General features: G+C 41.4%; 4 protein-coding genes across 7 annotated transcripts; 3 read left to right on the forward strand and 1 right to left on the reverse strand.

Moving 5' to 3' along the window:
- Positions 1-226: 226 nt before the first annotated feature.
- On the reverse strand, positions 227-46,549 carry usp45 (ubiquitin specific peptidase 45). Of its 3 annotated transcripts, none has more exons than XM_061716106.1 (18): positions 46,287-46,549; positions 44,290-44,400; positions 42,263-42,432; positions 35,345-35,445; positions 34,875-34,975; positions 23,462-23,607; positions 20,989-21,084; positions 20,652-20,782; positions 12,335-12,422; positions 8,121-8,202; positions 7,739-7,830; positions 6,099-6,155; positions 5,826-5,957; positions 3,964-4,612; positions 2,881-2,978; positions 2,602-2,688; positions 2,216-2,360; positions 227-859 (listed from the first exon to the last, which is right to left on the reverse strand). In XM_061716106.1, exons 2-18 carry the CDS (start codon positions 44,390-44,392, stop codon positions 729-731), a joined length of 2,409 nt encoding a protein of 802 aa, XP_061572090.1. In that variant the 5' UTR covers positions 44,393-44,400; positions 46,287-46,549; the 3' UTR covers positions 227-728. The 3 variants fall into 3 exon arrangements, 2 of the variants coding, with proteins under 2 accessions (XP_061572090.1, XP_061572081.1); XM_061716097.1 differs by having other exon boundaries at positions 23,462-23,610; XR_009770960.1 differs by lacking the exon at positions 227-859 and having other exon boundaries at positions 2,300-2,360; positions 2,602-2,684; positions 23,462-23,610.
- A 1,008-nt stretch (positions 46,550-47,557) lies between these two features.
- Positions 47,558-52,057, forward strand: tstd3 (thiosulfate sulfurtransferase like domain containing 3). The gene is made up of 4 exons (XM_061716120.1): positions 47,558-47,790; positions 47,874-48,041; positions 49,049-49,208; positions 49,758-52,057. Exons 1-4 carry the CDS (start codon positions 47,652-47,654, stop codon positions 49,813-49,815), a joined length of 525 nt encoding a protein of 174 aa, XP_061572104.1. The 5' UTR covers positions 47,558-47,651; the 3' UTR covers positions 49,816-52,057.
- Positions 52,058-55,380: 3,323 nt separating this feature from the next.
- Positions 55,381-60,262, forward strand: zgc:172323 (uncharacterized protein LOC564165 homolog). Of its 2 annotated transcripts, XM_061716144.1 has the most exons (11): positions 55,381-55,706; positions 55,835-55,994; positions 56,135-56,284; positions 56,606-56,725; positions 56,801-56,896; positions 56,978-57,112; positions 57,206-57,316; positions 57,402-57,512; positions 57,624-57,748; positions 57,848-57,968; positions 59,898-60,262. In XM_061716144.1, the coding sequence occupies exons 1-11, from the start codon at positions 55,480-55,482 to the stop codon at positions 59,904-59,906; spliced, it is 1,365 nt and encodes a 454-aa protein (XP_061572128.1). In that variant the 5' UTR covers positions 55,381-55,479; the 3' UTR covers positions 59,907-60,262. The 2 variants fall into 2 exon arrangements, with proteins under 2 accessions (XP_061572128.1, XP_061572138.1); XM_061716154.1 differs by lacking the exons at positions 55,381-55,706; positions 55,835-55,994; positions 56,135-56,284; ... (5 more) ...; positions 57,624-57,748; positions 57,848-57,968 and adding an exon at positions 58,042-59,284.
- Positions 60,263-66,074: 5,812 nt separating this feature from the next.
- prdm13 (PR domain containing 13) lies at positions 66,075-72,662 on the forward strand. Its single transcript, XM_061718210.1, has 4 exons — positions 66,075-66,339; positions 67,603-67,734; positions 67,824-67,944; positions 69,979-72,662. The coding sequence occupies exons 1-4, from the start codon at positions 66,172-66,174 to the stop codon at positions 71,472-71,474; spliced, it is 1,917 nt and encodes a 638-aa protein (XP_061574194.1). The 5' UTR covers positions 66,075-66,171; the 3' UTR covers positions 71,475-72,662.
- The last annotated feature ends 71,517 nt before the right edge of the window (positions 72,663-144,179 follow it).

Raw genomic sequence — 144,179 nt, forward strand, 5'->3', positions numbered from 1 at the left:
TTTAATCCAGCTTTTTATATACAGTACAGACCAAAAGTTTGGACACACTTCCCCATTTGTTTGAATGAGAAGGTGTGTCCAAACTTTTGGTCTGTACTAAAATATATATATATATATATAGCTGGATTAAAAGTTTAACTGATGCATGTAGCACCTTTGACTTTGAGTTACATTCACCTGTCTTTCAAACTTTCACCCACATGTACACACACACACACACGCGTGCGTACGCACGCACACGCACACACACACTCACACACACACGCTTGACATCAACTGGTCAGTGCTGAGTGCAGCTTAGCATGCAGTATTTCTGCTCATACCCAGTAAGTTACCGTAGCAAACTCCATCATGCACTTTAAATCTCTGGCACAAGACTGCGCCTGAGATGAAGTAGAAATATTGAAAAGCTCAGATTCAGTAACACTCTTCTCTTCTGACCTCTCTTTAAAAAGGCAGGAGCTCGAAATTAGAAAACATGAATGGAAATCTGTGCAACAAACTAGAAAACAACTTTAAAACCTGTTTCTTTTTTTCCTTACACATCCTTGATAAATCAAAGAGCCAATTTACACAAATCAGGTGAGTAAGCTGTGAAACATTTCCCTTTTCTTGGCTCCGTCTCGTCACAGATACAGTGTGAGCAGTTGGAGGGGCTTCACCAAGTAATATTAAAAGAAAAAAAAATTATATCTAGGAAAAGGAAAAAAGTACTTTGACTGGTCACATTACAACATTTCCTCATAGAAGAGCAGGTACGCCTGAGAGTTGAGTACCCTGGACTCTGGTACTGTCTGAACAGTGGTGTCGCTGATGTACACCCACTGGCCCTGGCCGCTGCTGCCGGCGTCCCTCGCACCTGCAAACACAGAGACTGTCAATATCATGAGGTGCAAAAGTCAGAGGAGAGAAAAATAAAAAGACAACAAAACACGAGAAAAGTGATGTTTTGCATCAATCTGTTGGTCACCGGTTGCCATTACAGCAAAGCTAAAACAACACGATCTGGTGGGGGGACCGGACCTAGCCAAAGAAGACCTCGCCAACAATTAGATGCTTTTGTGTCATATGGGGACCAGGAGCTGCACACTGATCTGACAATCTACCAAGCTGCAACCAGGAGAGGTAACTGGTGAAGTAAGTAGTGAAAACAGGGGCTTCCTCCTGTGGGTGCTGCACGACATGAGCAGCACGGCTTTCCTGGATACTTTTATGTCAATTCATTCGAAAAGCCTCAACTTCTCTGCCAGTGTCTACCAGAAATCTTCCAGTGGGGGCGGGCGTCTATGCAGGAGGGTATGCGACCGGAAAAAGTCGGATAAACCATTCAGGAAAAGATCGCGAATTAGCGGTGGCACGACGGTGTCACGGCGACGGCTTGACGCAGAACCATAATTCAGGCTTTAGTCGTGTTTTATCCACTGCTCTCCGTCCCCCACGTGGGGTGTGCTCTTATGATTGGCTGGAACAAAGGAAGACATCTGATTGGTTGCAGATCCTTCTGTGTTAAAAAAACGTATTTGTGGATCGAGTCACGTCAAGGGAGTCTCAAAAGTCACACGCAAATCCAGCGCAGCTCACAGACAAAAAAAGTTTGTAAATCGGTTATATTTGTGTGTGCATCAAAAATACATTTGTATATCTTGTACTACGCACGTGTGAATTGTTCTGTGCATTTGTGAAACTTGTCCTGTGCATTTGTGAAACGGTGTGTGCATTTGCGAATTATGAGACTGTTCTAGCTCCATAGGAGGCTGCTGCTCTATCAAACAACAAAGCTGCAGACCTGGTGTTTGCAGAAAAGCATATAAGCAATCCACATTTGTGTGCAGAAGAGGAACAGCCTCGTTTATGTTTTTAAGTAAACCACTGATTAGATTCATGAAGAGGACACGCTCAGACCTCTGTGTCATCACTAACATACCCTCCAAGTCTTACAGTAGCCTGTTAGCAGCAAGGACAACTCCTTCCTCAAGTTTTTTCAGATACCTTTCAATGCTATTCTGTAAATCTGGACAGGCTCCTTAAAGAGGGGAGGAAAAGAGAAAACAACAGCTCTATAAACACAAAGAGCTGCTTTCATTCCGTCTTCAAGGTTACGCGGTGTCCAGCCGTCGCTGCACAAACCATGACCGTCTTTGTGAAGCTCAGACAAACACAGAGACACAGAACCGATATGTGGTATGAAAGGAGCTCCAAAGAGCTGAACTCTGACCTGACAGGTTCTTGTGGTGCTGCTCCATCCTCCTCTGAGGAGCACGCACCTTCACGTACGCGGTGTAATGGCCCCCGCGCATGGAGCCGCTGTGTTCAACGATCCCATACAGACTGTACAGGACTCGATCGCTGGCTGCCAGGTTCTGGGAAGAGGGACAAAAAACAGAAACATAAAGGGAAACGAGATTAGTAGCAAGCAAGGACCTAGACTAGACAAACAGACATTACTGAAACAATATGGCAATAACCACATCAGTCAGAGAAGCGGAGATTTTAATAATCCTTGACTAGAAATTTAAATCAGTGATGTCAAGTACTTTTCCACTCGAGGCCGACTTTTACTTTAGCGTTTTTAGGGACAGTTTGTCAGCAAAGGTGTGATACCTTGCAGGATGCAGAGCAGAACGGAGCCAGATCCAGGACCAGAGGGAAATCCACATGCCGATTCACTTTCCGTAGGTTCATCCCTGCCTTTGTGCACGCGCACACAAACACAAAAACACACACAACAGAATGAGTGTACAAACCACATCGTGGCACAAAAAGAAACAAAATAACACCAGCAACTGGGTAAACCTTACATAGAGGACAAAAAAAAGACAACAAAAAAAATCCACATGATCAAATATTAGTACCTGATAACGTGGAGATGTGTGTGCATACCTGGTGGAAACGTTTCAGATGCAACGTGATGACGGGAGGCAGCGAGGATATTAATATCTGCTTCCTGGCACTCGTGTAAATTGTCTCCACCTTCTTATCTAGAAAAACAACACAAAATTTTTCAGGTTGAAGTGTTGAAATGTTACATTTGCTACACTGATAATCACATAACAAAAGCAACACGTTCACTGCTACTGGAGTGGAGACGTCGACAAACGCAGCCCGTCACACACTAGTAAGAATGTCCAATAATGTGAAATACTCCAAGTTAACAGGACTTCTGGAACGGGGTCACAAACTTAAGCTTGAGTTACGGTTCTGCGTCAAAACGACGCCGTGCCTACGGTGTGTGGTACGCGTCGACGCAGACCACACGCCGTCACTGACGTGCACCTCCCGAAAAGTTGTAACTACGCGTCGAGGCGACGCAGACCACACGCAGACCAAGAGGGCTGTGATTGGTTCGATTGGTAGCAACGCATTTCCGGTTTCGGGTTTGAAACAGTCGTGAACTTTCAGCGCTCTTTTCTTCATGTATGTGTGATTTCTTTTGTTTAGGTTTTTTGCACAATAGTTGTCCTTATCTCTTTGATTCACTGTGACCGGAAAAGTCGGATAAACCATTCAGGAAAAGATCACGAATTAGCGGTCACGGGGGGTACTGCACCGCGGAGAAATGGAGAGACGGAGAAGTCCGAAGGATTCACGACGGCGTCACGGTGACGGCTCTGCGTTGGTTTGATGCAGAACCATCATTCAGGCTTAAGATGATCAGACTGTCAAACAGTACAACGTACAGATGGCGGTGTAATGGCCCCCAACACTGAACCAGTATGCTGCAGGCGTGGACTGAAGTTCCCAGGGATGTTTAAATAGATTTTTGCAGAACAAAGCTGCTATTTTAAGGAATCTATTGTGACTGTTGTCTACAAGCAACAAGGTGCACAAAGGACAACATTACAAAGCTGTGATCTAATAACAAGATGTGGGTACAACATTTTGTAATAACACTACACCACATCCGTCAGTTGCACTGACGTTGCTCATCGCTACACTATGGCTGATCCAGATGTTTTTCCCCACCTGCTGAGCTGCTCTTGCGCAGCTGCTTCTGCCGGCGTTCCGTACAGCTCTCGCAGAGCAGCTTGTTGTTGCCCATCAGCAGCTCCACGGAGGTGAACTGGTGCAGGCAGGACTGGATGGAGCACTCCTTGGAGCTGGGGGTGTAACTGTGGGACAGCGCCTGGAAGGCTCCCTGGTGGTGTTGGTGGTGGAGATTGTCTCGGGTGGGAGTTTCTCCCGGTTCCTCCTGGGAGCAGTGCGTGGGAGCGGAGACGTCTCCCGGCACGAAGCCCATGTTGACTTTAGAAACGGCGGTGACGAGCTGCTCTACAGCCCCGCACTGCTTGGTGGAGGACGATGCTGCCGGGGAGGAGGAGGAGGCAGCGGTAGGAGATGGAGCCAGCGTGGAGGTGGATATGTGTCCGTGACTGTGGGCGGAGGCTCGTGGAGCCCACTCGCTCTCCGAGGCCTCGCTGTCGGCGTCGTTGCTGCTGTCCTGAGCGCCCGAGTCTCTTTCGCTGCCATCTGACAGGCTGCCAGCAGCCGCCATCTTACACACTGAGACGCCGCGAGCGGATCCCCCGGCGACCCCCTCCTCCTCCGGCCGCTCCGCACCGCAGCCGGCTCCCTTCTCCTCCACGGAGGAGGACGACCTCCGGTTCAGCTGCTTCTGTCACAGGAAATGGGATGTGTTATGAATGTTTAGGGAAAGGCTTTACAAACGAATGGTTAATCAGTTACTAGTTATCCTGTCATACCAACAAATTGTTATTATTGGCATTTTACACCGTCTGTATGTTTTACTTTCAAAAGTAATTCTCTTCAACACAGAAAATGATTTGGAGACTCAGATTCTACCAATTCCTCAATTTGACCCTTCATTTCGTATTTTCTGGACTATAAGCCGCTACTTTTTCTTTTTCTTCCACCGCTCGGGGTGCTCTAACCGGAATTAGAATCAAAACTAAGACAAAATAAATGCAAAGAAGAATACGCTACTTCTTCTATAGCAGATAGAAGTAGGTAGAAGCAGATTTCAAACAGATAAACAGATACCGGTTATTTTCTCTTGGTTCTGTCCCGTTTTAATCAGCAAAGTTGCTGCCGTGTTAAAAGACACTGTTAGGAAAGGATCTATTTAGGTACAAACATGTACATCATTTACAGTTCAAAATCCTTCTGTACATGTAGTAAATATCTAATCTAACAACATAAATATCTGCAGCTTGCATATATTTTTTTTTAAACTAGAGCGGATGCGGCTTATAGTCCAGAGAATACGGTATGTTGTTGCACCATTTGTCCTTTTCACCGGTGTCTACATTTTCATACATCCGGAAAATAATGTGCAATACCATTCTCTGCAACGTGCATAAATAACATTTGTAAATATCCATCTGTTTTTCTTTTTGTATACTAGTATTTTTTTTATTTATTACTATTTTTATTCTCCTTCTTCTTATTATTATTATTGTATATACTGTTTATAGTGTTTTTTTATTATTATTATTATTGTGTGATATTGATGCCTCTTGTGTTTTGCACTATCCCCCTTTGCTGCTGTAATCTGGAAATTTCCCCTCAGGGGGACTATTAAAGGATTTCTTATCTTATCTTATCTTATACTTTGACATGAGATAATACAACTAAAATTGAATTAAAATACTTTTTGTTGATCACAGACATTTTAAAAATAGCACACTGGACTCAGAGGCCAATTTTGTAAGTTTACTTTGTGACCGATGGCTGGGATGGAGAGACTGTCTCTCCATAATACAAGTATATGTAAAGCTCTCTCTGTCTTGTATAGATGTATAGATGGAGTACAGTGTAATATATTAAGAAAGCTATAGTCCTATAACAGTGTATGTTTGCACTCGTACCTGTCCGCTCAGTTTCCTGTTGTTTTTGTTGAGTGAGTGTCCTACAGACAGAACCGGCTCACTGTGAGCTGCGTGGGCGTCCTGCTCCCGGCTGGACTTCCCCAGCCGACTGGGGTAGGATGGTTTGGATATCTGAGTTCAAACAACAAAAAGGAAAAAAAAAAGACCCATTTTCAGTTGACACAAAAACACTTATATAAAATAACTATTCTTTGTTTACTCATTAACTTTTTGATCCTTTACTCAAAGTGATTATTTCAGGCAGCAACTCACCCTCTCCTCTATGATGGGCAAAGAAATGTCTATGAAGGCTTCTTTTACTGTGGAGATCTAAAAAAACAAAACAGATGGCATGAAAGAAATAAGATAATTACAAATGTGTGTCTCCTTTATACCCATTTCTGCATATTTGTATCACGTCTAGCAGGAAGAGTGTCTCTTTCTCAGATGTTCCCTCTTCAGCTCCACACCTGGTGCTCTGTTCCTGCAGGGAAGCTCCTTGGTTTTACTTCTTAACCATCCCGAGCTCTTACTGTAAATGCCTGCTGTAAACAGTCGGTCTCTGAGCTCGTCCTTGAAGGGCTTTTTGTTTGTTTTTGTGCCGACACATTTGCCGCCTCCTCCACCTTATTTTTAGTACATGATCATGATTTGGCTGCATGTCAGAAATCCTGCCTGGGGTGACACAGCTGGTAAAGAAAATTGTGCATTTTCATTTCAATTTAAGAAAAAAAAAAAAAGAAAAGGGAAAAGCAGAAATGTCACCACATGGATTAAACAAACCAAGCAGGTTGGGGCCTCCCACTGTTATTATTTAAGTCTGACTGATGCTGAGTCACCCCTAATTCCTGAAACAACTTCAGAACTCCCTGTAATGTTTAGTTATTGAAACAAGAGCATTTCAATGTGCACAGTCTGAAAAGCACTCAGGGTGCTGGGATTAAACAGCCGTGCAGCTGAAGCTGCAAAAAAAACCCCACTTCTGTGAGGTTAATAAAACAAAAATCTTAAATTTGTTCAGGAGAATAAAGATTGGACTCTAGAGCAATGGAAAAGGTGGTCTGATGAGTCCAGATCTACTCTGCACCAGATGTGATGGTTGCACAGTCAAGAACAGGAGACGAACAAGACACCCATGATGCTTATTGGGCTACTGTGCAATATCATGATATGGGGTTGTTGCCGTTGGTCCGATCAAAGTTCAGAAGTGTTGTGTGCCCAGTGTATCTGAATGTATAATATAACCAGGAATAACTGAAATGATTATTCCTGGATGACACGAGCATATTCCACAAGGACAACGTCAGGAGCTGGAGTGGAGCCGGGGTCGTGAGACAGCATTTTCACGCACGGACCGGCCACGACAGACTACAGATCTCTGAGAATCCTCAGATGTGCAGTAGCCCGACTCAATCATCAATACACATCTTAGTGAAAAGTAACAGCAACTCGGGTAAAAATAAAGGTTGTGACATTGCATAACCATCTCAAAATAATGCCACAGTGAATGTGGCAAAATGTGTGCTGCAATCAAGGTGGTCCAGTTCATTATTGAAGTCTGGCTTTTGTCTTCTCTTTTCTAGTCCCAGGTAGTGTATCTACCAATTCATGAGGAAGAGTTCCAGTGCTGCTAGAGACTGTATGGAAATCTACTAATTCTCTTCCAGCGATAATTTAATGTGATAAACAAAACAATAGAGAAGTGAAGTTTGTCACACGTCAGCTTGGTTGCAGATTTATTAGAAACCTGTTCATATCTGAATTAATTTGTTGAAGGAAGTGTTGCCTTTTTGACCCTGATTCGCTTCCTTCACAGTCGGACTGAACGTATGACACAACACACCGAGCTACGCCTCAATAATTCCCTTCAGCTGCTTTTATCATTCATCTGCAGTTTAACCACATATACTTACATGCTCACACTCTTCACACATAATCGTGTTGGTCAGCTCGCCTACGAAGATACGGTCAACAAAGTTCATCTTCACACCATCTTTTCCATATGCTGAAAAAAAATAAAGAAAGAAGTTTCTGTTACCTGTATGTTAAAAATGAGTTTGTAACATATAATAAACATAAGTGTCAATTAGCACCATTAAAAAAAGTTAATAGCAAATCGATCACTAGTGCTTTTCCCTCTAAAAGCAGTGAACTTCTGTCACATTAAAACATATTTCATTCGTGCCCTCTGGTTCTCTGCTGAGCAGCTGCAATTCCAGCAACCGCCACAAGGTGGGACTATTGATCAGCTGTCAGGTGCTGCATGTGAACATGTGAATATGTGATCATGTGAACCTTTGACTTGGCGTTTGGTCTCCTCGTCCGCCGTCTTCTCTGTCGGATTGTTAAAAGCCTTCAAAATGCTGGCTTTCACCCTCTGCAGACAAACAGGAAGCACAAAAACAGAACAATGGGTTATAGTTAAAGTAGGATTCATATATGTACATTAATTATACAAATTGTTATTCAGGTCTTTTTGGTCCTTTTCTTCACTTTTCTTTATTACACCCATTAGAGAAATATCACAATCTAGCCTGCAGCTGAGTTTGACAGGTATACCCACTATCAGCATCATTAGTGTAAAATAATTATTGAGCTTGTCGAAAAATGTTAAAATGTAAATCTCTTAATTAACTCTGCATGCTTGTGTGTGTGCGTGTGTGTACAAGTCCTGCGCCGATCCCTCTTATTGAAGGTGACGTGGTCAGTGAGTGTGTTGGTGAGAGAGCTGTGAAGAGGCACAGCCACAGTAAAGCACCAATCAATAGATAATTGGCCATGGTCTATGTCTGAGTCGAGACCAATCAGCCCCCATTGTCCTGGGACCCACGCACAGCACTGGCTATTTAGGTCAGAGAGCCCCGGTAATCCCAGCCCGGCCAGTCTGCACCCCGCTCAGCCGGCAAAGTCAAACCAGGCTGTGGCTCGCCGACTAATTAATTACCAGTAACCCCCAGCATTCCTCTCTCTCTTGCCAGAGTAGCAGTGTGCACTGTCCCACACGGGCCGGGCTGCATGGGGGTGTGTGTGTGTGTGTGTGGGGGGGGGGTGAAGAGAGTTGCTGGTACGAGGGTGGAGGCGTAGATACTACACTGAAGACAGGGCAAAGAAGGCCAGTGCATGCCCTGAGAGGGAAATACCTACCATCTCAGCTAATTGGTGATAATTGACTGGGCTCATATTAGCATATTCACATCTCTGATACTAATGGCCAATCAACACAAACACTTAAGGCCTCCGATAGGTTAGTGACGCAACGAAAGACTACCAGTCTCTCACCGACACATACACAAAAGGACAGTATTTATCTGCATCTGTTTTAGATTTAAGTGACGACATAATTGAATTAACTGTTGGTTTGCAAAGTAATATTTATATAATTTAGTTTATTATTATTAATTATTATTATTATTATTATTATTATTATTATGTGTGAGAAAATATTCATCAACTACCCTCTGTTCTGTATTATATCTTGATAAGTAAATGAAGCTGAATAATGCATGAGCTCATTTAAAAATATTCAACACTGAAAACGCCACTGTATCCAAACTGTATAAACGAGTTCCTGAGTGAACGAGCAGAGGAGGCCAAACCCTCCCTCCTTACCTACTTGATTCAGCAGGGAGACAGACGTGTGTGTGTGTGTGTGTGTGTGTGTGTGTGTGTGTGTGTGTGTGTGTGTGTGTGTGTGTGTGTGTGTGTGTGTGTGTGTGTGTGTGTGTGTGTGAGGGTGGGAGGGGGCTGTGGGTGACCCTAAAGCACAATGGAACGGCCCTGGAGCTCATTCAGCAGCTGTGGGTTTCCCAAGAGCACACAATGACGCCGGTCCTGCCACTTGCAAGTCCCCTAAGTGGCACAACTGTTCGTGTTCACAAGTCTGAATAGAATCCGGGGATCCTAGCCTGTGGCCCCTCCTGGGCCTGAGGCTGACCACTAAACACACCCGTTAACTTCTCCTCCTTGGTTCACGTAGTCACTGGTGGGCTCTCCAAAGAGCCGCTGTGAGGTCTCTTAATTGCTCGGGAGGAGGGGGGGGGGGGGGTGTTGTTGCCAAAAGTATGGCATCATGAAAACATGAAAACCACTTACATTTGCAAACATGAACAGCATCGAATCGGAAAAAAAGACCAAATCTGACAGAAGAACAGCAGTATAAGGTAGTTTTAACTCAACTAATTTACCACTAACTTTATAATTCAGTTAAGATTTTGATGATCAGAAGAAGCTTAGCACTTTAGTTTGCTGGCATTTCTTCATTACATGGCTAAAATAAAGACAAGCTTAACTGTAAAGGCATATGCACACTACGAGACATGCAGGGCCACTTCTGGTCCCAGGACTATACCTATAAGCTATTCATCCGCCCCTCGTTCAGACTTGGTGTTAAACTACACGTGTAGCCACAGCTGCCCCGGGGCAGACCAACGGAAACATGGCAGGCGATCCGTGTCAGCGGCCTCTCCGACCACCACATTCACACGCCCAAGGACACAAAGACAGATGACTGGGGGACCGGGATTTGAACCGCCAATCCTTGGAATCATTGAATCCTGGGACGACCTGTTTGACCACCTGAGCCACTGCCCCCCCCTCCTTGTGTGTGAGGAGAGAACTGTTAAAGATACTAAATCAGAAAGTGAATTGACTGAAAAAAGTTTATTTAAAGCAACACAACGTAACTTTCAGCTTTTCTGAGTTTGGCGGCATCTTTTGGACAAAAGCGGTAGTGTTTTACCAGAAAGAACACTACGTTTCCCATGAGCACCAGCGCGTAGTGCAGGAAAACTCCTGTCCCGTCGCTGCATTTGTTTTGATGAGAGGAGACGGGACACTTTTCTGTTTCACCAAGTGAACAGACGGAACGCAAAAAAAAAGATGTTAAACTGCTGGAAAGGAACTGGAATTTACCGGGATACCTTAAACAAGGAAGCCAGGGAGCGGTATATGGAGAAAATAATGATTATTAATTATTATTAATTATAATAATAATTAATCCCTACTGAAGAGCCATGTGTTTCAATAAATTTGTATAATAGTACAACATACAGTACATGTTTTGTATTACTCTTACTTTTCTTTTCTTTTTTTTGACTGCTATATTATGCTGAAGAGGCTCCGAGGCGTGAGCAATATTTTGGTTTTCCTCGTGAGATAATTTTTTTCCTCTGCAGCTACAAATAAGAGTTAATATTTTTTCCTCAACAAACTAGTTTTATCTGAAGATTGGGGTTAATTGCACCGCAGAGAGCTGGCCAGCAACTGCGTTTAGCTGGCGAAGTGGGGAATAAAACCTGTGTTTTGATCCGACCCGTCTGTGTGAGTGTTTGTGGTTTAAGGCTGTTTATGGTTCTGCGTTAAATCGACGCAGAGCCTACGGCGTAGGGTACGGGGTAGGGTCTGCGTCGATTTAACGCAGAACCACAATTCAGGCTTTACTGTGTGGAAGGTGTTTGGTCGTTACAGCCGCGATCCAAAGCGAGCAGACGACTCTTTCACTCTTTTACTTTGTAATATCAGATACTTGGCCTGCGTGGTTCTGCCTCCGAGCAGGAAACCGTTGAAAAGTTAAACCATTAGGATCTTTTCCCCACGTCTGTTGTGTGGAGCTGCTGCAGCAGCAACGGGTTACCAGCTTCAGCGGAGCTGCGCTCCACGCTCCGCCCATTTTCGTCTCGACTGCGAATCGGGAAGGAGGGGGAAGTGACGTATGCCGTAAAGCAGTCAAAGTCGTAACGATTTGTAGTTTTTTAGTGTGGCAGGGTTCCTACCATGCTCCTCAAAGTTACATAGTGCCAGTGAAGGCGATACAGACCCCTCAGACCATGACAGAGGTTCATTAAACCTGTTGGAAGTTGATGTACCATCACAATGACTCTGGAAATATGATATTAAGGTGGAAAAGTTACGTAGTGTCGCTTTAAATCAAACCATCTTAAAGAAAATATCCAATTTTCCAAAAGAAGCCCAAGACACCAACATTTGTGACAAATGTGACCTTTATCATGCATAATACTACTAATAATAATGCATTTTATTTATAAAAGACACCTTTCATAAAACTCAAGGTCACTGTACAACATAAACTGTTAACAGAGGATAAAATACTTCCACCTCCAACTCGCATGTCCTGATCCTGATTTTTCCCCCTCTCTTATTTGCACTTAACACACTATGGAAACAATTCTGCTGCATGAAAACTCTTTATTCCTAGTGTCTTTAAAACAGCCTTCACAGATATAATATAGTACTTGCGGATGTGGTTTCACCAAATGTCCATCAGCAGACAAAGACATTCAGAACATACCAAAAGTACAGGAGGTGCTTTTATCCACAGTTGAAGGACATTTCTGTCACTACAAAACAAAATGTAAAAAAATAAAACTTCTGGCAAACGTCAGACTGTGACAAAAGATCCTCAAGAGCTCTCGCCTCAGAAAAAGGAAACAGAGCAAACACTGGTCTAACACTGTACATGTATGAACTGAGTGGGACGAGTGTAAACTCACTTTAGTTTCCTCCACTCGTATGGAGTCCAGTAAGTAGTGCAGAAGCTCCTGGCTGTCTTGTTGTTGGTAGCCCTTGAAGCGTGGAGCTCTGCAACCAAACAAAAACATATATATTCTTAAAAAAAAGTCAAAAACAACAGAAACAGGCTAAATTTAAGAAAGATCCTGAATGCTATTATAATACCACGACAAAGCTCTATGAGGAAAAAAAAAAGGGATGGGTTCAGAGGATGATAAAGAAGAAAGTAGAGGAATCTGTAGTTGTTACAGAAACACATTTGAGCAAGAGAGGCTCATTACTTCATATACAGTGTTTGAATTAACCTTGTCAAGAAAGCAAAACCAAAAGAGGCAAAGCTTATAAAGGGATATATGAAGGAAAAAAACAAGAGCGATGCTGTTGGGACTTCGTCCAGATGGAAAGCTCAGATAAAGAGCAATGTAGTTGGCTGTGGCGTTCTCAAAGGGTTCTCTGGCCCACCAACATACATGGCATGTACTGCTGGTTAGTGTGGGCAGCATTTGAGAAGGTTCATTTAGATCCAAGCTAGATTTCAGTCATTCCTGCACCCTGCTCCTTTCAGATGGGAGCGAGTGAAGACAAAGGCTTATTTTGTTGGCAAACAATACCAAACCATCTATTGAAATCAATAATAATACACCTACACAAAGAAAAAAAAACCCAGCTGAAAACGAACTAAATGTAAACAAAGGCGAACATCTACAGTGATCCTTTGTCAAGGTCTTTCCACAACTTTGTACTGCTGCAATAGTTAAATCCAGCCGGGCATCACAGCTCTCAGGTACATACTCCCTTTACTGTTTTAAATATGACCACATACATGTTGCAGACTTCAAGGCAGTCCAAACAAACTAACAAATACATACTGGTCATACTCCATGGATTCATTCAGCATGAATGAACCAACAAAAATACATAAACGTGACATTTTTAGAAATCAGAACAACCCACAGCTGATGCAGGTTTGTTTTTTTTGCCAATATGTTGGGCCATTTTTTTTTTCCAAACAAATTAAACAAATGGGCTTTAAAAGATAGTATCTAGTGCAGGGGTCGGCAACCCAAAATGTTGAAAGAGCCATATTGGACCAAAAAGACAAAAAACAAATATTTCTGGAGCCGCAAAAAATGAAAAGTCTTGTATAAGCTTTAGAATGAAGGCAACACATGCTGTGTGTTTCTATATTAGTTATAACTGGGGGAAGATTTTTTTTTCATTATGCACTTCAAGAAAAAAGTGGACATTTCGAGAAAAAAAGTCTAAATGTCGAGAAAAAAGTCGAAATGGGGATGAAAAAGTCAAAATTTTGAGAAAAAAGTCGAAATGTCAAGGAAAAAGTCAAAATTTTGAGGAAAAAAGTTGAAATGGCGAGATTAAAAAGGAAAGGAAAAAGGAAGAAAAAAAGAAAAAAAAGAAAAATAAAAAGGAAAAAAAGAAGAAAAAAAAGTAGAAAAAAGAAAAAAAGTAGAAAAAAAGAGAAAAAAAAGGAATAAAAAAAAGGAAAAAAAATTTAAAAAAAGAAGAAAAGAAGGTCAAACATTTTTAAAGAAGCTCCAGGGAGCCACTAGGGCGGCGCACTAGAGTCTGGGATCAAAGGAGCTGGTCACATTTTTGTCATCGCCAGACATGCCGGTTGATCGGCGAGATGTTGTCAGGCACCGGCTGTTGCCAATTAATGAAAAAAAAGAAAGGAGGAAAAAGAAACGGCCAATAATCCGCACAATAAAAACTATCAATCTCTACCTTTAATTTCCTTGACTCTATACAGGCAAAGCAGGCCGAACCTTCATCGTTACTCCCAGAGCAGTAAGAGCGAAGGCTCTCCTTGGGTTCTTCCCCTGGCCATCCACCGTGAAGCAGATGTGTGGACAGATGCCAGGGGCAGATGGGCAACTAGGGCTGGAGCCATGGCAACCTGTTGGGCTGGTTCAGCCACATAACCACAGGACAGGTCGGTCAAACACACACCGAGGAGAAGCCACCGAGAAAAGGCTGAGGACACTTGGAGGAGAGGGTGTCTGAACTCCTGTGGAGGTCAGGTCAAGATATTCATTTTCTGCCTCACTAAAGAAACATCATGTCTTCGTTTCTAACGTGTTTTGAATATGAATAACAGCCACAGATTCTTCAGCATACCTGAAACATATCACCTATAAATCACTTTTTTATCATCCTTGTGTAAGCACAACCTGGTTTATTTATTAAATAAATGCAAAAAATGCTACTTATAATCTTCTTGTTTCCTTTGAGAGGCATTAACTCGTACAAAAATTAAGGAATGGCAGGTGACGTACGTGAAAAACTGATTAAAACTAGTACATCTGAAGGAACCCAAACACCAAGATGTTCTCCGTCCTTTGTGTCATTTTTGTTGAGACACATGAAGAGGGAGGCGGACGCGTAGAGCTCATACGAGCCCTAACAGAAAAAAACAAGGTGAAGGAAGGGCTCGGCCCGCCAACGAGCCCTCCACAACGATCAAGAAAGGGAGAGATGTACACCAGATCTGAGAATGAACGTATGAGTGAGGAAAAGATGAGAAGACGGCCTGAGATGAAGAGGAAGTGAACAGCTAAGGCTGGGATGAGTGGGAATGAGAAGGTCTGGAAGCTCATCCCGGTGGAGAGAAGCAGAAGGGCCCTGTAGCTCTGCTCTCAATCTGGCCAATGCAAACAGCTGCGGTGCTAATACAATTAATAGCCGGATGAGTTAGTACCAGACACAAGGCCACACAAGCTCCCCCCCCGAACATACACGTATGAGCGGGACAAAGCACCCGCATACATGTCCAATAATCCACTCACTCTGTACTCGCACGCAGCCATGAAACGAAGAGATGGGAGTCCCTGATCTGCATTAGTCTATTAAAATGTTTTACATGAAAGAAAAAAAAACTGCCCTAAGAATAGAAGACTATTCTAAATATGTATAATGTTCAAGAAATAAATTCACATATAACTCTGGGGGTGATATATGACAACATTCCGACTCAAGTGTTTACTAGTATAACTTGTGACTACTACTGGAATTGCTAATTATTGATCTAAGAAATAATTATTAATCTCTAGATAACCCATTTCGTTTTCGTTTTCATTTTATTTTCTTATTTAAGTTTACATTCATTGCACTACTACTACTTTTTTGTTATGTCACTATATTAGTATCTTTTTATTTATTTAACATTTTTTTAAATTTTTATTATTATTATTTATTTTATTTGATTTATTTATTTATTTATTTGCTATTCCCAAAGGAAAATTAATGATGACATATGATATATATATATATAAAGAAACAAATTCACTTTCATAACAATAACTAATGATTCATCTAAAGCTGTCACCATTATTAAAAGCTAACCAGTTTTATGTTTCTTGTCAGAAACATAATAAATTGACAAAAATACCAGATTTAATCTTAATACAGTTTATTTCCCCCACATCAGAGCAATTCCTGCTTTTTTGCATTTATCCGGCAAAAGCTGTGCTAAAACTGAACAAAAGACGGAAACATTCTGTGAAGTTCTTACATACTGGTATGACTATTCACCAACGATTCAGCTGAGTTTTATTAAAATCATGATTTCTTCTCTCACGCTGGACTAATTAAACATTCTCTGCTACCGATAAAAATATTTGTGTTATCTATTCTTTTATACACATGATGTGCTAGTATACAGGTTTTAAATGCTGTATGTTAAACAAAGAAGAAACCAACATCCTCATTTCATGATTCCTTAAGTGTCAAGGTTGACTAAAATAAACTGATGTACAAAAGTTGAACCTTATGTTGGAGTTCAAACTTAAAAATATATGAACAAGCCAACACTTTAGGCATTTCGTGGCATCTCTAAACAAGAGCTTGTTCTTTAAAAGTGAGTGAAATGCATGTGTGTTGGTGTAGAAAGGTGTGCTGACAAGATACCAGCACTAGATGGAATTCATTGTTGTCTTCTGCTATTTCTATCAGGAATGAAAGACGCCTTACAAGGCTTACCTCTAAACAATGTTTGAAAGATGTGGGTATGCGGACATTTATTCACTGTAGATGGATAGAGAAGAGCGCCGGCATACTTTTCATGTTTGCAATACAAAAAAAAAAAAAAGAAAAAGTGCCCAGTGCCAGTCCTGCGAATTGAATCAGTCCTTGAAAGAAGCAGGTGTAGATGAATGCTTGTGTGTGGCTTTTTCTTCCAGCTCAGGTATTAGAGGGTGCTTCCGGAGACACAGATAGATGAAGCATTGATGAGCAAACGCTACTTTAAAATGTTGTAGTTCCTCAGACTCAACACAGATGGATGATGGACAAATACGTATGGGCTGGGGATCGATTCAAATATCAAGAATCGATTCGATTCCGATTCTTAAGATTCAGAATCGATTATCAAGATTTGATTCGATTCGGATATTGATTTGGGTTAGTGTTATTAAAACTGTTTTTTGAGCTGTTGCATGAATTATATGACTGTAGTTATGCAAAATATTAATACTAGTATTATATTGAGATTCAACAGCAAGTATTGGCAGCTAATGATGCTGTAAGGACCAATCAGCTCCCAGAATGCTGATAGAACTGCTTTCAGAAACATCGTGGGTCAGAATTATCAAAACAGATCCAGGGCAAACAGAGACGGATGAAATCGGTTTTAATTTTTCCCACATTCCGTTTTTATTTGTTCCATTTTCGGTCTATTTTGGTTTTTAATTTTTGAGAATTTGGTTTTTAGCATTTTTTGCAAATGTAACCCCAAGACAGTTTATAAAGTAATGAAATATAGACAATTTATGCAATTATAACTGAACACTTTAATGTTTTCATACCTTTAAACATATTTAAAGGCAAAAACATGGCACCAGTTATTCTCGTGTCCAACAAAACATTACTTTTTTGGGGATAAACAAAAAAATAACCAAAAGTTGTAATGTAATGATGAAAAAAAAAAATACATAAATAAATTTAAATTTTTTTTAAAAAAAATCGATCTTTAGACATATGAATCGACTTTTAGGAATTAATATGAGAATTGATTTAGAATTGGGAAATCGATTTTTTTCAACACAGGCCTACGTATGTGAATATATTTTTTTTTCCTCCCCCCTCCCCGTCTTGCCATTAATTACTGGCTCGCTGCTAACTATCTCTATGGCATGCTGGGTACAAGCTGCGACCCTCCCTGGCACCAGATAGAGAGTGGTGCTGACCACACAACAGACATACCCTGGCACCGGTCCGAACACAGATTAGAGCCCTTTCTCTGGCAGGAGGATGAGGAGGCTGTAGGGTACTCAGCTGCTTGTAAGTGAACACATGCACCAACACACACACACACACACACGGACGCACACAGTAAACCAAGCAGAGCCTCAGTGTTGGAGATAAACACTCAAACTGTCCTCGTTTGGAGCCAGAAAGCTTCAATAACCTGCTTGTCAACACAAACATACTGAGAAAGACAGTCAAAGGAAAAAAATGGAAAAGAGATGTCAGTCCTGACAGGTCAAGGGCAGACCCGGCGCTCTCGGAGAGAAAAGAGCCTGCAGCAGCAAGTGAGGATGGCAGCATGTTGCTGGAGTAAAGGTCGCCACAATGGAAAAGTATGCCCTGGTAATCAGAAGCAGTTCTTGACCTTTCCTTTTCACGTCAATGCTGCAGCTCTGAGAGAACGTAGACAACTGATAATGTGAAGGAGACTTATGAAAAAATAAAGGAAAGTGAGAGAGCTCAACATTAAACGAGACGTGCACACTTTGTGGATGTTTGAACAATTGCAAATATGAAAACAACTAAGCTTAAATTAAAACACGTTGCAAATATTTTCCTTTTATATTTAAGTCCAACATAAGACTGAAAAAAAATCCCAGCAAAACTGGAAATGCATTCATTACTGTTTAATTTATACCAGTTTCTATTGAACTGTTTAAACAAATAAGAAAGAAAATAACTGGAACCATGCTGAGGTCAATGCTAAAAGTGTAGAAGTGTTCACCACTCTGAGAGACTTCATGTCTCAACAATTTACAAATAACTCTTCTAAACCTTTAAGATTCAGATTTCTTAAAAAAAAAAAAGGGATAAGCTGGTAACCTCTTCGTTCAATACTTCAAGAGTTAATATATGATTCTACATGGGTGGAATAACACAAAACTTGCACATCTATGAAGGTGTCCTTAAAGTTAAACCATGCATACATGTTTCAGGTCTTTTTGACAACACAAGCCATGTAGATATGTTATTTTTTTAGATTTTAAGGTTTAAACCATTCCTATTTTTTAATCCTTTTAAAATGTAGTTATTTGTTTACTACCAATAATGTTAATATTGTTTTGTGGGGCATTTTTTTTGCAAAGAAGAACATTTTCTGTTTCAACACTTGATAATTTACAAGGATAAAAATGTATTCAAACAAACGTAATAAATGCATTCATTTTCTTCTGTTGCTGCTCAGCTCATAGTCACCAGTTCTTGAAATATATTTCTATATGAAGCCACACAAAAAAACCCTGAACTATTAAATTCTTGTTACTGATGGATTTTAGATCTATGTATTTTTCTGACATTGTCAGAGTTCTGACATTGAACTTTCCGTATGGAAATATTAAATGCATTTATTGGCTTTATTTTAAACAAACATGGCTGCTTATGCTTAAAGCCATATCTCTCTACTCAAATGCATGCTAGTGGAACAAATTGCCCCCATTAAAAGTAGACATATGAATGCATAAAGGTGTGGGCAATGCTTGATGTTTGAATGCACAATTGCCTGCATGTGTGTTTCAGGTTTCAGGTGTCAGGTGAGGTGGCATGTACACGTACATGCACTGAAAACACAAAAACACGTTCAGAGTCCTGTCTAATGACAGTAAAGTACCAGAGTAACTCAAAGCTGCACCAGGGATGTATCCAGTCATCCAAAATTAAAGGCCCTGGTCACCCACCTGCACTACTAAACAGTGAAGGACCACTGGCGTACACACAAACAGGGATGCAGCGTCCAACCAGCAGTGTACCATGCTCAAACAAGAAGTCAGTCGACCAAATGTTCAACCGTTCATAAAAGGTAACAAAATAAACGTTCACCCTACAAAAGCAGGCTGCGTCTGCCATTCACACAGCCCTGCCAGACCTTGATCTGGATCAAACACGACACAGGTGGGAGAGCACTGTGGCAAGTAGCAGAAGCCCTGCAAACAGCTAGCTGCTGTTATTATCAATGTATTGTTAATATCTGACATGGTATGTTGGCTTCAGGGTGTTTTGTGTATGTTGAGGTTGGATTGTGTGAAAGGCACGCAGCTGGGACCAGGTGTTAACTGGGTCCGGCTGGTTAATGATGTTCACCACCGCAGCAACGGGATGAAAGCAGCTGAAAGCCGAGGCTCTTGAATTGTAAACTGTTTTGCTGGTGATGGAAAATTGTGACAGTGACAACAGAGTCTGATGACTTCCCTGGCCCTGAGATCAAATATCTGACACAGCCTGGAACCTGAGGTCTGACGCTTGTTTTATACAAACCCCGTTCCAAGAAAAAGGTGGGGGGGAGGCGGGTTCTGTAATCAGACATGCTTTTGGGAAAAACAGACATTTGTTTCCTTTTTCCAAAGAGGGAAAAAAAAAAGTGTGTCGAGTGTGTTGCTGACATCAAATTCTGAAGTCTGATTATATTTTCCAAATACTCCAAAGTAGGTCAGTGAAGACACTGAAAATCACTTCCTTTCTACTTGTGTGTGTTAAACACGCACAAATGTACACATTACAGGTTAAATTTTTGGTGCAACATCATAGCTTTTCTGGAAGTGACATTTGTAGTAGTCACACACACACAAAATGGCTTTTTCAAATGTTTTCCAAAATAATATTAAATCTTTAGAGTTTAAGAGTATACGTTTTAAAAAAGAGAAATATTAAAAGAGTTCAACTTCCCTCTGAAAGAGAGAGATAGATGACTTTATTCATCCCCAAGTGGAATATTGCGTGTGTGTGTGTGTGTGTGTATATATATATATATATATATATATATATATATATACATACATATACACACATATACACACACACTCATGTATATGTATATAAAAAGTCTTCACACCTCTGTACGGGTTATAGGTCACATTAAAAGGTGGAAAAAGTTGTGAAATTATTTGTATTGCTGTAATTTTTTTTATATCATGAAAACCTGGCATTTGAACAGGGCAGGGGTGTGTAGAATTTTTATATCTACTGTATATGTGAAGAACGTGAGGCTCAGACGAGCGTGTGTCGACAGAGAGGAGGAAATGTCAGAGAGCGGGAGCTTACTTGTGGCAGAGCTGGTTGAAGAGGATTTTGGGGTTGACCGGGCCTTTCCCAGGCTCCTTCATGCTCTGCAGGAACAGAAACATGGCCGAGGTCAGAGGCTCTGGACCGGGCAGCGCAACCGTCAGCGGACTCTGGAAAATGAGGATGTGTTCACAAGCGTTATTCCCAAACTAGATAACGATGACAATTCTGTGAGATCGATAGGAAAAAAAATAGCAGTTCCTTATTTGAATTTGATTTCCAAAGTTCAAAAGAACACTGTATGTTCACAATGTATCTTTCTGTTATTGATTAAAACATTTAAGAAAAAAATGAAGGGGAAAGCGGAGCACGGTACCAAATTGGCGTCCGCAGGTGGACAGATCCTCAGCTTGTAACCTTTCTCCCTCACTTCCTGGATGAGGTCGATGAGCAGGTGCGTCTGGGACAGGTTCTGTTCACACAGAGGAAACAGTTGTTCTTAGCACACTATACTCATCTATTCTGCAAATGCATCAGACAAAGCCTCTAATTCACCACATACCCACATGTTGATACTCATCAAGGTCCAACAACAATTAGATTCACAAGACAACATTGCAACCAAACTTATGATCGTTAAGAGATGCAAAAAAGAAAAAGAAAAAAAAGAGAAAGAAATGTGTTGCTTTGCTTGTGGCCATTTAAAATGTTCAATTAAAACAGCTGTGCAAAACGATAAGTCCATTTTAGCAAGATTTGGGAACTTGTGGTGAGCTCATTATTCTGAAAGAGGCTTTCAAAATTATCTATGATCTGTGATTTTAAAACACAAAGGAGAGCCTTGGCAAAGAGGTGGCCTGAAGCAGTCATTGTCCCCACATGTTAGAGAAGCATCTTTTCCTTCTCTTTCAAGGGATATTTGTTTTGTCACATCCTGGCGATAAAGACTGTTGCTATGGAAAACACACAATGGAGCTGGCATTGTGAATGCAGACACAGCTCATCCTCTGACAATTATGTGTTTTCACCAAAAAGATTGCAATTTTCAAGGAGACAATACAGAGGGACAGAGATAGGGAGGGAAAAACATGTAAAGCACGCTCACTCGAATTTCAATCAACAAGGAAGACCCTGAGGGTGATTAACAAAATGCCAGAAAAAAACAGCTTCATTGTTGAGGAGGCATGTCAGTTTGCAGTCACCATGACATGACCAGAGAAAGACTGAGGAGGCTGTGTTGTGTTGTCGTCGACGCGCTTTGCACCAACTGAGTCCCACTCGTGTTTACGCAGGTAAACACGGCCGAGCCGGCGCTGTATTTGCTGCTACACTGAACGTACCAAACAAAATCACCTGTATGCACTCAGTCATTGTAGAACCGCATCACGTTTACCGGCGGCCGGATTCGGAACAGAAAGCATGTGATGAGTTTACACGCTCTGACACCTATAAAACAAATACAAACCCTATTTTCCTGTTACAAAAAAGAGTGTTAAGGATAATTAATAGATCTGACTATTATAAACCAACAAATAATCTTTTTATTAAATATAACACCTTAAAATCCCATGATATAGTAGAGCAGAAAACTGTTTTATTTGCTTTTAAAGCCCAGCAGAAACTGCTTCCAAACTGCATTCAGGACCTGTTCAAGATAAAAGAAACCTGTTATGACCTGAGGGGGAAACTCATGTTTGAGACGACGACAGCAAGAACTAATATCAAAAAGAGATGTACATCAGTTAAGGCTAGAGACATTTGGAATAGTTGTAATAACAACTTAAAAATGTTTAGTTCTATCCTCAAGTTTAAGAAATTGTTTAAAGAAAATACTGTAAATAAATATAAAACACTATAATTATAAAGTATAATATCAAAAACATTCTAGAATGTGAAACGTCAATTTTATATTTTGTCTTACTTATTTTTGTCTTCTTTATGTATTGTTTGTTTCCACGGAGTAAAAGCTAATGTCTCATATTTTTGCTGATCATAAGAAAGAAGGGTAGGCACTATAAGCTACGGCTTCAGCCTACACCTTTTCGGCAAAAGAAATGTTGTTTTTTTTTCTTTCCTTTTCATCTTGTTCTGCAAAGTGTGTACAAGCCGAAATAAAGATTCATAACATAACATAACATTTGACAAACACAGGATCTCTGGAGATGAAGCATGAGCTTGTAGGTGGGCCGTAAACCATAAAAACCCACTCAATGACATCATATTTTATATAAACTGGGCCGAAATTCCATACGTCCATCCTAATGAGTATGCAAAATGAGTATGCGAGATTTCTTAGTGCGTCCAAAACATTAGAACAATAGTATGCTCTATCCACACTCATTCTGGAGAGTTTTATTAGTGTGGATTGATGGACACTAGCTGAGCAGAAACTTCCCACAATGCAATGCAGTGGTGTTTGGTTGCTAAGTGATACGTATATGTCATAAGTATAATATTAAGTATAATAATTTTATTATATAATATTAATATTATAATATTCGTATATAATAAAATAATATAATGTCATCTTGTTTCGGCCAGAATAAACGGGAAATAGCGGAGCGGAGCGCTGCCACTGCTGCCACTGCTGCTACTGCTGCTGTGACACGTCACTTCCTCCCAACAGCAGGAAGTGACATGTGCGCTCTTAATAGTACGTCCGAATTAATACACACTGCTGATATTTACTCAAAAGTGTGTCGAATTTAAGTATACTTTTTAGTATATACTGTTTAGTATGGCATTTCGGACGCACCGCTGGTCATCAGTATGTTTCTTTCATAACAAGAGTCTCTGAATACTTATAAAACAATCACACAAACTTCTACAGAAGCTAAATCACTACCCACCTGCATGACAGCGTTGAAGAAGCAAGTGTTCCCGAGGTTGTTTATTCCCTTAACAGGGACCAGGGTGCTGTTGATGACTGGGTTCTTTCCTCTAGGTTCAGCATGCTCTGATGGTTCATCGCGCAGTTTGAGAATCTTGGGTGATGCTGCTGGAACACAGATATTAAGCACATGAGGACGAGTGCTCGCTGATACTAGAGGTCTAAAACATATAGGTTGTCTTCACCCATGGGGTTTGGGTCATAAACTCTACCTTGACTTTTAAAACCCCAACTGAAGCCAGCCTGAAGTATGACTGAGACTTTAGCAGGACAGGGAAGTTGGCCTTGTACTTTATTGGACAGTGGTCCAATACCAAAGGAAATTTAAAAAAAAGAAAGAATTTAGCCTTGAAAGGAGACTGGAGCTGGAAGCGGGGTGCGAGGATGGCAGCTGGAAGGAAAGCTGGGTCATTTGGGAAAGCAGATGACAGCTGTTGAAGTTTCTGCTGGTTAGTGAGGGAGGGGCAGGAGAGATGGCTCTGCAGAGCCAGCTGTTCCTCCGGATCACCAATGGAAACTAACCTTCAGCAGGAACCCAGATGGTCCGGGTCTAGCGGAGGCAGACTGTGGTGGACGGACCGGGGAAGGTACCGTCACCGTGAGAGCTGCCAGCCGCTAACGGGGACGCTCACACCTTTATGGTTCAACAATGATAATGATGTACTAACTACATCTGTTACTACGACCGATGTGCTGTTAAATCTGGTTAGCTGCCGGGCGAGGAAAAATAAATATATGAATTAATTATTAAAAAAATGTAATTGTACTGTTATGGGCTTTGAAAACGGGTATATGTTTAATATTATGTTGTTGGCGAGTAAGAAGGCTCTCACGAGAAAGTGGTTGCAAACTGAAACTCCCACCGTTGAGGTGGCAGTTTCAGTTTGCAACTGAATGAGATGAGATCAATGTTATCCATGACATTTTTGTCATGGAAAAACTGACATTTGTACTTAGACTTGAACATGAAAAGTTTGAAGACTGCTGGAAGTCATGGACTGAATATGTATCCTCCTTTAGATTGGACTTTAAGTAATCTTTAGTAGAAGAGACTAATCCATTAACTCCCCCTAAGTTCTTGAGCTAGTCTACTGTTGTTTTTAAAATTTTGACTCTGTGATGTTTCAAGTATTATATTGTTTCAGGTGGACATGTTTGTAGCTAGTCCCCCTTCCTTCTTTTTTTTCCCCTTTTCCCTCTCCATTTTCCTTGCTATTATACTAGGAAAAGAGCAGGTAAAAAAGGTGTGAGAAATATAGTTTTTTTTCTCTCTTTTTTATTATTTTTCCCCCCTTCCCTTTTTTATTATTTTTCCCCCTTTTTCCCTCTCTTTATGAATGAGTTGTCTCCTTTTGATTTTTATTTTATTTTTATTTATATCAAAAACAGGGACATGATGTAAGCATGCAATATTGTATAACATGTATCACCTTTGTTCCAAATAAAAATTTGAATGAAAAAAAATTAAAAAATAATTGAATCGTGTTCGGAAGGAAAACCTGAAAATAACAGAATTTGTGATGATTCAAAGCATTTTTGTAAGCAGCATGTTTTTCCATTTTTCTTCATATGGTTCTTGTAAATACATTTTTTTTGGCAATTAGAAGTTTGAGATATTCTCAAACTCAAATATAAGTTTGACAATAACGTGTTTGTTTTTTTCATAGTTTAGACTGCATTTCTACCTTTGAAGCAGGAAGTCCTGCGGAGGGAGTCAGAGGTAAAGTAATATTTACTTGTGAAAATGTAGGAATGAGCTTAAACATTTTTCGTTGTTTTATACTGGATCGGTGGGATCGATGGGCTTGGCCACAACTTTTTTTTTCTTCCTTTCTTCCTCCATGCTTCTACACAAACGCTGATGCTCCAAAAGCTTATTTTTCATAAACGTATACAGGTCAAGCAAAGGACAGTCAACAAGCAATCCCTTTCCTCACCTTTTAAACTTAAATGACAGTTTTTCTAAACACAAAAATGTGTCCTTTCACGTAGAGAATCATTTATTGTAACGTGCTGCAGGTATGTGACTGAATTGATGTCACCTGACACAGATTTAGGGATTTTGGGTTGAAGTGACAAGCATGCAGTCCTCCAAAAAGCTAACAGAGCCTCGTTCTCAGAGAAGATGCTATGCAGAGGTTAAATGATTACAAGTTAAAAGTCAGTTTGTAAACTTTAGACAGCTTCCCCATTTACATGGCGGGTGGAAATCTTTTCTCAAGTCTTGGCAGCTTGAACTGCATCGACACTGACAGTTACAGAACTATCAACCAATTACAATATAGTGAAATGAAAGTAGAAGTACAATTTAAAAGTTTCATGTTCTTAAAAAACATTTTAAAAGGACTGACAGATATAATTCTTACAGTATGTTTAGAGCCATGTCCAAAATAAATAATAAATAAAATAAAAACCAAAGTTTAGTCTTTTTTTGAGCTGATAACACATTTTGGTACAAAAGGCAAATTCTTTCAGGGACACCTAATAAGCTGTTAACATTTTAAGAGCTGCACAGTGTAGTGCAATCTAAGAAAGGCTGGGGGAAACAAAGAGACTTTGGTTCCTGAATACTTTACCGTGTAAGCCAGTCAAGAGAGCAGGCTTGTAGTGAGGTCACTAGTCAAATCTATTGACCCACAAACCTTCAGAAGAACCTGCAGCTTTACTTCTCCTCAACACATTTTAGCACATATTGAATTTATGAAAACCACTAATTGTGCACAAAACATTTATTGAAAAGGGTATTCAACCTACAGTGATGGAAGCCCATCGCTGGCCGCTACCCAGCAAGCTTTTCTTCTGAAGGCCAAGGACATTTCCACAAGTGTTCTGGTCCCAATGTGACCCTTGGGCTTCTTGCTCAAGGCCTGGCAATTTACATTTTATACTAAATCAAAATCAGCAAAAACGAGTCCAAAGGAAAGAGCTATTCTTTGTAACAACTGTTGTGATGAAGGGAGAGTTTCTATGTTTCCACCCTCACATGGTCATGAGCTGCATGTAATGACCGAAAGAATAAGATAAAGATAAAAGCGACTGAAATAAGTTTCCTACTTAGGGTGGCTGGATTCTCCCTTAGACACAGAGTGGGGGACTCAGTCCTCCGGGAGGGAGTGAGGATAGAGTCACTGCTCCTCCACATTAAGAGGAGCCGGTTGAGGTGGTTTGGGCATCGGGTGAGGCTGCCCCCTGGATTCCTCCCTCGGGAGGAGGTTCAGGCACGACCAACTGGGAGGACGCCCCGTGGAAGACCTAGGACATGCTGGAGAGACTACAGGACTGTCTCAGAAAATTAGAATATTGTGATAAAGTCCTTTATTTTCTGTAATGCAAAAATGTCATACATTCTGGATTCATTACAAATCAACTGAAATATTGCAAGCCTTTTATTATTTTAATATTGCTGATCATGGCTTACAGCTTAAGAAAACTCAAATATCCTATCTCAAAAAATTTGAATATTCTGGGAATCTTAATCTTAACCTGTAAACCATAATAAGCAATATTAAAAATTTTTAAATATTTTTTTTTTTTTTTTTTTAATTGCATTACATAAAATAAAGAACTTTATCACAATATTCTAATTTTCTGAGATAGTCCTGTATATGCATCTCTCGGCTGGCCTGGGAACACCTCGGTATCCCCCGAGAGGAGCTGAAGGAGGTGGGAGAGGGAAGTCTGGTCCTCTCTGCTTAGGCTGCTGCCATGACCTGACCTTTGATAAGCAGAGGTCAGCGGAGGGATGGAAACATTAGCACTAGAGCAAACACACATACAAACACTCATGGACAGTCACTGAGTGCATGGACGATCTTGTTTTCAGCATCAACAAGGCCACTTAAACTTTTCATTGAGTTTCAGGGCTGCTGAGAAACGACATGTAAATATTTTGCCTCATCCCAGAGTGTGGGGATGGGAGGTTCAGCGTTGGGGAGGTTCAGCTTTTTGGGACGATGTGCTGCTGAGGCGCTCCACCCAGTGGTGTTAAAAGCATCTGGCCCTCCGTGGCGGCAACATCTGGAGGCCTATTTTCATCTTCAATACAAAGCCATAAGGGAGTTAGCATATGTCAACACGCACAACGCATGGAAAACAGGCGAAGACAGGGACATACAGAGGCCACAATTAAGTAAACAAACTGTTTTTGGTGTGAAACAGGAAAAGTCTGAAAATATTTGTTGGGGGAAAAGTGAAAATATTTGTTACCACAAACGTAGGCGAGTGGGTGAGAGAAACAGAGAGAGCAAGAGTGCGCAAATTAGTGATTCTACTTGTTGGGATGTTTGCGAGAAGGGACACAAATCCTGGGATTTGATGCAACTTGAGTTGAAAGGCTGCGACTGGCACTTAAGAGACTGCAGAGGAATGAGGAAACTAAACAGGCGGAATGGGGATGCCGATGGACACACACTGCATCTGGGACCATCACCCAAGGTAAACAATGTTCAGGGAGCCATCTGGTTGAGACTGGAGGGGGAGGAGTGGGGGCGCGGGAGGCAGAGGGTGAAGGGGAGGGTTGCAACGAGCACAAGCATATGGAAAAGCAGATTTTTCCTCTCCCTGCAGCAGTCATGAAGGCAAATGTAGGCATGCGCTGCGGCCACGCTTGACTGTGCTGCACTCGGCACCACCACCTGGCCCTCCTTGCTCAGCCACCGAGTGTGGGCAGCAGTGACACTGTGGAGCCTTTCCCCAGGGCAGGGGAACGCACTGAGGTGCTCAGGCTAGCCTACTTCCATGCATGTACACCAACACCTCCTGCATGCCCCGGCTCTTTTTCACATGAAGAGAAACAAACGCTTTCTTCGCTTTTGCACAGAATAATACAAAACTACATTCATTCAGGTTAAGATTCTTAAAAAATACTATCGTTTTGACTAGGCCTGTGTTGAAAAGATCGATTCTCCGATTTTAAATCGATTCTCATATTAATTCCTAAAAATCGATTCATATGTCTAAAGATCGATTTAAAAAAAATAAAAATAAATAGTTTTTTTTCATCATTACATTACAACTTTTGGTACTTTTTTGTTTATGCCCAAAAAAGGAATATTTTGTTGGACAGGTTAAAAACCAAATTCTCATAAATGGGGAAAAAATAAAAGCGATTTCTTTCGTCCTCTGTTTCCTCCCTGGATCTGTTTGGTAATTCTGACCCACACGATGTTTCTGAAAGCAGTTCTATCAGCATTCTGGGAGGTGATTGGTCCTTACAGCATCATTAGCTGCAATACTTGCTGTTGAATCTCAAAATAATACTAGTATTAATATGTTGCATAACTAGACAGTCATATAATTCATGCAACAGCTGAAAAAACTGTTTTATTAACAGTAACCCAAATCAATATCGGATCGAATCGGATCGTGATAATCGATTCTGAATCTTAAGAATCGGAATCGAATCTTGATATTTAAATCGATCCACAGCCCTAGTTTTGACAATTTGTCAAGCTGAAGCAAGACCGTAGCAGACTTCATCTCATGAAACGGCAACAATCGTGAAACAATTCCCTAAACAAAACGTATTCATGTTTGTTTTACGCCAACATCTGCTGCTTTGTGCACCACACTTGCCACGATAGCAATTTCAGTCCAATAACCACTTGGAAGAAAAAAAAAAAACCCTGATATAATCAAACTATCAACAAGCGTCTGCAAAAAGACATTTTCAAACAGACTTTCCAATGTGGTTCACAGTCGGGTTGAGAGGCTGTCAGATTGTGTAGCCAGTGGGCTTCACCGATGCATCCATATTCAGTTACAGTGAGGCGGCGTGGAGGGCCGACGCCGGCTCACTTCATGCAGAGCAGGCAGTCAAGAGGAAGGCCAGGCAACACCAAATGTCTTATTAATTTGCTAATTTGTTGTGACTGCAAGGCATAAAAAGCTTGTTTCCTTGCCATCTGAGGCCAAGAAAACCCACTGACATGTTACTTAGACACACACACACGGATAAGCAAACAGATTTCGCTACCCACTATCTGCCCTACTTTTATGTGTGGTGGTGGTAATAAAGACAAAAATCCCTCTTGATTACTCCCATGAAGCCCCACCGGGGAACAAACATCTGGCTATTGACTTGGCAAAGCTAAACCGACAGTTAATAAAAGACTGTCGCTTTCATAAGCAACAAGCCGGTTCAGGAGACCAGGTAAATAAATGTGCAGTAATGCTTTGACTCAGCCTTTGGTCAAAGACCATAAAAACCAACCACAAGCATAATTCTCTGAAAAGAGCCCAGAAGCAAACTGGACCCATGTGCGCCTCATCAAGAGAAAAACAGCAATACTTTAAAAAAAAAATGTAAATTTTCATCACCCTAACATGTGATGACTTTTCAACGCTGCCAGAATCTCGTTCAGCAATCCAGGCAGTGAAAATAAAATAAAACTGCTTTCCAGCTCCATTTAACATCACCAGGTTGATGCAACTTTGGTCTGTTGTCTTTCACTGGAACTAGATTCACAATAAGGGGCACAAGACAAGGAGAGACGTTAAGGCTGATGGCAACACTAAATAAAGGCAGTGTGGGATCTGGAGCACATGGTGGCGTTGATCCCCAACCCCACCACAACATACTCCGCCCAGTAATCCACAGCTGCCCCCATCATTTTATCTGTGCTAAGTTTTGAGGCTAAGCAAACTCTGAGGAGCAGAGATATTGTCTAAGTAAATGTGTGAACTGGAAAATATCTGGCTTCCTTCACGCTGAAACTGAAAACTTACTTTGGTCATTTCAAGTGTTGATCACTTGTAACGGTACTTTCCAAAGTCATAAAAGCAGTTTCAGTTTCCTGGTTTCCTTAAAAGTGGACAAAAAGGCCTTGTTTAAAAAGTACATCTACATTTAATAAAATAATATTTTAGGAGCCTGGTCAGGGAAATTTTCCTCTGCCAAATCTACTTAAATACTGTTTTTATAGCTTGCATATTATCAAAAAGGCTAAATGAAAAGCCATATGAGAGGCCTCTGCCCTCTAAAGCTCTCATTGTTCTTTATTTTTCTAGCTATACTCCCCAGAAAGACATGAAGCTGACAAATAAATAACTGGTGGTTAACCTTATAAACAGAATGACAGGATGATACTTATAGTTTACAAATCTGTTACCAACACTCCAGAGTGATGTTAAAATAATAATATTGGCATATAATACATTAATAAGAGTAATGTAGCCTAATTATAGAGATATACAAAAAAACAACCATAAAACAAGAAAAGAATTGTCTGTCTTTTCAGCACCAACATTTTAATTTGCTCAACAAAGATTTCCCAGCTGCTATAAACTGGAGCCCGGCTCTCCTGAGGTCAACTTGCTTTTTACTGAGACTCTGGCACTTGAGCTGAAGGCCTTGATGGTGAGAGAGCACAGTTAATCGACTTTCTTTCTTCCCCGAGCTGTTGTTGTACCAAATTATTATAGATTCGGGAAGAAAAAAGAAAAAAAAACCCGAAGCTCCTTTGTGCTTCAGGTCTATAAGGGAAAAAAAAACAACAAAAAAAAACATGGCACAACAGCAGCTCCTTGGAGAAAAAAAAAAATCTGGCCTTCATACTGAAATGCAATTTCACAAGCTCCTCAACAGGCAACACCCATCTACTTTACTGCAACAATGGCTGGCTGCTTCTAAACCTATTTGGCTGACCGGTGTGGAACAACTGAGTGTCAGGAGAGGTGACAGGTAATTTAAAGAGGAAAAACATAGTAGATATTTGTAGTTAGCCGTTTCCCCTCTTGGTATATCTGTCTCCACCAAGACTTCATCACACACAGTCAAAAAATAGAAAAACACAAGCTTGCTGCCAACGACGAAGGCTTGAATGGTCGTGGTCATCTTCCAACGAGTCACAGATCATCCTTGAGTGAGTAATGATACACATGTGGAAGAGAGTCAAGCACACTGCAAAAACTCTAAATCTTACCAGGAATATTTATCTTATTTCTAGTTGAAATGTCTCAATTCTAGTCAAAAAATCTCATTACACTTAAAACAAGAGTCATCACCAGAAAAATAACTTATTTGACAATTTTCACCTTTTTCAAGTAAATTTTCATTTGAAATAAAGTAGAAAAATCTGCCAGTGGGACAAGATTTATCTTCTCATTACAAGCAAAAAAATCTTGTTTCACTGGCAGATTTTCTACTTATTTTAAGTGAAAATCTACTTGAAACAGGGGAAAATTGTTTTTTTTTTCCCCCAGTGATAACGCTTGTTTTAAGTGTAATGAGATTTTTTTTAACTAAAAATGAAACATTTTAACTAGAAATAAGACAAATATTGTTGTTAAGATTTTAAGTTTTTGCAGTGCATACTACAGGACTGTCCCTGAAAATTTGAATATTGTGATTTTCTGTAATGCAATTACAAAAACAAAAATGTCATACATTCTGGATTCATTACAAATCAACTGAAATATTGCAAGCCTTTTATTATTTTAATATTGCTGATCATGGCTTACAGCTTAAGAAAACTCAAATATACTATCTCCAAAAATTTGAATATTCTGGGAATCTTAATCTTAAACTGTAAGCCATAATATTAAAATAATAAAAGGCTTGCAATATTTCAGTTGATTTGTAATGAATCCAGAATGTATGACTTTTTTTTTTTTTTTTTTTTTTTTTTTTTAAATTGCATAACAGAAAATAAAGAACTTTATCACAATATTCTAATTTTCTGAGACAGTCCTCTATAAAGAAATGTGATCATAGAAAAAACTCATGTCTATGATCATCATCAGTCTGTGAGAAATGTTCTATAACTTTGGGTAAAGATCCATGCCATCCACAGACTGGAGGGATATGGGGTATTTGCTTAACTTAAGTTATTTTCAATGTTCTGTTTTGTGCACAAGTGGGTCCACGGAGAGTCAGAACACTCCAGCTGTTAGGATTCAGTTTCTCTGACTTGTCGAGGACCCTGGCTCCCACTAGTGCAGCACACAGGCCCAGAGGTGGCGATGAATACAGCCGCTCAACAGAGCATACGAGGGACAGAAATAGATAGCAATGGAAAGACAAAGAAGGACTGAGCAGAGGCTGGACCCCATGCAGCTGCTCTTGTTCTTCAGGGAACCCAGGCGGGAAGCCTCGCTCAAGCGCTTAATTCCTCTAATATGTGCAGTCATCCGAGGAACGAGGTGGGGGCGAGGGTGGGGGCGCTGCGACAGAGTCAGTCCTGCAACTCTGCAGCGACGGCAGGGATGGAGGGGGACCAGCATGACCGGGCCTGGGCGACTGGCCCCTGGCCACTGGGCATCCAGTAGTGGGGTACGCCAAGACCAAAAGTGCTGATGCCCACCACCCTGATCAGCTCTGGCCTGCTAGGAGGTCTCTCAGCACGGCAGAGCAAAGCAGGGTAGACAGGAACAGACGGGGAGGTAGGTATGTGAGCATGGAGGGGTGAACGTTACATGGTTGACTGACTTGGCAATGAGGGCTCAGGTGGCCTGAGTGAGGTGAAAGGACCAAATACTGAACGTGGAAAGTCTGGCTGCCCTACATCAGTGGAACTGTAACCTACTGTGATAACTGACTACATTTGAAATTCTTACATTTCCAATTTTCATGTTAAATAAGATAACATGTTTTCTTATTTTATGTCAAACTTTGTCTCTGAATTAGTGTTTGGTAAATTATTTCTTTGTTGTAGCAATGCTTCTTGATAATAAATCTTAAATCGTTGCAAAGCCTGTTTATTTCCCTTTTCAATGGAGCCACATTTGTGAGGAACATGCATTTGTGGGAGGAGCAGCAGAGCTGAGTATGTTGGTTTCAGCCACTAAAAATGTCCTAAATCTTCTCTGCCAATGCCAACCAGCTTATCTTGTTGTTGCTATCTCTTGTTTTGAGCCTCCAGTCCAGCTGTGAGTACGGGCCCTGGGTCTGCTCCAACAATCAGCCGGCCACGTTTAACTGATCCTGATTGGGGCCGTCAGGCTTATTTAAGCTGGTGTTCTGCAAAACCAAGTTTTGTTTAAAGTGAGTCCTAGTACCCTCTCCAAACTGAAGGACAAGTTCCATGTGAAGGAGGAGGTCAGAGAAATGCCACCAAGTGGGTGTCCCAGGAAGACAGTTTCCTCACGCTGCAAACACTTCGGTACGGAAGGCTGTCTTCCAGCGTGACCGATTGCACACACCAATCTCTGGTCTCATATTGCTGCCAGGAGGCCTGTCATGACCGTCCTTCACCATCAGACCTGTTTGTGCAACACGGGCACTGGAACCTGAACATGTGGAGGAAGGTTATGTTCAGCTCTAAGTCCAGATTCTGTCTACAGCAGCAGGATCGTAGGGTCAAAGTGTGGGGAAGGTGCAGACAATGCTATGCTGATTCCTGCACTGATAGAGTAACATCTTTTGGTGGAGGCATCCCATATCTCCAGTCTGGGACCCAACTCCATCCTCCAAGATGACAACCCTCGCCCCCACAGAGCAGGTTTACCAGAGACACCTCCAGAATCTGGGAGTGGAGAGGATGGACTGGTCTAGCAGCAGTCCTGACCTCAGCCATATTGAACACTTGTGAGATCAGCTTGCAGTTCCTGCCAGAGTCACCAACACAACCACGTTGGCTGATTTGTGATAAATGCTGGTTGAAGGACGGGATCCATCCCACAGCAGTGAGACCAGACTGGTGACCAGCATGAGGAGGAGGAGCCAGACTGCTGTGGTTTGGTTCTTCCACACGCTACTGAGGCTCCTGTTTGTTGAATGGATAAACTGTTAATTAACAAATGTGTTGTTTCTTCAAACTTCAAATCACCCAGTCCAAAAGGGTTAAAGTTGTTTGGCATTAGCAGAGACGATTTGGTAAATTTTCATGGGCGCAACCAACATACAATGTTACTCTTCAATCTATGGGAGGATGGAAAAGTGCTCTTGAATGTGAGATAACTTAAACCACTAGGGGGAGCAGGTGTACTTGAGCAAACTCCTGTAAAGGATTTTGACCTTTTTTCTTTTTAAGTGGAGGGATTGAAAGGACAGTTCATTGAGCTGTAGTGATTCTGTACACAGTAAGGTTTATACATACAGTTATACTGCGATTGTACCGTTACCTTCTGGAAAAAAAGTGACCTCTCTTTATATTGCATGAGTCATAACTGCAATATGAAGGCAGACACATCGAACTACACAGACTTCAATGGAGGTGGATTGTTAGTGACTACGTAGACTAACTCCACACCAACTTGATAGGGATCTTTATTTTGAAAAACTATAGCACTTATGTGGCCTCGGCCCACCCCATGATTTCAATAACAAATTAGCACCATTCTTGAGAAAGATAGTGAGCTGATTTGATCCTTGTTGATATCTCAGTAAAGAGGTTATTTCAACGTGGGTGGACCTGCAGAATGCTGCACCTTACCTGATGTTGCCTTGACGGAGTGTTTTTGTAAAAAGTCGAGGGTCTGAGCCAAGGCCTTCTTGTTGCAGTGAGTAGAGAGCTCTTCGTTACATTCAAAACACCTGTAACAATGAGAGACGGGGGGGTTACAGACAGGGTTTACAGTCATCTTAAAAGTAACACAATGATCTATAAACTTATAACACTCATATCACCTTTATCTAATTATTTAGCATTATTTGGCCAAGGTGGAAAAAAGTTATGAATACAATAAAATGAAAAGCATTTCGTGTGAATTCTTTACAAAAGGGTTATAAACTAAATATTAGTGAAGACGAAGAAAACCAGGGAGACTCCTGGCACCTATTGTTTCTATGTAAGCCGCACGCTGGCAGAACGTTAGTTCATCATGACGGGGTTGCGAGCAGTTCAACCCTGTGTGAAGTCTTTGCTTTTTCATGACGCTTCACAATTAACTCCCCGGGTCTCACCAGGCTTTCCACGTGCTCAGGCTGATCGTGATGCAGTGCGACTCTGGATGGAAAGCTTGGTGATGCTTGACAGCGTGCTGGATCCCTGACTGGTTGCAGCCCTGTAAGACAGTTCATTTAAAAGCCTTCAGTATAAAAGAAAACACTTTCTCATAAAAGACATAAAACACATTTAGTTTGGGGGATCAAACTGAATAATTAAACAACGCCTAATCATCTTTAGTCAATATGCATTTGCTTGATTTTGATTATACTTTCTCCCAAACACACTAACATACAAGCACACTCAGCCAAACACAACACAAAAGCTTCACTGATTTCATTTCAGAAATAAAAACAAGCGGCTCGTTTGCCTCTTTGCATCTTCCAGCTTGCTATTACCAGTCCTTGTCTCATTCACACTAAATGTTTTGTGACTTTACAGTGGTAAAATTAACCTGCTTCTTCTCATATGCGAGGAGAGATACACCAACTGCAATTATAAGGCCCAATTCGGATTTTTGTCAAGTGATGACCTGCTGATAATAACCAGCATATTACTTTTTTTCCCCATTTTTTTTGTAATCACATTCCCAAGTATGTTCATTAATAAAACATTGACTATAAATACTTTTAACATTTGAACCCCCCTCCAATTATATGAGCTTAAGCTTTTTCTCTTTTTGAAACACCTTAAAAAAAAAAAAGAACCAGATAAGAATGACAACATTTTCCTCCCACAAAATCCTTCATTTATAAAGGGGATCAATGTTCAACATAATATTACAATTCTGTTGAACCCAGTTAGGAGAAAAATCTTGACCAAGTTCATGTTCCAATGATACTTTTTCATCATATAAACTTATTTTAGACTTGACTTAATCACACGTAGTACTTCTTCAGATTTTATTTTCAGTTTCAATGAATAAATATTACAAAAATAATGCTGCCTTTCCTAGTGTGTGTGTGTGTGTGTGTGTGTGTGTGTGTGTGTGTGTGTGTGTGTGTGTGTGTGTGTGTGTGTGTGTGTGTGTGTGTGTGTGTGTGTGTGTGTGTGTGTGTGTGTGTGTATATAGAGTAAGTGGTTCTACGGATGAACATACATGAACAGCCACATCATCTCCACTAAACACAGGTTGATGAAGAGTACTATTCAGAAAGCTTGATAAAGACATTGAAAGAGTCAGTGGCTGCATATTACAGCTTCTACGTAATGGGGGGGGGTTACACATTTAAGAAATGGAGCGTTGTGCAACATAATGCAAGAAAAGGCAACAGGACATGAATCAACTTCTTAATAAAAGAAAAAATATCAAGATGTGCCGAGAATTCACATGTGAAGGTAGAAATAAGAATGAAAACTAATGTGTCTTTTCCAAATGACATTGGCCGGGTTTCCCAGATCAGTTAAGTAGTTCTTAACAGCGAAAGACTTCTTTCAAACCTTCTTAAGGAGCCTGTGAAAGAAAATCGCGTTTCCCAGAGTTGCTCTTAGCTTAAGTATCTCTTTCATTAAGAAGGAAATGAAAGATGCTGCTGACCCAGTCTTTACAACCATCTTAGTGAACAAAGACTCACAGATCCAGGCGCGTCAGGCAAATCAATATCACACCAAGCAATGAGATATTAAAACAATGCACCCCGCACAAGTTTTAATCTATTTTATACTTTAGATTTATATTGTTTAGCATTTATTGGTGACAGCAAAGGGGGGAAAAAAAAGAAAAATAAGGAATAACAAGTGTGTTCCTGTATATGCTTTATGCATTACGCACAAATAAAACGATCATCATGAATATCATTTATTTGATGATTTGGCTGCTATACAGCATGTTCTCGCTGCAAATCAACCGCGTCACCGTGCGCGAAGCAGAACTGTTTTTATGAACGCATTCGTGCGTCAGCACTTCAGTCCCCTGGACGTGCTGTCGGACCGCGCTGTCCAGGCAGCCGGGACACCGATCCTCCTGCGCCGCGCCCGAGCGCATCTATGTGATGACAGGGAAGCAGCAGCTGATCAACGGGATCCTTTGATGAATCGTTCATACAGTCTCAAATATAATCAATGGTGTCGGTTTATATTAAAGAATCTTTTTGCCCAGAAGAAAAAAGAGCGAAGACAACGACCCATAACTATTTTCTTCTCTTGAAAAAACCCACCTGCGGGATGCAGCAGCATCAGAAGAGCAGGAATACGTGCGTGGCGGGGATGATCTCTGCAATCTGAAGCCCTCTATAATTGTAAAAAGAATTTCACTTATCACGGGTTCTTTTTGGAACATAACCCCTGCGAAAAACCAGGGATTGCTGTAATTCCACGTTGCGATTTGCGAAACTCGCCTTCTCTTGGCTCATGTTTTTGAACGCACACACACGCCCACCACGTTTCCTCCCGGTTTCTGTGTGTGGGGAAAAAAAGCCTCACTGTAGCCAGAAATAACGGAGTAACGCACCGTTTGGATGAAAAAGGGTCATTGAATTATATTTATCATCTTAATTTTTCATTATAACGCACAGGCAGCAGGGAATTAGTGCGTTAGGTAGCAGTGCTGCGTGTGAAAATGCGCTGATAGTGATCGGTGATCGATTTGCCTGGCATCGATTGATTTGGTTTCAGAACCGGACAGCTGCTCCAAAGAGCTTCTGAAAGAGCGAAACTAAAGAACGGTGTTAAGAAGTCATCTGGGAAACACCCATATCTTAGGGTTCTCTCTTAGTTCAAACCTTCTTTGAACCTCTCTTAAATCCTTAAGAGAGGTTGGATCTGGGAAACCCGGCCATTGCTGTTTGAGGACCGAGGTATTGAGATTGGTGTGAAGTTGCTCACGTTCTCCTCTAGAGGTCATTCAGCCAACCAACACACACAACCTGGCCAAAAAAAGAAGGGAAGGACGCACTAATGTTTTGTTACCGTTGTTTCAATAAACTTTTACAATGTCACGTTTATTACCCTCCATAGTTTAACTCATTTCTCAATAAGCTCTCGTACTGAAGATAAGAAAATGATACTGATGATGGATGAAATGTTCTTGGGCAAATGCCAAAGATTGTCAATGAGCTTCAGGTCAGGACTCTGATGGCCAATCTATGTTTAAAGTTATCTCATGCTCCCTTGTCCCCTCTTTCAGTACAATATAGGTGTATTTAATTTACAGTTAAATTCATTATTTATAATGAATGCACTTTTTTTTCTTCAAAATTCCATCAATATACATAAATTCCCTTCTGGGATTTTGTATGTAACTAGGCATTAAGTAACATCATAATCATCATATTTATCATTATTAAATGTTATTATTACTTATTACTTCATACTGTACTCACTGTATTCATTATTATGAATAATGAATACAAAGAGGTGTGTTAAGTAATTATTAAGTGATTTGTTAAGTAATTGTTGAACTGAACTGAATTGAGTCATTGAGCCTGATGAAGGCTGGCATCGTCATCTTGGAATATGCCCATGGCAACAGAGAACAACAAAAAAGGATGGAAAACCTAGTCCGTCACTGTTTTTAGGTAGTCAGGTGACTTCATGTTTTTGGAACATATCATTGTTGGCTCTAGACCAGACCTATCGAAGCAACCCCAGATCATGATACTGCCTCCACAGGCCGGCTCAGTGGGCAGAAGAATGATCACTTAACTCACAGCTCTTCTAACCCTGATGGCCTTTCATATCTGGAACAGAGAAATCCTGACTCATCGGACCAGATGATCTACTGGCATTGCTCCAGAGTCCACTCTTTATGATCCCTAGCAAAGCCTTTATTATTTATGTTCCCTATTAGATTACTGATAAGTGGTTTCCATATGACTACACAGCTGTTCTGTCCAAGTACTTGGAGTTATTTGGCATCATGCCTGTGGAAATACTCTTACTCTCACCATTGAACATCTGATTAAGTTTTCATTTTGATTTTCTTTGATTAGATTTTGTCAAACACTTAAGTAATAACTTGTCACCTAATTTAAAAAAAAAAAAAAAAAAAATCACATTTCTTCCTTGAAGACAATGTTCACCATTATCATTGCAGATTTCTTTTACCCCCCAGTTTTTCTTTTTATGGGCCAGTCAGTGGACATGTAATTTATTGCTGGATATAGATGTCAGATTATATTTGAAATTGATGCCATCAACGATTTAAATAATAGATTCAAGTTATCATAACACTATATTAACTTTGAAACATTAGCCATTTTGTATTAGCTTGGGCTAAAAGGAGCAACGTGTAAGATAGCAGGTTAAAATATAACAAAATAATCAACAAACCAGCAAGAGAGTGAGAATAAATAAGTTAATTCATGTCACAAAAATTATGACTGTATTGGCTGCTGAGATATCTACAGAGTTAGTTTCACTCCGTCCAGTTTGGTAATGCCAGTTTCGCACATGTGTGCAGTAGTAGCAACATAGCAACCGCAGTACAACATGATGGCATGAACAAGGCGCAGGGTTTGTAGCCGTACTTGAACCGAGCACCAAACATCTAACTTCTGCATTGACGCTCATGAGGAACTAAGATTTGTTGCAGTTCCTTGACTGACCACTAGAGGCGGGGATCCAGCAGCAAGTCAATCTCCACTGACTCCCATGGTAAAATGTCCAACTTTAGTGCAGAAATAAACGTATTTACAGCCTGGTTCAAACCGCTGGTTTGGTCTCAATCGTTTTATTTCACACCCATGACAACTCTGAGGGGGGTGCTTTTTTTGTGCCACACCAGTACAATTTATATATAGCAATTCATTTTTATTTCTAACATAATTGATTGACAGCCGGCTCAGCCAATGGTTAGCCATCATCACTTCCTCATGCAGAAACAACGTGCTATTGTGCTCAGCAGCACAGCTGGTTTTATGCGTCAGCATAAATGAGACGGTCATGTTTGATTTTGTCATCGAGTAAGCATATTAAACAGTATATCCCGCTGTACATGTCTGCCGGGAGCTCTGCAGATGTTTCTGCAGGGTTCACTGAAGGAGCTGGAGCAAAGCTAACCTGTAAGATGCTGTTAAACATTCAACAGACGTAAGGAAAACTCATGGGCCTGTTATTTTTTTCCCAAAATATAGAAAAAGGATAAAAATATATACATTTCAGTGGGAACTTACATTTTATAGAATTATCCTTATGTTGCTGCAATTGTTTTTTTTTTTTTTTCTTCAATGACAATTGGCATGCATGCATCAAGATGAGAGGAACTAATGCGATGTTAGAGCTGCATAAAGCTGCATACAGCTGCAGCTGAGCATAAAGCAGCAGGGATGAAAATAGGCACCTCCAAGTCTAGCAGCCTGGTTCACACTAAAAAAAAGGTGGAAAACCCTCTCCAGCCAGGGAGTGAGGGACTGTCTCATATGGTGGAAATTAAGTATCCTGGGGAATTATTCATGAGCAAGAAAAGAAAGGAGTAAGAGATTGACAGGTGGATTGGTGCGGCAGTAACGTGGACTCTATATCAGCTGCTGTGGTGAAGAGAGAGTTGAGCCGAAAGGCAAGGCTTTCTGTTTACCGGTTGAGCTACGTTCCTCGCTTCACCTATGGTCACGAGCTGGACATAGTGACCCAAAGAATAAGACTGCAGACACTCCCAGCTGAAGTGAGTTTCCCCCCTAGGGTGGCTGGACTCTCCCTTAGAGATACAGTGAGAAACTCTGTAATTTAGAAAGAAGTAAAGTGACTACTCCTCCACATGGAAAGGAGCCAGTTGAGGTGGTTTGGGAATCTGGTGAGGATGCCCCGTGGACATCTCCCTTGCATGACCTACCAGGAAGAAGCCTCAGGAAGACCCAGGACACGCCGGAGAGATAACAGGTGTTTTTAGATTAGACCCCGCTATTATCCCTGGTGATGAACCCGTGTTTAAAGAGTGCTGGGCAAAATAAACGCAAGGCGTGGTACTGCCTTCTCTGGCGCCTGAAGCTGATTTGAGGGGAGGGAAGACGACTCAGGGAGCGTTATCGAGTGGAACTACGTAACATGACGGCCTGCTGTCTGTTTGGTCGGCTCGCTGGCCTCACCAACATCAGAACAGCTGGCTGATGCAGGAGATGGAGCGGGCGGTGGATCCATGCTGAATAACAGAGGGATTTGCTAGCGACTGCCCCCAAATCGTGTTGCACAAATAGGACCAGCAGCCTCCCGCTCCTGTTGTAGTGTTTATTTAACGTAAATAACTTCTTTCTGAGGCTTTTCAGTTTGTTATTACCCGGGTTTCATGTCTTGCAAAGCTGCAGTCTGTCCGTTTAGTTGCCGGTTGCAGATTACAGCTCTGTTATGTGCTGATTCATGACATCCACGGCTCTGAAGATGAGGAGCTCACAAACATCCTCATCTTATCATCAACAAATCCCTCCCACGTCCCACCGCCCGTGTTAGTTCTGTTTACATTAGTCCTGAGCCATGATTAAATGTGCCCTCAGAGGAGAGTTATTCGTGGGGCCAGCTTGACACGCCACCCTGTGTCAGCCAATGTAAAAAGGACAGGCAACATGCTACTTTTGAGTGTTAAATCCCAGGTATTCATCAAGGTAAAAGGGGCTAGAATCTGTCAGCTAGCCTGACGAAGACCTCAGTACTCCACCTGAGGAGCTGGAGTTGGTGCCTGGGGGGAGAGAAGCACAGGCCTCTCTGCTTAGGCTACTGCCCCCCAGAATTGACATTGGATAAGCTGAAGTTGATGCGGGGATGGATGGAAGTTAGAGTGCATCATTGTGGATTAGTACTACTGCCTAAGTAATCAGAGTTTTCAAGCTGAAACTCTGATTACTTAGGTCACCAGCTGTCCTTCATGAGATCCTTACATAATTGAGCGTCGATGGCCAAGTTTCAGAGGATAAAAGTATTAGACTTGCTTTCTAATGATGGTTTAATGTCCCTATGTGTAATGGTATTTCAATTTAGGCCGTGACTAACAACAGAAATGGAAATCTTACTTGAAAACCACACTTTAGGCACACGAGGATGTCATGGCTAGCTGCTGGCTCTCCATCAATCATCGTCCTTTCCTTTAGGCACTCTGAGCACATCAACCACACGCTTGAGAGAACAGACTTCTTCACAGAGTTCAGGTCCACGGCTTTATTCACATGCTGGCACGTCAGCCCTGGATAAAAGACAATTTATACATTGATTATTTTCTAATCACATTAACAGGCTACATATACACTGCAAGATAAACTGCAAACGCCTTCATTCTGTGGGACAAATAAATGAAACGACATTCAGAAAAATACAAACAGACTGTTCAGTTTAAGGCAAAAAAGTATGTTTGGTAAATTGCTTTCTGAAATAAAAAAAATGTTTCATAAAATTCAATATAAAGTGAATAAATTACATAAAATTGGTCAGATTCTGTTATATTTGACACAATCCAGATTCTTGAAGTTCCGACTGAAATCAATACATATTGTTTATTTTATTAAATAATTTCATTCAGTACAACAGGACGAGCAAGCAAGAATGTAATGAAGCGCTGCTCCCAAAGACAGAAGCAAAGAACGAACGCAGAGGGAAGCATATGTAAGGTTCTGGGGTTTTTATATTTACAAAAGGTTGTAATAGTTGATAACACCTTAAATTAGGGGTGTAACAATATATCGTGCCACGAAATTTCGCGATACAAAAACGTCACGAAACGTGTCGTGGAGGTGACAACCTGTATCGCGATATTGGGTTATTAATTTTAATCTATTGTGTTGACTAGAAACGCGCATCCGACCGCGACCGCTGCCGCAGCCGCGACCGCGCGGACCAAAATATTACTCCGCTCAGAAGAAAGTAGTCCCGTTTTGCGGTCCTGTTTTGAGCTCTGAACCTTTACTTATTTAAGTCTGGTGTAGAGTGAAGCCTTACCTTATTAAATTAAACCTTTTTGGGGTCGTGAGTAGGATAAACACGGGACAACTTCTGCGTGAGTTTGCGTGTACTTCAATGTCCGCTCAACAGCGTAGGATTTCAGAACATCAACACAGCACCTAGTGCCGTACTGTGGCGTATCACTCCGCCCAATCTAAAACAGACTAATCACTACAGATAAACTGACTAGTGTCATTATAGTCCCTGATTTACATCAGAATATAAAGAATATATTTATAAAATAATGAACCCTGAATTAACAAAATAACCTTCTTAACAAAAATAAATCTCCTCTTACACTTATAAGGTGAGCATGAATCAATCTTTTTTATGATGTAAAATTGTATGTATTTATTTACTTGTATTTATTTATTCAATTTTAGTTGTTAAATTTCTGTAAAAGAAAAAATTCAAATCATACATGAGAGAAACTATTCCGTTTGTGGCCAAATATTTGTACTTGTATGAAACTGAAGATCATAATGCAAACCTGAAATTTACTTTTAGTTCAGTTTGTGGAAAATGGTTGGCCTGGCTTTCTCTTTAAAACTTAAAAAGTTGTAAAGCATTACAAACTGTAACAATAGGGCAAACGCACAGCATTGTTTTGTATTATGTGTCTTTCAAATAAAAGTCAATTTTTTCCAGTCATATATTCCTCTATCAAGGTTGTTAAAAAATACTGCTATAATATCGTATCGTATCGTTATCGTGACCTCAATATCGTGTATCGTACCGTATCGTGAGATTAGTGTATCGTTACACCCCTACCTTAAATACAGTTATATATATATATATATATATATTTATATATATATATATGTTTCCTCATGTAGGGCAGTGAGCCTGTTGAAGAGGGTTGGGAAACAGAGAATTAAACTACCAACTCTGGCCCACCTTTATCAGAAACTGACTTCTATAAAACATACTCTCTCCTCTGTACTCCTTTGTAGTCTTGAAAATTTAAGGAAGCAATCCAGCAGAAAAGCATGAAGAGACATGTGTAAACTTTGCCAAACATCTATTACTTGTTTTTAAAAGTTGCGTAACCACACAGAATCCCATGCCAACCTGGTCTAGTGTTATGCCAGTGTCTGTGACTTACCGCTGACTTCATCTGATGACTCCTCATCTCGAGGTTTCCTTGGTTTATTAGTCCGCTTAGTCATTTCGGCGGGTTTCAAAGAAAAGGGGTCCTTTAGCCGCATCTGGAGCTCTGAAAAGAAGAATGATAGTTTTGCTTTATGTGAACAAAAGATATGTTAGCAAAACACGTCTTAAAAATGTGATAACGCTATGTTGGAAAAACCAGGGAGAATGAGCAAGATTTTAAAAAAGTACTATCCCCTTCCTTGGGACACTTCCTCTGAAGCCACACTCTCAAAACATACAGTTCACTGAAGAAAAAGAGATTTTGACAGACTATCCAAGGCTCCGCTGATTTGGCTTTATTTTTGAAGCACCGTTTCTTTTGATGGATGTTTAATATGTTTTGTTTTGATGTGAGAGCATCATTTATTTAATGATTTGCCATCAGTGTGTAAAGAGAATTCCAATTGATGTATCAAAAAAATGCACCAGGAAAAGATCTCAAACCCATTATAGTTTTACTGATAAAATCATCACTGTAGTACACAAGTGTTTGTGGATCAACAATATTGGAAGCATCAACAATAACAATGACACACTCTACACCATTGACCAAAAACATTCTTGAAACAGCAAAGTCAAATATGCACGCGGCGTTCTAGCTCGTACCCAGATCCCAAAGTGGATTATGACTAGAGTAGCTTAGAGAGTTTACCCGTCTGTTTTGACGTAACCATGAGGGGCAATAGTCAAACAGCAGTGAAGAACAAACTTTTGAGACTTGAGCAGCACCAAAGCCTGTTTGGCAGTGTCTCACAGGCCGCACGGCGCATTTTAAAGCATAACTTTGGCATAAAGTGTCACATTAACTCACTGTTTGACAAGTGTCAGCAAGTGTTTCACTGTCACTGTTGTTATACTTGGCATATAGATTATTGAACACTGGAAGTAATATTTACAGCTTTCAGTTGAAAATCATTCATATTCAAAAATAAGTTATTAATCCCTGGAGGAAAATTAATTATTGGAGTAGTTCATCATTTAAGCTTCTTCAAAGATTCAGTGTGGAGAGTTATTGCTGTGGGGGGGAAGGATCTCCTGAAGACGCATCAGACGAAGGCTGAATCACGGTGTTGTGAAGAGTAAGTAAGTAAAGTTTATTTATATAGCACTTTTCACAGATATAAAATCACAAAGTGCTTTACATTAAAAGAATGCACACAAATTAAAAGATATTAAAAAGAAAAGATACCAATAGTATACACATATATAAAAACATAGATAAAATTAACAAGGTACAGAAAACAGCACTGGGCTGGCATGGCTTCATAAAGCCTTCACATGAGTCTAGAGAAGGCAGTTGTGAAGGGAGAGCATTCCTTAATTTTGGTGCAACAGCTTGAAAAGCACGGTCACCACTGGATTTATAATGAGGTTGAGGGACAGGAGGATGCTGATGTGAACAAGGTGGATAATCATGGATATTGTCCAGGGTTTGAGCGGCCCTCAACATAGTTTTGAGCTACCTCACTTACTCTTATTATAAAAGTGGAAGAAATTCTGCATCAGTGACAAAAGAAAAACCTTTTTCAAGTCAACATTGAAAACTTCTGTCCTTTTTTCAAATCTTCAAAGAGATAAATACTGAAAGAGCAGGTTAGTAATCCAGTAATCGCACCTGTCCTGAAGATCCTGCTCAGGTTACATGAAAACTGGCTCAGTTTCTCTGTAATTAAAGATGGATTTCCCTTTCAGCCTTGGGAGTGTATGAATTAAACACATTTGCACGACTGACTCAATATGGCAGGATTGCTACAGTGGGTCAGATCACAGGTCCTACCACAGGACAGGTCCATGAAACCTATAAAATGTGATTTGAAACTGTTGTTAAGACAACAACACGGTTATGAGGCCACGACGGCCCCTAGACTTAAGGATATGGTTACATTAAGGGCAGTGTCCTTTATTAGGACAGTTTTAATAATACCTGATGTTTACATTGGGAGAACTTACCTCTTTAAGTCCTGTGTGTCAGTGTTAGCTGATAAAGCGAAACAGGCTAGCCACATCTGCAGTCACAACAGATCAAATATAAACAGCTTAGTCTCATCCAACAAAACAGGACGTGATTACAGCATACCGATCTACCGAAACGCGACAAATGCAACACCCTTCTCTCAGTGAATTGTGTTTTTATCTTTGACTTATTAAAATAATCGGTAAACTGCTGGTAGCATTAACTGGCGACGCTCGTCAACACGTGACGCGCGGTGACGCGCTACGGCGGCCCGACGCGGCCAAATGAGGCGTTCACGTGCAGTCTGAAATGTTTTATTTGTATGTGTTGTGGAGGAATGCAGCAGCCTTTTCATTCATAAAGAAATAAAATAGTTATAAACAGAGCGGTGGCTTTTCTTGGGACATTTTAAATGAAGAGAATTGAGTCGCAATTAAAGAAAAATAAACTGGTAAAATGTATGCAGCTGCTCCAATCAAACCTTTTTTTTTATTTAAACAAAAAAGAAAGTCCAGAGTGCTCAGAAGGTTCATCTCTAAATCACGGGACGAAGGTGCTCTTTGGTGGGAAAAAGGATGTCAAAAAAGAAGAAAAATCCAAGGCACTCTTCTTCAAATATAAAAAGCCTTTATTTATATAAATATATAAATGGCTATTTCATTTAGAAAGATTGAAAGAACCCACTTTTTATGGCTTTTTATATTTGAAGAAGAGTGCCTTGGATTTTTCTTCTTTTTTGACATCCTTTTTTTTATTTATCAACAATTACATTTTGGTAGCAATGTGTTCATTTGAACATTTTGTTAAGGATTTTTTAAAATTATTTTTTAAGCAGGTGGTGGCCTTGTGCTTTTGTTTGCAAGACTGCTAGTCAAGACTAGCTATTTATTAATTATGATTTATTCATTATTATTATGTATTATTTATTTATTTATTTATTTATTTATTTATTATTATTTATTAATTTTAAGAAAGTTGTATCAGCGAATCTGTACTGTCATGAAACTGTACCTGATCCTATGCAATTCTTCTAATAAATTCTTCAATCAATCAATCAATGGGTGTCGCCTTGTTACCACCTTTTCATCGTTTCCACGCCCACTAATGAATCAGGTGCTGACTGTGATGATTTCTTCATGCATTAAATCGTTTTTTATTAATGGCTTATCGCAGTTATATCTTGATAACATGACCTTTAAAACATTTTGATAACTTGTTTCGAGTTGTCCTTAAAGGGGACCCGTAGTTCTGCGCATGCGTAGACGGGTGTTTGGCTGCGCGACATTGAGGGCTTGTAGTCCACTCCCTCAGTGTTTGTAAAGAGATCCTAAAGAGCTTAATCTAGGACATAACGACCACACATGGCTCTCAGAGGGTGCTGGAGGTTCGCCGCGGTCGTCCCGCGACTTGTGCGGAATAGTTCTGCTCCGTGCAGGACTTTGGTGTCTGCAGGACGGAGCTCCGGGTCCATCTTTGCCAGCACTCAGCAAGGTTGCACAAGTGAGTGGAAGTGGCTTTCTGTCTGTCTGTGTGAGCAGCTGACTGGTACATGACTGTGACTGTGTTGTTTTTGTTGTTGTTAGGCGCGGAGCTGCGGCCCCGTGGCTTCAGCTCGGAGCCCGCCAGCAGCGACGTGAGCTACGGGCAGCTGAAGCGGCTGCTGGCCGCCGGGGCGGCCGTGGTGATCGACGTGAGGGAGCCCTGGGAGCTGCGGGAGTACGGCTTTATCCCGGGGGCCGTGAACGTACCACGTCAGTGCCGCACTACACTAGTTACTCGAGTTACTGTAGTTACACTAATTACTATACACTAGTTACTAGTTACACTAGTTACTATACACTAGTTACTAGTTACACTAGTTACCCTACACTAGTTACCCTACACTAGTTACCCTACACTAGTTACCCTACACTAGTTACTCTAGTTACCCTAGTTACCATGGTTACTCTGGTTACACTAGTTACTCTTCACTAGTTACTCTGGTTACCATGGTTACCCTGGTTACTCTGGTTACACTAGTTACTCTCACACTGATGCACATCCACAGGTGTACTGCTTCCTTGGGTGCAGCCTTTAAACTGATCTTTAATACAGAAATTAGGTCGACCTTGCACTAAAAAAACTTTAAAAAGCATCTTTAAGTCAAATTTATTTGAAATAAAAAAATCATCAAAAACAAGTAATGCATTGGGCATTGTGATAATTGTTGCATTGTGTTATGACACAATTTGCAGGAAACAGCACTAAAGGATCGCAATCATATTGAACATGTTTGATTGAATGCCAAACTCATAAAAGGCAGTCTTTTGTGTAATAACTGAGAGTGTGGGACTGTGTTCAACTCAAACAAGGCTCCTCGTGATCTTCCACTTGTGGGAGTGTGTGTGAGATATGTGAGGTCAGCAGAAGACTGGCATGCTTGGTTTCACAGGGCTGGGAGGGGAGATTGGTCCAAAGAACTGCCACTCGCTGTCGCTGTCATCGGTTTATTTGCTTAACTTAAACCCTTAGAGGGGCAGTGAGTGTCTAGTTGGGTCAGTGGGTTGTATGTGTGAAAAAGTCCTGAGTAATAATAACCTCGCTGTCAATACTGTACACATAAACACGACAGTGAACCTCAAGAGCTTTTCTGTTGCTGTTTTGTCAGTCGGCTTTTATTGCTGGGAGAGCTTCTTTTTTTTTTATGGTTATAATATTGGCTTTTTTATCATTTATCATTTTCAACCCTTGACCCGTCTGCGGTTCTTTCACTTCACAGTGGGACAAGTAAGCACTGCCCTCCAGCTGGGTCCAGAGGAGTTCAGGGAGAAATACGGCAGTGAGATGCCCCAGCAGACAGACAACATCGTGTTCACGTGTCTGGCAGGGATCAGGAGCAAGACCGCACTGGACACCGCCACCTCGCTGGGATATAAAGAGTGAGACACACATCTGAGCTCATTTTTCTTTTCTTGTATCTTGGTAAAGTTAATAATTTTCAGTGTTTTATGAAGGCTTTGCTATAGTTTCATGTGAGACGGCAGTTGCTGTAGATTTACTGCCTTTAGTACATTACCCTGCTGTTGCATCATGTGATGCTCCTTAGAAAGGAGCCACGTATCCTTTAACGTATGGAGTCGTAAAGTAGAAAATACATCTGCACGGTACAGGAAGTTCATCATTAAAATGTGCAGAAACTTATAGTTATGAGTAAGATCAAACACAGATATATATATTTACTGTCTATTTTTTACTTCAGATTAGTTTTTTGACGTGGTGCTAAATCACAGAAAAAAGTAGTTTCAGTGTGAGAAATAACAGGTCACTTTAAATCGGTGGTTCTCAAACTTTTCCTGCTGTGCTCACCTTTTTAATGAAGATACATTTCCAGATTTGGTTAAAATGCCATAAAACACAGATACCACACTCAAAGATGTTCTTTTATGTAATCATTGATTTTCTTTCTTTCTTGCTCCTCTGCATCTTAGTGTTCAGCATTTCCCCGGAGGATGGCAGGACTGGGTGAAACAGGGAGAACATAAGTGATCCGGGTGATGGAACCAACAAAGTTTAAACCAACTTAGTGTGGTAGTAAGGACCGGGACAACCATGTGCTTCCAGAGCAGCTTCCTGCCTGAATGACTTATTCCTGAAGTGAGCGGCGCCTCACTGGAGGGACGGAGCAACATCTTTCCAAACACCTCTCCCCCACTTGACGATGAGGGTGGAGAGCACGGCCTAACAAAATGGAGTGACATTTTCCACAGGTGTGAATTAGGTTGATAGCTACTGAATGTGCAGTTCACCGTTTATTCTACTCATTCATTGACTTATCGGGGTTCCCTGATAGTCAGGTTTATGTTAATGATGCATCTTTAAAAGTTGTGTTTTGGGAAGATGATGAAAACAACGAAACAAGAAAAAAATAAACAAATATTCTTGATTTTAACCAGAAGGTTTTTACACTCAGCTGAGACGATTCTTCCTTTTTTAAGCAAAAGATTTACAGCAAGAAAAATGTAAATACAGTTGACTCACAGTAAGAAGGATCCTGGTTCAAATTCTAACAGAGCTCTTTCTGTGGAGTTTAGATGTTCTCCCCGTGTTTGCGTGGGTTTTGCTATTCCAGCTTCCTCCCACCGTCCAAAAACATGTTATGTTCATTGCTGATTCTATATTGCCTCTATGAGTGGGTGCAGTTGTTTGTCTAGATTACGGCTTTTCGACTAAAGCAATTCAGTGCTAGTTCAATGGTTGCACCAGTTTTTTGCTTTTCAACTGTGCCACAACGGGGGCTGTGATGATTGTTAACAACCAAATCTATGCGACAGCCATATTTAAACAACCTCTTTGAATTTAAAACATATATCACTGGGAAATTCTGGATGCATTCTTACTGATTTAACCATGCAATCAAAAATACGTTCACTGTACAGCAAACATGTGACTCTTCCTTTCATCCTGAAATGTTAACACCGTCAATGTTGACGGCAGAAACTTGCATGAAGTCAATTCGGGATCCAAACAAGGTTTTTAGGGCCAGGATCAGCGTCTGCACATGCCAAAATCTGATTTCCATTGTTGTTCTGAGTGTTGTTGTTACACTACTTTCATGGATTTCCTGCCTCTGGTTTGGTGATGTAATAAATGACGTAGGGTCCTGGCTCTCCAGTACTCTCCAGCCAGTGGAAAAGCAAGCCAGTTCTTTGCAGAACCTGTGAGGAAGTGGCTCTAGCAGCGTTCCCAGCCCCGCACCTTGCACCAGCACTGATTTTCACTTGGTCGAAAAAGCCCTGTATGGCCCCGTGACTGACCGTTGACCTGTCTGCCCTTCGCTCAAAGAGAGCTGGGAGAGGCCCCAGCAGATCCCTGTGACCACATGGAGGAATACATGGGTATATATGATGGATGGATCACATAAACATGCCAATATTCAAGCAAATTAACGTGTGTCTCCTTCAAACTTTTGCTTCTAGTTTGTGTCGACTGCTCTGCTTGTTACAGCGGTGCGCAACAAAGTCTAAGCCACCTAGACGGCTCAACACAGCTCAGTTTATTCAGTCTAAATCAACTCTGCAATTATTCACATGTGCTGTGAAGCAGCGTTTCAAAAGTTCCCTTAAATTTGCTTCATGGGAACTCGGCTAGTGAAACAATGTCCGTCTGGAGAGACATATTTTAACAGGACAACTTTGTAATGACATGCCGTTACCTTTTTCTTGAAGAGGAAAAATCAACCAGAATCGGCTACAAAAAACATCCCAGTCGTATCCTGTAAATTTGTCATCTATCTGTATAGTTCAGTTCATTAAATTATTTTTTTTTGAATGTACTTAAAATCAAAATGTAAAGGTTTTTTTTTTTTTTTAAAGACTGAAGTAACTTTCTTTTCTTCCTTTGAATAAAAAACAAGTTCCTCAAGGTTTTGTTGATCCAAAAGTTATGGTCTTAGATTTTACCCAACGTCAAACTAGAGGGCTAAATAAACAACAAAATACATATCTGCTGCTTAAAAATTCAGGTCTGTTGCAATATTACTTGAAGTCACTTGTAATTTTAATCACTATCAAGCAATTTAAATTTTAGCTCCACTATAAAAGTGGTAACTAGTGGCCATTCTTTACAGAGGTAGAGGAAGTGTGTGCAAACAATATGCCAGTGTGTGCAACTGTGAGTTTATACAACTGCATGCCATAACTCCTTTTACAGGTGATGTAAATGTGAAAATGCTCAATGGAAAGTGTATTTGATGCTAAAATTACCTAATAAATGATTGCTTTGATTAATACCTGATATGTGTTATTTTCATTATTTCTGCTGTGTCGGGGTTAAATGGATTCAGTAAAAAAATGACCTCAGAGTGCATCATTTGGCTAATGTGAGGTAAAAATAGAAACGGAGAGTGCTGCTGAGGTGACAGCTGCAGAGACTAAGATGATGTACTGTGTTGAAGGGCCGTGTCTAATATCCACTGTGTCTCCGTATGAATTTGCCACCAACGCTCCATGAAACATTAACAGGTTCCTTCACCGGCAGCGATGACGAATGTGTTTGTTTTCAGCTGAGAAGAATGCCTCTGCTGCTCGACTCCCCGACTCCACTCATGTGGCTCTCGCTCCTGATTTAACTTGAGCTTTTGCAGCCTGGTCTGAAAGCCTAAAAAAGGAGCAGCAGAAATGAGTCTTGTTCCATGCAATGACTATGTTTATCCTAAAATATAGAAGCTGCTTTTGGAGTCGGAGTCAGTAAGGATGAAGGGACGCTGAACTCTCTGTGACTCTTCAGATGCGAGAGGAAGCGCTGCATCTGCTCACGTGAAGCCGTGGAGAAGTCAACGGGAAAAGCAGATCTGTGACTAAAAAACTCGTTATGAGTCGACACAAATATTCTATACCCAAAAATAATATAAACAGTAAAATTAAAAATGTTTAAATTCCCAACATTGGAGTTAAACCACTAGAATCACTGAAATATCAGCCCTCTGTTCATATAGTTAATCAAGTGAAATCTGTGTCTTCTAAATGGGAAAACACAAACTGAGCCCAAGACAAGAATAAGCTCCTCACAAGAAGACTTTAGCTTTCAATGTTCACCATGCCAGCCTTCATAATATTAATCCTAATAGCTCGTACTGTATTAACATGCAGCCTCCGAGGCAGATTACAAGCCGAGCACATAACCGCCCTCGTTGTGCAACGTGTCTTCTTCCACTACAGCAACTGTAATGAAGAACATAACGCTAACAAGCATGCACCAGGTCACATCTGCAATGTTTTAGTAGGCAATATACTGACACTTACATCCCCACACCGTCTTGGAGTCTGCTGGGAGAAGCCTGAACCCTGGGACACATCACCACGTTGTCATGAACAGTCAGTTTACTCATATATATATATATATATATATATATATATATATATATATATATATATATATATATATATATATATATAATTATAATGAACAACATAAAATTAACAATATATGTCTATTTAGGTGGATTTTTTTCCATTATTATTTTATGTGGAGGTGTTTTGGTCATCATGCAAGGAGACAAAAATAAATAGAACAATATAACACCGGAGAGGTCACAATATTGGACTCTGCTGTAAAACAGCTTTTTGAATTTTCAAAGGGTCTTTGACTCTTGTCAACATTTTTATTTAGTAAGTGGTGGTATTTGTTCCAATATTTTCCATTATTTCATATGTTGTAATTATTTGTTTTAATTAACTCTAAAGAAAGGTCAGAAAATATTTATTGGAAAAAAAGTCCAGCTTTGGACTAAATTAAATAAAGGTTAGAGATGGCTGTTGGCAAATGAAGTAAGACCTAATAAACATACTGTAAAATAAAATATAATAAGGATGTGCAGTATTATGTAGTTGCACATACCGGTTAGTGGAGAGATGATTGTTCACATAACTGAGATGATTGCTCACATAACTGAAAGATGTAACTCCTTCCGAAAAGTCCCACGCTGCTGCAAGATGTGAGGTCAACAGAAAGAAATACTTACTCACTTAATCTATTGAGACAGGCACGCATTTTAAAAACAGGATTTTTCTCTAATTTTATTCAGGCTGAAAAGAGTATCATTGAGATTTACTGTATAGAGGAAGTAGCGTTAGCTTTAGTGGTATTCTGTTTTTCTATCTATGAAGCTGGACTCCAAGTTTCCATTAAGGTTAATGTAGCTGGTATTTAATATTTTCAGTGAAGTGCAGCACGTCTGACCACTGGCCCAGTGACCCTGCCGATGTCAGTGACGAGTCAGCCTTAAATAGCCTCTCCACCGTTATGTGCCCTCTTATCACTGTGCCACGCCAACCGTGAACTCCAGACAATAATCCCCCTTCCTCCTATTCCTATTCCCCCTCTCAAGCAGTTAATTCCATTTCCTTTTTTTCCTGCATAGTCCAGTTTTAATATGTTGAAAACAGACCAGACTAATAAGTACTAATTTATGTCAAATCCTGCCGGGGCTCCTATGCGGCCGCGGCCTTATCAGGTCACCCTCTAGCTTCTGCTCAGCGTTCAATTAAAGTCCCTCGTCCCATCAGAGCGGATCACATCAGAGCGGCACCATCAGGGCCTGGCTGCCTGCTGCCTCCCTGGAATGGCAGCTTGTCTTTGCTGCACGGTGCTGGACACTGAGATGGTGTGTGTATGGCAGAGGTGTCAAAAGTATTCACATTCATTACTCAGGTAGAAGTATAGATACTAGAGTTTAAAAATACTCCTGTAGAAGTTGAAGTATCAACTCAAGTTTTTTACTCAAGTAAAAGTATAAAAGTACTGGTTTCAAAACTACTTAAAGTATAAAAGTAAAAGTAATGTAAGGGGGAAAAAAGCCATTGAAAATGAATGCATCTTACTATAATGCAAATATATTAAAGAACCATATATGTGTACTATTGAGCATTAACATGTGTTTCAGAGAGCAGGAGATATGATGACTAGTTGCCTATAAGTACTGTAATGGTGCAAAAAGTCAAACTTCAGAGGCATGTTATCATTTATCCTAACCTTTATTGGAATGTACATCCAAGTTTAGTTGCAGGAATCTGAGGGAACGGATGTAAGAACAAAACTGGACAAGAACATCTGTGCCACAACCACAACCAAATTCACTCTATCCGGATGGAGCAATTTAACTAGATAGTTTTTTTTAAAGGCCGAAATGAAATAGAGTAACGAGGCTGTTTTTAAAATGTTAGGAGTAAAAAGTACAGATAATTGCATAAAAATGTAAGGAGTAAAAAGTACAGATAATTGTGTGAAAATGTAAGGAGTGAAGTTTAGATAACCAAAATTTCTACTTAAGTAAGGTAACGAAGTATTTGTACTTTGTTACTTGACACCTCTGGTGTATGGGGAGCTCAGGCAATACAAAAGATCTGGATGGAAGAGTCCCTGATGCTGTCAGCCGCTCTCCCTGCCCGGCCCTGCTCCTCACAAGCTGCTGATACATATCTGAGCAACCCGCGTTGGTGCAGGGGCTCGAGATTCCACAGGTGTTGGCTCATGCGCTGGGTGGGCTGGTATGACCGGCGCTGATGGCGGGGTATAAAACCTGAAGGTGGCCCGACAAGCGCCCAGTGCAAAAAAAGAGGTAGCAGAGAAGCAGTGAGTTGTGATTAACCAAAGACAGGGCCAGCCTTCGGTACTTCCTTTCTCACATCAAGAGGGCACACAGAAACAGCTGCAATGAGTCGTAGCCCGGACAGGATTTCATCCTATCGCCGTCACTTTGAAGACAGCAGCAGCAGCTCGGCCTACCAGGTCAGGGTGTCCAGCCCATCCCCCACCCGGAGAGATGCCCGCACTGCCTCCGCCGGCTTCTCGGCCAGGGCCGGGGCCGGCAGCATGTGCATGGACTCAGTGGGACGAAGAACCGTCTCTGCTGCACGCAGGACTCGCATGACCGGAGCTGGGTGAGTGTCTGAATTACCAAGACCATGTGGGATATTGTAAGAGACAGCGAGTCGTCCCTGGGTGCTCGTTCTACTCTCTCTACATTTACATCTTTTACTGTTGAACATTTGCTGACTTGTGTTTCCAGCATGAGCGCCGGAGCTATGGTGTGTGTTGGGCCTAGTGGAGAGCCCGCCATCGACCTGGACGTGGCTGCAGCTCAGAACCAGGAATTCCTCAGCACCCGCTCCGGTGAAAGGCAGGAGATGATCGTCCTCAACGACAGACTGGCCATTTACATTGACAAGGTATGACATTGTCACTAAAGCAAAATATACGTGTCACAACCGGCACGAACAACCCTTCTTAAAGACTGTAGGCCACACTCTTGTCTTTGGCACAGAGAAAGCACATATCCTGCTCAGGCCGTATCTTTGTGTCATCACAGGTCCGATCTCTGGAGCAGCAAAATAGGTTACTGGAAGCTGAGATTGAGGCCTACCAGAACCGGTTTGAGAAGCCAACCGGTCTGCGCCTGCTGTACGAGGAACAGCTGAAGGAGCTGAGAAAGCTCGCTGAGCAGATGAGACTTCAGCGGGTGAGGCGGGATTCTCCCAGCTACTTCTCAGCTTTTTCTGTGTTGCAGCCCAGACGACCAATAGATGATACGTTTTTTTAAAGTTTTACACCTCACTGATCTGTGGAAGATCTCTGCAAGTAACTGTATGTCAACTTGGTCTTTCAAGGTTCTTTGCCTGGTAACATGCTTATTCCTGGCAGGTAAATGGAGAAGTAAATGTCTTCATCCATGTTTTACACTCAGCTGAGGGGACTTGCAGAACAGGGCAATCCACATTTTCCCACACATCCTTGCCCTCACCTTCAAATTTAAAAGACAATATTGCTTTTTGATTTTCAGGACATTTCCTTGGCTGCTAAGGACTCCGCAGCTGAACACCTGGAGGCAATCAAAATCAAATACGAGGAGGCAGTAGAGCTGAGAAAGAAGGCTGAGTTAGACATCGAAGCTTTCCGTCCCGTGAGTGTCATTCTGTTAGCCAACTGATCATTAATTAACGGGCAGAGATAAGAAACGCACAATGGTGATTTTCAGGATGTCGACAAAGCCACGTCTTCACGCATCGCCTTGGAGAAAAGGCTGGAGCAGCTGGAGGTTGAAATTGAATTCTTGAAGCGGATCCATCAGCAGGTAGATAACATGCTTGTGCGGGAATTAGATGTTCAGGTTGCCTTTTCTTTGGATAATTCCTTAAAACCTGCTTTTGTGTAGGAAATTGATGAACTCATGAAACAGATCTACGCAGCCCAGGTCTCAGCTGAGAGCGCATTTGCTCTGCCTGATCTCAATGCTGCCTTGAAACAAATCCAATCTCAATATGATGATATTGCAGCCAAAAATCTTCAGGTAAGAATGAAAACACCACAAAATTAGCAAAAAGTACATCCTCTGGGTTTGTTAGAGCTTCGTCCAAGATGAGTTCATGTTCTCTGTTGTTAGGAAATGGATTCTTGGTATAAAAACAAGTTTGAAGATATAACCAAAAAGACATCCAAGCACGTTGATAAAGTCCGGAGCATCAGAGAAGAAATGGCAGGTGCCAAAAAAGATGTGAGTATCAAAAATGAAAATGCATCAATTAAAAAGTATTGCATATTAACAATGAGTGCTGATAATGATGTGAAAATACACCTAGATTCAAACTAAACAAATGGACTTGGATGGCCTGAGGACCAGGAATGAAGCCCTTGAAGCTCAAATTCGAGAGATGCAGGAAAAGTACAAGAAGGAACTACTAGACCTGGAGGTAAATGTTGGTTCATGTTGTCCCACAGTCCACACCTGATCACGCCAAAGTCATCACATGAATGTAAAAACAAATCCACGACAACAGCACATCTATGTCATGACTTAACAGGCTCGAATTGAGGCCCTGCAGCTTGAGCTGAAATCCACAAAGGAGAAAATTGCGTTGCACCTGCGGGAGTACCAGGACCTTCTGAATATCAAGATGGCTCTGGAGATTGAGATCACAACTTACAGGTAAAGGGAATACCAACCAAGTCATTTGAATTGCTGGTTAAACTGTTGGATTGTTAGATTAAACTGCTAAAAAATTGTAAATGTTCTTGTCTCTTTCAGAAAATTGATTGAGGGGGAAGACCTGCGACTCTCTGGCATGATCCAAACCTTGTCTCTTACGGGCTGTAGCATGAGTGCCATTGGTGCTGGCGTGAGCCTCAGTGGAGGAAACGTGGACGGCGTAGGTGGAATGGGGGGCGGACTGATGGGAGGTAGCAGAGGAGGAGGCTCAGGGGGCTCAGGGGGCAGTGCAGGAGTGGGGGGAAACATGGCTGCAGGAGCTTCTGGTCTCGGGAGCCTGGATGACAGAACAGGTGCTCCAGGTTCTAGTGAGAGGAAGGGTCCTGCTGGCAGGGCGGGTGGAGCAAGCACTGGGGGTGTTGGCACCGGTGGAGGCAATGGAGGAATGAGTGGTGCTGATTCTGGTAGCTCAGGTCCAGGAACCGGTATTGGAGGAGTAGGTGCTGGGGGTAATGGCACAGGTACTGGATCTTTTGGTGCTGGGGGTAATGGCACAGGTACTGGATCCTTTGGTGCTGGGGGCAATGGCACAGGTACTGGATCCTTTGGTGCTGGGGGCAATGGCACAGGTACTGGATCCTTTGGTGCTGGGGGCAATGGCACAGGTACTGAATCTTTTGGTGCTGGGGGTAATGGATCCTTTGGTGCTGGGGGTAATGGCACAGGTACTGGATCCTTTGGTGCTGGGGGTAATGGGACAGGTACTGGATCTTTTGGTGCTGGGGGCAATGGATCCTTTGGTGCTGGGGGCAATGGCAAAGGTACTGGATCTTTTGGTGCTGGGGGTAATGGCACAGGTACTGGATCTTTTGGTGCTGGGGGTAATGGCACAGGTACTGGATCTTTTGGTGCTGGGGGTAATGGCACAGGTACTGGATCCTTTGGTGCTGGGGGCGATGGATCCTTTGGTGCTGGGGGCAATGGCAAAGGTACTGGATCTTTTGGTGCTGGGGGCAATGGATCCTTTGGTGCTGGGGGTAATGGCACAGGTACCGGATCTTTTGGTGCTGGGGGTAATGGCACAGGTACTGGATCTTTCGGTGCTGGGGGCAATGGCACAGGTACTGGATCTTTTGGTGCTGGTTCAGGCTTAGCTAGTCAAGGGGGAAACACTGGGGTCAGTGCAGGGGACATTGGTAATGGTAGTAAAACCACAGGCCTTGCAGGGGGCATGGATGGGGCTGGCAATGGCTTCGGTAGGGGAAACGGTGTCATGGGTAGCAGGGTTGGTGGGTTAATGGGTGAAAGTGGAAGCAACGGTCATGGGATAGGCCTTACTGGAAGGGGGGGTGGGAATGGAGGTACTGCAGCCACTGAGGGTGCGGGCGATGATGATGATGTAGGCCCCGGGGGAGTGAGGAAGGGTGACTTGACTGGGTCTAAGATTGGATATGGGTCGGAAGGATTTGATGGCGACACTGATCCCTATGCAGAGCAGGCTGTGGAGCTGACGGAGAGAAGGACAGTGCTCATTAGGTAAAGGTACCACCAGGTATCTTTTCCATGCTGTTTCACAGAGCTTATGTTAAATCCATGACTGATGTTCAAAAGGTAGAATCAAACATGACCTTGATTAATCAGGATTAAGTGAACCAATCACAACCTGATAACACACACACGTGTGCCCATGCCCATGTTTAGAGGGTGTTTCAGGGTGTGTAGGATAAACTGTGTCAATGCTGCGTTCCATTTACCTCGGAAGTCTTAACAGGGAATGACAATACGTCTGAGTTGACCGCATTCCAGTCTCAAACTGTTTGCAACAGTACTATATATATCAGACTTAATGTGACTACAATAAGGCAGAATTGTGTATAATCAGTAAGGTTAACTGAATATTTACTTGGTCGATGTAAGTAGCAACTATGTTGGATTCTGAAGTCCTGGTAGGAGGTGGGTTTCTCAGTTTCTCTGACTTCCTAAGTGGGAATTCTGACCTCAGGAGGCATTCCAGTTGAAACTTTTCACTAGGAACTATAAGAAATTCTGACTTCTGAGTACAAATGGAAACGCACCACAATTTAGGATCAGGGCTGGCATGCTTCTTCTACTCAGATAAAAACCTCTTGATTTTTCTTCTCCCCTACAGAACAGTTAAAAATCAGGATGATGTGCTGGAGATGGATCACCAGGAACAGACCTACACCATTACTGGTGCTGCAGATGACTCCGATGTTGAGTGAGCTCTACGCGCTCCCCGATGACCTCCCCTCGCCATTAAATCCCCACGCCCCTCCGAGCTTTGCACTGACCAAACCCCATGTCTGGACACTGGCCTTTGCCCTTTGCCCTGGACAAGAAGACCACAAGTGACCCTTTGCCGGAGACTGAAACCTTCAGATCATAGAATTATAGGATGACTCACAACACTCACCCTGCTCTCTAAACTTTTGTGTGCCTTACACTCCCCCCTTTTTTCAGTTTGCCACAAATAAAGCTATCAGCATTCAATGATCCAGTCTTTGTGTTGGTTTTATTCAAGAACAAATGATGCTTTTGATACTATTTTCATGGTGATGAAAATATGTTTTTTGTTCAGGCAAAAGAGATTTGTGTTATGACCTGATAAGGAGTGGAAAAAAAAGAAAAGATGAAGTTCTCAGAGAACAGCTAAACAGAGAGACAGGGCTGGAGATACCTGAGGGTCGAATGGTTCATCCTGACACTTCCCAGAGCTCTAAGGAATCAGTCAGTCACACTCTGTCCTGCGATGGAGTGACGGTTTACGGCCGTTTTCTGTCCTCATTCCTTCCACATCCACACCTTTTCCTCCTGTTACTGATCGGGAGAGATTGGATCTGGCCTGCAGATGCCAAACACGCTCAGTGTCCTGCTCAGGGGCCGAGAGCAGAGAAATGCAACACAACACACCATAGGAGCACGACCAGTACTGATAGGGTAGAAAAAGAAGGACGACAGCACTATTTTACTGCAAAGGAACAAATACATTAAAGTGTGAAAGTCTTACAGGCCCCTTGTCTTCTTTTATTGACATTCATATTAATTGGATGGATGGTTGAATGGATGGATGGATTTATTTTCCAGTCTCTTTCAGATACAAACAGAAAATACAGGAACCTGGCTCTCTTAAACCCAAATGAAAAAGAATCCTGATTCATTTCACTGCAAACATCTGTGTCGGACAGTCTCTTAAAAGGATTAAATGAACGCTTGGTTCTGAGGGAGGTCAAACTAAATATTTTCTGAATATTGGTTTTATTTTATCTGCATATCAACTCGAGGTCTGTTCAAGCCAACCAATTAAATATTCTGCTTTCCTTTATTACTACCAATGTATTTTTTTAGAGAGAGAGAGAAACAAAAATTAAATATGGATGGTTTTAAACCTTACCTAACCCTAACCCTAACAAGAAAAGAAGGCCGACAGACTTTTTTCACAGTATAACTAAATCAAACAAAGGACTGAAACTCATAAATCCCTCCACATAGTAAAGTGTGCAGTAAATTAGAACTGAGACTTTTGTGGTGGTTTGGTTACTTTGAGACTTATTGCTTTACATGTGTCACTTTAACAGTTTTAAACAACCTTTGAAATGGATAAAGCAAATAAATAAATTCAGTCCCACTTTACTGGATTTGTGCACCTTTGAAGAGTCTCTTTTTGCAGAAAAGGGAAATAAGGGTTTGAAAGTCAATCATTTGTATTTTTATACATATACTTCATGTGCATGTTATCAATATTTCTCTCGGGGATCCTCATTTCCACAAGCTCATTTCACGGGAACTCAAAGCAGACAGTTAGTCCGAACCCAGAACTGTCAGTCGCAGATATAATGAGGAGCTGCCAGATGATCATACCATCAGACTGCGTGTTGTTGCAGCGAATTATTAATGTGCACTCAACCCGAAGGACGAGTAAATAAGAGCCCCTCTTCCAGGTCTGAGTTCAGGGAATGCCAGCCATCTAAGAAGGAAATTATACACGAGAGTAAGAGACAAAGGAGCTCTCCATGGTGCTTTATCTGTCGCTTTAGAATATATGATTTTATTTGAATATTTAGTTATCTTAAATGAAATAAAACATTTAAATATTTGCTGCATGCATTTAGTAACACCTAAAAGACAGGATAATGTATTGATGGAAATAAAAATTATTGAATAAAGGTATAAAAAAAACCCTACAAAACATATATTTTTACAGTAGTTAATTTTTATGCAATGTGGCATGACCGATTCAGACTTTATTCTCTTGCAGAAAACAAATTAAAAGTGAAAAGCAGCGGCATTTCTGCAGCGATTGTTGTCCTAATACCCAAGACATCACATAAAACATCTCTTCATATTGAAGAGAGTCAAAGCTGCATGTCTTGAAACATGCTCTTTGCCATTATGGTTGTTTTGCTCTGACTTTAGGTTTGCAGAAACAACCCGCATGGCCAAGTGGGTCAGTAACCTTCCTCCCATGAGAAAAATGTTGTTTAACTCTAAAGTCCAAGTATTTACCAAGAAGGCCAAAAGTTGTGACTTTCTTTCAAACCTGCCATCTTCTGTCACTTTGTGCACATGCTCCGGGTGGCTAAATCCCAATTAGGGTCGGCTGACACGCTGCTCTATTCACGACCGGCCCTGCCTGCATACATTTGCCTAGGAATGAACTCCTCAAATAGATCTCCTGCTAAATGCGTTGGACAGCAGAGAGAATCGGCCTGAGTGACACTTTCTTTCCGAGGCGCTCGAGTGAGAAAAGGTATGAATTTATAAGGTACACCGAAACATATCAATTCCCGCAACTTCACACGCCTTTATCCGCGTCTACTCATGCGAGAGGAGGCGACTTTAAGTGAGGGAATTGTGGACTGAAAAAGACCCGGCGCGGAAAAAAAACTTTGTTGAGACTTTGAATACCAAAACGGTGCAGCCCACTTCGAGGGTGGAAAAAAGGAGAGAATGTGTCCTGAATAAAATCACGCATGAACAGCGCTGAATTAGGTCCCGTTTACCCAGATCCTTTCTAATGCGATTTTGAATATTAGTCTGGCTTAAAATCCCAATCATGTCATCTGGTGGGAGTCCCATACAAGCATAATTACTATTCAAAGGTGTCTCTAATGTCCCACCCGCATCTAGGCAGCTGCGTTGGGCTTGCGTGTTTCTATCACCCTGCAGCCTATTATAAACCACTTTTTAGTTCAGATAGCGGTATTTTTTTTTACATATTAATTTACTTGTTATTATGATTTTTAACGCATAATTTAAAGAAAATTATTATTGGCTTTATTTTTTTTCTGGCAAAAGAAAATAAAAACTAATTTTATGACAATAGTGTGAACTAATAAATGATAAACGTGTAAAAGGTGTGGACTTACATGTTGGGGAATAAACGGATTCAGACAAACAAAGTCATCCCTACAACGTGGGAATCTGTGAGAAATCGGCCACGTTGCTAACTGGGACAATGATCGGGCTCTCCTGAATAGCCCCAAAAGAAGGTTTATGGGTCGACATAAAAAATGTGTTTTCTTCTGAGCTCAGAAGGGGCCTTAAATGGTTTTGGCCATTGAAGCCGCACCAGGAGAGGTGGTGGTGAACCTTTGGCACCCCTGAAGTATAGCCCAGTCAAGGAGCGTGAATGGAGATCCCTGGTGGGGCATTGCTCTCCGCATTTACCGCGTTGCTCTGCAGACAGGTTGTTCCTCTATATTCATGGCTCATTAATGGCCAACCAGTTAATTCAGAGCCCCACCGTAGACAGTTAAAATCTGAGAAAGGGAAGAAAGAAAGCGAGAGCCGCCCATAAAAAGCCTTCCCCTCCTCCTGCAGGCTCCGATTCCTTTCATAAGTTCATTGCAGAGATGGAGTTGACTTGAGAGAAGCGCACTAGCGGAATGGTGTCGGAGCTGCATAATATTGTTCCAAAATAAAGATCCGTCCATGTAATTAATGTGTCTTTTTCTCTCTCTTTCCAGTTTTAAAAGAAAGGGAAGATGGACAATACCGCCGGTCAAGCCATTTAATTTCATTTAATTTTCCATCCCATTTGCTTTCAACACTGCTTTCGTCCTGACTCGGACCCTTTGACAACTCTTCAGGGCTTTGGAGCACAGGAGCGTCGTCTCCGCAAAAAAAAAAAAAAAAAAAAAAAAGGAAACCTCCTCTCTTTTTCTCCTGCCACCCCCCCAAGTCACAGAATAATTCATTTCAGTGTGTAGAAGTGGGTCTGAAAAGCAGCACTGGGGCGGATGGGATGGGAACCAGTAGCAAATGCCGAGGCGTTAATAAATAACCCAGCTCGGCACAGACGGGCTCAAAGACACAGCAGCCATTGATGAGATTGTTCGCGTGTCGTTCGGACTGTTTGACGGAGGAAAGTGAAGAGGGAGAAGGGAGTGGCAAAAATAAACAATAGGGATGAGTGCTTTCATTATAATGTTCCCCTGGCTGTGATTCACTCCTCAGAAAAAGACCAGGTAGCAGGTTCCTCCACGTCCCCCGCTGTTGATCCTCTTTATTCTAAGAGATGGAGGCCAGAGTGGACAGGTCAGGGGCCAACATGATCACGGTCTGCGCTGCTCGCCCACGGATCCTTGTTCGTCCTCCCAAACACATCTGAGTAAACAAAAAAGCCTTCAACAGTCCAAAACAACCTGCTGCACCCAGCTCCTTCAATCGTCGAATCCCACTTAGATTTTATATTTTGCAATTGTGCGGGTGCAGGGGTCTGCAGTCCATTGACACCATGTGATTTGAGTCTCACAAGTAACAATTACGAGACTTCATTGAAAGGGCAACAGTTGTTCTGGTGGCACAGATCGTCATATATATATATATATATATATATATATATATATATATATATATATATATATATATATATATATATATATATATATATATATATATATATATATGTATATATATATATATTTGGTCGTTTATTTTACCAAAAAAATTTGCACATGAAAAAGGATGCAGGGCAGTCGTGTGACGTAGATGGCTAATATTTTTTTATTAATTTATCTTAAAATATAAATTTGGCATGACAACCGTTTCATTATGCTTAAGCTCACTTTTTTTTAATTTTATTTATTTTTTTAATTTAATTCAATTTTCATAGGGAGGACTTTTAATTTCCCCATCAATGCTGGTTTACTGAACTAGAAACATTTTCAGGTTCCATTTCATTTTATTTAACCTATTTTATTTGTTGGTAGTTGTAAATACCGTGCTCAGTCATCCAATTAATTATCAATAAAGTGATAATCAAATAATCCCATATCGAGCAGTGTACAAAAATCCGCTATTTGGCATTTAGTCACTTAATGACGCCCCCCCCCCCCCCTCTATTCTGAAAAAACAACATTTTTTTCGATTGATAGTTTTAACAAGAAGGCAAAATTATTTGTAAGAGAAAAACAAACACAATGCAGAATTAAGCACTTTTTTCTCATTTTTGTAAAATTATGCAGAATTAAATGCACAACTGTAAACCACCAGGGCTTGTGTGTGTGTGCGTTGGGAAGATGCTGTTATTTTCTTCCCCTCCGAGTCTGTCCTGGTGGTTCTCCCTTTTCAGTACCTGCCTGAGCTCAACCCGGCACACGCCGAGAGTCAATAGAAGTTAACAAGTCCTCCAACTTTCCTGCTCCTTTTGTGAAAGTAAGGACAGAAAAAAGGAGGAGGGAGAGAGCGAAGCCCCTTTGAAGTATGCGGAGCTTGAAGAATGCCGGCCAAGTAGATTTAAAGTAGCCCCTGATTTCCAAAAAGCCGGCTTGAAAGGGAAGAATGGAGAAAGGAGAGGATTTATGGGGAAATTATACAGTGTATTTGTCAGTTAAAATATCGGAACTGTCTGCAGGACAAAGTCGCACGCTGAGGATTAATGGCCGCTCCGGACCTTTGATTCTGCGCTCTCTTTTCTCTGGCCTTGACAAATTGGATTTCGGGGATGGGAAGGTCGACCGGCCCTTTGTGTCTCTTGACCGTTTTGGAGCGATTCATTATGCGGTGAGGGAAAGTGTCCATGTGACCAGGCCGGGCCGTTTTCCCTGTGCACGCAGCTGCTGGGAGAGCCAACTCTCTCACACTAAACACAAACACGGAGCCGTGGCTGCTGCTGCAGACTCAGGACCGCTCCCCCCTCTAGACCTGCATCCCTTCCTCCAGTTACACGCACTCACACGACTCTCATCCTCGGAGGGAAGGGTCCTCTGGGGGGGAGGGAGGGAGGGAGGGAGGGAGGGGGGTGGATGGGGGGGCAACCACTGCTGCTCCATCACTAGAAAAGCAGGAGAGCGCAACGCCACGGCGTCACTTTGAGGGCGCATGTCGGCCTGTCCTCATCTTTTTCCCTCCTCCTCCTTTAAACCCGAGCGCTCTCTCGCCATCAGGGTCCATCAGTCTTCATGGTTCTGATCTCACCCCACGCCATGCAGGGCACCAGGGCGTCCACCACCGTCAGTGTGTTTGCGGACTGCAGCATCCCGGCCGGGCTCCGGGTCGGGCCGGTGGCCGGCGTCTTCAAGCTGGGGAAGTACGTGTCGGACCGCAAGGAAGTTGGACCCAAGAAAAAGGTAGGATCCAAAAGCATGACTGGGAAATAACAAGACGAGAAGGAAATAAAACGTTGAGCTGTGTTGGCTGTGGAATCTTCAGCTATAAAAGGCGCTTCCACTCAATTATTAGGATTTTTCAATATTTTAACTTTGATCTTATTTTCTTTTTTTTTTCACCCATTTTTTGACAGTTTCATATCCAGTTCTATATCTTCTACTAAGAATATTGTTCAAATAGGCTACATCCCATCAGAGGCAGGAATAAATTAAAATTGAGTTTTTTTGGAAACGGAACTGTCAAACTTTGTCGGGCCTGAAGTTATTAATTGGTTTGGCCTGTCAGGTTAGAAATAATTGAGCTCCATTAGTGGCCGACTTGTCCGTCTGTGCCTCCACTTAACCGGCCTAATGGGCGGCCCGGCTCCGCTGTGAGACCCTGCGCCCCCAGCCGCCTCACATTTCACTGCCTGCCGGGGCTCTTACCCCCATGAGCCGTTTATGCTTAATGTAATCCGGCCGCAGAAAGATGCCAATAAGGTCGAGGCCCAAGCCTCGGGGGAGGCGCTGCAAAAACTGCTCATGACAATAAAATAATACCAAACAAACCAACTCAATCCCTGCCTGTATTATTCAGAGAGACTGTTGTGTAAAGAGGGATATTTTAATCTTTCAACGCAACAATTTACACATGTAGATAGTGACTTTTGCAGGCAGAGGGTGAACGATTGTCGGCTCCATAAGTGCATGTATAAGTGCAGGCTGTTATTGTGGAGCCTGTCAGCGGCTGAGATTGATGCGCCTAAATGCGTGGCCCCGGGGAAGCAGCGGATCATCAGGTGCAATCTCTGTGTCAAATGTCACGCTTCGATCTTTAATGTCCTCGAACAGTTTAGAAACGCTCTGACACTCCTCAAATTCATTTCCCATATCAACTCAATTATAGGCCAGAGTGTCATTCTCTTTAGGAAATTATCAGTTGAGCGGATAAAGACGCGTTAAGCGCCCACCGATGTGAGCTACAGCTAGACAATTATGTGGAGGTGTTTGACACATAAATTGTGCAACAGAAACAAATTAACGAATAAAAAATGGCCAAAGTATTTTAATTAAATGAACAATCGAAAAATATTTGGAGAGTAAAGTTGCAGATGTTAATAGAGACAGCCGGCCGGTCAATAGAGTTTATCTTTCCATTAAAACTGATGGCTCCGCGTTATTGTTTATCTGAAAGGCCTGTTAGAGTTTAGATTAATCAAACTCACGTTTCAATTTCTGATCCAGATACGGCTGGTTCGCGGGGAGTTCGTGGACGAGTCGGGCTGTCCCATGCCGGACTGGATCGGGTTGATCCGTGCAGCGAGGAACAGCCAGGAGCAGAACCTGGAGGCGGTGTCGGATTTACCTGGCGGACAGGTGCGTCTTCACCCCGCAGCACCTTCACACGGGCTGTCCTTATTTTATTTCATTTTTTAAACACGGATATTTATTATTTTGGTGTGTAGATTTTCTACCGCGTCCTGAGGGAAATCCCAGCAGGAGAGGAGCTCAGTGTGTGGTACTCCAACGCTCTGGCTCAGTGGTACGACGTCCCCATCACAGCGACTCCCACGCACGACGAGAAAGGTAAATTAAACAGCTTATTATGGTAGTTATAAAGGGGGAATTCTGCTGACTTTTTCCTTTCTAAAAAAAATAAATTCTTAGAGCATGTGAGTCCCAGTTTTGGTGGAAAAATGGTGTGCAGCTCATAAAACTGGAATGATGATTATTATATTTATTATTATTAATATTATTATTAATACTACTACTACTACTACTACTACTACTACTACTACTACTAATAATAATAATAATAATAATAATAATAATAATAATAATAATAATAATAATAATAATACTAATAATAATAATAATAATTCTTGGTACAAAGGACTACTTAGAAAAAAGGCTACATATCAACACATGGGCAATTAAATGACCGGCAACACTTGTCCCTGTTTGGGTCTCTATTGATTGAGTCTTTGACTCTTCTTTTCTTTTCTTTTTTGAGTCCCTTTAAAAAAACTCGGTATAGGCTTTTTCAGTTTTTGAAGAATGGATTTATTTTGTAAATTGTATATTTTGTAAATATTTTGCGTGTTTTCCTCTATAAAATTTGTCAAATTATAATTATTATTTAATGTTACTATAAAAGATGAATTTGGTCCTTAATGTCAGGAAATAGGATTTCAGGTCAGACTGAAAGTGTATCCAAGCTGTTGCGGACTGATGAAGACGAAAAGATACTGAGGGCAGCTTTCTGAAAATAAAATTATTTTTCAATGAAAAAAAATATAGTGGGCTTAATACAACTAAACCATTATTGTTATGATTTAAACATATCAATTTGGTAAGAAATGCATATAATTAGAGTACAGTATCTGCACAATGCGCAATTCTCAATGTAATTCATGCGACACATTATTAGCTCATGGGATTTCTTGTTGGCCATTAATCTGTAGTCAGACTTTTAATCCATTTGTTTGGGTTTCCTGAGATTTCAGAGATTCGCTTGGGGATTAAAGTTTGATCTCTATAAAACAGCGGCTCAACAGAGACTAATCCTATTACAAGGGGAGATTATCAACAGATACTTAGTAAAAAATTATCTCTGTTATTTAGGATTTTACATATCATTCCGAGCTCGAAGGGCCTCTTTATTAATTTGTACACGTAAACTGCAAAGCTCCATATGATATCATTTGAATCAAAATGATGACGGTACTTGAAACATAAAAAATAAAGGCAATTAATCAGAATAGAGCAGACGAAGAAAAAGCCGGTGATTCAGTTGAGGGACGGAGGTTACGAATACCATTAATATTCATGCATTCAAAAGCAAATAATCTAAAAACAAGTGCTTCACGGTAAATTAGGTGTGTGCCTTAAAGTATTGTGGCCCAATGAATGCTAACTTTTATGTGCGCTGTATATTGGCCTGATTGTGCGGCCCGACACACCGTGTGCGCTCCTGGACATACGCTCCTCTCCCATTATGAGGCGTCAACAGATGGGCCCGCACCATTGTTTCTGGAGACTTGCGATTTCAAGCAACAGCTGCTGTCACTTCCACGGGAAAGAGCGCAGAGAGGGGAAGAGCTGTGGCCTGAATGCGTCGGGCTGGGAGCGCCAGATTGGGCTGGGCGTTTGCCCTTTTTGATGGTGATCACAGACAATGGCCCGTATGAGGATTACAAAATCATTACATCTATATTATCTTCTGAGTGCGCCACTGGGGGCCATTAAGACGGCTCCTTGTGTCTATTACCATTTGACACAACTTAAAAAGGGAATCTCAATCATTCTGCCTGAATTAAACTTCCAGGTGATGCTCAGAAGTGGCCGATGGAAATCTGGTCATATTTGAAATATCATTTTTATAACCCCTTATGAAATTCTGAAACTGATCATACATATTTTAAAATAAATAATCTTTTCAGTTTATTGGCTCATGTTTTCGCAGTGAGGATTTAAAAACCGTTAATTTAATTTCACGCATGGACTTCCCTCTTTTACGCACTGAATAAAATGAAAACACTCGTGTGGAATGTGGCGTCATGCTGTTTTGTATAATTATATATATTTATCTAATGACTGATCCCTCTCTGGTCTCCACAGGTGAGGAGCGCTACATCTGCTGGTACTGCTGGAGAATATTCAAATACCCCAACACGCTCAAGGCCCACGTCCACTTCCACTGCGCCGTGAGCAACAGCCGGGGCTTCGTGAGCAGCGAGCAGTCCAGAGGCAGCGAGACCTTCAGCAGGTCCCCCAAGTCCGGAGACATCCCGACCACCTCCACCTCCCCGAGGAGCGCGCACAGCCACCCGGACTCCGGCAAGCGCGCCCTGTCCTCCTCCTCCTCCTCCTCCTCGCCGTTCCTGCACAAAACCGGACCGTCCAAGAGGAGCATCAGCTCGGAGGAGCAGGACCGGGCCCTGGACATGAGCGTGGCCTCGGTCCGGAGCCAGGGCCACCTCCTCGGGCTGGGGGCCACCTCCTCGGTGCTCCACAGCCTGGGCTTCCACCCGGGCGTGCGCTCCGCCTTTAAGCCCACCGGCGTGTCCAAAGTCCCGGGCGCAGACTCCTCCAGAGAGGAGACTGGGGGGAAGCTGAGCGCGCTGGGCTTCAGCAAACTCATAGGGAGCATGAAACCCATGCGTAATTTAACAGAGGGCCTGACCGGAGGAGGGAACCCCTCTCCAAAGTGCGCACCTGCGGTCCTGGACGCGCCGATGGTGCCGTGCGCCAACGCCATCCGGGGGTTCCCACTCCTGCCTCACATGGAGGACAGCTCAGCCTTTAAGCACGTGGAGAGCCGCATGCACTCCGGCCTGTCCCCGTCCCGGTACTCCCAGATGCCCACGGGACTGCATTTTGAGAGGTTCTCCCTGCCTCACTTCGACGGGGTTAAGACCTACAGCGGGGACTGTAACATCCCCCTCATGCCCTTCACCCTCTACAACGGGGAGCTGCTGTACAGCTCGCCCTACTACCCGCTCAAGTTCCACTTCAGCAACCTGCTCAAGTACCCAGAGTCCGTGTCTTACTTTGGGGCGCCCTCCCTGAGCCAGGACCTGGGCTCCATCACGAACATTGACCGGGAGATCGCCATGCACACGCAGCAGCTGTCGGAGATCGCGGTGGAGAAGAACCGGACGCGGCTGGACTCGCTGCCCGCCGGGAGCGCAGTGGGGGCGGCCGGGGCCGGCAAGCCCAAGAAGGGACACCTGTGTTTGTACTGCGGGAAGCTGTACTCGCGGAAATACGGCCTGAAAATACACATGAGGACTCACACGGGCTACAAGCCGCTCAAGTGCAAGGTGTGCTTCCGGCCCTTCGGGGACCCCAGCAACCTGAACAAGCACATCAGGCTGCACGCCGAGGGCAACACGCCGTACAGGTGCGACTTCTGCGGGAAGGTGCTGGTGCGCAGGCGCGACCTGGAGAGGCACGTCAAGTCCAGGCACCCCGGGCAGACTGTGAAGAAGCTGGAGGACAAGGCGGGCGGCCTGTTCGAGGACGCGGAGCAAAAGAGCGACAATGACAGTGACGTGGACGTGTGCTTCACCGACGACCAGAGCGACCAGGAGTCCAGCAAAATACACGACTAAAGCCGGAATTATGGTTCAGGGTTAAATCGACGCAGAGCCTACGGCGTAGAGTACGGCGTAGGCTTTGCGTTGGTGTAACGCAGAACCATAAATCAGCCTTGAGCCGTGCGCTCCTCGCAGTCAGGCCCCGTGTACAGCCTCGCGTGAACTCTGGCATCTGATCTCATTTTTACCCAAAGGGATGTGGAAAAATAAACATTTTATTTGCAGATATGTTTTTAAAATTGAGAAACCAAAATACAAAATGCATTTTACCTGTTCAAAAATGTTATCCACAAAAGCCATTGTTGGTGTCATTCCTGCAAAGTCTGGTGGCCTTCTTCATTTTGGCCCTGAACAGAAAATTTAATCACAAGAAGTGGGCTTTAATGTGAAGTTACAGACATTTTCGTTCATGTCAAATTTAAAACCTTTATAATCAGAGTCCTTTTTTTCACTCGGACATTGAAAATAGTTCTTATTTGGAGATTTGAACATGCCGTGATGCGCGCCAGGCGCACAATGCAACAAACGATCCGGCGCAGACAACAAGTAACGAATACAAAAGCTTCCAAGGCTGAATTTGAGACTAGACGGGTTTTTTTCTAGTCTGGCACAGCATTCTTTGCAGTCTAAGACAAAGAAACGGGGCCGTTTTTGTGATAAAATATGTAGTGAACGAAACCTCTGATCCAAAAAGAAAGAAAGAAAGAAAGAAAGAAAAAAAAGGACCACATTCCTTCAGACTGGCTTCAAGAAATCAACAGTCTGCAAATCACGATCCTTTTCCATTCATTTGGTTTTTGTTGTGATTGAGGCTCCCCTCTAAATTGTCAGTTGCACTTTAAAAAACAAACAAACAGCAAATGGGCATTTCATCTCCACCAACGGCTGCGAAATCGCGATCGAACTTATTCCCCTTCCCCCATTCACTGATCAAGATTTTGTACTTAAACTTTGCACTTTTTCTTGCCAAGGCGTGCTGTTATTAAAGATGCAGCCAGCAGCTTCCAGTTTATTTAAGGAATTATTTCCAGAGAAAGCAGATGTATTGATAGCTATAGCCTATTGTAAAGAAGTTGTAAATATGATATTTCACATTTCAGTGGAGAAGTGTTGTATACGTGTGTTCATAAGTGAAGTTTGAAGATGACAATGTTTTACTCCTGTCAATTAAGTGGTTGTTTTTTTTTGAATAAATTTTAATTTAAAACACTGGAAATCTGTTTCTTGGTTTGTTGAGGTGACGAACTCACACTCTGCAGGGTTCAAGAGGATTTGATCTGAGGAATAGGAGAAAATGTATTTTCTTATGTTGCTTTCTAAACTGAACAGCAAATGTGCTTCAGTCATTTCTACCTGCCTCTTAACAATAAACATCACATACATCAGGACTTCAGTCATTTCGTCTGTACGTCGTCTTTATTAAGTTAACATGGCTGAAGCTGGTTTCTGCCTGAGAATGAGAAGCAACCAGACCCTCTTTTGACGTGCGAGGTTTAGGCATTTTTATTTTGTCCTATTTGCTTAAAAATAGCATCAAACTTCATAAGATAAAAGAGGAAGCTTCATTTTTGAACTTTTGTGGCGCAATAAACGCTTAAATACAGTTAGCTGCTATGAAATGGGAACAATATTCTGTACAGAAGTATTTGCACAATGACAATGTTATGTTTATAGGCCACAACAATAAGCCAATTAAGATGTGATCATGGTCTAGAATTTCAACTTGAATTAAAAGCTAAACAAACATTTACAGATATGTTAAGCAAAGCACATTCATTTTCAATGGATCCTGTATTTGGAAAAAAGTCAGATGATTATAGATAAAACCATACTTGTTCATTTTTGGCAATCGTAACTGCCTAAACTCTGTATGTGGACATCACCAGTGGACAAGGCATTTCTGCAGCCACGTTTGTGAGCCCTTCTACTGTCAGATTTATCTTTACTACCTGCACATCATGCTCTTGGGTTGAGATTAAGTGACCGACTTGGCCATCGAAGAATAATCAATGTATGAATTAAAAAAAATCTTGAGTTGCTGACACATTATCCATCTGTACAGTAAAGTGTGTCCAATCTTTTCCTTTACTCCTTTCTCTTCCTTCATTACTTCTGTATGTTAATGCAAAATGCATTGTGGGATATTTTGTTGCTAGTCTCCACTGGATGCACTGATATAAAATAAAACTTGAATAGATGTAAACTTTGAATTACACAATACCTGTGACTGATAATGTTTCACAACAAAACAAAATTACTTTCTTTGTGCTGTTTTAAAATACAAGCAATAAAATAATCTGAAATAATAATCTTAAATGTAAAACCTTAATAGGATGGAGGCCTAATGAAACATCTTTATCGGACAATCTTTAAAAAGAGCTAAATGGATGTTTCTGAGGGAGGTCACACCAAACACTGTATTTTACTTGTCGTCAGTGTAATCGGGAGATTGTGAGGTTTTACACATATTCTGCATTTTTTGAGGTTGACCAATATAGGTTCTTCAGTCTCCATTTTTTTTAAATAATTGGCCATGTCTGATTATTAATAACTGGTCAATGTGAATGTGAATGTGGTGCATGTTTGTGTTTGAGTGCTGGGGAGGCAGAGTGGGGCGTACTAGTTGAAAACCCCTCCTCCTCAGGGTCGAGTGGCACCATTTTTAAGACATTTCCAGTGATGTGATGTTGTTACAACGATACAACAGAGGAAAGCTGGGAAACAGTCCAGCAGTGACAGGAACTCACATTTCTGCAAAGGCGTGACCCTCAGACATCATGAGACATTCGAAACAACCTGCCAATAAATTCTCACAATATTCAGGCTTATACGCCTATATGTTTGTTAGGTGCCACCGCAGGTAAAATACTTCACCTCAGGAATAAACTCATCCTCTCTGGGTTCAGACTGACTGACTGCGTGGCGATCCTATCGATTGAACATCCTTACCAAAATCCTTAGGACACCACACACTTGTTTGTTTTAATCAACAGTGATGAGTCTTTGTTGGAGATACAGTGACTTCTCCTACAAAAAAAGCTGTCACATTAAAAAGTAAAGCAAGCTGCTCAGTATTAGACAAATGTTTATTCTTTAAAGTGTGAAATAGAACAAACAACAAAGACAAACGTATACAAAGAAAAAAATCATGATGTTAATAATGTATTTGGATATCAAAGAAGACACAAAGATGTTCAATATCTGAGTACATTGATAGTGTGTGAGAGTGAAATGACATCTCAGACTTCCTCTATCTCCATCCGATGTGTCAGAGTCAAGAGGATTTTCAGCTACACAGTAGCTATACTCAGAGTTTAGTAAACTACAAAAACTTCACTCACTGAGCATGACAACGTTACTAATGATATGACTAAATGTAGCCAGTCTTAGACAAGTTACCGGAACATTGTTATCTCTTTTCTTTATGAAAGCATCATGAAGTGCAGAGAGCAGCATGGCAGTGAGGTGGTGAGTGGCGTCACCTCACAGCTCGAGGGTTTCCAGTTTGAATCCCAGCTGGGGTCTTTTTTCTGTGAAGAGTCTTGATGTTTTCACCCTGTCTGCACAGGCTTCCTCCCTCAGTCCACAAACGTGCTCGTTACATTGATTGGTGAATCTAGATTGTGTCCAGAGTTGTTTGTCTCCAGTCTCAGGGGCTCCAGTCACCCTGAACAGGATTAAGTTGCAACACAAAAAGGATTGAAGGTTTCTGTGATCTGTGTTGCTGATTTCCTCACAAGGCCAAAAATCGTGCCACCGAATGAAAATGTTGTGTTGCAAAAGTGACAACTTAGCTTGAGTACTGAACCTCAGACAGACAAAGACCTCCAAAAGAAAAGCCACCCTTTGTGTAAACATCCTTATTCTCTCTATAGGTATGAACAAGAGCTGTAAGGCAAAGTGAAGAACGAGATACTCTTTATTTAAGGCAAAACCCCAAAACATTGTGGCATCAGATTGCTGACTTAGTTGGAGGTGCAGCTCATACTGTATATAAAGGCTACAAAGTTTGACTTCCTGACTGGGGCCCACTATCCCCTCCATTTCTCTACTTTCAATAAAGGCCACAGAAATCTTATTTATGCATAGGTTTCTGACATACAGTAAAGTTTACAGGTGCTGTGAAAACAAAACTATCCTTGACTCCCCTACACCCACAAACCATGTGAGAAACATGCTATAATTGAAATGCTGTGGTTGTTGGCTCTCCTAAAAGCTCCACCATCTGTGTATCATCCTGGTGCAATCAATCCTTCATATGATGGGTTGAGCTTCATAACATAATCAATAAAACATTGCTGGGAGGGGAAACGGCTATGTAAATACTGATATGTGAAGTGTAATCCCTCACAGGAAGCATCACTAGAGAAAAATAAAATAGATGATCAAAACAGTAATGCATCGACTTGTGAATTAACACCAATTCACTGTCAGGTTCATTACAGATACATATATATATATATATATATATATATATATATATATATATATATATATATATATATATATAATATCTTGATGTTTCTTTCACTAGTGAGGGTCAAATACATGAATGGGGTCAACCAAGTCACAACTGAAGAGCAAAGCATTAATTTTGACTTGCAGGTCGATCTTTGTCCATTTTATAATCAGAAAATGGTAGGATGGTATAAAAAAATGCAGTCAAAATATACATACAATGGTTATAACACTTCCTCTGACCTTAACTTCTATGTAGACGTTATGAACCAAAGACATGAAAGGTTTTTAACCCATCTACTTTATTGTATGATACCACTCAGCCACAGGTATTGACACTGACCGTGGAGAAGGTTAACATGAAGCTTCTTTTTTGTACAGTGACGTTAAAAGTGGCTTTAATGAATGTACTTTTATATTTTATATGGTTTGATAAAATTTACCACAGTCTGCTGCCCATGCGGTTATATGAGCATGGATGTATATATATATATATATATATATATATATATATATATATATATATATATATATATATATATATATATATATATATATATATATATATATATATATATATATATATATCTGCACCGCATGATAAGACATTTATAAAGCAAAACAAAACAGTTTGATAATTTGGACTTTATTCAACTCAATCACAACAACTCTACTAATATTGTTCAGTAGTAACAAAAACAGAAAAATACACATTTTGAATCATTCGTCCTCCACGAATCCACAAATAAAAAGTTGAGGAGGTAAGCGTCATACTACGTCCTGTTCTCTCAGAGACACATCAAAACAGTTACAAAGTCGGCCTTCTATCACCTGAAGAACATCTCCAGGATCGAAGGACTGATGCCTCAGCAGGACCTTGAAAAACTCATCCATGCGTTTATCTTGAGTTGAATTGATTACTGCAACAGTGTCGTCACAGGTCTGTCTAAAAAGTCAATCAGGCAGCTCCAGCTGATCCAGAATGCTGCTGGCTGAGTTCTCTCCAGAACTAAGAAAGTTTACCACATCACTCCATTTTTGAGATCTTTACTCTGGCTCCCTGTAACTCAGAGAATAGACTTTAAAATACTTCTTTTAGTTTATAAATCCCTGAATGGTTTTGGGCCAAAATAAATCAGGACTTGTTGCCATATCAACCATCCAGACCTCAGGTCTTCTGGTTCAGGTCCGCTCTGTGTCCCCAGAATCAGAACCAAACCTGGAGAAGCAGCATTCAGCTTCTATGCTCCACAGAACTGGAACAAACTCCCAGAAACCTGCAGGAATCCTGAAACCCTCAGTTCCTTTAAATCAAGGTTAAAACTTTACAGCTGCCTTTGACTGAATTATTTAAACACTTCTGAATATAGATTTAAACAATGTTAATTTCAGTAGTACTAATAGCTAAAATTTCTTTATTATGCCACTGCACTGTAACTTTTCTCCTTTGCTTTTCTTTTCATGTTTTCATTATGTAAAGCACCTTGAAATGTGCTGTACAAATAAACCTGCATTGCCTAAACTGCCTCAGAATCAGATTTCTTTTGGTGTTTTAGGTCTGAAAATGTATACATAGTACAAATTAAATAAAAAATGTCATTAACTGGTTGCAGATAAATAAAAGTCAAAATAATAGTCTATTTGCATTATCATGCTTTTTCTGGTTTGACGTTGTAGCTTTGGTTAGTGGTGAAAAGAACATGAATCCACTTCAAGCTAGAATATATAATAATAAAAGTTGTATTTGTTTCCTTTTCACTCCTCTTCAAAGGGTCAAACTGTGAAAACAGGGCAGATGGTCCCTTGCTGAACTTGAGTTGAACAGTCTTAGTTCCTCTCATAAATCTATTCATCCACATATTCCCATTTTAAAATGACAGATATTCTCATTATGACGGCAACCAACAGCAATTATTGTAATTAACCATAAAGTGTGATCACACACAGCAGGGGTGTGGCTGAAGGGGGTCAGAGTTGAGAGTCTCTTTGTGCCTCTGCTCCCTTGTGTTGACTGTACCCAGTATTATCTCTCCATTAGACTCTCTCTTCAACATAAAATAATCTCCTCTGTGGGAGCACCGTCAGGGTGGACCAGATCCAGACACGGTTTGTGTTTAAAGCCCCTCCACCTTTTCACTCTCACACAGTACAAAACGCTACTCGCTCTTCCCCTCCCACCAGCGTTTTCAATCAATTATTGCTGTTCATTAGTGGGAACATTGGGGGAAAAAGAGTTTGATTGAGGGAGTTTGACTTCCAGCCTGGAGTGTGATCCAAAACCGATTTCACCGGCAGGCTAACCACCACACCAGGGCTCACTTGTTTCCAGGCTACGGCTTTGTTTCTCCTAAAGCCTGATGCGGGTATCCTTGAGGACAGGAATCCTTTTCAACTGCTTGCCTTTACTGACCAAGAAGTAGATGAGATCCGATAACAATAGCATTTATTAAAACTTTACATTGGGGTTCCAAGCGGCTAAATATGCTATTCAGTGCATTGACGAAGACAGCACAAAGACCCCGGCTATATTTATGATTTTAAAGAAATCGATGTGAAATAATTACATCGTCTGAAATCAATTCAAAAGGCAATGATCTTTTGTAGACATAGCTCACATAAAATATTATTTTATGGCATAACTGTGTATGCAAAGATATTATAAAGCCAATGAAAGTTATATACATAAGCCAGTCAATAGTGCCTGGCATGTGCAGTGGAAGGCAAGACAAGGCAGGTTTATTTGTATAGCACAATTCAACAAGGGGATTCAAAGTACTTTACAGAGACATTAAAACATCACATTGTAGAAATAAAAAGCATGATTTAAAGTCCTCCCCCCTTCCAATTCAACTTTTAATAAACTGTAATAACTGTAATATGTGTGTGAGGGTGAGAAAGGAATGGTTACTGTTGCCAACCCGACAATCTATTGTCTTTGTTTATAATTTTACAGTGGTGAATGTTTATGTGAAAACGTTGTCCCAGTATGTTATAAACCAGTTTTAAACCAAAACAATCACCTTTTCTCTAGAAGTATTTGAAGGGGACTTCACTCTCGTAGACACGTAGACTCTCTGTTCATTGGCAAAACTCTGATGGCAAAAACACAATTTTATCATCAACAGCAATCATACACTTCACTCCAGTAGTTTATTAACTTACCCCCTCCCAAAGTCTGTTTTTGGTCAGTTTTCTGCTCCAAGTGACAGTTTTAGAGTCTCCTCTGATCACTTTCCTCGATTATTGCACCTCCTTTTAAATATTACATTTTTTATGTACATACCACAGTAGAAAATGTTATGAATGTTAAAGCATGGTTTTGTTGGTTGTGAATGTAAACCTTTTTTATTGTTTGCCTTCACTGTGCTCCCTCTTGGCCAGCTTGTCATTGTAAGAGAGAGTTGTTTTTTTAAGCCAAGCAAAGAAAACATTAACTCCAATTGCCCATCCTTTCTGAATACCTGGCATTGGTATCACAAGTATCCTAGGCACATTCAGACCAAACAATAAAAAAAAACAACTGCTTTTTTTGCATAAACAACAGATGAGCGTTCAGGCTCTGAAAACATCATCAAACTCTAACAAAACATCATCACATTTTCGAAATAGTTTGTGTAGTAAGTAGTCTATAAGGGTTATCAGTTATTTCTCCCCACACGTGAGCAACAGGCTTTCTAACAAGCGTTATCTATAGAAACTAAACATTGCCACTGCTATGAAAAGTAACGAAATAGGATATACATTTACCTTTCACTTTCATTCGGTTTATATCTTCTTCTGCAACATGCTATGTTATTTATACCGATATTATTTCAAAAATGTATTTTGATAAAACTATGGTCCCCTTTGTACACTTTCTGTTCCCTTACAAAATTAAAATGACGTTGGTTTGTCCATAAGGACCCCATCCACATTGACACTTAAACGGAACAACATCTTTAAATCTCACAGTCTTCAAGGAGGAATTTATTTCACAAAGCCAGTGACCCCCCCGCCCCGGGAAATGGCATTGAGGCAATATACCTTCTAAATGAATGTATAATGTTAACTTACATTGAAAAACATTTACCATTTTGGTAATGTATGTTCTTCATTTGTAACTACTTCTGAATTACTTTTTTCTCAAGTTAGCAGTGTGTACCAGAGACGGGCTGCCTGTCCACCTCCTACGGATAAAGAAGGTATTTATGAGCTTCTTTATCTTCTTTTTCTTTTTCTTTTGGTTTGAATTGCTTATTGTGAAGTGATGCAAAACTTATTATAAGGTAATGTAAAAAGAAAATTCCTGTCCCTGGTTCTTAAGGAGCGCCGAAGATTACGGCAAGAAGACAAAGACTGAAATTCTGAAAGAAGAATGAGAAGAAGGGGGACGTTGCAGAGGAAAGATTTATATATTCAGCAGCTGCAGAGACGAATAGGTGTAGGTCAGCACTGTTGCACCATTTATTCAGCCGTCTAACTTGGTAAAATTATCTGTTACATACAGTGTGCTTTGTATTGTTGAATATGAACTTTGAAAGCTGAAATGCTGAAAAGCAGATGTTTTGTGTCACTTAAGGATTTGTCCATGTGCCAGTGCCCAGAAGTCTTGTGACAGCAAAATTCTCAATAAAATCTCCCTTTGAAAAACTTTAAAAAAAAAAACAACCTTTAGAAAGAAACTGGGCACTGAACATAAAGTTCTGATACAGAACAGCTTCTTTTGCAAACATCTGTGAGCTAGTTAGTGCTTCTTTCAGGGACACGTCAATAATAAAATTGTTGTTACAAAGAGAAATGGCACATTGCTTCTCGCAATTTTACATAGCCAAGTTAACCCCAAGATGTTTTGAATGGTTGGTTGACAAATGACAATGGATGATGGAAAGATCAGCAAACATAATTCGTAAATGTATTAATCCTCAGCCACCGATGTCACAACCGGGATGAACAAATCATCAGACCCAAGACCTCCGTGTCCATGTGGGTGGAGATCCCACAAGGGTCTATTACATGTAGCAGCTATAGCATTTCACACTTTAATACACAGCGACCTTTATCATGTCCTATGTTCTAGTTTGTCTCTCTTCTCTGTCCTGCCCGGCTCCTGTTGTTGCAATAATGCTTTCCTTACCTTCCCTCACACTCCATTGTCCTTGTTGGTCTTTTGCCCCTACTCTGCCTTGTGTTTGGTTTGTCCTAGCGTTACCTGTTGTCTCAGGCTTTAACTTTTTTCTTCTTCTTCTGTATATCGTACTTTAACAGTGTTTTGATTATAAATAATAAATTCCCGATCCATTAAGCAAACACAGGTCGCATTTCCTTTACATTTAAAGGTCAGACTGTAGGGGTCTGTGTTTCCTCTGTGTGAACGTAACTCTTCTAGTTCTCTCATCATATCTCTTTAACTCTGTGTAGCTCATCCTGCGAGACATCTCATTGAAACAATGAAAAAGAAGCTATCAATTTGAAGAAAATGGACAAGAGACGTCTTTAGTCATTGACAAATGATTGTGATTGCTGCTTAAGAAAATAGTCAATAGAGGATGACGGCAGCAGATGATCATTCAAATGATTATTCAGAGGCAAAGCCCTCATGTAATGTACAGTAATAAGGCATAATGATTAAATAGTGTTATAGCACGACTACATTGTATTAATGGGACCACATATAGCTCGAAACTAGATTTTAATGACTTAGACTGACCTGCTACACATCCAGCGAAATAAAAACTTCTAAAGCATGAAAAGGCTCTGATGTTTTTTTTTAATTATAGGTCTTTCAATTACAGGTTTTTCTTTGCCATATTTCAGTTTTGCACAAAGTGTTTTGCAAAAAGGGGTAATGAAAATACTACTATTCGTGAGTTGAAACAACCATAACACAATTATTAGATCGTAAGGAGTGTAAACTTTCAACTGGAGTGTGTCGGTGCAGTAAAATGGCATTTAAATTGATCTACATCAAAATCAGTATCATATCATATTTTAAAGGTATTGTGACATGAAAAACACATTTTTCTGGATTTTTTGTGTTTTGTTGGGTGTTTTGACATCAATTACACCCAAAAAACAACAAACTTTTAACATTCAGTGTATTGTGTGCTTTCTGGGATTTTCCGCATAACTATGCAAAAACGGCGCATGTGGTTTGGTGGCGGGCCGTTATGTATAGACCCGCTAAATCACCGCCCCCTCCACCCAGCTCCCTGCCTCCTCTCCTCTCCAGCGCACCATAAAGGCTGATTTATGGTTCCGCGTTACACCGACGCAGAGCCTACGGCGTAGGGTTACGCGGCGACGCGCACCGTACGCTGAACCCTACGGCGTAGGTTCTGCGTCGATTTAACGCGGAACCATAAATCAGGCTTAACACGGAGCTGTTTAGAGCCTCTTTTGTTCTAATCACCGGAGGAAAACTGCTAAGAAGACCCGCGGCCACTGACTGGACTTAAGATAAGGGGACACTGCTGCTTGCATGCCTTTATTTTTATGATTGTTTGCGGTGGACTACTTCGCCGTGCTGCTTTTCCGGGCATGCTTCGCCTGTCGCTCCCGGCTTAACTCTCCGACGCCGCTGTTAGAAGTCCGGGACCAGAGGACTCGACTTCCAGTCGAGTGAAGTTTTTCTTGTTACACCCTTTTAGACACATTTGAGGGATGTTGGCCAAGACTTTTAATAGTGTTAAAAGCATGTTAAAAATGATGTCACAGTTCAAATTGGGCCGCTCTGTGGCGCAGTGGGTTAAGCGGCGGCTCATATACTGAGGCTACAGTCCTCCTCCTGCAGCGGTCGGGGGTTCGAATCCAGCCCGCGCACCTTTGCTGCGTGTCTTCCCCGTTCTCTCTCTACCCCTTTCCAGTCTGCATCTCAATAAAGGGCCACTAGAGCCCAAAAAAATCTTAAAAAAAAAAAAAATGATGTCACAATACCTTTAAGTAAATGTCAAGACCCACAAAATAAGGCCCCTACAGACAAAATCAGGTAACTTTGTCTTTGCGTGCGTATAAAAAGTGAGGCACCTTGCTCTAAGTCTGTACAGATCAACTGCTAAATGTCGTAGCAGTTGTTGGCACTTAGTCAGTACTTTCAAACATTTGTAGGTACAATGAAAATATTGGGAACATTTCAACGATGACGTTAAGCCATGCTCGTGCTGTCCTTTGTGACAGTAAATATGAGCTGCTCAGCTAGAATCCACCACTTTGGTTAAGAATGATTTTTTTTTTAAACCACAGGGTTAATTTTACAAAATTTTACCTTTTTTGTATGCCCTTAAAACTGTCATCAATACCTTAACCTTTACTTGCAACAACGCAGTGACAGGCTCTCGGTTGTGTAGCTGGATTGTAGTTGTTGAAGTTGAGATACTGATGTAACCTACAAAGATTTGACATTACTGACCTGTTGTAGATTTTCCTTTTGGAAGCTGAGACAGTAAAGCTGATGTGTCGAGCTTAAAAACATGTGTAGGTGTTATTATTTCCTCCTTGAAACGTGATATGGAATTAATAAGGGAGTCAATAAAGAACAGAGACAGCAGTTTCTATACTGATGATGGGTTCAATTAAGGAGAATAAACATCAACACTGATCTGACACCGCTGTTGCTTGTTAATGTTTTTACAGACCGGGACAGTGAGACCAAAACACACAATAACAGACCCAATAAAATTACACAGAAACAACTGTGATGGGGTTGTGTTGTTATTTCCACTTCACCTTCCAGTCTGAGGCACGAGATTATTCAGGCTACGTACAAAATTAAAACAAAAACAAACAAGTTTAACGCGTGGAATCCGGTCTGTCCTCACACGGCCTTTCATCGCTCGGCAGGTTAAAATCAAACAGCATGTTGAAGAGTTAGTCGTATTCTGTTTCTTACCAACACCGTCAAAATGCTACAAAAACCTCAAGGCTCTGTCGTCTTTTGTGAAGTAGTCAAGGCAGCAGGTCAGCCATTCAGCGCCTCGATTCACAGGAACATCTGTCTCGGATTTTTATTAAATTCATAAAGTCGGTTCTGTGTAAGTCCATTCACAGAGGGGAAACAAAGAAACTTTCACACATGAAATGACTGCTACTTCACAGAGACAGACTGAAGAGCAAAACACACATTCATCAGGCACAACACAACAACGAAACCAAGAGCGCTGCTGAACTCAACTTAATAAACAAGAGGAACTGAAAAACATGCTCAAGTAACCGTCAACATGAATCCCATTGTCATTCTGATACTACTTATGTTATAAAATATAACATTTTACCTTCAATTTTGTACTTATTTTTTATATATATATTATACTGAATGTAAAGGCTCAAAGATGCTCTTCATCTCAACACTAAGAGAAGTTATTGATTTGTGAAATTCTATTTCGTGAACACCATAAGAATGACTTGAATCAATAAAGATACAAAAGTATGACATATAAAAATCCCTGGCTGACGTTACCTGAAATTATTATAAAATTATTACCTAGCTCCATGCGTTTTTCCTTTTTACTAAACATGTTATATCAGCCACCATCTCAAGGTTAAGACGGATCCCAAAATTGACATTTCAGTGTGTTCAAAGGTAAATCATGTTTACGCTCGCATCACAATGTATCCTCTGTGGTAGAAAACAGCTAAAGATGATGGTTTATTGAAAACAGCATTGTAGTTGAGTAAAGAGTACATACAGTATACACTATTTATTCAGGAGCATAATTTATTTATTTTTGAGAGTATACGTTCAAAATATCAAAAAAGATACCTTGTAAGAATAAATGTTTCATGTTCGATAAATTAATTTCTAAGACCTCTGCACCACCTCTGTAATATCAATAACTATGAGTAGATAATCAATTAAAATTCAAGAGCAAAGTGAATAAAACAAAACATAAGTAAAAAATAAAAAAGTAATGATGGCTACGGATGAGGAAGTGATAATAGTTCGCCATTGGCTGATCCAACTGTCAATCAATTAGAAATTAGAATTAAATGTATTGCTCTAAATAAGTCAAGTCAAATCAAAATGTATTTATATATATATCACATTTAAAACAAGATGTGACAAACTTGCACGGATAAAACAAACATTGTCAACAATTAAAATTAACTAAGAACAATAAACCTGATGTGGTACAAAAATGTCACCCCCCTCAGAGCTGTCATAGATATTATATCCAATAATTGAGACTGCAAGTCTTTTTGAACCAGGCTGTAGATGTGTTTATTTCTGCTCCAAATGTGGACATTTTAACAAGGAGGTCAATAGAGGTTCACACCTGTTCTTTGAAATTACATGTCATGTAGTTGTGATAGCACGCCACTTTTCACATGGTATTTGTGTCCACATGTATGGCTCTTTGCATGTTATTGTGTAAAATGATACACAAGATTCTTAACTGCAGATTACAAGTTGTAGCGCTTGTCGTGTCCGATGCTTTCACATCGTTCTGATTCAGTTAACTCATGTTTCAGATCAAGCATCGCTGCTATAAAAATCAAGAATATCTCTGGGAAAGAGGCAGTGAGATCCTGCCTCCGTCTCTCAGCCTGTTTGGAGCCTGACGGGGCTGATGCTGCCTGACTGCTGCGTGGCCAGTGGTCTGCTCTCCTCGAGCAGGTAGACCATGAAGTGAATGCAGGTAGAGTGAACGAGTGCAAGTGGTCACATTGAGCCTGGAAGAGATGAAACAAATGGGTTCACATGTACGTCTGTGGCTGCACGCTGGCCTATGAGCTGTGGTGGCGGTGAGGACGGGAGTCTGTCAGAAGGGATGGGAAGTGACAGCACTACTGCTGGCAGCCTGCTCTCCTGGAGCAGGTAAACCAGGTAGAGTAAACACACGCAGCTGGTTTCACAGAGCAGCTGAGACGGATGAAACACAGACATACAAGAAGAAAATCACTGCGCAGCACGATGGGAAACTGATGCACATTGGCATGCAGGCACATAGCTGCAAGACAACAAGCGAAGGACAACTTTGTAATCAAACAGATGGACAGATGCATAAGACATGCAGCAAGAGAAGCAAGTTGACAACATTGGTTGAAATGCACAAACAAGCAGACAACATAGCAACAAAGTGGTGCGTGGGCAGATACCACTGCTTGAACTTCAGGCAGAGAGACCATTAGTCCCCAGTCGTGGCCCAGCCTGTCAGTTGTGATGGCAGCAGGTAGAGGGTTTAGACTGTGGCACACCAGCTGTGGCCCACTGGTGCCTTCTCCTCCTCCATCCCTCCAACCACAAACACATGCTAAACAGGCCACGGTCTCCGCTGGCTCCCACATTCAGCTGCAAATGAGCCTGCTCTCAGCCACGGCGCTGTTTGATGTCATGAATGACGGCGATGAATTTTCATTCGTGGACGTTTCTCAAAGCCGTAATGCCTATTGTTTTAGGCTTGTCGCATCAGGCAGTCAGACTTGTGAGCTCAGGGGGTCCATTCATGTGTAATTTACAAACACATACGGTTAAAACCCACACATTAATTACAGGTTCTGTAAAATGCATGCGGATACAGTGGTTGTAGTCTGGCTTTTTGAGGCCTATCTTTCAGTCACATTGTCTGGAAAGCATCCGCGGTGACACGCGGTGCAGCCACGAGTCCTCCTGGCGATGTACAGGATATCTGACAAAGTGAATGTGAAGTGGTAGCTCCCCCGCAAGCTGCCTCCCCGAGTGCAGTGACCCTGAGAACATGGAAACACAAGCGATCACACACAACATTTCAGAAAAACATAAACATTACGTTATCACATCGATTCAAATGATTTTTACCAAAAATGAGCAGTCTGACCAAAATAAAACTGTTATAACGTGCAAATTCACTGTTGTTTTTTCCCAGTCCTGTCAAGTGTGTGCCACAAATGCAGAAAACCTTCTAGAGTATTTATTTTCTTTCAGGAGACGAGGGCGTACGGTGGCCGAGACCCGCCATTGCTGAAAATTAAGGAAACGCTGCAAATAAAAACAAACGCTGCTGCAAATAAAATAAACGCTTTGCAAATAAAAGAAACGCTGCAAATATAAAGAAACGCCGCTGCAAATAAAAAAAAAAAACGACGCAAATAAAAAAGCCATAATGTAAGTGAATTACCGGGGACTATTTTTGCTGATGCACCGGTGTTTTTTACGTGAGAGGAGAAGAAGAAGACAAAGAAGACGTAAGTGAAAAGGAAATTTTAAGAAGAGCGAGGAATAAGAAGAACAACGAACAAGAAAATAAGTGAAAAGGTTAGTGTTCAACGTCGCTACGTGTAATTTTTAATGTGCAACACCGGTGCATTGGCAAAAATAGTCCCCGGTAATTCACTTCCGTTGTAGCTTTTTTATTTGCGTCGTTTTTTTATTTTATTTGCAGCGGGGTTTCTTTATATTTGCAGCGTTTCTTTTATTTGCTAAGCTTTTATTTTATTTGCAGCGACGTTTGTTTCTGTTTGCAGCGTTACTTTTATTTTCAGCAATGGCGGGTCTCGGCCACCGTAAGGGCGGCATTCATAAATCATGTGACCATGTGGATCCCTCTCTGCGTAATCGTGTCACCAACCTGTTGACAACTAACCTAATTAGCTGCACGATGTTTCCCCAGATGTTAATTCTTAGCATCACTCACTTTTCCATTCGTTTTGTTCATTACATCCCAAAACAGTTAATTAAAGATACTTGATGATTAAATTTAAGAGAATTTGAATTAAAGAGTGAAAATTGCATCATTACAAACTACAGCAGAAACCTTTTTTTTCCATCAGTCAGTTGTTATGATCTTTTTTTTCAGAATGATTACGTTCAATATGTAACAAAAACATCACTTTCATCTGATTTCACGGCTGGGCAGTATGACTTGAGGTGCTTGTTAGCCTGAACCGTCTCCTTGTATAAGTGTATAAGTGTATAAGTCTGTGTCTCTTGTAAGTAGATATATTTAGATGATTAAAAATTGAGAGGCATTAAAGTAGCAGGTCTGGCTCTTATTGACTAAATGACGGGTAAATAGTTGGCTTTAACTGATGCCCACAGGCTGCTACGAGCTACTATTGACAGGCTGCTTTTGTCAGTCAGTAGGAGAGGAACTTTTCAACATCCGACTCTCATTGATACGGCAGAGATGTTAATCCACTCACTGAATTTGACATCATGTGTTGAGTGTTTAGTGCGTGACTACTGAGAAGATGTTTTAAGAGAATGCGTAATCTCTAACGCTGTAAAAGCTCTAAAGATTTGTTGAATGCGGTCCATTGATTTTCTCATTACCCTCAGCCTACTAAACAACCAGGCAACTGCTAATGCACCGGTCATTACAATTCAGCATGCCGGATAAGGCCTCTGAAGGCAAAGCTATCACGTCGATCCTCAAGGGCATTCACATACTCGCGCTGTGGTGTAGCAGATATCTGTCAGTTTACACTGGAAAATGGGCCTTTTGTTTCATTTAAACTTGTCTTTTTTGTCTTCTGCTTTTGTTTTCCTTTTAGCTGCACTGTTTGGAAAAGCATAAAACTCATGTATTTTATATGGCAGCCCTCAGAGCTCAACAGGCCGAGACCGATCCAAATAATGGGCAAATAGGTGAAAATGAACAAACCTGGCAACCAGTTGAAACAAACGACTGCTGCGAGGGGTGAAACAAGGCCAACCGGCGCGCTGACCAAGCTCCACCTTGTCCTATCCTAAATCTGGATAATTTATTTAGAAAGTGGTTATTGTTAAGGCAAGGCAAGGTAAGCCAAGGCAGGTTTATTTGCATAGCACAAGTCAACAACAGGGTGATTCAAAGTGCTTCACAGAGACATTAGGAATAAGAATGAAGAATGAAGTTTAAATAAAAAAGAAAGAAATTAGAACAATAGATAAAATAAGTAGTTCAAATTTGATTAAGTTTTGAAATTCAAGCTTAAAAGTACCAGTGCAGGTTTGGAGCTTAATCAAATGCAGCTGAAAATAGGTTTATCTTCAACCTGGACCTATCTGATCTGAGGCTTTCTGGGATTTGATCCAGACCTGTGGACCATAGAAGCTGAATAAAGCTTCTCCCTGTCTGGTTCTGACTCTGGGAACTGATAAAAAAACAGATCCAGATGACCTGAGGGGTCTGGAAGGTTCATACTGGGTCAGGAGGTCCCTGATGTGTTCTGGTCCTGCACCATTCAGAGCTTTATAGACCAGCATCAGAACTTTAAATTCTATCTGGCAGACAGACAGCCAGTGTAACGACCTCAGAGCTGGACTGATGTGGTCCACCTTGTTAGTCTTAGTGGGGACTCGAGCGGCAGTTCTGCATGAAGTGCAAATCAGAAAATATTCCAAACCACATATGCTTGAACCTAAAACAAAGATGAAGTGCTTTTAGTGCCAGTTTTTTTCCAATAAGTTTTCATTAAAGATGTTTTTTAATATTCAGTATGGTGAGGGCATTTGCATCTCCACCTCCAACCAAAATACCCTCTGCACTCAAACATTTTGCATTTTTTAATGTTTATTGAATGTTTCCTCACGTTATATTACATGAACACACTGTAACCTATTTAGGGCGGTACCAGTACCACTGTTGTGGCTGATGCTACTTCAAATGTGCAAAGTACACTTCAGTTGAGAGACAATGTTTTTGTACAGCGATGTTGTTGTTGTCCTGTTCAATCTCAAATTAAAAACAAACAACAGAAATCCCTTTCTCTTCTCTGCTATCCCACCTGCTAAGTGAGACGCATGTGAGCACTCGTGAGTGCAGGACAGCCTGCTGAGGAGAGACAACAGAGAATACTGAAGAACTATAGAAGTTAAATGTAATGAATAAAGGTGTTTGGTAGATTAATTTCAAATTCCATTGAACAGGAATAGCAGATCAAAAGCTGTAATACTGTATGTCATGCTGATTACATTTATTTTAGATGACAACTAAGGTGGCGTAACATCCCATGTCTGCAGAGAGTTGTGACAAATTAATGAAGGAGCTCAAGGTGTGATTCGCTCACTATCCTAAAATGAAGATGTCACTGCTGAGAAAACCCTGCAGCGACGTTAAGGTAACAACAAAAGGAGGTACGTCATTCATAAACTGTATGAACTAAACTATGGTATTTCATCATAACTGTTTAATTGCATGTGCTTTTGGATTGTATAATTTGCAATAATTGTTCTAAACTGGGTTTTGATGAGTTGTGGATCTGCAGAGAATAAGTGATGTAGACCAGTCCAACTCACCAAGGTAATGCTCCAGAGATGGATGAAAACAGTTGAACAGCTAGAATAAATATTAATATCGGCAAAAAGCCCTCGTTTAATTTTATTTGACCAAAGACAGTGTTGAGTATATCAGAACTGAAAGGAAAATGGAACATTTGTCCAATTTCCAGTTGGTGCTTTTGTCTTTTTTTTTCCTGGCTGGCATTTTGCCAATAAACCCTGCAATTAATTGTTTAAGCAATTAATTACAACAGGATCTCCAGCTTTAATGGCATTCAGTATTTCTGACAAGATACATCCTGTGGGAAATAACTAACTCTGCATTGATTGTTTAGGGTTTATTTCTTCTTCTGGAGTCATTTTAGGGACAAACTGATGATTCTGGATTCCTGGTCCGGTTTGATGACCTCAGAATCGGCTCTCTGCTCTTTGCAGATGATGTGGTTCTGTTGGCTTCATCTGGTCAAGACCTGCAACTCTCGCTGGAGTCCGCAGCTGAATGTGGAGCAGCTGGGATCAGAATCACGAGAGGGGGAAAAAGAAATGAGAGATCGATGGGCGATAGTGGTGCGGTGTCTGCAGTGATGCGGTCTCTGCATCGGTCTGTCGTGGTAAAGAAGGAGCTGAGCCACAAGGGTAAAGCTCTCTGTTTACCAGTCGGTCTACATGCCTACTCTCACATATGGTCACGAGTTTTCGGTAGTGACTGAAAGATTGTGGATAGAAGCAGCAGAAATTAGTTTCCTCTGCAGGGTGTCCCTTAGCGATAGGGTGAAAATCTCAGCCATTCGGTAGGGGCTCAGAGTAGAGCTGCTGTTCCTCAACACCGAGAGGAGCCAAATGAGGTGGCTCGGGTTTTCAATAAGAATGCCTCCTGGACGCTTCCCTGGTGAGGTTTCCGGGCATGTCCCACTGGGAGGAGCCTGGGAAGGCCTTGGGAGCCCCCCAAATGAGCTGGATGAAGGTGCCAGAGAGAGGGAAGTCTGGGCTAGCCTGCAGAGGCTACTGCCTCCCCTACCCACCTGGGATAAGCTGGATGATGGATGGATGGTTGATTTGTGACATCGTATGTGAAGTCATGTACATTCGAAAATGGGTTTTTCAAAAGTGAAACAACTTTGAAAATCTCAATTCATAACCACTTTAATTCAAATTCATTTACATTATTTGTAAAGCGCAGATTCAAAACAAAAGATATCCCAATGCACATTACGTAAAAAAGACAAGTTCAATACAGTCTAATCAAAAAAATAATCAAGTTCAGTGCAATTACAGTCCAACTCAGTCCAACTCATTGTAATTTATTTAATTTAATGAACTGCAATAAACTCCAGATTTAAGATTCAAATAAAGCACGATAATACAAAATAGCCTGGAAGCCAATATGTTGCATTGAATCTTCACTTCGGCCATCATGAGCAAGCATGAGGAAAAAAAACCTCCAGCAGAACCAGGGATGGGGAGGACAGCCATCTGCTTTGTTCGGTTGGGGGTCAAACACCATTTGTTTCAACCCTCCAGAGTCAAAACACAATGGAAATTGAAATTAGTGAAAATAATACAAATAGATAAATCTAAAGGGGTACAGCTCCAATGACTATGGACAACAAAACTCAGCCTAAATTAACATGATATTATATGATCTTTATCATTTATTCAAGACTGCTTGAATATGAATATAATTAAATATGTAGCTTACTCTATTTCTCTTTGCAAAAAAAAAAAAAACTTCAGTCAAGACTCCTTTTCTAAGCTTCTTACATGGGAGGAGCTGTTTTTCAGAAAAAACAGGTAACCGGAAGCCAAAAAATAAATAAATAAATGAATAGTAAAACAATTAAAAGTCTTGCTTTGAATAGAGTAATAGAGTGTTGATATTATTATTGATATTTCTTCTGTTATATTGAATGTCAGTGTATAGACACGTGCAGGTCCGCACAAGTGTTGGTTGACGTGTGGTGAAGAAACTAAATATTTATCCCTCCGGCCTGTCTTTCTGAGGAGACAATCATTACCAAACATCACAAAGGATGACTATTTAAACCCGTGCTCCTATTGTGAGCCCAGCCACACTGAGTGAAGAGGAGAACTTTAAAAAGAAGAAAAAAAGGAAAACAAAAGCCGATATAGAGTCTGAGACAACATGAAGGAGAGAATGAGGATGAGAGAGGGTGAGACAGATAGAGTGAGAACAGTACAGAGTGAGATGGAGAGGAGGAGGAGGAGGAGGGGTGGGGGGGCTCCTTTAGGGGTGCAGTGGGCTGTGAGACGGGTCCATTCACTGTGATCTAAACACTGTGTTCCACTGTGCATCAGCGCTCTCACCCAGGCAGCCAACGCCGCGGCCACAGACACAAAGTTAACCAGTCAACTCCATTACAGAGCAGGGGGCGTTTACAGACCTGCCACACCAAAGGGATCACGCCGGCCAGCCGAGAATATTAATTGCTTTTAAATGAAGTGGAAGTCTCTTTATTGGATGTCTGGTGTTGGTTTGTTATCTGCGGGACTGAAAAGGTCCCACTGCTCTTTGGTCTTGCCGCCTTTGAAAGAGAAACTGACTCTGGATGAGGTCATTGATCAGTGGGGGCTGTATACTCCCAGTGGGTTTTTGTGCGTCCTGCCCCTTTTACTACCCCTATTGTGCTCAGCACATTGAATAGTCAGTGCACTGCAGTTAATAAACATATTTGTTAAGGATGCTTCCTCTCAGGTGTAGATTCAATCAAGCATGCTTTTTTTTAGTTTTTCAAGACGGCGTTAAATAAATATGAGTCACTCCAGCTCATCACACTGTGTTTAGCTGATAGATTGGTCCGTGGGGACCGGGGTGGGCAGATGCTGCCTGTGGGACGGTTTAACGGCCTGATATGACTTGCAAAGTATCAGTCACATAAATAAGACAGCAAAAGGTGTCATCAACCAAAATGTGTGGCAATTTTGCTTACTGGTCTTCTGAAGACGATAAACAAAAATGAGTGAATTGCAGAACATTAGTGCATCTTCAAAACCAGTCACTGGAATCTTAGAGTGAGGTGGTTCTGAGCGTTTTAATAAGAAATTGAAAAGTCTATTAAATAGTAAAGGAAGGAATCTGAACTATGCTGAGACTTCAGACTGTGCATGCAGTTTTAAGAGTTTAACCATTTTTTTTAAAATAAAAAGCTCATAAACAAACACACACACACACACACACATGATTAGGAATCACTTAGATAGAGCAACGGCTTTGTATTTAAAAGTATAAGAGGAATTACTGAGACAATGTACTGTATGTTATCTGTGAGAGGCTGGTGTGTGTGCGGTACTGAATATGAGACATGTTTATGTCAGGGAAGATTGATAGTAAAACTGTTGCTCGGTATGTGCTCTCCAGAGAATTGCTTCAGCATCTAAAGATTGTTTAACATGTCTTTGAAAGTTTTACCCTATGATTATAAAAGAAAAGAAAGAAAATGGTCCCAGTGTGACAGATAAGGTGTCAAAACAAATGTGAACACTAGAGACCTGTACTTGCCTTATGATCACTTTTTGTTAGAAAAATCCTCTAAATTCCTGTCAGAGCTTCAACAATAATAATTAATGTCTCCAGGTTTCGTCTCATCAAATGACTTCACTAACGGAAGAAGTCTGAGAAAACTGTATTTCCCTTTCAAGCAAAAACAGAGGTTTTTTATAATAAAGGATGCCTTTTCCAGCTTTACTGTGAAAATAACCCCCCACCGATACTGTAAGTGACAAAAATAGGTAAAAAAAGAAAACAGAAGAAAAACATACACAGCTTTTAAATGGTCTATGCCTCATTATTTCTTTTTCCAAGATTTTATGTATTTCACTTATTTATATGCTTATTTATATACTTATGTATGGGTCTGTTATGTAGCTGTAAGGTCATAACATCTGAAACATACCCAGATAACGGCTTTGAAAACACTTTCCTGTCACACGCCGCTGATCTCCACCTTTGACCGACATGTTCCTGAACTTATGTCAGTGACATTCACGTTACGTTCCACCTACAGTTCAGTGCACGTGAGGGATTTACTGTTGTTCCTGCTTTTCTGAAGTTGTACAACTGTAAAATGTCTATATTTCCAGCGAATGAGTCCTGCACATATTTGGTTATCATATCCCGTTGGTCACTGCCTCATTGTGCCTGAATGCGTTTCCACCAGTAGGCCCTGTTGCGACAACAATGGCTGTGGATCCCGAATCATGTCCCTGCCGTGCATCCTCGCTGGTCCCCCTGGAGATGTGTGTCTGAGGCTTTAGCGCGCTGGAGGAGGAGGGTGAGGGGAGTGGCAAAAGGACATTATCTATAATTCCACACGCTGTCTCTCGCTCTCTTTTGCTCAAAAGGGGTCCACCAAACAAAGCCCTACTGCTAGACAGCTCTGGGGATGAAGACGAAGCTGAGATTTCACATCCCCATGAATAAGGTTAGATATTAATCCCGCTAAGAGAAGAAAAAACATGCTACAGGTTGCTTTCTGAGCTTTCTTTGTGGGAGTATTTCTTTGTGCTGCTGTCTGGCTCTTGAATAGAAAATCCCCCCGCCTCCTTCTTGCCGTGTCCATTGAAAAAATTGGCTTCTAAATACAAGCTATTAGAATATTTGTGTAGATGAGTAATAAGTTATTAGTTGCAATTACTGGTCATCTGTTAGTCTGGTATAATAGCCTGATTAGGCAGTGGGCCTTTTAACTTCTGAAGAAGTAATTTGGAAGAAGGGCTACCTTTGAGAAGGCAAAGAAAGGCTTCTTTTATTCAGGCCATATCAGGCTATTGTACTAACAGACATGTTATAATGGGATTACTAGCAACTACCGTGGACTGATAAAATCAATGGCGAACGCATCATTTTGTATAATTCACAGGTACTGGAGATGAGAAGAGATCTTGGCTAGTGAAAGGGCACTTCAGACTGGATGAATAGAGAGTGGTATATGGATAGTACAACCTATATTTAATGGGATTTACTCCATATATAAGATGGTTGTAGGGCATTGCTGTCCCTCAATATTTATTGGAGATGACCTCAACACATTTTGGAGCATTCGAAAGCCAGAGGATGACATGTGTCTGACCTCCAAAAAAACTGCAAGGTTAGCCCTCGCTTGTACAGGTAGTGCGCGCGCTCTGTGAAAGGGGATGCAAGAAAGTTCGACTCATATTCTGTCCGAGTTTTTCAAGGACGCCTCATTGTTATCAAAAATTTCTAACCCTGAAATGGTCCATTATCAAGAACAACGGCCGCACTTGTGGCCATGCTGCACGAGCTCTCTCTCTCTTACCGGGATAGTCCAAGCGTTGTATTAACCAGACTGTTTTCCTACATTTATTTGTGGGGAAAGAGAAGTGTATCCAAAAGCAAGTGCAGCTGTGTCACAGAAAAAACCTGCACCAATGTAAGGTCGACCAAGCTAAGAGGTAACATCACAAATACGTAACAAAGGTTGTCCGTGAGCATAGCGTGAGCAGCTTGTGCTGTAAGATGGTTACGATGCACCACACAGATAAAGAGAGGAAAAAAACTCAAGCCTCTCCCTCCCCTCAGTTACTATTTTATTCAGTTTCGAGTTCTCTTTTCCCGTCTATTCATTCATGGACGGCCACAGATGCAGCACGGGGTTGACACCAGGCCAAGAAACCCAAAACATTATCATCTTTCTATCAGTGCCCAAACAAGATAAGTGTATTGCTGTCGTTCCTACCCACTTGTCTCCTCCCTTTGTACCTACACTTCTTCCCTGTGTATTGTTTACTCTAATGTGGTCCTGATGGAGCAGCTGGTGGTGACATGGGGTTGATTATGCTGCTCCTACACTGACATGCTTAAAGGTGACCATCCGGTCTGGGCATGACAGCCCTGCCTGTTGCACCAGTTGCAGGATGGTGATCTCGTGGTGGGAGTGGAGCTGTCCGTGCACGGCTGAAGGCTTGAAGGGAAATTATTCGTATCAGGATCTTTGGTTTGACTGTGATCATTGCAGATTCTTAGTATTAGTTTATTGATTTTTTAAAGTAAAATGATAGTGATGTTATGAAGAGTTATGACCTCGGTTTCACTGAAAATCCAGCTACAGGTTGCAAACAAAAAAGAATGTTTTAAACTGTTGTCATGCATCTTTTTTTCCTTTTTTTCACAGCGCTCTTAGGGCCCGATTTACTAAGATCCTAAATAAAGAGTACTAAATTGCGCGTGCACTGAAAAAGTTTGCGCGTGCTGTCGTTGTGTGTTTTGGAGCAGCAGATTAGCACCTTCCTTTCGAACGTATTAAATACAGACGCAATCACAATACGCGCAATTACTTTCAGGCTTGCTACTAAATGAATTGCGTGTGCTATTTTGCGCATTTGAGAGGCGCAGTCGTCTTTGCACGCTGTTAGTAGATCAGCTGGCACTTTGGTTTGCGGGTGATGTCAAGTTTGCACACGTTTTTACACACGCAAACCTTTAGTAAATCAGGCAAGTTTGGAGAATGAAGGAGATATAATGAGGACTTCTGGTGTCTCCCTTGTTCCACTAAACCTTTCAGAAGCAGATTCTTCCTCAGAACTGTTTGTACAGATGGATTTTTAAGATTATAAGATCACTTGAGAGTTCAACACTCACCTACCATTTAAATATCAGAGCTATTTCTATCCATGCCTTGCCCTTTCTGGTATTATCCTAATAAAAAAAATGGGTGGTTTCAAATAAATTTCCCTTTTTCGAAATGTAAAATAAATGTTTCCGTCTCCAAAATTAAAGTAGAGATCCAAGTTATATTGGCCCTCGGCATAGACAATTTTAGAATCAGTTCAATTTTAGAGTCTGGAGTGTTTCAACAATTTCAACAAAACATTTCTCCAGGGCCACTTATCTGCTGAGAAAGTTTCTCTTTAGAATTAAGAAAAAGCAGTTCCTTGATTTTGTTGCCATTCCATTTTCCTGACATTTCTTCATCCTTATCTACTGGGATCCTGAAGGATTACCCTGATGGACTATAGTGAGACATTTTTTATAATTTAAGTTACCGTACCAGCAGTCAGAGGATGTTCAACCATGTTCTTGTTTTTATTAGTTGCTTCTGTCATCTGTCAGAAAGGGATGCAAAATGAGAGACAACGACCACTGACTGCTGGAGATAAGACACCAACTACTCATATAGTTCACACAAACTGACTTAAAAAAGTAAATCACTTTAAGCTTTCAGCCACGTCCCAGATTGTCACCATTCAACTTGAAAAGTATTTGTGGCCAAGAAGGATTTAGAGTTTAGTGACTTCACTCAAGATCTTGTAATAAAACTTGAATCTGGAAAAGAGATTTGGTGGAGATTGAGTGCTACCTTAATATATGAATATTTGGATGCAAACAACCTTTTTGGCCCAAGTTATATTACAATGCTGAAAAGTATAATATAAGCCGGATGTTACGTAAAGGTCAAAGGTCAAAGCTATGTGCTGTATGGCCCAGATGTCATCGGTTAGTTTGGACATGGGTAATTGCAGCTGTTGTCAGGGCCAGATGGGGTGAAAGGCCCAGAGACAATGCAGATTTGGATGATCTCTGTTGGAAACGTGGCTGAGCTCAGGCAGCCACACTCACTCTGAGTCAGAGCTGTTAATCAAGGTCAAACGTGGGCCACAGAAAACTGCACATGTGGGCCATGCTTGAGACAAACACTTCCTGCTGTTTGGATGTTACAGTCCTTTCAGTTACAATCACCACCCTGTTATATTTCATGAACATTTCATATACTGCAAAAACTCAAAATCTTACCAGGAATATTTGTCTTATTTCTAGTTAAAATGTCTCATTTTTAGTCAAAATATCTCATTACACTTAAAACAAGAGTCATTACCAGAAAAATAATATAATAATTCACTTGAAATAAGTAGAAAAAAAAGATTTTTCTACTTATTTTAAGTGAAAATCTACTTGAAACAGGTGAAAATTGTTGTTTTTTCCAGTGATGAGTTTTTGCAGTCAACAAATTGATTAAAAAATATGCCACTGTTTTTGCATTCAATTAAATGTTTGTACAAAAATGGGAAATGTCATGATTTTTTTTTGTGTGTGTAAAATAAGACCGATACTTATTTGTGCCAAGTAGGTGCACACATCCAACTTGCATTAGCAATGACATATACATCCTAAACCTTGAGCTCTGTGGTGTTCAAAAGCAACAGAGAACACACAAGCAAGGAAGTATAATGCATGTAGTCATTCAGTCAGTCCAGCCTCTTCATCACTAAGCCCAGTTTGGATCATTTGGTTGGTAATTGCTGCCCACAAGTGAGCCACTCCACATGAATGGAAGTGCAGTAAAGCGTCAGCGGCCGTGATCACTGGCTGCCCCCAAGTAATAGCCCCCTTTCCCTTAACCCTCTTCTGCATCCCAGTTTCCCTCTCCCAGGCTGCTTCTCCAGTTGAATGAGAGGATAAAAGTAGTGAGGATGAGGCGGTCGGCTTTTGTAAAAAGGGTAGGGTGGGGCGATATAGGTAATCCATAATTACCTGTAATGAGACTTTTGTCTTGGAGCATTATAGGGATGTTCTTGAAGTCACTCCGGAGGCGGTTTTCAGATGGAGGAAGAGCTAGGCACGCCTCACATCCTCTCATGGCCCATCTCATCCATATGTGCAGTAATAAGTAATTACTGAAGTCTCATTGAAGTCCATGTGAAGTATGCTCCTTCTCTTTCTCTCAAGGCAGATGAATACCCGCCACTCACCTAATACAAAAAGTGACACTCCTGAAGATCCATCGCATCATCTCAATCTTCCTCTTCAGTCCCGCTCGTCCCAACCCCCCCCTCTCAGTTTGAGAAAACAGCTGGCATCCTTTGATGTGCGACTGGCCTCGTACTGGGTCACTGTCACTGCTGCATCTGACAGGGTCTCTATTCATGCTGGACCGGGACAATGAAGTGGTCTTCTATGTGGTACCATGCTACACATACCTATCAGGTGCTTCCTGTGCTGCTCCATAACACCAATAACGAATGACAACTCTTTCACAAGGAAATCACAGAACTGCGTGGACTGTTTCGATCACTGGACGCCTTGTCCTAGAAGAGCTACCCATCCTTTTTAATGTTCAAATAAAGAGCATAACTTGGGGGGAAAAAAATGAACCAAGATATCACCTCTTTGTTGGCTGGTATAGCGAAGACGTTGGAGAAAGCACACCATCGTCACCTGCCAAGACATCCTGGAAAAATACAGCGACTTTTCAAGGTTGCCTCAATTAACTCATTATTATCATCTCTAGCTATATACAGGACTGTCTCAGAAAATTAGAATATTGTGATAAAGTTCTTTATTTTCTGTAATGCAATTAAAAAAACAAAAATGTCATACATTCTGGATTCATGACAAATCAACTGAAATATTGCAAGCCTTTTACTATTTTAATATTGCTGATTATGGTTTACAGTTTAAGATTAAGATTCCCAGAATATTATATTTTTTTGAGATAGGATATTTGAGTTTTCTTAAGCTGTAAGCCATGATCAGCAATATTAAAATAATAAAAGGCTTGCAATATTTCAGTTGATTTGTAATGAATCCAGAATGTATGACATTTTTGCATTACAGAAAATAAAGGACTTTATCACAATATTCTAATTTTCTGAGACAGTCCTGTAGAGAATACAGCACCTGATCTTTAGTTGCTATCTGCTAAGAATATATCATTGTTAATGTTCTACTACTCGATGCAGACTGCTGACTTGAACTGAAAACAGTTGTGCAGATCTTTAGAACAAAAGTTATTTTATTAACTTTAAGCTCCCAAATCCAGACCTCCCATTTCAAAATGACTGCAAGCAAAATGAACTAGTCATAGGCCATTACACTGATTTCAAAAAATGTATGACTCTTCAGAGACTTAAGATGCTGCTAAAGAGTAGTGAAAAGAATATTGATTACTGTTTCAAAGTTACACAGCAACTAAACTGTGAGCCCAAAGATACTCTTTAGCCTGTATCTTGTGATGCAATGATGCAGTTTTAATTAAACTTGGCACTGTCAATCAACACACCGTTCTTAGTAAATGTCCTGAAAATTTGTCTGCGTCACCGTGACTTTAACACACCAGTATTTCATGAACAAACTGAATAAAAAATCTGAAATTTAGTATACTTATACATGATTCATACAAGTATCTAAATTGCGTATGAGAAGATTTTAAAAAGATGTCCTTCAAAGCGCCAATCAGATTTCAGAGAATGTACAAAATGTATAACCAGTTGTCTAGTTGGACCTTCTTCAAGTGTCCATGAACTTTGCTGTGCAGCAATTTAAAACGTTAACACAAGAATTGTAACGTGTCATAACATTTTTAAGTTACAGGCTGCTTAAAAGCCTGGCCCCAAAAGGCTCTGTGGCTGAATTTAGTTTCTGATACAAGTCTAGACTTTAAGAACCTTCAGTTCGGTCTGGGCATCCTCTCAGTGTCTGCCAAATCTGCCACAAGCTCATCAACAGGGGGGCTTTGTTTTGGCCTTTCCACCACGAGATGCTTTCGCTGCTTGGAGCCCGATGCTGTTCTCAATCTACGTGGGATTGTTTTTACAGATGAGCTTGCTCACAGGGCTCACGGTCATTTCATCCATTATTCCCGGGAAAATGTAATTAGTTCAGCTAATGAATACGAGAACATCTTAATATCGCAGGTCACTGAATGTATATGTTAACTCAGACATGGCTTTTTCAATGGCTGCTGAAGTAACACAGAAACACACACAGCAGCACACTGCCTGTGTTGTAGAAGCCTCTTGTCTTAGCTGAATATCTGCCATCTCTCTCTGAGGCCATGAACTTGTTCTCAAGGCTTTCAATTATTTTCTACAGAATATAAAGCAGAGGAATATTATGATATTAATTTCAACAAAATGAAAAGAATAATTATCTGGAGTCTAACCGCTGCTTTGTTGGAAGGAGGGGGGTTGTCAGGTATTTACTGTAAAGTGATGAGGTCACTGGGATGTCCTCCATGGAGTTTTAAAATAATAAGTGCCACAGCTTTATGTCAATGTGTGTGTGTGTGCGTTTGTTCCTCAAATCTACCAGACTTTCTGTTGTCAAAGCAGAAAATGACCCTTTGGTGACCACACGTGCTCAGACTCACACACAAATGCACACACTCATGCACCCCGCCAGAGACAAAACAGCTGTGCGGGTGGGCCTTGTCATTAGTCCTGCTTGTTTTTCTTTTGATTGAGGCAAGTTGCATTGCGGTGCAACTCTCAATGCGCGTCGAGAGTGAGCGAGCGTGCCATGTGGATCGGTTCTCAGTGTCCACTTGGCACTGGGACTAATTTGCATTCTTTTGTCCCCGAATAAAAGACACCTATTCTGAGGACAGAGTTTACCAGCTGCTATCCAGGACCAGTCCTTATTAGAGCCCTGCTGTTCCTCTGAGAACGCCTGCACATGTTCAACACGCGCTGGCGCTCACACACGCTCACACGCCCCCCCCCCCCCCCCCCCACACACACACACACACACACACACACACACACACACACACACACACACACACACACACACACACACACACACACACACACACACACACACAGGACTTATGCACCCCAGTGTCTCAGTCATAATCTGTTTATTAACAAGTGAAAACACAATAACCCAGATGCACAAAAAGAAACCGACAGGAACACTTGCGGAGAGTCCAAGCAGTGATTACCAACACCAGCGCTAATATTTTGTATTTATCCGTGGAAGGGGCAGAGGGCACGGCCACGCACACGCTCAGTTCCTTTGGAAACAGCGGTAACTGTGTGTATGATTAAATTCTGCCAACTCAAATACAACCAGTTTAGATTAGAGGCACTGCGTGAGCCATGTTTTGGACTGTTCTCCACACAAACACAGATTAGGATGGTGTTATGGCTAAATAATCACCTCAAGGGTGTAATCAATAGAAGTTAAAAAACATGAAGGATTAATTCTGATTTGTAGTTGACATTAATCTTCAAATATCCACACCGAAATAAAAGAGTCAAGTCTTGTTTCATTTACATTTCAGTGGTGATTTTGAATGAACTATCACATGCAGGTTAATATAAATGACAGGTTGTCAATATGCTTACCAGATTATTTGTAGAGAACACCACAGCTCACTTAGGCCCTGCCTCCATTTCAATCCAGTTGAAGTCTGGTTGAAGTCTGAACTCTGAATAAAATGGTCGAGGGTCGGCTTGATCCGTAATATTTACTTTAATACAGTTATGTTACTGTGGCAACGTTAGTTCCTCTATGACATATCCCCCTTTTAAGTTATTATCAATAACATCAATAACAGAAAGTGCAGTTTGAACTTACATAACACAAACAGTAACAGCCAGAAAATGTTTAATATTCAAACAAGTATCCTGAGCATGTTGTAGATTCTCTCTCTATAATAAACACATTTAGCCTGACAACATTTTCCCTTTATCTAAGCTAATCCATACAAGAGGATTTTCAGTTGACATAGATATCTCATTCTTTCTTTCTCTCTGTCTCTCTTTTTTTTTCTTCAAAAAGTTGAGTCCTTCTGTTTTTCCCAATCCCCCCAAAGGCCATGTGATTGACACAGCAGTGTCTGTCTACAGGACGAGCCTGTTGACTGGTCTGCTCCGTCGTGTAGCTCTGGTCCTGATGTCTGTGCAGGCGTGAGTGTGTGAGGCCTGTGACTTCCTTCAGACTAGAATAAACAATCTCTGGAGTGATGACACTTGCTGGCTGGGAAATCACCGTACTCTCAGCTGATGGAAGTAGTGTGTCTTGAGCAGGCTGTGAAGAAAGATCTGCACGGAGATGGCGGCGGTTTTGCCTCAACACTGCTCCTTGTGGTGTGTTGATGATGTATGACCTCGGAGTCTCACACTCTTGTGCACACTCTTGTGCTCTTGTGCTATATGTAGCCGTTGCTGCCAGCAACGGCTACATATAGCACGTTAAACCAATACTATCTACTGTATACGTACGTTTTGGCACTTTCTCTCACATGCTCTCTGCGAAAGGATGAGGCCAATCGGGTCGTAGCTTCAACTGTGCGATTCCTTCACGAGGAGCGACCAGGATTTCAAACACGTTTGATTTTCTTGCGAGCACACGATTTGTGATCGGGAGCTCGTCGTGAGGTGTTAATCTCTCGTCGTTACCCCACGTATACTGCACGAGGCACGACCAACGATTGGGTCGAAATCCGGCCCGATCCAAAAAATAGTCGCACGACTGGAAAATCGGTTCAAAACGAGCCGACAATCGCGCAGTGTATGCCCGGCTTAAGATTCCTCTCTAGTGTGGGGAGTGTTGTGTTCTGCTGGACTGACTCCCGTGGTGGCACAGGGAGTAGATCTGTAACACTGTGTCCTAACTGCATGCAAAATCAAGTCCATTGCTTTATTTTCTATTGGAGTGTCCTAACTGGCTGCGAGCGACGCAGCGCTGCGCCTCCTCGTTTCACTACAAAAACCTCAATAAAGTGGCAGCTGGCTGGAGGGAGATCGCCAAGGAGCTGGAAGTTTCTGGTAAGAGGTGCTGCCACTTTAGGAGCGCACGGGCGGGTAGTGCGGTGAGTAAAAGGCGAGTTTCAGCTGTCAATCAAAATAACGTGGGGGCCCATATTAATGGTTTCAGTGTGGACAGCGAGCGTCCGATGTCACGATAGTCAGACGCTCGCATGCAGTTAGGACACGGTGTGACACATGAGGGCTATTACTGGGTCTTCTTGTCGGAGGATTATCTTTGCAGTCTGTACTGCTCTCCCCGCATGACCATTTCCTTGAGGATGGTGAGGATTAGACGTGATGTGCTTGAAGTCTAGCTGTCTCGCCAGGGCCTGGAATTCTGCGCTGGAGAATTGAGGACCATAGTGGTTCACCACCTCATCCGGGATCCCCTAAGGTTGATTTAAGTCTCCGATGAATGACTTGCGGCTTGATAGGTGCAGCATCTCGAGGAACCGTGAATAATAATCTGATATTACAAGGTGGCTGTTTTTGTTGTGTTCACAGAGGTCAAGAGCTATTCTTTTCCATGGAGGGTCGGGCAGAGGTGTAGAGATGAGTGGCTCTTTTTGTTGGGCCCGTCTGCAGAGTCCTGGCCACCACACCAAAGCTCTGTCCGACGGTGACATCAGCTCCTTTGTCAGTCTTGAATTGTACTGGAGAAGAATCCACTTGTAGTTGCACAGACCACTGTTCATTTTTCTCATCATCATCACACACTGAACCCAGGAAATAAAGGTCTGCCCCCTCTCGGTCCCTGTGACCTCATTCACTGACCTGCTGCGACATACTCTGGCTCAGTGTCCCATTCTGTGACAGTTGTGGCAGGTAGTTTTCTCTGCAGGGCAGTTTTTACCTCTGTTATAATGTGTTTTCCCACCTTTGTCACATTTCTTTTTATTCTCCTGACCATTTTCTGTCCTCTGACTTGCCTTGTTGTCGCTGCTGTGGCTTCCAGTTCATGCTTTTGCATTTAAACTGCACCTCCTGTACTGATCCCGCAGCGACTCCTTTGCAGACTCACTTGTGCCGCGACCTACTCGACTGTCTGGCGGTCTGTAGAGTGTTCGTCAGCGTCAGCTCCGCCATCAGCTGCAGCCTGCAGGAGAGCTGCTTTTCCTGTATCCAGGATATTTTCCTCTCGATTTGATCCAACCTCACAGTGCTCTGAGAGATCATACAAGGTTCTGATGAAACATTCTGCCTTCTCACCCGGCCGTTGGAGCCGTTGGTGAAAACATGCCTGTTCGTGGATAATAGTCCTCCTTGGGAAAAAGCAGTTATCAAACTTCCCCATGACGATGACAAAGTCATCGCTGTCCTCCTTTTGAGCAAATGTGAATGACTTAAAAATGTTATCTCCCTCGTTTCCCATGGCATAAATCAGGCAGCTCACTTGTACTTGTCCCTCGTCGCCCCTAACTGTTGTCTCCACTCTGCCACTCCGTCGGCTTGTCAAATGTAGTTTTCCGGAGGGTAAAGCGTAGCCTTTTCTTTTCTTCTTGCCGTCTGTCTAACTACTTTATCTCTTCATCGTTCGTTGAACTACTTCTGACACCGTGTAAAATGATGGAGGGTCGGCTTGATCTGTAATATTTATTTATTGACAAGCACACAACATCCAACAAAGAAGAGCGTCTCAGTAACCAAGGCAACAACACATTCATTGCCACTCAAAACATCCCACCATATATGACAATAACCTTGATGCTTTTGTTTTTCTGCGATGTGATCTTTTTGTGATGTCCAGCATTGTTTCACATTTACATTTACCTCTAGAAGGCGTTGGTGTACTGAGGGGTCATGGTTAATTCAGTGACTGCAAGGTGTCTGGGTCTTGTGGCCCCTCAACAACCCCTGTTGAGGACGGCGTCCTTAAACGCGTCCGATTTCCTGCTGCTGTGCAGTGATTGAAACTATATTAAAGTTTTATACTTAAAGGGGACTTATTATGAAAAACAAGTTTTTTCTTGTTTTAACATATATAAAGTGGTCTCCCCTCACCCAACCAACACAGAAAAGATGATATCCCATGAAAATCTGCAAGATCTGCTCCCCCCCGCCCGACTGAATCCCCCAGTGTCATGTGGTTTCTACGGGCCGTTTCGATTTGTGCATTTTCTTTACGTCACCAAAATGCAAACCACGCCCTCGGTCTCCTCCGCTGCTGAAACCACGCCCACAACCAGCTCAGCCGGCCGGGGCGTCCGCCATTGTTCAGCAGTGGTGACTGTTTTCCACCGGTTTCAACAGCGAGGGAGAGTTAAAATGAGGTTTTGCATCGACATTTACCCTCATAAAAGGATCAGTTCCAACAGCATGGACCCGGTAACTGCACACGAGTCAGCGGTAAGTTACGTTTTTTTTATGTCATTTATATTTGTATTGATCTTTGCATGGGCTAAGTATTTAGCTTAGCTCCGGAGCCCCGGCGCCGCATACGGAGCGGACCATCGAGGAGCCCCGGGTTCGGAGCTCCGAACCCGGGGCTCCGAACCCGGGGGCTCCGGGGGAGCCGGCTGCTCAGTACCGTAATACATTTTTCTTCTGTGGTTTCAGATCTTCCAAGCACCTGGAGCTGTTCAACGACACATTCAGAAGACGCGCGGTCCTTCCTTGAGCCAGCAATAGTGCATACATTTTATTTATATATTTTAACAATAAAGTTGCCATTTGTGAAAATTCAGTGTTGTGATTTCTTTACAGTTAACATGATTCATTTGTATTGTAACATAAGAAGTGAAATGATGAGGAATTGGAGTAAATAACTGTGGTGTAACTGTTTAGAATTAAATTCAATCTTCCTGTTTGAAGACGAGGTGACTAAAGGCTGATTTATGGTTCCGCGTTACACCAACGCAGAGCCTACGGCGTAGGTACGCGTCGATTTAACGCAGAACCGTGGACACGCTTTGCTACGCAGCCGCTGCACTTCTCCCTAGAGCGACGCTTTGTTCCCTCCCCTCCTACACGTCATTCAAGCAGCCAATCAGCGCAGAGCCTCATTATCATAGCCCCCCCTTCCCTTAGAATGGAGCACAGAAAAAGGGGTTAGAAGCGGTAAAACTATAGACATGGCCCACAGGCTGAATTTTTGATTTATGTAGAAAAAACAAGCTTTAGATTGTTTTTAAGACATTCAAGGCCTGTTTAAAATATACATTAAATGCCATAATATGTCCCCTTTAAGAAAGTGCTGTCGGATTTTGATTTTTCAATCTTCACCAGCAGCAGCTGTGTTCAGTCCCCCGCAACATCACGTAAGTTAACGTTTAATAAATGACAGATACAGGGGAGACAGGTGTGTCACAAGCTGCAAACATTTACCTGAAGATAGCATGATGATCACTGTTAAGATTTTTCATTAGCCTTTTTATGTAGCTGTAATAATGACCATGATTCTAACTCCTGTCAAAATCTAATTCCATTTTAAATGTTGCAGCGGTTGCTATATTGTTAAACCTCACATCAGCCCAAACATTAAACTACAAATGGATATTCCAACCATTGATATACAGTAGGTCATATTTGGGGCTTTCTGGTTTAACCTGGATGAAATTAAACATTTATTTAATAATACAGTATGTTTTGTGTTAAACTGATTGAGGTTGATATTTTATCCCTTTTTTAAAATCCACATTAAATGCTGATGAGATAACTTTTGGTTTAATTAGTTTATCAGTGTGTTTATATGGTTTTGCTGTACATTATGTGATTCTAACTTTCTATCCTTGGTTAAATGTGTTTGATATGAATTTGATATGAATAGATTTATTGAATATGTGCTTGTGTGTGTGTGTTTGTTGCAAAGCGGGATATAATGCAAGCGCTTCAGAGGGACGACACTCCAGTAGGTACAAATATAAATTGGAAGCAGGTGCAGAGCAACAGCAAGTAATTGTTTCAAGAATGACACCTAAACAGTTAAACATACACAGAATACAAATATTTGTAGATAGTGCTATTGCTTGGTTTTTCTTGATGTAATGATTACACTCTTTCCCCTTATATCAGGTCATCTCAGGTCATCTCAGTCTGGTTGTAGTTCAGAAAGGTGTACAGGTACGAGGGAATGTACAGTAGAAAAAAAAGTTGTTGGTTTAAGTTTGAATTATGTAGGAAATATGATTATGTTGTTAATATAAAATAGAGCTTCAGCGACTTATCAATGACTAATTTACTACTGAATTACTTGCCAACTATTTCGATAATCAACAAATCATTTTGAGTCTTTTATTTTAAGAATAAAAAGTGAATTCTCAGATTACAGCTTCTTAAATATAAATATCTTCTGGTTTTTCTAATCTATGACAGTAAATTTAATATCTTGGGATTGTGGACTGTTGGTTTGTACAAAATAAGACATTTGAGGATGTCTTCTTGGGCTTTGGGGTACAGTGATAAACATTTTTACCCATTTTATAGACCAAAAGCTGAACAGATTGTTCATTTTTATTTACTTTTCGTATCAGTAGCAGCTAAATCAGCAGCAATTTACTATAGTAATCTGGCATTGAAATAATTCAAACAAAAATAATACAGTTGTTTTTTTGAGTCCTGTTGTGATTGTTTCATTTAAGCGTTTTATGGGTTGGGGACAGGGCCGGACTTAGTGAAGCCCACTAAGGTGGGCAGACTGATATGTAGGGTGGGCAATGCTGCCTGTGCCGCAATGCTGAAAAAATTTGGGGGGGTCAAACCCCCGAAATGCATAGAAAACTATGCTTTCATCATATCAGTTCATCTATCTTCTCCACAGTATCCTAACCCAATTGCCCTTCCTGACACTTCCTTCTGCATTTACCCGGGCTTGGGACCGGTGTTCTGCCAATCCTTGCTCCCTGCCGAGAAATGCTACTTTGTGGTTCTGCGCATGCACACAGTCGATTTTCAGAGTTTAATTGCCCCGCCAATCATTTCTTGCACAATGTAAAATGGATAATATGGGATGTTGAGTATTTGATCCATCAAAATACATTACCCATGACATGAATTGCATTACACATTGTGAACATTATACGATAAAGAGAAAAAAACCCAATTCTATCGCTTTATTTGATATTAATTCAGTCATTGGCCTTTATTTAAGCAGGCAGGCCATTAAGAACACATTCTTATTTACAATAACGGCCTGGGAAGAGACAAGGAAGTGGGCTAGGGAGTAAAATACAGAAAAAAATAAAACACAAAAATTGTAGCTCTGCAAAGGTAGAAAACCATTAGGTAGCAATTTTGGCAAAGCAGCAAAAAATGGCAGAACACCGGCACAAATAGGACACTGCCTTGTGCACTGTTGAGGCTGCATTTATTTTATGTTTTTTGCTGCTTTTTTTTGTTTGCTTTTTTTTTTTTTAGCAATCAACCGTAGCCTACGTCGTAGGCTCTGCGTTGATTTAAAAGGTCCCGCAGCAGGCTGGTAGCTCCAGAGCCTGCACGGCATGGACCGGGATAGAGAGAGGCGTTTCCATTCCGGCGAGGGCGGAGAGCACCGGTGCGGGTGGCGGTGCGCTGCGGTGCCGTGCAGGCTCTGGAGCCACGGCTACGCCGTAGGGTACGCGGCGACGCGCACCATTCTGCGTTGGTGTAACGCGGAACCATAAATCAGCCTTCAGTGTGTGCTGTTCTGAACACCGCGGGTCCCTCCGCCGAGACACAACTTTTGCGGTATGCGTTCATTGTTGTGTCTAAAAATGATGCTCAGTGCCCACCCAATCAGAAACGGTACAGATATTCTGTGATATGTTTTTATATTTATAAAAAAATAAAGGATCCCCATAACTTTGATTGGGTGGGCAGGACGCACGTTTGGGTGGGCACAGCCCACCCTTGCCCCCCCCTAGAACCGGCCTCGGTTGGGGAGAGAAAAGCACTGGACTGGTGGCTCCTAATTTTGTGTTAATGGTGGTTACAATTAAATTTAGTACAGAATGTGTACAGAAAGTACAGAAAGTGTGCATGGATCTGTGGTCGTGTGCAGCAACTGCTCCAGTGTGAGCATATGTGTGCAGTGTTTGAGTAGGGATGTCCTGAGTGACTGTATGACTCCCAGCCGGACTTTTGGTCCCAGTCTGGCCCTGCACACAACCATTCAGGAGAACAACATCCTAAACAAGAACAATAGAACAATACAAGAACAAGAACAAGCTCTTTTCATTTTTATCTATTTGGTTGGACAGAAATGTGTATATCAAGTTATTTCACCTGAGATGAGGTTGAGCCCAGAAAACTCAGTGATTTTCCGGATTGGTAAACAGTTGGGTTCTTATGTAACAAAGTGTAGGTCATTGTCATGGTGAATGGTGTTTGCTTGTCTGCAACACAGTTCAGAGAGCAGTAATAGGTGAGATGATTAACACAGCTCTGGTGGTTGTTAAATCACTCTCTTACATAACACTGTATTCAGTATGAGCTTGGGTCTATTGAGCCACAACCAGCCTATTGAGGCCGAGCCAGGCCAGTTCCCGACTTCACTTTTAGAGCTTTACAGGTCCTTGCTTTTTTGAGCCGCAAAGCAGGGGCTTAATGAGGCTGGAGGTGGTGTCAAGGTTGAACGAGGGTTTTACAATTCAGCGTCTCTTATTTTATTTATCTCCTTTTTAATCATATCAATGACTGAATTACTTTGCTTACAACTGTGGATACATTTGTCACAGATATGGCAGCATCTGTTTTATATTGGCTCCATCGTCTCTCAGCTGTTACTCACTCCTTCTCTTTGTACTGCTTGTATCCTGTGATGCCGTTCTTTTCAGTCGACTGAATCACCACAATCATTTCATTAAAACTTTTTGTTCAAAACATTTCTTCAGTACTTGATCAGAACCCTGATCTGCCACACAGAACTGGACTGCAGATGACAGGTTTGTGATCATGCTTTTCAGTTTCCAACAGTATTATAAAAATGTCCTTGCTGAATGTTGGAGTTGAATGGTGCAGGTGAAATTCTTAGATTATTTATACTCTCTTTTTGTAAACTTTGTTCTTGTTGAGCCTGATTCTGGCAGTTTAAGCCAGTGATTATAACTCAGGACCAAGCACCAACAATCTTACTTCTGCACTGAGTCCAACTGGGAAGTAAAAAAAAACTGCAGTTCCTCCACTGGCCACCAGAGGCCAGTGGAGGAACTGCCCTTCGGGTGAACTGGGTAACCCTAATCCAAAAGGGAGCACTTTCCACTGGCTCATATTTGGTATTCCAAATGGCTTCAACCTAACCGTAAGCAGTTACCCAGAGGAAACCACACCATGCATATATGGACTCCCAAAGATACCCTAGGACAGGGGTTCTTAACCTTTCTGACCTCGAGGCCCAATTTTTTCAGTACAGAGCGGCCCAGGGCCCAAGTAAAAACCTTGTCAAATAAAATTATCATCACGGACTTTTATGAAACATGTCAATGTTAACATGCACACGTCAAGCTTGATTTATACTAGGACAAATCAATCAGTTCATGCTTATTAATAAAAAAAGATCAATAATTAGATTTTACTTAAATAAAAAAGGAAGGACTCAGAATAAAACATATATATACATATAAATCAATCAATGGATGGCAGTAGAGCGGGTCGTCAAATGATCGGAAGGTCGGCAGTTCGAATCCCGCTCCGTCCCAGTGGCTGTCGTAGTGTCCTTGGGCAAGACACCTTACCCACCTTGCCCCGTGTGAATGTTTTTGAATGTTTGGTGGTGGTCGGAGGGGCCGACTGACGCTTCTGTCAGTCTGCAGGTCAGCTGTGGCTACAAACGTAGCTACCACCACCGGTGAGGATGTGTAGGAATGAATAATGGTCTCTGTAAAAAGCGCTCTGGGTGTCTTGAAGGGGCGCTATATAAAACCAAGCCATTATTATTAATAAAAAGTAAAATAAATACATTCAAAATAATGTTTTTAAATTAAATAAACTGTAAATAAAATTGAAATAAAGTGCAAATGAAACTATATTTGTGCATAGCAGAACCAGAAGAATCTTTATTTTCTTTCATATACATATAAAAAAAAAAATACAATTTCCTTTTTATCTGCAGCTCTTAATGAGACACTTGGGCCTCTGAGACACAATCAGGTCCAGTCTGGGTGGAATGGGGGAAAGGCTCACTCTCAGAGTAGCATGCAGCGTTGCTTTGAGTCTGTTTCGGGCTTTGGGCTTAGTTGTGGCCACGATGGAGAATATAAAAATAAAGGATCACGCCGCGCTCGCTCTCCCCGTTGCTGGGCGCAGACCAAGTAATCAATCCCTGATACTGGTAGATCCAAGCCGACTCTGAGCGCAGACCAAGTAAACAATCCCTTATCCTGGCGGATTTAAACCTATTTTGTGCAAAACAAAGGATTTTCTCCGTAAATACAGGCCTTAATAGTACACGTGCAGCTAGATGAGTGTCCGAGGTAAATGGAACGTGCCGCGGCATTATTCTCCTCTTCTCCCCCGCTTCTTCCTCTTGGTTCCCTCCTCCACCGGCTGGCAGTCAGTAACAACTGACTAACGCATTAGCGCCACCACATGGTCGGGATGCAGCCCCGCGGCCCCCGCGGCCCAAACCTACAAAACAGAATTTTTTTCGCGGCCCACTAGGGGGCGCTCGCGGCCCAAGTGTGGGCCGCGGCCCTATGGTTAAGAATCACTGCCCTAGGACGTGTGCCACTCAGATACATTTTTCTGTCAGAAGTTTCAGTGTCTTTGCAAACCAGACCATGTCAGAATCCACAAGCCTGTCATGTGGGGAACCTAAAGGTTCAGTTCTGGGTCATATCCTGTTCCTTTTATACATTGTTCCTCTAGGTTTGATAATTAGACAATATTCTGACATTTCTTATCATTTCTATGCTGATGACATACAGCTTTACTGTTCTTTTAAACCTTCAGAATTTGATAATTTGTCATCTTTGATTAAGCTTTTGACCAACATCAAACAGTGGCTCTGTGACAAGTACTTTAAATTAAATGCAGAAAAGACAGAAACCCCAAGTATCGCTGGTGAAAGCAGTATCTCTGAAATAAAGCAGCATTAGGGTCGTCTGTCCAGCCAGACCTCAGAAACCTTGCTGTTATTGTTGACTCTGCTATGTCTTTGGAACTTCATTCAAGAGAATTAATAAGGAATTGCTTCTTTCAGCTTAAAAATATTTATTATTATTATATTTATAAAAGAGTGCGCAGGATTCATACTAAAAGTGCACGTAAAGCCAAAAGCCGAAAATGGCGGGCGCAAAAAAAAATCTGGATTTATAAAACCCTGTGCACGCACACTTGCACGCAATGTTCGCTTTATAAATCACAGTCCAGCTGGAAGGCTGCGCAGCTGAATTCGGCTCATATCCCGCCCTCTACACGCCCACTTTTTTTTTTTTTTTTTTTTTAAGATTTTTTTGGGCTCTAGTGGCCCTTTATTGAGATGCAGACTGGAAAGGGGTAGAGAGAGAACGGGGAAGAGACGCAGCAAAGGTGCGCGGGCTGGATTCGAACCCGCGACCGCTGCAGGAGGAGGACTGTAGCCTCGGTATATGAGCCGCCGCTTAACCCACTGCGCCACCGAGTGGCTCACGCCCACTTTTTACCATAAATGGGCAATGCAAGTGTAGCCCTGTGGGGATTTGAGATTAAAAAGGCATTAATTAGTGTTAAAAAGTCATTTATTAGAGTTATTTTCAAAATAAATAACCTTTGTGATTGAAAAGAAAGAAAAAAAGGTTAATGGTTATGTTATGTCAAATGTTTATTTGTGTTATAAAAGAAGTGCATTTAATATGTTTTTATTTCATGATTGTGAATGTTAATGAGGCATTTTGCTGATGTTGAAGGTACAGGAGTAAATGTATGTATTTTATTTTGAAAAGCCGGGTACGGATGTTGGTCGGGTTGAGAGAAAAGACGCGAAGAAGACGCAGGGGAGACACGAGGAGAAGGCGCAGGGAGGACGGGGCAGAGAGACGCAGGAGAGACGACACGAGAGCGGAGGGATGACGGTTGGCAGGAAAGCAGACAAAACGTGGACAACTTTGGCTAAAAGTCTGTCGAGTTTTCTGTCTGTTTCACCAGAGTCGAGCAGGAGTTCGGCCAGGACTCTGAGAAGACGTGTGGTGATGGTCGTGTGCGGTCCAGTGGCAAACTGAACCCGAGAACGACCATGCAGCAAAGCTAGAGGCTAGTCCAGCCGCACGTGGTTTCCCGGGACGTTGTGGAGGGCGCGGCCAGCTACCTGGACGGCAAGGACCGGGAGAAAAGCGGGCGTGGAGCCGAGCAACGCGGGATTGGCAGTGGCGGTTCCTCAGGACGGGTCCTCTTCGCAGAACCTCATCTCTCCCCCGGCCATCAGTCTGTGTGTGTGTGTGTGGATACGACACTCGGGGGGTAAGGTACCTTTTTTCTTTTGTTGCCATTTCATGGTGAAACAGCCATTTTGTTTTAGGCTTCAACGCACACAAGCTTCATTCAGGCCTGCAACGTTGGGACAATTAATTGAGTGCTCAATTTAATTGGCACGTGTTTTATTTTTGAGTTTATGGAGACCCTTTAAAGTGGGATATATATTATATTTTTGCATTTTGTGAAAGAACTGTTTTTGTTTTATCTGTTTGAAACCAAGTTTTGAGTAAACGATTTATTTTTTGGAAAACTGGTTTGGTTATTGAATGTAACAGGTGGTATTTTTTAAGTTTATTACACAAACCCCATTTTTTTGTTTGGAGGAAAAAAGAGCTCAGGTTAGCCACCTCTCGCTTATAGGTTTTCACCCTAGAGAGGCGCTACATAAAATGGAGGCACCGCTGGGATTATTTTAATGTGGGTTTTTTGTGTTTTCTGTAGGTTTTGAGTTGTAATCTCTGTGTTACCTGTTAAGCTAAAATGGAGACTGAGCTCCAAGCAGAGTTAAAGGGATGGTGCCGTGGCGAGTCGATAGATGAAGCTCATGCAGTCATGGTTATCATTAAAGAGGATGTAGACGCTCATGTGATTGAAGAATCCATGCAAACCGTGAAGAGTTTGGGACGTGTGCGTATCAGAGGCCGAACTTTCAACCTAAGACGCAACCAATACCAGGTTTTGTGTGAATGCAGGGAAGAAGTTAAAGGAGACATGGTTCCCTCTGAAGTGTTTCCTATTGATGGTGGAGATCCATGGTCTGTCGTCCTAGTAGCTCAAGGTACTCAGGATGGTGGACCAGTTTCTGAATCCCCACCAGCTGAAGGTCAGAAGGGTGAGAACCTCAGCATGTTATTCCCTGCCGAAGAGGCTGTAGCCAAATCAACAGAGGCTATACTGCGAGCAGTGAGTGGTTTGATTGATAAGACAGCGAAACCATCAGGTGAACATGGAAGCTATCGCCGCCTACGGGTTTTCTCTGGTTTATCTCCCACACCAGCAGGAGAAGAGCAGTTTGACCACTGGTTGGGTCAAGCACGACTCCTGGTAGAAGAGTGTGAATGCTCGATAAAAGAGAAAAGGCGTCGACTGATGGAAAGCTTACGAGGTCCTGCTCTGGACATTCTAAACGCAGCTCGGGCCAGTGATCCTGATGTGAGCCCTGACGATTGTTTAGAAGCACTTGAGCATGCGTTTGGGACAGCAGAATCAGGGGAAGAGTTGTATTTTGCTTTCCGCTTACTACAGCAGCAACCAGGTGAGAAGCTTTCTGACTTCCTTAGGCGGCTAGAACAGTCGTTGGGCAGGGTCGTGCGGAGAGGTGGTCTTCCCCCGGGTTATACAGACAGAGCCAGGCATGAACAGTTGTTGCGTGGGGCTATAGCATCTGACCTGATGCTGGTCAATCTTCGTCTGAGGGAGAAGAAGGAAAAACCCCCAACCTTTCTTCAGCTCTTAAGAGACATACGCACTGAGGAGGAATATGAGGCCTCAAGAAAACAGCTTACACCTATAGTGCAGAGTGCGTATAAGGAAAATGTTGTTGCGAAACAAACTGAAATCCAAAACTTACGGTCGGAGATCAGAGAGCTCAAATCCTTAGTTGCTGCTGTGGTTTCTAAGCCGGCTCAAGATGTGTCAGATAGCCAGGAGACGAAAACTCCCCTAAACGCTGCGCCCAGTGAGTGCAGTGCTGATAGTGAGATAGCAGCTTTAAAAAAACAGTTAAAGCACCTACAACAGAAGTTCACTAACAAAGTAGCTGAACCTAGAGCCTCTGTTTCCACTGTAAATGCCTCGAAACCGGTAGCCAGCGTTCCCCAAAGATCATTCAAAATCTCAGAAGAAGATTTTTGTTATCGATGTGGAGAGGGTGGGCATTATGCTGGGAAGTGCCAAAACCAGGAAAACCAGGCTAAGGTTATCAGGAGACTTATTCAGGCTCTGAAGGTGTCAAAAAACAGGCCGTCGAATAATGCCACTGTGAGTAGAGTTAACTGCTCGGTGGTGGAAAGTAAAGCGGACATATCAGAGACAACAGGTATACCCGATGGGTTGGTTGGTCCACCTAGCCTGATGCCATTGAAGGTTAATGGACAACCCTGCACTGCTTTGATGGATAGTGGCTCGCAGGTGACGATCATATTTGAGCCCTGGTATCAGAAACACCTATCAGATATCCCCATTCATCCGGTGTCCCGTCTTTCCCTGTGGGGGTTGAGTGAATCTGGAGATAGCTACCCTTACCGTGGTTATGTGGTGGTTGACTTGGAGTATCCAGCTGAGGTGTTGGGGACCAGTCAGACGGTTACGGTCCTTGCACTCATTTGTCCTAGTCCAGGGACTGGAGATGAGATACCTATTGTGGTGGGAACCAATACTAGTCATGTTAGACATTTGGTGGACCAATGCCAGAAAAATGGTCTTGATGTCGAAAAAACACTTGGTTTTCGGGTGGGTGTCAAAGAAGATCAGTCTGACTTACATGGAGCTACGTTTCAGCTTAGTAATGATGAGGCTGGGCGGGTCCGATGGATGGGTCCTGGCCCTTTGACCTTACCTTCAGATGGTGACATTCAAGTGGTGTGCAAGGTTGAGTTGAAGAAACCTGTCGGGGGTGAAATTCTAATGGTAGATTCCGCACCGGCAGCTGCATTGCCTGCTGATGTGTTTCTGCATCCCATGGTTGTGCCCAGTGGGGCTTTGGATGTCAACAGTTTGAAAGTGTTAGTGAAGAACGACTCTTTAAGAGAGACTTCCCTACCTGTGGGAACAGTGATTGGAGGTATGTACTACGTTGATTCGGTAGTCACTATTCCTAACAAGGAGACAGGCTCCACAGACTTTGATGAAAGCGTCATAAACTTTGGAGATTCTCCCATCTCCGAACAATGGAAAAACAGACTACGAAAGAAACTGGCTCAGAAGTCTCATGTTTTTTCCATGCAGGAGTGGGACATGGGATTGGCCGAAGGGGTGGAGCACAAGATCCGCCTTACTGATCCCCGGCCTTTCCGTCAACGATCGCGCCGCCTAGCCCCAGCCGACCTAGAAGATGTGCGAAAGCATTTGCAGGAGTTAATGCAGGCGGGGATCATAACTGAGTCACGAAGCCCCTATGCTTCCCCAATAGTGATAGTTCGAAAAAAGAATGGAGCTATTCGGATGTGTATAGATTACAGGCTTTTGAATAGCCGAACCACACCTGATCAATATACCACGCCCTGCATTGAAGATGCACTGAATGCTCTTACTGGGAGTCAGTGGTTCTCTGTTCTGGATTTGCGTTCAGGTTACTACCAGATAGCCATGTCCGAAGAGGATAAAGAGAAAACGGCATTTATATGCCCGTTAGGATTTTTTCAGTTTGAGCGCATGCCACAAGGCATTACAGGGGCTCCAGCAACCTTTCAGAGGTTAATGGAGAGGGCGGTAGGAGACATGAACCTCCTGCAGGTGCTGGTGTACCTTGACGATTTGATAGTGTTTGGTAAGACGCTCGAAGAACACGAAGAGAGACTGCTCAAAGTCTTGGATCGTCTTGGAGAAGTTGGGTTAAAGCTGTCGGTAGACAAGTGTCAGATATGTTTGCCGAGGGTCAAATACCTAGGGCATATTGTGTCTGCTGAAGGGGTCGCGCCCGATCCTGATAAGATTGAGGCTGTAACCACCTGGCCTAAGCCAACAAACCTGAAGACGTTGCAGTCTTTTCTGGGTTTTTGCGGTTATTACCGTAGGTTCATACAGAACTATGCTGCAATCGTTAGACCACTGACTGAACTCACCAAGGGCTACACAAAGTAGTATTTGCATATAAATGAGCCTGCTGAGCATGCACAGCGGCTTCCCGCAGCCTGTTTGGGCATCAGGATCAATGAAACGCATGATGAGACGTGTCGAGTCACCGTGCCACTAAATTTCACGGAGACTGAGAACGAGATGTTGTGGATGATATGGAGGCCAGGAAAACTACATTATTTGGTGGTCACAGTAAAAGTATAAATAGTATATAAATAGTATTAAATAAAGCGAGTGAAAATAAAACGCTGTGAGGCGCAAGGGCCCAATTTCCACTGGGAACAGGGGGGGCATGCCCCCCCCACTTTTCAAACTAATGTTTTTGCCCTTCCCACTCTTTACAGTTTAAGAACTAACGGTAGGCTCAGCCTGTAATTACAAATCATCAAGACACCCTGTGCGAAGACGGGACGGGAGCCCCGCTCCCTCTCCTCCCTCCTCCCTCAGTGCTGCTCAAGGCTGATTTATGGTTCCGCGTTAAATCGACGCAGAGCCTACGGCGTAGGTTACGCGGCCACGCGCACCGTACAGTGCACGTCGCCGCGTAACCTACGGCGTAGGCTCTGTGTCGATTTAACGTGGAACCATAATTTAGGCATAATTAGGCTTAACTTTGTGACAGACGTGCATGGGACAATTGTGAAATACGGAATAAACTGTGTTCCATATGGAACGCATCTTTTAATTCCCAGTCACGTAACAATTCCGTATTTCAAGGGACAGGTGGCAAGCCCACTCACCGCGGCTGCAGCTCCAGCAGCACCAGAGTCCTGACTGACGCTGAGCTTCAAACACAGAGGGAAACGATCAGCGCCTCACTCGATTCACCACCTCACCGTCTACGTCGCCAGTTCCCCATATCTTAAGTAAGTTCCTACGGGAGGGTCGGTGTTGGCGTAGGGATACGCACATTTTTCGGTTAGTTTTTTCTTTTTAAATCCCAACCTTTGCGTAGAAGGTGGCTTGCGCATCTTTCAAGCCCTGTTTTGTGCGCAAGCAAGCTTTATAGATGAGGCCCCAGATCTGTACCCTGCTGGGGCAAACCTTCTGGTAAACTCGCAATCTCACAAATCCAACCAAACAGCCATGCTGTAAGCTGCTCGTCCTCTGAGACCCTCCCTGTGGGTCTTGAGGTCCCACTAAGAGGGAGGGTAAATCCCGACACACCTGCACTGCAGCTCTTCCAGTTCCTGTGAGGCCCAGGGGTTAGTGTTATGGTAATTTCACTGTTGAATTAAATACATCAGCCAAAGGATAATTGTTGCCAATAAGTTATTATAAATCTGACAAACATTTTTCAGTCTGCTGCACAATGCGTTGTAAAACAATGGCCCTTCAGAAATATTTCATGCTAGCTACCACATGAGTACACTTCAGCGCAATGACAGTTTTTAGTGGTTAATCAAAGCTCATGACAAAGGATATGTTAATTTTGTCTGTTTTAGTATGGCATGCATTTGATTTGGAGATGCTGGTTGGTAAAAAAAAGCTTTCAGAGTTGATCATTGATAGGAATGGAATAAAAATAATTAAACATTCCAGTTCAAGGTCTATGAACATTAGGATCTTTGGGGTTGTGAGGAATAACAGATGTGGGTCAGCCACTGTCTTGTGTAGCCAGGAAGAAAGGTTAAAATCTTGTCCGAACTCTACCAACCATCTGAAACTGCTCTCACTGGTCCCCAGCAGCACATCTCTCTGGCATTGCAGAGATGTAGAGATCCATGGCCAAAACGCACGCTTCTCACAACGGTTTCCACCATTACAAAGAGTTAATGTGCTTCTTTAAGAACTTCACACATTGTGTTACTGAAGGCTTTTCCTCCTACAATCAGTTTCCTCTGAGTTGTAAAGGTGGTCAGAGGTTACATAGCAAATGAATATTGGCCATTCAAGTCGCATATTTTCCTCTCCTTTTACCTCCATCAAATAACATAATTAGATTTTGCTTTCATATGATAAATTAAGATGTATATTATTACCTTGTGGCAACAGTGATGCTGAAAAAGATTCTATCAATTTCCTCAAGCTGGACTCCAAGCTACACTTTAATTAAAAACATGAATCAATTCACAGTGGAGATGAATGCAGATGAAATGTAGTCACTGACCCAAACCCATTCTTCTTTTGACAAGCTAGAGGTGGTATGACACCACGTAGCAAAAAGGCTGCTTGCTCTGATTTTTCTTTCCACCATTACTGCGATTGTGGGACAATCGCAGCTGTGAGAAAGACTGTGTGATGGAGTATGATCGCTGTCACAATACAGACAACGGGAGAGGCTTGGTGAAAAATGTAATTTTACCTCCTCTGTGAAGCTACATAAAAAAAAAAAAATGGACCCAGCAGAGTTATTTGCCTGCAACTACCAAAGCTTGTGGTAATTACAATAATGATGTCTCCAAGTCAAGGCCGAGCCACTACCCCAACGTACAAGCTGAGCAGGAAACTAGAATTTCAGAGGGCACACAAAGCAGCTGCAGTCAACTGATTAATGCATGCTAATTAGATTAAATGACTGAAATATGCTGCTTGTCCTTCCACAATTAAAACGTGAAGTAAACAGGTTTGATCTGTGTGCATTTCCTCAGCTGTTATACGGTGAAACTAATCAAAGCTGCATTCAGGAAGTGCTCAAACATGACGATCTTAGCGCTCATATTTAAATGCATGCAATGTTCATTCCACTGAACTCAGGTCTTTCTCCAAACCCACTAACCTTGTGCTGAGGACGGTAGAGTACGCGCACCGGAGTGGTGGTTACCACAGAAACCAGAGGGGTCGCTGAAACTGAAGTGACTGAAGAGACTGAAGTGTTTCTGAAAGTACCGCTAGATATACCATAGCACTATTTACTTGGCCTCTATGGTATTTTCCATCAGTAACAGTTAGTATTCACTGCAGCTCGTGTGGAAGAATGTTTCGCTTTGTTACGACGAGGGCCAAATTCAACATTTGGATATAAAGCAGGTACGAGAAGCTGGAAGAAAGTTTTGCACGGGATCTCTGACCTGACTTTTGATCTCCTCAGCTGGTTCCTCCTCTCAAAAGAAGCCCCTCCTGTCCTACAACTATCACGATGCGTCTTTCAGCGGTGCAGACAAAAGCCACATTAGTTTGTGTTTGGATTCTGTGTGGTATAGTGACCTCCTTCATGACTTTCGAAATCTTATTCTCACAGATGTATTCACAGAAACGTTACTTTAGTTTAGTTAGTTTAGTACGAGTTTGAATACAACTTTTTTTATAGCAATAACAGTCACAAATGGATATGAGATTAAAGAAGAAGAAAATACAAGAGTTGAAGCAAGAAAGTTTGTTTGTCAAATGTAAAAACAAATCCACGCTACTATATTCGCTAGAATAAAAGTTATTGTTATACAAATTAGAGAGAGAAGTCGATCTGGATGAGGCCTGCATCGGTATAAATCAGAATATTTAGCCTTTTATGTTGTACTTTGCTGTGTTACGGGGAATAAATGCGTCTTAAGTCAAAACGCCAACCACTACCAATGCCATCGATTTACACTGACCACAGCACAGAATTTAGCATCAAGCTCTCCCCTTGCTCCTGGATACGTTCTGCCTCCAAGAGCTCTTGGGTGGTTGGAGCTGGGCACAACAGACAGCACTCCATGCCGAAGTGGTCATGTGGCATTTTTATTGCCACTTGAGGTACACCACTTCCCGAGGACACCCGCTTTGTCCCAGCAGCCCTCTGAAGGTCTGCAGCACGGCCCCAGTTCTTGTCCTCCTTTGTGGAATACAAACTCAATAAATACGGAACGCAAATGCAACATTTTCATAATCCTTGCTGTTATAAATAGTATAATCTGGAACCAACACTGCAAGGCTTTCATTTTTATTGAGGACTCCACACACACTCGGGTTGTCTGTTACTGCGGTATTACTGAAACGCTTTCGTTTTGCATCTCTGAGGTCAGCCCTGTTTGCTAAATCTTTGAAGAAATTCTCAGGGACTCATTTATTGTTAACAACGATATACTACATTGATATAGAGAATTATACTAGAGACTAATTCTATGGAGCTTTTACCATTATGAATTATGAATTGTCTTTATTTTGACAAGTACAAGTTATTTTACAAAACAAAATGAAAACTCCCGCACACGTTCTTCTCACCAGACTAGTGTTTTATTGGGCCAACGTTTCGGTCATCGACCTTTCTCAAGGCATCAAACAGATCAGAACCAAAGCTTGTCTATTATAGGCTGGTAGCCCTATGTGGTCCAATCAGGCGCCGCCACACCTACACCTGAACACCTTCAAACAAGGTCACATACTGAAGTCCAGTCAGTATGTATCACCAAAACACAGGGAAAAAAAAGGAAAAAAATGAACACAACACCCACAGTGTGCATGCATGAAATACATCAATCTAATTCAAAGGTATAATCATTAAAAAGGGAAGATGATTATACCTGTAAAGTGTCAATAAATTTAAAAAATTTGCAATATACCACATAGGCCTACCAGCCTATAATAGACAAGCTGTGGTTCTGATCTGTTTGATGCCTTGAGAAAGGTTGATGACCGAAACGTTGGCCCAATAAAACACTAGTCTGGTGAGAAGAACGTGTGCGGGAGTTTTCTTTTTAAATTGGCTGCAGCTTTCCTCCTCCGACGCACCTTTCTGCATATCTGGTGTGCAAAAAGTTCTACTTTGGACAAAACAAAATGAAAAAGTAAAATAAACATTGCTTTTGCCAAAAAGGTGTAGGCTGTAGGCTTTACCATCTCTTCGGACATGTGATAGTCCAGGAACCAACCTTTTTTGCACTTTGTAGACTGGAGGACTGGGACTAATGTGCTTACTGGGATATATCCAAATGGGATTATAGAATGATTCCAGTTTGGGAATTGATCAATGGGGCAAAGTTGTAAAAATAACATTACTGTACTAGTACATTATTTATATTTGATTATGTGTGTGTGTGTGTGTGTGTGTTTGCTCATATTGATCACAAAAAAGAAGAACGCTCCATTAAACTTCAGTAGAGATGACTTTTATAACTAGCAGCTTTTATCCAAACTGCCTTTGATCTCCCAGGATTTGATGATGAAATGATTTGATCATCTTTTTTTCAGTGTCAGTTACACTCATTTTCCACCTTATTTTAAATAGTGACTGTTTGGCAAACCTACACATGCAAACAGACACACACAACTTAAATTTAAAAGTTAAAATTCATATTATATATATATATATATATATATATATATATATAAATAAATAAAGGTGGTTAGTTAGTTGGACGAATATGTAAAATGAAGAGAAGAGCATTTTTTCCTCTAGTAAAATTATGAACACCCGTCTTTTAAATTTGAATTTGTATAAATTCCTGGAGGGAACTTATATTGTTGCACTACAAATTGAACAGCTGACAAACTGTTGGAAAATTGCAATCCTCGCCGTGAGATAGGGTATTTGAGATTTCCAGAAATGTATTGTGTGCGTAGAGTGATGCCTTCACTTGTCGTCTCATCGGGTAAGACAGCTGAACTCTCTGGATACGCAGCATGGATAGAGACTCAGAGACAGCAGTGGGGCTTTCTGGGGTGCAGAGATGCTCCCTCACAGTAACATACCCAAAATCACAGTGTTTGTATTCCTCCTACTTGAACTCCGGCCTCTTCATCTGAAGACAGCGGGGATGGACTCCAGCAGACCCCTCTCACCCTGAATAGGTATAACAACAATTACTAAACCAAACTCAGCATGACCCCAGAATTTCACTTACTGTATATCCAAGACACCTTTATGTGGTGAAAAAATATTCAAGAACCTTCCAAAACCATTCTGCGACAACAAGTTCAAGGAGCTGGAGGAGATTTCAGATGTTGTAGATGTAAAAATGCAGAATGTACATAGGTTTCCTTGAAGAAGATCGCTTTCAACAAAAAAAAAAATGCTTTATGACCAAAAGCAATTTCTTTGTGACTGTGCAGGGACTCGCAGGGACTGACGCGCAGGGACTGTAGGCTGCTGCTGATTTGCACAGATGTTCCCCCTCATATCCACAAGCGTGACACCACTGTCGCTGGTTCACCCTCATGCAGCGCCCGCTTACGCATCCTTCGCATCTCCGCATTACACACAGCCTCGTTTGATTCTGATGGGTCCTGAAAGCCAGGAGACATACGTAGCTGTAACAACATCAATGCGCTCCGCCAGGTTTTCAAGTCAGGGACATGTCTTATTATAATTACTACCTATGTATTATTTATTTGTCCTCAAATTTTCCCCGTGCCTCGTGGACGGTACGGTGTTTTTCTGTGCTCCCCTCCCGCCATCCTGTCCTGCTTTTTTTTTCTAGTCCTGGGAGCAAAATGGAAGACAACAGTTTGAGAAGATGGACGGGGATGGGGGAGAACGGTGGGGGTAGCAGTGATCTGCAAATCATTTATTTACGTTTGGCATCTGCATAATGAGGTAGGGAGCCAATGGCAGCCCTGGTTGGCTGCAGACAGGGTGGCATGCCTTCAGTTTTAATGGGCACACTCAAGAAACTTCCAATTCTTCTTGACATTTCTCATAGCGAAATAAACGTGCACTGGGTCAGAGTGTCTATTAGGAAGATAAGAGACGAACAAGTCAATTATACTTCAATGACTGCATAGCCAGGGGACCTCATTAACATGATCAGGGAGGTCCATGCTGCAGCAGCCCTTTCCTGTGTGTAGCCCCTGATTAAGTTGTGTAAGAATGACATGGCCTTTTTGCTGCCTGCTTTATGTAGAAAAAGAAAGGAAACTCAAAGACGTAAATATATTCCAGTGTACACAAGCGGGGAACAAACACACACACACGTACACAGACACATGCGTGGCCCAGACGCACACGGAGCAGACATCGCCAGGACGTGGTGTCTGGCCAGCCAGCCAGAAATTGTTGACACATTCAAAAAAGTGAGAGGCGCACTCCATCAGAGGTTTGTGGGGAGGTTTAATCTGCTGATAGGCTCACAGAAGTGGATGCTTTGGGAAAGCATTTGTGGCAGGGGATGTTGCGAGCTGTCACGCACAGCCTGGACACATGGCCTTGGGTTGCAAGTGGAGGGTGGGCGATGAGGTGGGGTTGAGGGGTGGGGGGGTGGGGGGGTGTAGTAGCAGGCGAGGCGGGCGGGGCACGAGCCCAAGCAGAGGCGTGGGTTAAAAAAAGCAGAGCCCGGGGTTTGGTGGGTGGAGTGGTGCATGATTTTTTTTTTCTTTCTTCCTCTTGTTTCCTCCGAGAGGACGCTGCGATCTGTTGACATTGATGGGATGAGTGCCGACAGGGTACAGGGAGCACGGCTTGTCTTTTCTAGTGCTTGCATAGTGTGCATCATATCCAGCCACTGCTTGGCTACGGCTCTAATTAATTAATTTCAGCGCTTTTGTTTGGACCAGTGGGAATTGATCAGCAGTCCTCTTATCAGCAGAAAACGTGTTAGCCGCTACATCTAACTGGAGTGAAAATATTAATCATATTATATTAATCTGGCTCACACTTGCAGTCCTGCATCCTGCATGTTTGGTGCTTGTAGAAATTTCTAGCTGGGTTGCAACTTTCTCGGTATCTTACCAGGGCAGAAGGTTTAAGATCAGACATTACAAAGAGGTTCAGAGTAAAAACTACAGTACAGAATTCTTCTGTACTGCTGGGCTTTAGTATGAAACATATGATCTAATGTCCATAAACAGTCTTGGCTGCTGCAGCGTTCTGATGTCCTCCGGTTTGCATGTTTTCATCGTTGCATCGCGATATGAAGAGAAGAGGAGGCACTAACAAGCCTTTGTCCACAGGCACACCAAGCACACACAAAGGCTTCCCACTAGGAGAGGGCCTGCACATATCTGCTCACATACCTCCATTATTGCTCCCTGAAACATGAATGATTTGATTATTTGATGACAGCTTATTTCTTAAATCTGTTTGGGCACCATATGTGTCTAATATGTGCTTTGCCCGTCATGTGCATGCCTTGCCCTGAGGTCTGAGAGAGGCCAGAGCAGTTTTCAAACCTGGAGGGAGGATCGGCTTGTGAGCTCAGACAGGCATTCTCGCTCTGTGCAAATGCGCATCGGACTGGATTCAAGTGCATGTTCAAGGAAATGCCTTTCTGTTACCATCCATCTCGCACTCTACCACTCCTTTTCTCTTCTTTGTTTTATGAATTAATAATGCTGCTTTAGGCTACAAGTGCTGTTTTTTTTAAGTATCGTGGCCTCCGTAAAGCAACCAAATCAAGCAGAACAGCGCCACAGAAAGCCTCTGTTTCATTATTTCAATTCCCTCCCGAGGAAACATTCTTATTATCGTAATTGGCTCCCCAATTTTTACCCCTTGCAGGAATTTTGAAACAGCGGCAATGCTTTGCAATACGATCTAACGTTAACCTGCTTTCCAACCTGTGTCTCGTCAGTCTAATTGGCTCTTAAATTGATCTGACCGAGCAACGGTGATGCCCCGCTGATGAATCATGTCAGCCCGCCCAGGCTAGTGGCACATTAGCTGCATTTGTTCCCGCTTCATACGGAATTTAATAATTGTCTTAAACCAAAGAGATGTTTTTGTAGCATTGTTGTTCCAATCTCAGGAAAAACAATTCAACTAAGTAATTATACATTTTCTCACAAAGCCATTGTATGTTTGTTTGGGTTCATAAATGTAGATGTTTAAGCTTTGTTAAACAAAGAATCACTTTTTCTTCAAGTCAAGTCAAATGCTATTTAAAAAAGACAATTTATGAAAAAAAAGTCATTGCTTGAGAGCATACAGTACTTAGATACATAAAAAATATGTATTTAATTTTAGTTTATTTAGCAATAATGTTCTGAAAAGGCTGTTTCCAGAATCTAATTTGTACTTCATGTTAGTTAGTTTAAAAAACTAGTCTTTTAAACATCTGAAGATAAATCTAAAAACATCAAACCTGTTCACACCGTGCACATTAACTTATATTTGCTTTCAGCATCTCTAAACCTTGGAAGATGTACCTGGCTTCAACGTGATTTTAAACCTTTTAAAAAAGAATCATAGTTAGAAAAACATAAGTACAAGCTATCTTATATATGTCATAAATACATAAACCATATATATTTCTGTAATATATATTTAATGTAATTATATATTTTTGTTTGAAATACTGTAATTATTTATCTTTCTTTTTTAAGTATTGTATTATATTCTTAATATATCAGTTTTGATTATATATTAAGTACATTATATTTAGAAGATATATTTAACTACATATTAATGCACTAGTACTAGTGTACTAGTACTAGTATGTATATGCTAGCATATATTAAACTACAAGCATTTCCCACAGGTCAAATTTAAGCTCTTTTCAAGCATTCCACTCAAATATTATTTATTTGTATTAATACAAATATTCAAAATCATTAATTCATTGGATTTTAAATCTCATTTTAAAATACGATACTATGTTGTGAAGACCCAAAACAGTTTTCTTATTCCATGATAAAGAGAAAAGATAAAAACATATCTGTTATGTTTTGAAACGTTCATCTGTCCATAATTAGACCTCAGTTGATCAAAAGACATTTAGAAACTCACTTTGCCTGATTTGTATCCTCCCAGTATTTTATGATGGGACAATTCAATCCTGTGAGCGTATACATGATCTTAGGTGTAAATCTAAACAGCAGATGCTCAGGGAGCATTTGTATTCAGAGACGGCTCTGCCAGAATCAACAAACATATCTGTTCAGCCCGGTGGCCTACGAGTGTTTTCTGAATGCAGTTCACTGAAATCAGCATGATGATTGAGTTTTGTTTGTGGTTGACATGCAATTTTGCCAGACTACACTGACAGAGCAACAACACGCATATAATGACTCAAAGATATGTGCATTTGGCTCTTTTTCAGTGTACTTCAGTAAAATTGATGCATTGACTTTCCTCTGATTTGGTGTGTGCTCCTGTAGCTGAGGACATACTTCAAACTTACTGTATAGGTAGGCTATTTTAAATAAACTCAAGTTACTACTTGAGAAACATTAAGATCACACAACACAAGATAATATAAAGCAAATGTGAAACTTTTTCCTTTGGCCAGACGGACAGGGCGAACAAGAACTTTACTCTCAGTTACAGCAAATTAACCCGATTAACCCGGATTAATTAACCCACACTCATCACATTTGATGCATGAGTTCTCTACCACACTCCATAATCAAAACAAACATAAAACATTTTATACAATAAACAAAATAAAACCAATAAATAAAAAAAATGTATATAAAATGTACATTTGGAATACTATTTACTCATAAATACCAAAAATGTATATTATTTAGAAACTATTATAGACAAAATTAGGAGTGTTTTTAATTTCAATATGTAATAAACACTACAAATAGTAAAAATGTTCTATGTATAATTGTAAATGACAGACATTAAAGGGACACCAACCAAATATTATCACTGTAATGTTAAACTGATGTTTTCTATAAAGTTGCATTATATCGAGATCATGAATGATGTGTTCAGTCGATTGCAACAAAACTTGGTTACGCATGAACATCAATCCAGAAGTTGGAGCTTGCCAGTTTCTCTCGTTATCTCTAGAAATATGGTCTTTGATTTCTTTTTTTTGAGACAGTATGTTTTCTTAAATCAAGCAGTAAATCAAGTAAATCACGGTGACCTCGAGAATGAGCAGTTTCAGTATGGTGAGATTGTGAGAGGAGGATCTCAAGTAAATTGATAAATGCATGCATGATTCTGTTTGCTTCATTGCGTTTAACTTTCCGTTCATAAGAACAGTCAGTGGCTTCTGTAGGCGGAGACGAGCACTGCTCTCACGGTTCAGATCGGGTGCTGCTCTATGTTTACGTTTGTTCCCCTATGGTTGGACTAGCAAGCCCACTCCACTGGGACTGATTCCACGTAGACCGTAGTTACCTGTGACTCCATATTTTCTGTGGTGCTGACTGTGAATTCTCCCCAGGTAAAATGGATAACACTAACCCTAACCCAACACCTGCTGAAAAGACCCCCTAGCACGAGTCATTTCTAAACATATAACATTGCATTGCTGGACACTCCTGCTGTTATAAGCTCATAGATTTAGCAGGTCAGTGATGCAACACTCTTCACATGATCAAGTGCAAAAAATTTTCCAATGTTCTTAGTCTTTATTAGTTTTATTTGCTGTGTCATTGATATCTCTTGTAGTCTACAGTCTGTTTGGATTTGGGTTCGAACTGTTTGGGTTTCAATAAAGTTCACTCAGGAATATAAGATTAGGTAAACTGCACTTTTTATTCTTTGGTCTCTGTCTCTCGTCTCATCTCTATCCTCTTGATCGCTGTCCACCCCTCAGTGGTGCTGAAATATGCAAAAACTCGGTATTACTATACATGCCGTTTTTCATTTGTTCTCGTATTAATATTGTTTAAGAATCATACTGAAATCTTAGTTAGAAATCATCTAGCTTTTCTCTTGAGACATTACTCTTACAGAAAAACAATTCCTTGAACATGACAACTTACCTGAATTATTTTAAGAGACCCTTGTCTACAAAATCTCCACTAAACTCTCCAGATGATTGGAAATCCTGACCCATCCCTCCAGTAGTTTACATTCATTTCCTCTGTAGATCTCCCACCAGCTTTCAGTCCTTTGCTTTCCTGTAGCCTACTACGTCCTTGAAAGGCCCACGGACAGCACCAGAGTCATCCTCACGGAGGAACTGTTGCAGCCTGTTAATGTGGACGTGTTCAGTTCGTAAATCAGACCTGACTATCTTTGGACACCCACCAGTACAGTCATCACTTCTGGATCACTACTAGAAGCGTTTGCCTGCATCCAGATTATATGATGTGAAAATACCATCTATCCACCTGTTTATTACAACTTCAAAAGGGGTCAGCTTGTTGTGAGAGTCCATGTGCCACATATAGTTGGACCCAAGGACGCTAAATTAATCTGCAAAGTCTTGTGTCTCTCCATTGCTGAAAACCATCTGGTCCAAACAAGATCTCAGGTATCATGCAGTCCTTCTAATCTGCACCTCTCGTGCTTCATTTCAGCAAATATCCACGCCATGAGATCATTTTAGTGAGTAATTCAGTGATTTGCGGGTAGGAATCTTTAAAAAAAAAAATACTTTTGTCGCTTTTTTGGCCTCTTTCTTGATGTAAATATGACAGCTGCGGTACAGAGTGTAATCTCAACCGAGCCCAGATTTAGTGCAATGATTAATAATGATTATTATTGGTGGACAAAAGTATAAAGAACCTAAGCAACATTATATTTCACACAGAGACATTTAAAACAGTCCAGATAAGCAGAAGAATGACAGAGATGATGACGTGTGTCTCTGCATCACAGTCAGAAACTTTTATCTTTCATCAAGCTCAAAGCCTCTGACAGTGCCAAACCTTTAAGATTCAGCAAATTCTCCAGTAACCTTTACTTTACGTTTACTGTTGCCATGACACTTTAAGCACATCGATCCTCCATCTCTTATTTTCAGACTTGATCATTTGACATAAAGTGAAATCTAACATTAGCTTGTCTGACCAGAGGTTTTATCTCAAAGTATGTTAAATTATAATTAATTGGTTAATGAAGGCTTCAATGCCATTTCAGGGGAATCTGTGTCTGTAAATTACGGTAAATCACAGACTTAACTTATCTAGCACAAATGTGCTGACAAAAACCTTCACAACTTTTGGATGTAGGACCCAGATGCAGGAGACTCAGGCAGCAGGAATTCCAAACCAGAGTAAATTATTTACCAGTAACTAAAAGCGCTACATAGGCAGGAATATCAAAAAATAAAGACAAAAAGCCAAAACTAGATAGAACCAGGACAAAACAGTAACCATGGCAAGAAACAGTTAGGACCAGCAGGGAGCAAGGGAAAACAAAACTAGTTATGCACACATAGGCTGAGGAGACACAGGGGCAAAGACTCATGGTAGATGGACAAGGGGAAGGAGTTTCAAAATAAAAAAAAAAAAAAAAAAAAAAAAAAAAAATTAAAAAAAAACGAACCCAAAAACCGTGACAGAAACACAGATGTTGGAATGTGATTCTATAAGCACAGGCGCAGGTAATTTTAGTCAATAATAAAACATATGTCTCCTTTAAATAATGTAATCTATTTACATGTAATCCCCCCCTAATGACCTTGAATAAGCAGTGGCTATAGACAATGGATGGATGGATGGATGGATGGATGGATGGATGGATGGATGGATGGATGGATGGATTCCAGCTGTACTTCCTCTGGGGTTCAAAGGTCAGGATGCAAAAGCTACAGAAATCTTTCTAAAAGGGTCCCCAACGCCGAGTCCCTGCTCGGATTTACTCCTCACGTCTTTAATGAAACCTGACAACTCAGTATTAGAAATGCAGAAATATCAAAAGATTTTCCAAAGAAATACAGATTTTTACAGAACGCCACAGAGAAAGGCTGGGCTCCAAGTAAATGACCTCCGCAGCACTAAGAATCACATAAACACATTCATTTCCATTGAAGTAGAGAGAACTGTGTCGTGCATAGTGTGTGGACAGAGTGTCTAAAGATTTAAGAAACTTTAAAGTAAATGGGCTATTTTGTGCTCCTGCTCTCTCAAAGAACTTTTCCAACAATTGAAATATGCTGGCCTTGCTAATTCTTCCCTTTTGAATAAAAATCAATTCATGAGTGACGAAGGAGGTCATTCTGTGGTCTTGGGATACAAGTCTTCTTTTATCTTACTGCAAATAAAGCACACCGCCGCTTCAAGGTTTGCGCTGCAACAAAATTTCCCTGGAGAAAAAAAAAAACTACAGCAAGGGCAAATACAGATACCTTTGTCCAATTCAAAAGAATTTTGTCTATGTAGAGATAAATTATAAGTCGGTTTAACCACATCTGGAGATTCTGACAATTAACTTTCACCAAAATCTTGTTTGGGGACCTCATAAAAGAGAGATGTCAACGGTGGGATGTGCCAAAAATGTGTGTGGCATATCTGTGCTTATAGCTTCTGCCACATCAAATCAGCCTTCTCACCAAACAGTCAGATCTGAACTCCCAACTTTCCCCCAAGGGAGACAAAAAAACCAAAACAACCCCTCCTGAACTGATATCCCCAAACCTTTGGCTCAGGAGGGAACAGGAAACTGGTGCAAACAGGAACAAAAAACTGTGCGCTTGTAAAGTCTACAACTCTGGTCCACTTCTTTCCTCCTCAATCTTCTCATCAAGGTGGAAGAGGAAGACAAAGATATACAGTGGATTCACTTTAAATGTGACACAAAAGAGCTTCTATGCAAAATAACAAAATAATAATAAAAAGATTTACAGACATTGATTTGGATCTCTGGCATTGTCTCTTTACTGGGAGGAATTGAACACTAGAGCTGATACGTCTGGAATGAAGCACAGCTACTCTGCCTCTCCTGCAGAAATAATTAACACAAAGGCTTTTATTGTAGCTCCAATGGTTTAGGAGTATTGTGGTTGTTATTTCTGTATAAACAATTTACCTATGGTATGCAACAACGCAGTAGAGATTTCCATGGGGTTTTCTCCTTCCTCCTTTATAGTTATTCCTGAATAAAATAGATATTCTATTTTCAACTAAAGTCAATGGCCAATGTGTTTCCAAGAACTATCCTGAATAGACGTCTAACAGTGGGGTTGTAGGTTCAGGTGTGGACAAATAGCTGCTTTTAGCAAAACCATCCCACTCTGAGACTCAAGTCCTCTTTTTTTCTTCCTGCTTGTGTAAATACAAATAGAAGAAATAACACTTCATGGAGAAATGCAGTCTCTTGGTCATTTTGTGTAGCTATCATAAATGATTATCAGATTAAGCAAGTGAGACGTTCTGAATCTGGTGATTGGACGGGAGCTACTAGCAGGATATCAGTCTGCCTTATTTTCTAAAACAATACTTTTTACAATCGCTTTACTTTGAAACCTCTTTTTGGCTTTCAGTCACTCTTCACTTGTAGACTGTGCTCTTTGGTTGGGTTTTGAATTTTAAAAAGTGCTATCAGTTAGAAGTTTTCATTTAGAAAGAAACTTTGATCCGTGAAGTGGGAAAGCTAGGGATTCAACCAGCAACCTTTCGACTGAAAGATGATGATTCTTTGCTATGAGCTATAAATAAAAAGCAATTAGTCACGTTTAGACATGAGAACTGTTTGGTTATATGTCCTAAAACACACACCTCTCTTAACTTACCACAGAGACAGGTAATCTTCCTGGGTCAGAGGGTGAGTTCCTTCATCTCTGCAAAAGAAATTAACTGTAATTCATATAGATTGACGCTAAAATTTCAATCACAATTCTTGCCAATCTGCATCAGTTCAAAGATTTTGTTTTTTTCCCAAACTTTTCTTCTCAGAATTATGTAGCTAAAGGAAAATGTCTGATATAATACAAAGTATTGATGCAAGTTATGTAAATAGTCATGTACAGATAATATCAAATCAACCGGGAACTATAATTATAAATAAATGGCCCTGGTGCTTTTCTGTGATACATTATCAGTGAAAAGGGAGAGAAAATACAAGCCACTGGACTTGTCTAATCTTAAATCTAAATCCTTAATATAAGCAAACATGAGACAGAAAAGGGAACAGAATAGTTTTCTGCAGGAGCTGAATTCATATCTGCTTGTTTTAGAGCGGCCAACAACCCTCACGGTCCCAATAAAAGAATACTCTCATGCTTGATAAAGCTAATGGCTTTTGTAGCAACTCGTGTCAAAAGTAGCAAAAATACCAGAAACCAGATACATAAATATTTCCTAAAGTGACTGCTGGGTTGCAATGTGCTTCTTTCAGGCCAAGTTGTATTTTCTGACTTCTGTCGAGTATGAAACGTGACAGTCACAAGTCATGACATTCCTGTCTTACAGTCACAAAGTCATTTTGGTTGGTGCGGTTTGTGTGTCCAAATGTTTTGAGTTCGTATCCAAGGAGGCAGGAGTCGTCCGCTAAGAAAAGGGCATTTTGATGTGAGGCAACAGTGTCTGCTTTAATGAAAGCCATAATGTTTCCCTAACCTTAACAGTCTGGCTTTCAGCACTGACCAAGGATCATCTATTGTGTCACGCAACAATGACACAACAACTGAAAGCGCAAGGAGCAGTGACAGAATCCAAAAAGGATATCTCAAAGTTAAGTCAACCCATAAGATGGGCGGTTGTCACAGTAGTTCAACTTGGATCTTCACAAACTATTGCGTGCTTTTGGCACAACTCCAACCCCCTCTGAAGTTAGAAATGCAAACTTTGTCATCAGCTAAAGCGGTATTTTTAAAGTATTTCAGTAAATCTGATGACAGTATGTCCCTCTATGTATTTTTACATCCACTAATGTCTACAGACACAAATCAATAAAATAACTTTAAAAACATTTTTACATTTCATTTTGCTGAAGCTGAACAACCTCTAATCCTACAATAGAAGAATAAAAATGCAGATGAGTTCCAGTCATGAACTGAACATGTTATCAATATACAGTATATATATATATAATCAGTACTCGAGTTGTAAAAATAAATCAGGGGGGATGGTGGATTTTATCATATGGGGACAGATAATTTGTGCCGATTACACATAATATAATATATTACAAATAATAGCAGTGACCAAAACACCTGCAGAAATACTGCAGGAATGACATAGCAGCAGTTAAATACAGCCTTTGTAAGCTTTAAATATCCACTGGGCTTACATCAAATACATCAAAACACAACAATAAAAAACAGTTTTCTGAACTTATCAATATGACTCTGTCCTTCACAGGATAAGTAAAATGGATCACTGCAAAAACTCAAAATCTTAACAAGAATATTTGTCTTATTTCTAGTTAAAATGTCTCATTTTAGTAAAAAAAAATCTCATTACACTTAAAACAAGACTCATCACTGGAAAAAACAATTTTCACCTGTTTCAAGTAGATTTTCACTTAAAATAAGTAAAATTTCAAGTGAAAATTTACTTGAAACAGGTGAAAATTGTCAAATAAGTTATGTTTCTGGTGTTATTTTTCTGGTGATGACTCTAAATGTTGAAATAGCAGTAAAACCACATTCATTGATGAAATGACACAAGGGATGGAAAGGGGGGATGGCAGTTTTACAGGGGGGATGATTTGGACCGTTTTTATTTCAGGGGGGGATGCCATCCCCCCTCATCCCCCCTCAACTCCAGTACTGTGTATAACCATGAAAGCAGAAAGTACGAGGAACTGAAATACTTAAATTCATTAACAGAAGTAGGCAGAACATAATATCATCATTATACCCCAAAAAGTCTGAAATTGTATTAAAAAAAACTCGTTTTTTATTCATAGGACTGAAGAGACGAGAAGAAAGGAAAACAGAAGAGAGGAGAAGAGGAGCTGAAGAGTGAAAAAAGAGGAGGAAGTCAGATAAGTAGGAGTTATAGAAACATTTGCCAGAACGTAAGAGCAACCCTCATCTAACAAAAGAAGCATAAACAGAACATGAGTTAGTAAATGCATTTCTGGCATTGCAACTTTCATTGAGGCTGTACTTTTTTCTTGGTGTTTTGGTGTTTGCTCTTCAATAACAAAACAGCAGCTTTCAATCAGAATTGATTCATTTTGTTTTGATTTAATGCTGTAAAAATCTGCTTATGTAAAAATGACATCTGATATTTATTTCACTACTAAATTACCGATTTATCAGAAAAGGATGCAGATTTGTGGGCTGGACTAAGTCCTCGATGTCTCAACGCCAAAATCACCCCTGCATGCAAATAGTTTATATCGTCAAAACACATGAAATGTGTGTGTGTGTGTGTGTGTGTGTGTGCATTCATTGGTGGAAAGTTGGGCCCCTAGGAACATAACCCCTTTATTTGAATCAGTCCCCTGAAGGCTGAAATGGGTCACAGTGTCAAAATGCTCATCTGAAGATCAGGGCCTGCTGCTTTTTCACACTTCTACACCTGCTGCTTAATTTAACATAATAGCCAAATTAACTGGTCAGTGATTTAATATTAATTATTCATTTTTTTTTTCACTTGCCATCCCTTCACGTGCCTCCGCATTGTTGGATATGAAGACGAGGCTTGTTTTAAATGTCATCTTCAATCAAAGACGCTCTGCAACGGGACCCAATTAATAACATGTAGCTGAACGCTTGAACAGAAAAGGAAAAAAAGGAACCTAAAAGGGACATTTCCGAAGGGCATAATCAAGCCAGATTACATCAGCTTTAATCTGCTCGTTGATGCCTGCAGGCTAGGACTTTGGTTGAAGGTACCGCCGATAAATGTAGGATTTATCAAACGTTCTGATTTTAAACTCCACAGCTGCTGAAAATGATCCAGTACCCAGTACCCAGTATTTCTATAATTTCCAGAGGAAATTATAGAAAACACTGGGATTCTGTTTGTCCAAAAAAAACAACAAACAAACAAAAAAGCAAGGGAATGGCATTCAGCTAAATTTGAAAAAGAGATGTATTTTCTCACTATATCTCAGAATTTAGTGTTCAAAGTTTGTGACTTCCAGCTCGGACCTCTGCGTCACAGGCATCTGGAGACTGTCAGTTATGGAAACCTTGTTTTAATTGCGTCCCAGGATATAAAAGTTACATTTTAACTGTTACAAAAAAGGAAAATCTGCTGCTGCTAAGCAAAATATTATTCGGATTGATGGTAAGGGATCTAATTTCAAGGCTACATCCAGTGTACCAAATATCTCACGATTTCAAACAAAAGTACAGAAGTTAATAAGAAAGATGATGACTTATTAAAAATATAAAATAGTATACAGTTATCTTACATCTCATTTGTATCTCTGGTATCATAAGAGCAGCTTTACATCGGACCAGACACGTTTTGCTGCGGAAACAAAACAAAAGCTGGTAGCATCCCTTGTTGAAAAATAGAAGCTAAAGATCCAGGCACTCGAGACGAAGTGGATAAAAAGATCAAAAAGCCTTTATTAGAAGAGGGCTGCCAACATGTTTCGGCCTATCTGGCCTTCATCAGGGCAAAAGCAATACAGAGGACGGTGTGGACGGCCACCCATAGGTAGTGTTTTTCCTCACATGGATCGTTAGTGCTAAGCCATGTCACCAGTCCACTTACTGTGTGTGTGTGTGGGCGTGTGAGTGTGTGCACATGTGTATGAGTGTGAGTGAGTGTGTGTGTACGCGTGGGGGGTGGGGGTGGGGTCATATGGGATGTTTTAAATTGTGTTTTTGATTGTTATTTTATTCTGCATGTAAAGCACCATGTGTTGCATTTATATTGTATGATTTGGTGCTATATAAATAAATAAAGTTTGAGTTTGAAAGGAACCCATATAAATAACCACAGGTGTGGTGATGAGCACAGGTGAAAACAATCACTCATCAAGGCGAAAAACACAGGTGAACCATATAGCAACATTTTAAGGTGGTATGGGGAGTTAAACTCATCACAACCAATAATCATTGGAATAAAAGCATCCCTTGTTTACTTGTTTCCTCTTATCCTTCTCTTTTTGATGCATTCCTCTTTTTTGTCTCCTTTCATTTGCAAACAGGAAAAACTGTGCATCACTGCCATCAAGATAAGCAGCGTTACTTGTTGGGTCAGAAGTTCTTGTGCAGCGTTAGGGTGTAATGGAGAGGTCAGGTGAAGGGGCTGAGGAGGGGTCGGCTCCCGTCTGCACCCTGAAGCCCCCCTTATGGAAACGCACCTGTTATCATGAGCCGCTGTTAGAAAAAAAAAGACTTTAGAGGAAAAATGTCTCTTCCCCCCCGTAAAAGTGTCTTATTTTGTGTTTAGGAATATTGTGCTGTACATTTACCTTGTTTTTTGAGCCTCCAGTCATGTTTAAGATGATAAATGATCACATGTAAATGAAGTGACATTTTCAGTTCATCACCCATTTTTTTTACTCCATGGTAACAGTTTCTTTGCTGAGTAAAATTCAAGCCAGAAAATGCCAGAAAACTGAAATTCAAAACCTGAAAATGGTATAATTGCAAATGCAAACGTGATGTTTTACCTACAACTTGTAAATGCTAGGCGTACTGGGAGGACTTGGTCGTGCACTGCTCAGGTAACTATACAGTGCAGGCGTTTGCATAAATGCTTTTCTGCTTTTTTTTATACCACTTTCATTCTCGTGGAGTCTCCTCACTCACCACCCTCCTGTCTTATTCTCTGTCAGAGTATCTAATAGCTCTTGCACTCCCTGCTATCTCACGAATATCTCCGGACCGTGGAGCTGCTCACAGGGCTTCTACAGACTCTGGAAATTGCAACCTTATGATCCTCCAGGCCAAACTTAAGGGGACACCCGAGTCAAAACCAGCCTCAACCAGCCCACGGATTAGTGCTACTCGGATCCAATCGCTCGTAGAGCCATCACAAAGGCCCTTCACACCGCAGAACTACAAATGTGAGGTGGCACCGCTGGCCCAAGACCTGCCTGAGTTTACCCATAGCCTCTGGTCATGAGGTTTGGCTGACCAGATCCGATGGCCTCGGGGAGCTGAAACGGCACCAGAGATGGAGCGAGAGAGGCTGGCTGACCCAGAAAGACCAGCCAGCTCAGACACATGAGGGTCACATGATGGCCACGACTGCCCTTTTCTGGGAGAAGATCTGGACTGAAGAACATCTGGAAGGAATCTCCACAAGCAGGACGCCTGTCCGGGACTGAGGAGTGGCCCGTTAACGGAAAAAGAGAGGGAAAAGAGAGGGATGGGACATGCTTCTTAATGTAATGTTTCTTGGCAGGATTTATTAGTCACATTAACTGTATTTACCCAATCATTATGCAATACTATATTTAAGATGCTAGACCACTTATACGCTCTTAGATTTTTTATTTGTTGAATGATCCGAGTCAGACTGACCTTCTGGAAAAAGTTTTAATCATGTTTTTATGTTTTTCTACATATGAGACGACACTGAAATAAAACTCTGACGGTAAAGAGGAGCTTTTCATTCATTCATTTACATTCATGATACAAACAATACAGCATGACTCATATGGACACATTAAAGATCAGGCTTTACTTTTGAACTCATTTTGTTCTGTTATTAACGTTCTGCCAGCGGTACTACCAGTATGACCCACATTATAATGGATGTTTCAGTGCTACGCCATGGTGCTGAATTGTTGGTGTTTTTATCTACCTCCACTTATAGTACAACCAAACAAGTACTTACAGACATTTAGGAATAAAACTACTTGGTTATATTTAGGAAAAGAAAAAAAGAAACATGCCTTTAACAACCTAATATTACCTGAAATCATGAGAAACAGGAGGCCAGCAGCTAATGGACATCACCCAAGACTCACATGATGCTGCAGCAACCAGCTGTGGCTCTAAAGGCAGGATTACGCTACTAACAAGGACAAAACACTTGGGAGCTGCATTAAGAGAGTATGGGACAGAACAGCAGAGGTCATAGTAATGGACGTCAGTGGGTTATCAAGAGATATCTGAGCTTACGACGGGTGTGTTGACTAGTATTACTATTATGTAGACTACATACAATGAAGCATCGAGGAGGAGCTGAATGAAGCCCAGAAGGTGAAGGCAACAGCCAGGGCCGCGCTATAGGCCGTTTTTTTTTTCTTCTTCTTTTTTTTCCTTCTTTCCCTTATAAATATCAACAGCCACGTTCCATTACAGACCTAAATGTGTACTAGTCTGTGCATATCAATAAATATAGGTGCAATGATGCGCGTGTCTGTTGTTCAATACAACTGATCAGACCAAGCGCAGACACAAGGTGCTCTGATCCAGACGGTGGAGTTGGAACAAACTGTCACACAATGTCGAGAGAATGAGACAGATTCAGGAAATTTCCATCAGGGGATGAAAAAAGAAAAAAAATAAAGAAAATTGAAGAGTTTAATGCCTCTCTGAAAGGCTCGTTTGATAAATTTGTTACAAAAATCACAGATCCAACCGGGTCTCAAGCAGCCATGGGGCTCCGCGTCGAGGCAAGAGATGATGATGAGGCAGGGGAAGGTATCCAGTATTTTGCTAATTGGAAAGTTAAAATTGCGCATATAGACACCCGATCCGACCCCAAAACCCCAAAAATTTCGCCCGCGCGTGAGCGTAGCGAGCGCGTGAGGGCGCTCCCCCGGCCATTTCGCACAGGGCCTCGCAAATCTCCCAGACGGCTCTGGCAACAGCGCTGCCCGTGTTCAGCGGCTCCAGCGGCCAGTGGCTCCAGCAGAGACCTGGAGAAACGTCCTAGGAACAGCTAAGACGCTGCACAGGACCCTCAACCTCCATAGACTCTGGTAGAGCCTGAGATGAACAGCCACCCACCCCACCCAGCAAGATGGGGGTGGGTGAGGAAGGAGTTTTATATAAATATATATGTATATACTGTATATCAGTGTGTGTGTGTGTGTGTGTGTGTGTGATGCAGCCACGAGGGGCATACTCTTACCTTTCAACAAGTAAAGCTTTTCTGATTAAGAGCCGACCCCTGTATTCATCAGCTTTGTCCCTGTGAGAGGCCCGGTCGGGCTGGACTATGTTTTCAATTAGTGGCTCACTATTTACAGGTATTGTGCTGGAGGCTGTAGCGCCCGTGTAGCCTGGCCTCCAGGCCATTGTGTCTGCCCACAAAAGATAATTAGGTATCCACCTAAATACAGCCTGCAGAGGATAAACACGATCGTGCACGCTGGGATTTTACTAAGACAGGGAGACAAACACTCAACCAGTTTTGTCTAAAATTTGAATCTAATGATCTATTTTGCACGAATTCATTTTCTGTCAACAAATATTCTGACCCGAGCCACTCGCTCTGAGCGTTTCCATTGAGATTTTGCTCTGCAGTGAAAGATAGCACAGGGGGTATTCAGCACAAGGTGATGGGCCCCATCAGGTGCTCCCAACAGGCGGCCACAACAGATAGCGGTATGTTATTATCCCAAGACGCTTACAGGTTATCATCGAGGAATTTACTGCAGAGACGTGACGGCTTCATCACATACATGCAAACGGCACAGTCTGGTTTTTTGAGGCGAGCTCGGGGATGTTTTTTTTTTCCGTTTCTTGTCCATACTTCATTTTATTTAATCAAACCTTTTCAAGGATAAGTGGATGAAAACAAAACTAACAAACAAACCATTACCCTGGTAAGTAGAGAAACCTGGATCTATCTGTGGAGCCGGGTAGGAGTTCAGCCGGTGGCTGGATCGCCCACAGAACTGGGTTGTATTTGGGCTATGAGAGCAGCTGATTGGTGTAAAGGTAACCGATACATCCCACAATGTCCACCTGAGGATGTGAGTAGCATTGTGGGTTGCAGTTCATTGAGGGGATGTTGAGAAGGTCCCTGAGGAACAAACGCCGCCTGGTCGCCTGTGCTCACATGTTCACCACTACGTCAGCTCCACCTCGTCTGCAGCACCTGTACCTGAGAAAGACTCACCTGACCAGAGCATCCTATCACACATTTGATGAAGAGTTTCCTCTGCAGGATGACCATGTTAAAATGATCTCTTTGTTTTTACTAATCCATCTCTTAATTGATGTATTTTTTGTTTGTTCATTGAAGGAATTTTCATTCTCACAAGTGTGTTTAATAAATCTTGAATCTTCTGTTGTTTTTGTTTTTTTAAAAGTATGTCAGCTGACATAAAATATTTGTACCCTTAAGCTGTCATATGTTTATACTTTTTGGGGTCTGGTCTGGTTTTCAAAATGACTACTAAATTGTAAAAAGAAAATAGCAAAATGTAAATTTCATTTAGTGAAGGGCTTTTGCTCTTTAAAAGAAGATGGATTTGTATAAAAATGTTAAAAGAAGCCTCAGTTTCTCAAGTTGTGCTCACATTTATGTTGTATAGTTGTTGTTTTTTTATAGTTGTATAAAAGGTTGCAATGGTTGGACGTCTCTTCAGATTCAGATTCAGATTCTGACAACTTTATAAATCCCTTTGGGAGGTTCCCTCTGGGAAATGTACATCTCCATCTCACACACACAACACTGTCATTTACAACATCCCAAAAACCACACACCCATATAAAGATAAAAAGATAAGAAAATTAAAAATAAAGATAAAAATAAAAGTAAAAGGTAAAAACAAAAATTAAAAATAGAAAAATAAAATTAGAAAAATTAAAATAAAATAGAAAGTGCGGTGCCATAAAAAGAATAATAAGAATACGAATAAGAAAAAAAATAATATTGCACTGTCCTGGTTCTCTGACATCATCGGGTTATTTCGGCTGGTTTTTGTTGTACATGTTTGTAGCAGACTTGTGTTTTGTCCTTTATTTTTTATATTTGAAGTATCCTGTGAAGATGCAACTGCTAGTTGCATCGCAGGCAAAACAAACAGGTAATAAACCAGATATCGCCAGCTTTCAGCGTCATTTAAAATGGAAGTGTCTCGGTTCCTGCCATGAGCGACCTTTGCACCTCATTATCATAACAGAGTGATCCTGGCCTGCTAAGCAGCGCCGTGACAAAGTGATCAAAAAGAAAAAAATGAGCCTTTGTAGGTTCTTTAATGTCTTTATCAGGTGGACAAACTCAGGTGGACACTTGAGCAGTTAAAGAGATAACACAGCAGGCGGATTTACATACCGCCACTGATCTAAAAAAAAATTAAAAAAACCAAGCCACCTCTCTCACTCCTGCTGACCACATCAAAGCAAACCCTGGCTGTTAATGGGAAAGGTGGATACAGGAGGCTGAATTATCATCACATGCAACTCGCGGCTCTCATTTACACACAGCAACACACACTCGTGCATGTGCAGAAGGATGTGCACCGTGACCACTCAGGCTAAGACACACAAACTACCTTCAATACCCATAACAACCAGAAGCTGTTGCTGCCTCTCACAATTAATTAGGCAACTTATTGAGCTCAAGATGCAATATGCATGTTAATTTAATGGGTTATGTCTGGTTTCAGAGGAAAGGGGGGACGCTTTGATGTTTACAAAACTTGGCAGTAAATCACTGGCGGCAAACAATTACAGAATTAATGAAGATCAGGAAAACAATCACCAAGGCTGTTGTTGCAAGTACATACATGTTAATATCTTGAAACGTGCGCGTGTTGAATGTGATTCAGGTCAGTCGTGTGCCGCAGAGGGTATTCAGGCTTAACATCAATGCTCTCTTACTGGTCATGAGTGCATCAAGTGTGATGGTGGGTTTACCTTTCTTTGTTAGTAAGAGCTGTTTGTTCTGGAGCAGGTTCACGCTTGATGAATACATTACATTCAAAAATAAAAACACAATGTGAGTACATGTTGCATTGTTACATAGAGGTTACAATTTGCCATATTATTTTGTAGTTTTAGGGACTATTGGGTACTTTTAGACAGATAGATACATTTATAAATATTTCAGACATAAAAAAGGACTTAGTGCCACATAAAGTGCACCACAGGTGGTTTTTATCTCCAGATGAGCAACTGGTATTTCAAAATATTCATGAGAGTTAACTAGAGTCAAATCAGACCGGAAGTGTTTGCAGAGTAAGTGCTACATGGCTCATTGATCAGGGTTTTTGTTATGGATCATCTTTCCAATCTCCCAAATATGTGAGACTTCTCCATATCCTGTCTAATAAAGGCTATATTAAAACAAAAAGGAAAGCTTTTTGTAGTCTAGTTGATCACTTAGTGTGTTTGAAATTGATTTCAAACGTTTAGATTTGTACTCCCCACTGTGACCTCGTGCTAGCTTGGACCAGGTTCCTACACTGGGCTTTTATTCATGAATTGGCACAATATGGATTTTGAATCTGCTGGAATGAATGCGATTAACTGAATTGCAATTAAATGGGTTGAACTGGGATATCAATGGACTGAATGGACTGAATTGAATTTAAATTAATTTAACTGAGTATAGGGGTTTGGTAGTTATCACTGTTTTCTCACAGCCAGAAGGTTATCTGTTTGAGTCCTGGGTGGAGTCTTTCTGTGTGAAGTTTGCATGTTTGCATGTTTGCATGTTTGCATGTTTGCATTCTCCCTATAATTGCCTGGTTTTCTGTGGGTACTCCGGCTTCCTCTCACGGTCTTAAAACATGTACAGTATGTCACGTTGATTGTTTCTAAATCACCTGTAGGAGTGAATATGAGCATGTGTGTATATACTGTAGCTCTATGATGGTGTGGCGATCTGTCCGGGGTGTATCCTTGTCTTTTGCACAAAGATGGCTGGGATAAGGTCTAGCAGACGCCTGTGACCCTGCATTGGAACAAGCAGTTACAGATCATTGATGGATGGAAGGATGGATAAATGGATGAGTGGATGGATGTATGGATGTATGGATGGATGGATGGATGGATGGATGGATGGATGGATGGATGGATGGATGGATGGAGGAAACAGAGCATAGCAGCTTGGTGGTCAGTGACCTCACAGCAAGTAGATTCCTGGTCCGTATCCTCAAATCTTTTTTCTGGGATTTTCATGATCTCCCTGCT

Source organism: Cololabis saira, chromosome 3 (assembly GCF_033807715.1).
Source record: "Cololabis saira isolate AMF1-May2022 chromosome 3, fColSai1.1, whole genome shotgun sequence".
Taxonomy (NCBI): domain Eukaryota; kingdom Metazoa; phylum Chordata; class Actinopteri; order Beloniformes; family Belonidae; genus Cololabis; species Cololabis saira.

Coding starts and splice junctions, on each gene's coding strand:
- usp45 (XM_061716097.1), bottom strand. CDS start 44,392: ATGCGGCTAAAGGACCCCTTTTCTTTGAAACCCGCCGAAATGACTAAG. Junction 12,423..20,651: donor TTCAACCAGCTCTGCCACAA/GTAAGCTCCCGC, acceptor GTTTGGTTGCAG/AGCTCCACGCTTCAAGGGCT. Junction 2,361..2,601: donor TCTGCTCTGCATCCTGCAAG/GTATCACACCTT, acceptor CCCTCTTCCCAG/AACCTGGCAGCCAGCGATCG.
- tstd3 (XM_061716120.1), top strand. CDS start 47,652: ATGGCTCTCAGAGGGTGCTGGAGGTTCGCCGCGGTCGTCCCGCGACTT. Junction 48,042..49,048: donor GGGGGCCGTGAACGTACCAC/GTCAGTGCCGCA, acceptor TTCACTTCACAG/TGGGACAAGTAAGCACTGCC. Junction 49,209..49,757: donor ACCTCGCTGGGATATAAAGA/GTGAGACACACA, acceptor TCTGCATCTTAG/TGTTCAGCATTTCCCCGGAG.
- zgc:172323 (XM_061716144.1), top strand. CDS start 55,480: ATGAGTCGTAGCCCGGACAGGATTTCATCCTATCGCCGTCACTTTGAA. Junction 56,897..56,977: donor TGAAGCGGATCCATCAGCAG/GTAGATAACATG, acceptor GCTTTTGTGTAG/GAAATTGATGAACTCATGAA. Junction 57,317..57,401: donor TGGCAGGTGCCAAAAAAGAT/GTGAGTATCAAA, acceptor AAATACACCTAG/ATTCAAACTAAACAAATGGA.
- prdm13 (XM_061718210.1), top strand. CDS start 66,172: ATGGTTCTGATCTCACCCCACGCCATGCAGGGCACCAGGGCGTCCACC. Junction 66,340..67,602: donor AAGTTGGACCCAAGAAAAAG/GTAGGATCCAAA, acceptor TTTCTGATCCAG/ATACGGCTGGTTCGCGGGGA. Junction 67,945..69,978: donor TCCCACGCACGACGAGAAAG/GTAAATTAAACA, acceptor TGGTCTCCACAG/GTGAGGAGCGCTACATCTGC.